This window comes from Chenopodium quinoa, unplaced genomic scaffold (genome assembly GCF_001683475.1).
Source record: "Chenopodium quinoa cultivar QQ74 unplaced genomic scaffold, ASM168347v1, whole genome shotgun sequence".
NCBI classification, from domain to species: Eukaryota; Viridiplantae; Streptophyta; class Magnoliopsida; order Caryophyllales; family Amaranthaceae; genus Chenopodium; species Chenopodium quinoa.
This window is the reverse complement of record NW_018742733.1, coordinates 4,454,880-4,595,103: the sequence shown is the minus strand read 5'-3', so window position 1 is coordinate 4,595,103 and position 140,224 is coordinate 4,454,880. Positions and strand designations below refer to the sequence as shown.

Here is a 140,224-nt window from a genome sequence, read left to right as displayed (position 1 = left end):
CGGCGACTGGGGAGATTGAATGTCAGCGTTGTTCACCTGGTGAGTCAAAGCTCTAAGGTGGCGCTTGTGCTCCCTCCGAGAGTATATTCCTCCCGAGATAACATTGATCGGAGGGAATTTCCCCTCCGGCTTTTTACTGTTTTTCCGGGGGAAGTCGAGGTCCTGCCGAGGGTCCTTTGCTGACCTCTCGGATTCTTTTTTCTCGCGGTGATCCGCGATGTATTTTTTCAAGTATCCCTTCCGGACCATGTCCTCTATCTTGTCCTTCAGTTGGATACACTCCTCAGTGTTGTGGCCCGAAGACTCGTGGAACTCACACCACTGATTTTTATTTTTTCGCTGATACCACTCTGGGAGTGGTCTCGGCTTTCGGTAACTCTGCTCCTCCTTCGTCACACTGTAAATTTTGGCGCGTGGAAGAGAGAGCGGAGTGTAGGACTCGTATCTGCCTGTGTATGAGGCAAATCTTTCCTTCTTTGGGTCGTTGGCCAAAGATTGCTCCGGGGCCTTTGACTTTCCCTTTGCCTTATGGCCTTGGCCTTCAGACAAGGGTATTTGCCTCTGTTTCCCTCCCCCGGATTGAGGTTGGGTTTTCGCTTTGTTCCATTCTTCGGCTCGGATGAACTTATCCGAAGCATTAAGAGCTTCCTCCAAGGTCTGCGGGGTATGCATGACCATGAAGTCTAGGAACTTTCCTGGCTGAAGGCCATTCTGCATTGCGAAAACGGCTAGCCCCTGGTCCAGCTGGGAGACGCTTGATGACTCGTTACTGAAACGGGTCAGGTAGTCTCGGAGGCTTTCGGTTTCCCCCTGTTGCAGACTCATGAGCTCTGCGGTAGTCTTCTCTCGGCGGTTTGCCGTGGAAAACTTGCTCCTGAACTTGGAGGACAGATCATCCCACCCTGTTACGGAGCCTTGCCTTACTCCCTTGGAGATCCACGCTTGCGCGACCCCCTTGAGAGTGGTTGGGAAATATTTGCACCAAGTCGCCTCGGATCTGGGGCAAAGATGCATATGAGTCTCATACGAGGCCACGTGATCCTTCGGATCCGTGGTCCCGTCATATGTGATGTGCGACGGTATTTTAACCGTGGGTACGCGCTCTTCCAGTATCCATTGCTCGAATGGTGAACTAGCGGGTAGCATAACGGCCTTGCCCTTGTTCCTGGCCGAAGGGACCGCGCTCCGCCCTCTTAGAGAGGTAGGAGTGGTTTTCGTCCCTGGCTGGGAAGTCTGGGCCTCGGCTGCAGGGAACGAGAGGCGACTGCGCACGCTCGGTTCCTTGCCGCCGAGTCGGTCAAGGACGCTTCTGCGAACAGTCTCAGGTTCTCGGTGAGTAGATTCTGGCCGAGAAGCTGAGCTGCTGCTCTTATGCGCTTCTGGTCTTGAGGATGAGGATCCTTTTAAAAATTGAGGGTTCTTTTTCCTCTGTTTTTCATTTTTCCAAGAATCCTCCTCCCACTCTTCCAATTCCCGGAAGGAAGGAAGCTTCCCACCATCATGGTCTAACTTCCTCCGCTGATGCCGGGTATGCGGAGGAGTTCGATCACGAGGTGGTGGCATATTTTGTGCCCTCATCGCCTCCATGAGTACTGCCAGCGCTCTTGCCACCTCTTCCGAGCTGGGCCCCGTCAAAGGGGTCCTCGGCCGAGTGTGGGAATGAGGGCGCGCAGCCGATGGTTGGCTTTGGGACACTGAATATGTCCTATGATCGGACTCACCCCTGCTAGACCGAGAGTGGCCCGGCCTATAATGAGAGTCATGAGTTACGGGAGATAGGGAATCCTCCTTGTATGATCCTCCCCCGAGCCGGTACCCTTGGGAGAGTTCCGGTCCAGCGAGGGCGATGGTGTAGGGGTTTTAGGCTTTTCGCCCGCTCCTTGACGGAGGCTTTTGCTCTTGCGGTTCTTAGCCATTGCTGCTAAGATAATTGCAAGATGATCTTGGTTAGGAATTTGGCTTAAAGATTTTTGAAAGTCTTCCCCACAGACGGCGCCAAATTGTTTCGGGTGAAAACAATGGGACCTTGCCGAAGGTCCGCTGAAATGGAGAAGGCTGGATTCGGTCCAAGTTATGTTGGGCCCAAGGTTTCCTGCACAGTAAACACACGTAAACTAGCCTCGGGGGTGTTGCCGAGGAAGGCCCCTCCGATGCTAAAGTCAGTACAATGTGTAAGAAGTGGACACTATGCAAGAGAGTTTGTTGCTTGAGGCTTTTATGGAATATATCAGAATATATGAATGAACATATGAATCTATCAATGAATCCGAATCTGAATGAATCCCCTTCTTGAATGTATCAATATGATGGCTTTTATACCTCATTATACATGGAGAGGTTGGGCCTTAGCCCAATTGGCTTGCTTTGTGGGCTGACCTTTGACTTTAGCACAATTGGAGAGTTGAACCTTGACCTTGGGCTTTTAATTGGATCATTTAGTGCTTAGGCCCAATTGGACTAAATTGGACCCAAACAGATTCAATCATCAAATAAGGATAAAAAAAATTGCATATTTTTAAAAGTTTAAAATATTTATAGTGATAAAATGCAAAGTTCCTATTAAAAGTTTAAAACCCATGATCCATGACCCACCACAGTTAATAATGGGTTATCCGTCTAATAAATAAATGGGCTGAGTCTTAATACGATCATCCAATTATAGGGCAGGACAACCGGGTTTAGAGTAAAACCTGTTTTTAAAAGTTTTATCACACTTTCATTTCTCCAAAACTATTTTCACAAACCAAAACTTGTATAATTTGTTTGTAAATTTTTTTGGTTTTTTTTTTTAAAATTTTTTAAAACAACTAAAATTACATTAATTAAACTGAGTTCACAACAAACAAAAGGAAAGTATGGTAACATAAGTCAATTACAAGTTTATCATTGGTTAAATGTAGTTAGGATGAGTTTTCCTAAAAAAAATGTGGTTAGGATTACTCTTTTGTCGTGGTTGTTATGGCAAATTGTGTCATGTGAACTATGAAATTGTATATGTAGTGTTACCTTTGCAGTTTTGCTAACGATCACCTACATTTATTATGAATGCAGTTGCTGACTAGACAGTTTAGAATTGTATGAGTTGGTTAGTGATCACATGATATAATTAGGGGTGACCAAAAATTCAGGGTACCCTGACTTGGACTGAAACTTGTTCGGAGCAGGTTCCGGTTCCGGGTAATGCAACAGGTTCCAATTCCGTGTAATTAAATTTTGGACCCGGAACCTGTAGGGTATCATATTTGTACAGTTTTCCTGTAGCGTACACAAAACCGAAACCTATCATTTAAGCCCAAATATATAGCTCTATATCAAATTAAAGCTAGCACTAGTTTGTAACTTTGTACTACTCTCTTCGTGTTTCTTTTTTGGTAAAAAGATACATTAAAATATTATATATCTCTCCTCTTATGGTCCCCATCCAAATTCACTATTACTCCGTACTTTTTTATTATATCTTTCCTCTCACATTCATTACTTTTTAATAAATTATTAACCTCACTATCTTTCTTTTACAATTTTTTAATACTCCAACTACCCCACTTACCTCTTAATTTATTTAAATCAATTAAATTGCCTAAAATTATGTGTCGGTCAAACTGTAACACTTAAAAAAAAACACGGAGGGTGTACATATATCTCCTGTATGCCTGTTGATGGCGACGGCAACATGATCTAGCTCATTCCTCACTGCCGGCCACAAGAACTTACAAGAATAGCAACATACCATAGCTTTGCTCATGTCAACTCATTAACAATTGTAACGGCATTTGATACCTACCCACATTTAAGGGTTGGAATTCAGGAATTATTGCAACAATATACAAAGCAAAGCATCAAAACCTATAAAGTGGGAACATGGTTTCCCAAAAGTAATTTCTTGAAAAACAAGCTCAGAATATCTAAACATGATAACAACAACATAACGGCCCTTTTTTGTCAAACTCCCAGATCAGTCACACCTCATCTGGGCCCCCTCTAAACAAATTACTCGGATGTTCTATTATAATTGACATAGTTTAATCGGATACAAGAAAAACAAACACGATTTAACCTTTTGCATTACACTACTCAGAAAAAACTAGAGGTGTTAGTTCGAAAGTCCAGACCAAGTGCAGGAAGGTCGAGTCTAATTTTTAAACTTGAGGCATGCTAAATTATTGAGTTCAAGTGAGTCGAAATCTATATTAAATATTTTTCGAGTTGGTTTCATATTGGATCAGGTTTTGACACCTTTACAACAACAACAACAACAACAACAACAACAAAAAAAAACTTTAGTCAGAAACCATACAGGGTAAAGTAACTTATTACTACAATCATCTGTACAAAAAAATTGGAGAAATTTCATGAACCTCTAAATAAAATGGCATCTGATGAAAACTTGAAAGATCTGCAATGGGTACTGCAAGTGTTGGAATCAGAAAACTGCATAAATCTGCAGAAAGTTTCCTTCTTTCTTTCTCATCAAATTTCAGGCTGTCAACAAGAAACAGAATCCTGCATCAACATAAACCTGTCAAAGGAAAACAATGCTCTATTTTCATTCCTCCTTACACAGCTCTCAACAATGATGAAAAACAGCGCGACGTCAGGCTTAAGAAACTTGGAGTTCCATAGAGTAGTATGGGAAGTTGAGTATCTTCGGAGCCTCAAATCATTGCTTGAAAACAACCCGGCAGTTAAGCAAATCATGTTTCGAAGAAATGACTTCAGTTCAGACTGCTTGAAGGAATTGTCAGAGATTCTGAAGGCTGCTGATAATCTGAAGGAAATTGTGTTCTGTGAATCCTGCATTGGAGTCAGAGGTGCTGGGATGATAGCTGATGCTTTGAAGGCGAATGACTGCGTAGAAGAGCTGCAAATTTGGGAAGATTCAATTGGGTTAAGAGGGGCAGAAGAGCTGTCAAAGATGGTTGAAGTTAATACATCTCTGAAGCTACTGACAGTATTCGATTCAAGCTCGTTTATAGCAACACCGATAATTTCAGCAGTTTTAGCTAGGAATAGAGACATGGAAGTTCACATTTGGAGCGCGGAAAAGAGAGAAAGATGCACAAAAGTGGTGGAGTTTGTGCCAGAAAGTAGCACACTCAGAATATACAGGCTTGACATATCAGGAAGTTGCAGGGTTGTCTGTGCTCTCGGTATGAATACAATAGTTAAGGTTCTTGATATGACAGGAGTTAGACTGAAGTCGAAATGGGCGAGGGAGTTCAGATGGGTGTTGGAGCAGAATAGAACTCTGAAAGAAGTGAAATTGTCAAAATGTTGTTTAAAAGATAAAGGGGTTGTTTATGTATCAGCAGGACTATTTAAGAACAGAAACTTGGAGACTTTGCATTTAGATGGGAATTGTTTTAGTGGGGTAGGAGTAGAGCATTTGCTTTGCCCGTTGAGCAGATTTTCTGCCCTGCAATGCCAAGCAAACACGACACTGAAATCGCTTACATTTGGAGGGGAAAGAATGAGAGTAGGGAGGGCAGGCTTGGAAGCGATCCTGCAGATGATCACGAGCAATCAGAGCCTGAGTAGGCTCGGCATAGTTGATGATCAGGGGCTGAGACCTGGTGACATTGTCAGAATTTTTCAGACTTTGGAAAAAAATGCGTCGTTGAAGTATCTGTCATTGAAGGGTTGCAGGGGAGTTAAGGGAGAGTCTGTTTTACAGGCGATTGTGGGGACTTTACAGGTGAATCCTTGGATTGAAGAGATTGATCTTGAGGATACGCCGTTGCATAAGGCAGGAATGGCTGAAGGGATATATCAGAAACTGGGTCAGAATGCAAAGTCTGAACCTGATATGGATTTTTTTAAGGATATGCCGATGATTACACCCAAGAGCTGTCGAGTTTTCGTCTGTGGGCAGGAATATGCAGGTAACCTCCTGAACTAAGTTTATCTTTACTCTTATTTTATTCTGCCATAATTCTTGTCTGCGCTATACATATGAAACAAGAGCAATTTGTTATCTGCACAAATTGATTAATTATATATGACAGTCATGAATATAAAATTATAGTCCATTAAATTGCAAGTTACTAGCACAAAACAATCATAAATTACAGGTCCTTATTTCAGAAGACCATAATAAGATGTTATCAAATTATTTTCGAGGGCTTAATTCTTACCTGGTAATTTTAATATTATAAGAAGTTTTCTGATGTATAAATTGAGGGATAGTCTTGTGAATACCAACCATATGTTGAGCTAATTGCATTCAGTAATGCAGGTAAAAGTTCACTATGCAATTCAATATCCTACAATTTTTCATCAACCAAGCTACCTTATGTAAACCAAGTCCGAACTTTGGTGAACCCGGTTGAACAAGCAATCAAATCAGAGGGGATAAAAATCAGTAGTTTCAAAGATGAAGACACAAAGATAACCATATGGAATCTGGCTGGTCAGCAAGAACTGTGTTCTCTGCATGACCTTATGTTCCCAGGGCATGGGAGTGCATCATTTTTCTTAGTTTTGTTGAGTATGTTCAGAAAACCGAGTAACAAAGAGATGAAAGACCCGGCTGAAATTGAAGAAGACTTGCAGTACTGGCTCAGATTCATCGTCTCTAACTCAAGTAGAGCAGTCCAACAATGCATGCTTCCGAATGTGACCATAGTTTTAACACACTTTGACAAAGTCATTCAGCCCTCTCAGAATTTTCAGGCTATTGTGAACCTAATCCAAGGAATGAGAGACAAATTCAACGGTTTTCTTGAGTTTTATCCAACTGTTTTTACGGTTGATGCAAGATCATCAACATCTGTAAGTAAACTTGCTCAACATTTAAAGAACACGAGCAAGATGATCCTACAAAGGGTTCCTCGAGTTTATGAGCTGTGCAATGACTTAGCAGAGATACTGTTGGACTGGAGGAAAGAACATGACAACAAACCTGCTATGAGCTGGAAAGAATTCTGTGAGCTTTGTCAGGTCAAGGTTCCACCTTTGAGGGTTCGGTCTAGGTTTGAGAACAAAGAGAAGACTGATATGAGAAGGCGGGCAGTTGCTAGTTGTCTTCATCAGATAGGAGAGGTTATCTACTTTGATGATCCTGGTTTACTTATCCTGGATTGTGAATGGTTTTGCCAAGAAGTGTTGGGAAAATTAGTCCGATTAAGAACAGCTCGAAAGCAAGGATCAATCAGGAATGGTTTCATAAGCAGGAAAGACTTGGAAAAAATTCTGAAAGGAAGTTTTCAGAGTCAGCTTCTAGGGATGAGTTCTAAGGTTTTCGAGAATTTGGAGGCCACTGACCTTGTTAAGCTGATGCTAAAGTTAGAACTATGTTTTGAACAAGACCTAAACGATCCAAACTCAGCCATATTTGTCCCTTCATTTCTTGAAGAGGGGAGGCAAAAACAACAAAAGTGGCAGCTCAGTTCATCTGATTGTGTGTATGCAGGACGGCATCTTGAGTGTGATGATTCAAGCTGCACTTTTTTGACTCCTGGCTTCTTTCCTCAACTACAGGCAAGATTCATCTTCTTGTTTTACGCTCTACTATCCTACTTTTAAAGTTTTAATCCGAAAATAATTTACAGAATTAAAGGCTTGACATGATTATGCAAAAATACCCCTCATAATAGTTGTGCTATAATGCTATATCTGCACTTCACATTCTTATCACTTAATGGCATGTTAAAGACCAATCATAATTCATTGCGATTTTAGGAAATGTGCCAATTATTCTCCTGACTCCAATATAGTATACATAACTACATATCCGGATGGAGTATAAGAAAGCAAACAGATAAACAAATGAAATCTAGATTTAGTCCCTCAGGTCCCAAAACACAGCCTTTATTCAGGATTTCATTATACAAGTGTCAGACTGTCAGCTATTATAAAATATGTCTAGAGTACTCTTCATTTTCTCAAAACATGCTTAGTAAGGTAAATATATCAATCCATACACGGTTCCAATATTCCAAAACGTTATGTATTGTGAGTGTATCAAATTAAGAACCAAAGAAACCAATAATGTAGTGATTTTTGCCAGTAGATCAAAGACAGTATATCATCTAAAACTAGGGTCATCTTCACTGAATCAATAATGTCAATAAAAATATTGCGAATTTGAGCAGAGTGACAAATGAGAGTACCTTGTTTATGTGTGTTATTTGCAATGCAGGTGAATCTCCACAATAAATTCATGGAACTGAAAGATCAGCATGGAGCGACTTACAGCATGGAAAACTCTCTCATTTCAATAAACATCAATGGAATTGACGTCAGAGTGGAGCTTGGTGGACATTTGTGCCATTATATCGATATCTTGGCTTGCTCTACCAAGAATCTAACAGAAACACTCCGACTTATCCATCATCTCATAATTCCTGCAATTCATGGCCTCTGCCAAGGAGTTGTATTGATTGAAAACATCATTAGACCTGAATGTGTGAGAAGTTTGATTCCTCCTAGATACAGAAAGACTCAGTTAATTGCACTACACAAACTGAAAGAAGCTCTACTAACTGTTTCAGCAGATGGAATGTATGATTACCAGCATACATGGAGTGCAGTATCTGATGCAGGAAAGCCCGTCATAAGAGCAGGCTTTGATTTTGCAAGGGACCTCTTGTCAGACGATGACTTTAGAGAGGTACTTCATAGAAGATATCATGATCTTTACAACCTAGCAAATGAACTTGATGTCCCTCCAGATGACGACCCTGATAGTGTAGCAGTCGTGACTTCAGAAAGTGTTGATCCATCATTCAGTGGGATAGCTAAGGGAGTAGAGCAAGTTTTACAGAGGCTGAAGATCATCGAACAGGAGATCAGAGATCTAAGGCAAGAGATACAAGGGCTGAGATACTACGAGCACAGGCTTTTGCTTGAACTACACCGCAAAGTTGATCATTTAGTCAACTACAATGCACACATTGAAGAAAGGAAAGTGCCAAACATGTTCTTCTTTGTGAGAACAGAAAATTATTCCAGGAAACTTGTGACCACAATCATTTCAGGAATGACAGCAATGAGACTCCACATGTTGTGCGAGTTTAGGAGGGAGATGCATGTGGTAGAAGATCAAATGGGCTGTGAAGTTATGCAGATTGATAATGTCGCAGTCAAATGCTTGGCACCCTACATGACAAAGTTCATGACACTATTAACATTTGCCTTGAAGATAGGTACACATTTGGCTACAGGAATGGGATCTATGATACCTAATTTAGGCAAAGAAGCTGCCCACCTGCTCGATTCTTCTCTTCTGACTGGAGCAGCCGGGGCAGCAGGTGCAGCAGCTATCGGAGCAATGGCAGTGGGGAACAGTAGGACAAGAGACAGATCACGAAATATTCAGCAGGATCAAAGAGCAGCACAGCAGTGGGTTCTTGATTTCCTGAGGGACCGAGGCTGCTCAGCTGGAAGAGATATCGCAGAGAAGTTTGGACTGTGGAGAGTGAAGTATAGAGATACAGGACAAGTTGCATGGATTTGTAGGAGGCACATGAGTTTAAGGGCCAATGAAATAGTTGAAGTACCCCTTTAAAGTTACTACTATGATACAATATTGATACTGAAGAATCTTCCTTATCTTTTGATGACATATAATCTTTTCTTTTTCTTGTAGAAGCCATCAATATTCATAAACTGTATAATCCCTTCTGATATGAGTGCTTTCTGATGTTCATTATTGATGTATGATGGAATACGTCACTGAGACTTAATATACAAACGTCACTGAGACTTGATAAGAGAAGACTAAGTACAGGAAAGAAGCAATTAGTCATAATTAAAAAGTTGACAGTAATTCAGGGCAGAGGTAGCTTGTACCATACAGGTTCAAAGGTGAACCAGCAGGGTTACTGATAATGACCCAAATCTCTATTTAAAGAAAAAATCATAAAGTTGATTCAAATTATATTACAATGAATCCATTTCATTTGACCTGCAACGCAATAAGACTGTTAGTATTCATCTGATACTATTGAAATGGATATCAGACAGTGTTCTCTCTTCATAAATCCATGACCAAAGTCGTCGCCCCATGAATCGTACAGTTGGCAGTCTTGACACCAATCACACCATCATGGGACAGGAAGCTAACATCTAATCAACTAGGACTAATCCCAAGTTTGATCCTATTGTTCATAAATTCTGTATTAATTCAGCAAAATTAACAGTTGGTAGTTGCTATCAAGCTCTATTGTGGTTCAATCTGAACAGAATTCCATTGCCTAAACAAGTATCCTAGTATAGTAACTTTTCAAACAGAATTTCACCAACCAAATTTGATGGAGCCCCCATCTAATCAAATGACCATTTCAAAGTCACATATTTCCTCTATACCACCACTACAATATAATTTGTCACTTCAATAACAATGCAAATTACTGGCAACTTTATAATACTAGTACTAATCAATCAAAGGTGAAGCTACACTTTGGGAACGAATCAATTGACCCACTTGGCCTACCCAATTAAATTGATTTTTGAAAGAAAAAGTTACAGAGTACAAAGTATTTGACTTGTAGAATTTGAGTATACCATGATTTAATGCCTCTTTAAGAGACTTCTAACTCTATCACACGCTAAATAATTAATTCTGTTTTTAAAGAAAGATATACAAGAATATATCACTCCGCCCCTACGTTTGATCCTTTTCAATCTTGAGGTTACATAACATCCCAATAGTCTAATACCCTCCTTGCGATTAGGGAACTATGCAAAACACCGCCTATTAATCCAAAAAAGAAAGGAAAAAAACTAACACAGAACTAAAAATCCACTCTCAAAGACAAGTGTATCAGCCCTCGAAACTATGAATAGTGTATCTTTCAAAGATTTCCCAAGGAAACGCCCCTATCGGGCAGGCGGTCCCGAAAAAAGAGATAAGTTAAATCCTTTCTATAATGCCTAGGTAACAAAGAGGATAAGTAGTCCCTCACCCTTGAGCCCTGTGACTATCCTAAGGGAAATGCATAATCATTATAGTAGCAACTTTACCCCATTATACAATACAATAGTCTCTTTATTAATCAGTCCAATATGTAAGGCTGCTTTAAAGCTGCTGCTGTGATCATCAAAGCACAGATAAAAGTGGAAATAAGGGCCAATCTTGTATATAAGTGGAGTGAACTTTTTGGGGGAAAAAAGCACAAATTACATCTTCCTGTTTCTCTCAATTACTGTCTTTCTTTTCCTTTTCTTTAGGCTCCATTATTATGAATCTAGGCATCTAGCCTAAAGAACTTGAACAATTATATGATACAATCAAAAATAATGTTCATAAATCATAATGAATCTTTTATATACTTTCTTGGACCACCTTACATGTATTTTGAGGGTTCATTAGCATACATAATAGCATACACGAGCTTATATATGCTTTTATTGGATACCATAATTACTGGAAAATCTCAAACTGGAAATCAAAAGAAAGAAAGAAAGCAAGAGCACTAAGGTAATAAAGAACAGGATATTAAGTCGAGACTTTGGAACACCGTATCACCGTACTTCAAAACTAATCATGTTCGGAAATTTCTTTTTGTTTGTTTTTTCACTCATTACCATGTAATTGAGTTTGTAGCTAATGTTGCTCAAACTCACGAGTCATGTCGTCCATGAGTACTAATCATAGTATCAAACTCGGCAAGTTTATGATGATTTTCTTTACTGGGTCCAAGATGATGTATTGGGAGTTCCTAGTCATTCATGTTTGACACAATTCCTTGAGGTGGAAAGGCGGTCCATGATTTCATGTAACACAAGGTAGGAGCATAGAGGAATGCATTACCACAAGTAGTAAACAGGAATGAGATATTTAAACAGAACAAACTTGTTCATTTATCATGAAAGGAAATTTAACAGAACAAAGTTTGCATCTAGTACAACATTGCTCGATATCTCCGATCATCATCTAAGACATTCTTAACATACAAAGGTAAAACACTAAAAGCACAAATTACATCACAACATACATTAGTAATCACTAAATATTGGATTTTGATTCTAAAATCTAAAAAGTCACCTGTTTTAGCTTCCACCTGTGACCATAAAAAGCTTAGAAAAAAGCCCTACTCCCATAGAAGACCCGTGATCCAGCACTCTTCGGGGTTTCCAACTTCTGATCTGAGCTAGAATCCCCTGATTTGGTTGGTTCAGGCTCAGCCAGATCCATTGGAAGCTTCATTTTGGCCAAGGACTCAGTAAACTGCTGCATGCTCTTCATGTACATATTCACAAATTCCTGTTGCACCATCTTCTCTTCTGGCTCGACATTCACAGTAACCAGTGGGGTTACAGTTGTATCTTTTGATGGTTTACAAACATCGGCAGAACTGCTCTCACCATGTCCCTCAGCATTCTTGTTGTCTTTTGATGGGGAAACATGCTCTTGGCTTGGAGACTTTGAAGTGACAGGAGCCTCAGAAGATTGAGAGCTTGTAGGGAGACAAACAGACGGGGAACCATTGGTTGAAACACTGCTAGGAGGGGAATCAGCATTAAGATTCGGCTTAGAGTCCTCACTATTGGCCGAGAAGCTCTCCACGATACGAACACCAAGCTCGTGACTCTCATTGTCTGAAGAAACCAAACTCTCAGTAGTTTGAGACTCCAAGCTCATCCCAAAGTACTCAGATACCATCATATGATTTTCATTGACAATGTTTGGGTCAGGGAACTCAAACTTGTCAAACTCGCTGGGAACAGACTTGACAGTTTCTGAATCCTGCACTGCATTTTCAGCATCCATGGGTAGTTTAGGGATTTCTATGACTTCAGGGGAAGCTCCAGAATACGAGAGAGACAATTGAACAAACCCGGATGGAGAATGGAAGAGATCAGTTGAGGAGAGAGTGAATTCTTTCTCTAAATTCCCATTCTTGACCAGGATTTCTGACAGTGGCACAAGAGTAAACCCGAGAAGCTGGTCTTCAAGGTAATTTCTGACACGGCTAAGCATCCAAATTTCACATTTTAAGGAGGCCTCTACCGTCCTAACATTCAGCTGGAGGCTTTGATTAAAGACCGGATTCCTTCCACCGCCGTTGATGGTTTGTGTGGATACAGTGGTTTCAGGATCACTGGTCAGGCAAAGCTTAGCATAAACATCTTGCTTGTGGTATATACAAATGTTCTGAATGTCCCTTGCCTGATGTACGTACACATCAAGACTACCAATGTAGTCTTCTGGATTATGAACATTCCCATTCACCTCGTTCTTGTCAGTTCCGTTAGCTATGTGAGTGAAAGAGCCACGGGATAAGACTTCTGATCGCTGCTTCTCTGGCTCAGCACCACTAACAGTCAGATTCTTAAAAGGTGAAACAACAGACTGTGGGGAGTCCATTATGCAACACAAGAACTACAAACCTGAAATATCATAAGAATACAAATTATGAAGCAATTTTGACAAAGGCTATAAAAGAGAGCGACACACTAGTTTATATCAATGAAGATAGTCATGATTTAACCATAACAAAGTCCAACAAAACACATTATTCACATTACAGCAAAATTAGCAAGTTTTTTTATATTATAAATCAAGATCAAAGAAGCTTAATAAAACAATTATAAAGCCTAATCATTCGCGTAGGTAATACACTCTTTAATCCACCAAATATGAAGGAGATGAATGCTATCAAAGCCCCAAGTACAAATTTTAGCAGCAAACACAATTACACAAATCCCAGAACAAAAGGAAACAAGATACAGTGAACATTGCATCTTCAAAACCCCAGGATCCACATGCTGCAATTAATAAACACAAATGAAGAAAAAAACCCAGAAGCAATATTCCACTGATCTCAAAGAAGATACATTTAAATAAAATTAATTAAAATAAAAAATCTAACTTTTCACAAATTTAGAAAGAAGTGTATGAGGTATTCTTGTGCACATGCTCACCAAACCCAGATTCCAAAAACTCCATTATTATTATTGTACTATAAAATTCCTTACTAAATTTCTTCAAATCAACCAATATTAATGCACCACAAAACCTAAAATTAGCTGATTAAAGCGAATTTTTCAACAAAGAATCAAATATGCATACACCCAATTGTACATGCATTCAAATACAGTAAACCCTAAACAGAAATTCCATCAAAGAAACCCAAAATTTAGATAAACATAAACCCAAAACCCTAGAATTTTTAAAAAGAGGAAACTTACCTCAATAAGTTAAGCTCCAAATTACACCAGGTAGAATAAGTGAAATCCCAATTTTGAGCTTATAAAAGAGTATAATAAAATATAATCAATCAAACATAACACAAAACCCCACAAAATTAACAGATACCAAGAAAAAGAGGCATAACAAACCCCACATAATCAGAAGCACTAGCACCACAATCGAAGTAAATTGAAACAGTCATACAAAAAAAATGATTAAAAAAAACCCAGAAAAAACCCAGATCAAAAAACTGCAAATTTAACCTTCATCTATTCAAATGAAAGCAATAAATGCAAGAAAAAAGCATTCAGATAAGAACCCAGAAAAAAGACCTGATTTTGAGGATAATTTCTTTACTTTTTAGGCCTAAAAATTGGAATTTGAGAACAAAAGTCTTTATTTGGAGGCAAGCACTTAGCTCAAGAGATTAAATTTCAAAGAGGTTGTCGATTGCCCAATTCTCCTAATCGAGAAATTATTACCCAAAAAACAAAAAAAAAGGGGAATTTTGAGTAAAAATTAAAGCTTGAAATTTGTGCAATAAAAAAAAGGAAGAAGAAAGATAGAGAAGAGTGGAGAAAAAGGGTAAGAATGAAATCTCTGTACTGAAAAAATGCAGAGAGTGGTTATTGTTTTTCTGTGAGAGTCAGGGTATTTTTGGACGTTTGTTTGGAATTTCTATGTATATTTGTACTAGAGTTGTTGTTGGTGTATCAACAATTTTCAACATTTCCTTTTTATTCTTTGTCAAAAAGGTCCAACCTTTACTTTTCAAAGTATTGAATAAAAATCAATTGCATATAAATTTTGCATTATGCTTTTGGGTTTTGGCTAATTTTGGAACTTTAATTGACATTTCACTTGATTACTTGATTTTTTGTTTAGTTTGGGACCTACTCGATCAGCCAATCTTGAAGGTGTAATTCAAAATTTGTGAGTTAGATACTCGGTTAATTTATGGTTTTCTATCTATTAGCGTGGCGATTGATGATTCACATCTTGAATGTGTGTACAGAGAAAGATCCTCTCAAACTTCCTTATTTTTCTAATTAAATGATGTCTAGTTTGAGATTCATGTATATTATTAGTGTTGTTAGATTAATTTTCTTGTTTAAGTATGAATTTTTATTTCTATCAAAATAACTTTTTACGACAATTTGTGAAACATTTTTTTCCTCATTCAATATAGCAACCTAATATTCATAATTTTGATAATACATCACCTAGAGTTAATAGAGGTCATGTACACAAGATCAGGCCCAAATTATTGATATTTGTTATATATGCTTATTAAAGGATTTAATTCTAAATTCCAATCCATCTCTAATTCTCTATATATAGAGAGAGAAATTTAGGTGAAAATAAATCAATCCTAATACAACTATTAAAAAAATGACTACTACCTTTTTGATAATTTTGATATTAGAAATTATTGATGCTAAAAATAAAATGCTCACACGATTGATTCATGGACCGCCATATTAACATCTTCAATCAAAAAAGTAGAAATATAAAGTATAAACTTCTAAGCTACATGTGTAAGGTAACAAAACATTATGGATAGTTTACTCCTTAGAAATACAAATTGTTAAAATTTCCAATCAATTATCAAAGAGAATTGAATAAATGATCCTTTCTTCTATCAATTTTTATTTTTTTTATTTTTTGTTTAAATTTTTTAAAGGAAATACACACATGTAAATGTCTATTGTTAGGTCAATATTCTTTCAAGACTAAAATTTACGTTGTTTAATAAATGTGTTGATTTAAAGTAGCCAAATTCTACATTAACCTTGCTAATTCTACTAGCTATATATGTTGTATTAATAAATGTACAAGTATTCAGCATTGTTGGTACCTTAATTAGGTAAAGCTTTGACACCATTCTCACAAGTTTTGCAAGCGGTTGAACACTTATGAGAAACATTTGACTAGAAGAGTTCAAACTTCAAAGTACAAGTGTTGAGGGTGTTATGTCATCTTCAATCCACACCATATATGGATAAAAACTATAATTTCACTTCTCAATTTAGTTGCACACCACTATCCTCTAAGAAAACTATACTTGCTCCATTATTTATTTATTAATAATACCATATAAATATTGGTTTGACATTTGTCAACACCTATCTTTAACCAAACTATATTAACTATGTGTACAAATTTTGATATTATAAAAATACGATTCAATATATTTAACATGATTAGATTTTTCTTACGTATACATAATGAAAAATTAAATACCGAATAATAATGCCATAAAAAAAAGGTACAACTAATAAAACGAAGAAAGTAGTACGTACTTGCTCAATTTCTGAAAGTTTAACTCGTTTTACATGTATACTCTTAAAAGAATTTTTTTTTTATCATAAATTGCTTCAGCTATGTATAATTAAATATTAAAATAAAATGTAAAATATTTGAAAATTTATAACTTTATCAAGATTCCACTCGTTAAATTGTTAAATGTTTTGTTTATAAATATGACATAGGGTCAAAGTTATATTATTATGACTAAATGAGCGCACGCGTAAGTGGGGCTTGTTCATATTTTACTGAACTGATTGGAGATGAACTGAACTTAATATAGCTAAATGAATATTTTATAAGAATAGGAAATTAGAAGCTGAAGTGAACTAAACTAAACTGATTAGACCTGAATTGAACTAACTGAATTGATTGAAGTTGAATTGAACTAAACTGAAGCTGAAGCTGAAGTGAACAAGCCCCGGGTCAAACTTTTAAGAATTATAAAAGGGGTACTAAAAACCTGAGGCAGTATACGTACTAGTATAGCTTATGTCAAAGTCACTAGTAGAATAGAAATAATAGAAGATTGCTAATGCTAGGATAAGATTTATTTTCCCCTTAATTATTGAAAAGAATCCGGATTATAAAATAAAGAAATCGACATTATTGTTAGGGAAGAAGACAGTAATGATAATGTAAATGAGAAAAGGGGGAATAAATAAATAAGGATGAAGTAAGAAAATGTAAATTAGGAATAATTCTATAATATAAGTGTACGGTTTAGAAATAGAGGGTCCAAATTTTGGACTTAAATGGGACAACGGTGAACCGACCCACGAGGTGGCCATGGTTCAATATTGTTAGCCAATGAGGTTCATTTTTAGTGCTTTTTGTAGTTGTAGGCCATACACCAAAGCCTTTGGGCTTGGGACCCACCTTTGCCAACCGCCAACCAAAGGTGTGGTGACTTGTGAGTGTGTGACTACTTCTATTTCAATTAGGGTGTTATAAACAATTTGGATTAAATTTGGATAATTAAAAAGATTTTGAGGTGGTATTTAGTCCACTTTATATTTGCTTATCTGAACTGATCTGTTCTGATCTAATTTGGTGTGATCTGGTCTGATCAGATCTAATCTAAATGTCATATTTGACCAAACTTTGACCTTAAAAATACGATAATATACACGGAAGAAAATATCAAGCGGGGTCTTATTAGATTCGTAATAATGTGTATTTTATTAATATGTGATTTTCAGAATTTTTTCATTAAAAAATTAAAGATATTAAGCGATAAAAAGCTGCACATAAAACGATGTCTGATTTGAACTTATTTTTTTCTTATCTGAACTTACTTTTATGAATTGAAATAAATAAAAATAGGGTGAACTAAACAAGGCCTAAATATTGAAAAGGGAATAGAAAGGAAACAAATAAAAGGTTCTAGTTCTTTTCATTCAATCATACTTGTAGATGATATCTCAGCTTAGTTTTATGCTCTAGTTTTAGTAGTGTGAATCCATTTACTTAATTTCAGTTCAGTTCAGCTCCAATCAGTTCAGTTCAGTTCAACTCCAATCAGTTCAGTTCAACTCCTAATTTCCCTATATCATAAAATATTTATTTCATTTCAGCTCAGTTCAATTCAGCTCCAATCAGTTCAGTTCAATTCAGCTCCAATCAGTTTAGTTCAGTTCAGCTCAGCTCATTTCAGTAAATGTGACACAAGCCCTTAGTAGTGTGAATCCATATGATTTTTCTTTAGTTTGTTACATTTTTGCACAATTTCTAAGGTGAACTAAACAAGGCCTAAATATTGAAAACGAAATAGAAAGGAAACAAGTAAAAGGGTTCTATCTTTTCATTCAATCATACTTGTAGATGATATCTTACTTTTGTGCTCTAGATTTAGTAGTGTGAATCCATTATATTTTTCTTTAGTTTGTTACATTTTCTAATACTTGTATCTGAGTTTTCATTCTTCATAAGTTTAGAAATGTTGATGTTGATCCTTTTCAATAACTCCCTTTCTTTTGTAATAATAGTATCAACTGGTTGTTGGTGCAATAGTGATTGAGGCTGCACTTGATAAAAAAAACCATGGGCATGGGTAAGATCTCCCACAACAACAATGGGAAGGGACTGAAATCGAACCACCCAAAATTGAGCCTCGAATCCCGATTAGCCCAAATGGTGAACGGGAAAGCTAGAACACCAAAAAAAAATCCTCAATACCTACCCAAACGAAATTAAAAAAAAAAAAAAAAAAATTGTGGATGAAAGGAGTATTAATTACAATATATATCACATTTCAATATTTTCCTAACCCATTTGTTGAAATTATATATTCCATTCAAGGCTGGGTTTGCTACTTGTGACCTATCCCTCAAGGTTTACCATCCAAATGATAATTTTATGTGTGAACTCTTAACAATAATTTTAAGAGCAAAGTCAAAGTCTTAGCTCATGCTCATATATCATAAACTTTCTCTCTAAATTATTACCTTATGCATTTTATAATAAAACATTCTAAATCTAAATTAAAAAATCTAAATAAGAATTCTAATGTGTAATCTAACAAATAACTTTGGTTACTTGCTCCTGCAATAGTTGACTTATGTGATCACACATAAGGCAATAATGCATAATGACTCACTTGACTTTTGTTGACCAACTAGTAAATATTACACGGGCTATGATGTAAAACGATTAACTTTTTTCCTAAGAATAAGACTAACTTTATCTATTTACATTTGGCTATTAAAAGTTGGTAAAAAAAAATGTTATACAATTAACCTTTTTACCTGTTTAACTCTATTTTAAAGTCATTTATCAAACACACATATATATAATCACCGTGTTAATCACAAAAAATCATCTGATGATAAAAAAACAAAGATGCGCAAAATCAATTGTCAAACAAAGGTGCCTCACCTTGTTCGGTCACATCCCAAAAATTAAAAATTAACCAATAATTGATCTTAATTAATCTCCATGATTATAGCTTTCGAGTGGCTTGATTAGAGTAAGGGCTATAAATGGTCACTATTATAGTATTATTGATTGTAACATAACTAAAGTCGCAATAACAATTAAGAAATGCAACTTGTAGAAGAGTAGTAGCACAAAAACATAAATAATAAAACTAAAAAGGTCCAAAATCATCTAGAAAATTAATGAGTATCACTTTAAAATAAACAATGTAATTAATAAAATTCTTGGTACTTCGTATCAAAGTAACAGCGAATGTCTGCCAAAAAGTCACTTGCTTGGCTATGGGCTTACGTAGGTGTAGAAGTTTCACTTCATTATGTTAGTGGAGTAGATGAAGGGCACACATTTATAATCTTCCCTTCTATGATTACATACTTTATCCGTTTTATTTTAATCGACACATTTTGAATTTGAACACTATTCACATAAGTTACTTTGATTTTTCCTATTTGTGTTTCAAATTTTAAAAAACCTTATTTACGGGATATTGTTAGAAAATAATTTTACGTTACTTATATTAGTGCGGGGTAACAATATTCGACAATTATAATTTTTATTAAGAAAAGCTTTATTTGATTCATTAACTTATGTATTTGTTAAATTCAGACTTTGTTTAATTCAATATATTATTATTTGTTAAATACAATTTTATTTCTTTCGTAATGTCACATGATATTCTATTAATAAATTAATTTTATTATTTATTTTAAAGGAAGAAATTTGTATGTGCTACAATTTTTATTTGGAAAATTTGTCAAAAATAACACCACCTTTCACCGGTCTTCCAAGAATAGAACGACCTTTAGATTATCCAAAATAAAACGACCTTTGATACACATCTGCCAAAAATGAAACGCAACCTGTTGGTAACCTGTTAAAAAGGTTACTATGACACGTGTCACAATGTCATTAGTCAAATTTTTAATTTTTTTTTTAAAAAAACCTTAAAATAAAAAAAAGTCTTAAAAAAAAAAAAAAAAAAACTGAAATTAAAAAAAAACCCCTCCTTCCCTGGCAGCCAACCCCACCGCTAGGCCTCCTTGTAACCACCGGCGACTAGAGCCCCAACTCCGGCGTCGGCGGCACCCCTCCTAACCTAGACCCCGACCACCAGCTCCAACCACTGAACCACCTTCCTCCCGCCCTAAAACCCTCCTCATTCATCTCAAAAATAATCCTCCTCCCTCCCCTCGAAAACGTTCCTCTCCCCACCGACCGGCGCCAAACCACCTCCACTTTGCCGGCGAACCAATTTCGCCCTTCAAGACGACCGTCTCCACCCCTTCCCCCCTCAAATCACCACCCGAAACATTAAATTCCAAATTCTTGTGGTGGTTTTTGGATGGCTCAGGAAGAGGGGAAAGGGCCGAAAATGGGTCGGTAAAGGGGAGGGGGTGCTGGAAATGGGGTCGGGAAGTGGAGGGGCCGAAGAAAGGGTGGTTTTAAGTGGATGGTCTTGGTGGGGGTGGTGGATGCCGGTGAAAGGGGGTGGGCAGAGGGCTGGGAAGGGGTTTTTTTTTTTTTTTTTTAAGTTTTTTTAAAATCAAAAATAAAAATAAATAAATTGACCAATCAAATTAGAACACGTGTCCCAAGGTTACCTATAAAACAAGTTACCGGTTTTTTGTTTCATTTTTGGCAAATGCACGTAAAAGGTGGTGTTATTCTGGAATAATCAAAATGTGGTGCTATTATAGGAAGACCGCCCAAAGGTGGTGTTATTTTTGACAAATTTTCCTTTTTATTTTTATTTTATTTTATTTTATTTTTTTTTGAAATTTTGCTATAAAATCATCCAATTGGCACATTGCTATCGTTTCAACACATTTACATGTTACCCTTTTTTAATCATTTACTTCGTGAAATAGAGTGGAAAGTGGGTAAGGGAGTGATCGATGAACTTCTTTTTGTTTCCTTGAATGGAATGCAATATGAGAAATGGGAAAAAATCATGAAAAAAGCCAAGTGATGTGGAGGGGGAAGGTGGGTAGAGAGGGGTGAGGAATTTTTTCCACACCTGTGGGAATGCTCTAATTGGCAATTGCATAAATCAAGATACAAGAGGGTTATATACATTTTATGGGGCATTTACTGATTGATTGAACTGAGCTGAACTGAACTGTACTTATTGGAGCTGAGTTGAGTTGAACTGAATTGAATATTTTATGAGTAATTAAGAACTGAACTGAACTTCTTAGAGCTAAATTGAATTGAACTGAAAATAACTTGAAGAAAACAGGCCCTTAGAGTGCATTCTTTTCACCTTTAGCGTATTAGATTTGATTAGACTTGATTTCGTTATGTATTAGCACTAGATTAAACCTAATCCATCCTGATTATGAAACTTTAAATTTTTTTAAGGTGAAAAAAAATTGCATCCATAGTGGAGTTACTTAAACCTAATCAATCCTGATTATGAGACTTCAATTTTTTTAAGGTAAAGTTATGTTGGATAATAGTTTTTTGCTGTTGATAGTGTTTCACAAAAGCTAACATAATTAGGTTTTTATAGCTGTGTTTTTTAAAAGCTACTAAATTACTTTTGAGTAAATTTATTATGATATTAACCTTTAAGTATTCCCAAAAAAAAAACCTTGTGCCAAATAACCTTTTTTTTTTTTTTACATTTTTTTTTATTTTTTTTGGACAGGAAGCAAAAGCTTTATTTAGTTAGGAAATACTTGAAATGTCAAGAGCTACAAGATCGAGGACACCTGTAGGAGCCTCCTCCAGCCACTTTGACAGTTAACTCTAATATTGATGGGCATGTTCCCAGTTATTAAAATCCCCCTCTAATTTCATCTTATCATTCGAAACATTATATAAGCTTGTCATCATTGTTATTAAAATCCCGATTTAAATCTTAGAATCTTACGATTTTACGATTCATGTATATCATACGATTCTATTCGATTTTACATATTTTTCTGAACTAGCGAAATCCTTACAAGTAAAAAACATTTTTATATAGGTTTTTATAAATATATATTGTCAAGTATTGATTGTTTAATGGTTAAATAACTATTAATTAATTCATAATTAGGTTTCAAACTCATAATTTCATACCTTTAATTAAATTTATATTTTACGTCTTGATATCTTACGATTCTATGATTTGATTTTACTATTCGATTCTAATAGCCCCTTCCGATTCAAAGTAGAATCCCGATTTTTAATAGATAAATCGTACCGATCACATGATTACCACAATTTTAAACCCAAAGTTATGAGTCCTATACTCCCATGACTCATCTCCAAAAAAAAAAAAAAAAAAAAAAAAAGGCATTTGAGTAGAATTCACCAAAAAAAAAAATCAAAAATTTAAACCCTAACTTTCTAACGGATCCAAACCCACAGAAAAATCAAAAACTCATTTGTCAACGGTCATATTTCTTCCCATTTCACAAAACAAACGCTCTCTTTCTCTCTCCTACTACTTCTTCTTCTTCAAAATTCAAACTCAGAAATTCAAAAAAACTCCTCTTCCCTCTTTCTCTCTCTAACTCTGTTTCTCTCTCTAACACGATACTCTTTCTACTCTCTAATTCTCTAACTTCAATCGACAAATTGGGCAAAAATGTCGATGATTTCAGTAAGAAATCTGCTAAACAAATCTCTTTCTTCTTCAAAACGCCAATCAAACTTAAAGAAATCACCATTATCAACTTCGAAATCACATACTTTTGCTGACGAAAATGCAGCTCCAATTGATCCCAATATTCAATCAATTGAACCCCAATTTCCCCTTTTATCAAACCCTAAAAAATCACCCTCTAAGCTCTCGATTTCTCACTCCAAAGTTCTTGAATCTTCTAGATCAGACCCTATTGCAGAACATTCTACTTCCACTGATCACTCAGTTAAGGTAATTTAATCCCAACATTTTTATTTTTGTTTGTAATCTCACTAATTAATTTTTTTTCCTGATTTTTGAAATTTTGAAAATTGTATAATTTTTGTTATTGTATGTTTTTTTGAAGGTGGTGGTGAGAATTAGACCCAAGACTGTTAATGAAAAATTGGGCGATCCGACGATTAGGAAGATTTCTGAGGACTCAGTATCGATTGGTGACCGGGAATTCAATTTTAATTCGGTTCTTGACTCGAATACTAAGCAGGTTAGATCAATGGGGGGTCTTCCTCTTTAGTTGATATAATGTATCTAGTTTTATGTTGTATAATTGGGTAATTTTTGATTTGTTATAATTAGAAAGTTTGCTACATTTTGCACATTTTATGAATTTTGTTAGATATTATAGCTAGTGTTCTATTGGTATTGTAAAGTAAGATTTAGTATTGCATTGAAATGATTGACATGTAATGTTGTATTGAAATCATAGAATAATCGTAGTTTTTGATCCAAAGAAATCAAGTAATAAAACAAAGTAATAGGATGTATCTAGTATTATATTGTGGAAACTTTATATTGTTAGTCTTATAGCTACAATTTTTGCTACATTTTGCACATTTTTAAAATTTTGCCAATATAGTAAATAGTGCTGTATTGGTATTGTGAAGTGACATAAAAATATATAATGTTGCATTAGTATAAGGTGTAGTAGAATGATCGTAGTTTTCGATCAAGGAACTTTAGTTTTAGAAGAGATTAATATTGGGAATTTGGATTGGAAAATGCCAAGTGAAAATGTTTAATCCCTTGATTATTAGTTTTATTGTGTTTGAACTTACAAAGATGTTTTTGAGTTGGTTGGTGTAATATTTAATATTGGATCAATACGATTTTTTTTCTTAATTTTTTTAAACAATGGATCAATATGATTAATTTTAAGTGACACTTGCTGTTGAATTGATATCTAAGAATGATCATTGTTTTAGATCCAAAGAAATCAAGTACTTGAACTGATTATTGTTAGAAATTTTTGATTGGAAATTGCAAAGTTAAAATGTTTAATGCCTTGGTTTTAAAATTCCATTTTGTTTGATTTTGTGCTCCAGGAAGATGTTTTCGAGTTAGTTGGTGTACCTCTGGTCAAGGATGCATTGGCAGGTTACAATGCTTCAATATTATCTTATGGACAGGTATTACAAAAGAAATCCCCTAGTCATTTTATCTGTGTGACTCTATATTCAGGGTAATTAATGTAGCTTAATCGTGTTATAGACTGGGAGTGGTAAAACCTACACAATGTGGGGGCCGCCAAGCGCCATGGTCGAGGGACAGTCTCCTAGTACTCAGCAAGGAATTGTTCCGCGTATCTTCAAGAAGTTGTTCATTGATATTGAGAGAGTATGTTGACTCTACTGCCATCTAGTTGATAAATTTCAGAAGTATATGTTATGCATATGTTAGAAATTGAGTTATTCAATGCTTTGTGTATAGGAAAAGGTGAATTCTGAAGATAAACAGATAAATTACCAGTGTCGTTGCTCATTTCTTGAGGTAATTTTATTGACCTAATAATCTTGGATGATACCATAACCAGTATAGTTGTTGCTTTATCATGTGAATCAAGGTGTTTGACTAGATAAAATTGGTTGTAACAGATATACAATGGACAAATTGGGGATTTACTTGATCCCACACAGAGAAATTTGAAGGTGCTTGATCTTTGCCTTGGAATTGCTTTTATAAGCTCGTTTGTTGTCATTGCATAATGTTATGTATGATTAACATTTCATAACTTTTCAGTTAAAGGATGATGCCAAAAATGGGTTTTATATAGAGAATTTGACTGAGGAGTATGTAACAAGCTATGATGATGTTACTCAAATTTTAATCAAGGTATTCATTAGATATTGCTTTGTTCTCCATATTGTAATGAGTCTAATGACCATAACATAAATCATGTACTAGTTTACTGTGCCAGTTTTCTCATGCCGAGTTTTATGGTGCAGGGACTTTCTAGTCGAAAAGTTGGCGCCACAAGTGTAAATTCTAAGAGTTCTCGATCTCATATTGTATTCACATGCGTGATTGAATCCTGGTGTAAGGTATCCTTCTATCAGCTCCTGAAAAAAAATGATTTAGTTCTAGTTGATATGATCATGCATCATTGCAATTGCTTTTTCTTAAGTAGGTCCTTGACTATCAGTTTGTGGAACAGGAAACACCATCAAGTAACATTAGCATTTCAAAAACTAGTCGAATCAGCCTCGTTGATCTTGCTGGAATGGGAAGAGATAAACAAGCTGATGCTGGAAGAGAGTTTGAAAGGGAAAGAAAAGAACTGAACAGTTCATTGTCTCACCTTGGGTAAGATATCATGAAGTTCTCAGAGTCATGGCTTTTATTTGTGCTTTCAGATTATAGTTGTTGAATAATACAAAGTAATAATAATGCAACTTGGGTACCTAAGGCAGACATGGGTATGTATCTTCAGGTGTCAGTAGTACTTAAGGTGAAATGTCGAGTCCAAGTAGTATAGAATATGAATAAACCGCGATACTTCAATGAGATATAAAGGACAACTAGCTTTTTTATTTGAGGTTGCTTTCTTGTCTATCTACAACGATCCCTTATAGAAAATTATCTAATTGTTGCAGGCACTTGGTGAATATCTTAGCAGCAGGAACTCAACCTGATGATCTTATGTACAGAGATTCCTGTTTAACACATTTACTGCAGCAATCACTTGGTGGCAATTCCAAACTCTCTGTCATCTGTACCATATCTCCTGATATAAAGTATTCTTCTTCATCTTACCTAATAGTTTATGTTTTCAAACTAGGAACATCTATTTACAGGCATGTATTACCATTAATACATGTAGAGTAACCCTTAAGAATCATGGGAATGGGACTCTGATAGTCTTCTTGGTATTTGAATGCAGAAATTATGTTGAGACACTTAGCACACTCAGGTTTGGACAACGAGTAAAATCCATTCAAAACAAGCCAGTTGTTAATGAGATTACAGAAGAAGATATGGATGATCTAACAGATCAAATCCGTCAACTTAAGGTGTATATTTTTTTACCTTTGATTATTTCATTCTAGTACACTTTGATTAGAAAACAGTAAATCTTTATGATCAGTCATGTTTATAAAAAAACTGTGTATTTACTTTTCAGGAAGAACTTATTAAAGCAAAACTAAATGTTCGCCCAGCTAGCTCTGAGAATGGACAATTAGCAGGGAAAAGTGTGCGTGAAAGCATGAATCAATTAAGAATTAGCCTAAACCGCTCCCTGGTGTTGCCTGCAATAGATAATGAGATTGAAGAACATGTCAACGCTGACGAAACTGATGTTAGAGATTTGTGTAAACATTTTGACCACTTGAACAGATCCTGTGAAGAGATATCAAAAGACATGTCTTGTGACAGTGATACCATGAGTTTTTCGTCTGTGCGAGGAAGTTGTGATAGCTATTTCACCAGTGAGCATGAAATCAACTGTTTACATGAATCAGTAGAAGTCAGTTCTGATCAGGCATTGCAGTGTAGTGATCATGCTTCTAGAAGTAGTATGTCTATCAGCTCATCTCGACATTCTGCAGCTTTTGAAGAGCCAGCATTATCCGAGTCACCCAAAATTAAAAATACTACAAGAAAAAGCATGGTAAGTTCACCAAGTCTTTTGGCTGAGCAGAACATTGTTAATGAGAGTGCCGAGTTCTGTGAAGCTGTGCCGGGGAAGTCAGTTAGGCAAAGTGAGCCAATGCTGAGATCCTCTTTAAGGTCAAGCAAGATGTTTTCAGGATCTACTGAATCTTTGGCTGCTAGCTTAAGAAGAGGCTTGGAAGTCATTGATTCTCATCAGCAGCATAATTTGTCAAAGTCTTCGGTTGCTTTCTCCTTCGAGCACTTGATGTTAAAACCTTCTCCAGCAGTTGACAAGGCCTATGCTTCTGTTCAAACATTATCAGATGTTAGGCCATCAGTTGATGGATCACCTTCTTCCTTTATATGTATACCTTGCCGTCAGAAAGGGCAGAGCGTCTCAAATGAAGTTGAGGATAGTTTGAAGACATGGATAACTGCAAACAAAGAGGTAGGAGTAAATCTTAAGGCCTCAATGGACTGCACCAAAATGATCATATTCATTGTTTCTTATACGCTTTCTTTGACCTCTCAGGAAAAGGATGCAGATACTGCTGCACAGGCCATTAATTCGCAGAAGGATCTTGAAAAAGTTTGCAGTGAACTAGCTACTAAAATTGAGGAGCTCAACCATCTGGTAATTTTTTTTTCTTGTATAATCCTCTGAAAGATAACTTTTCTATAAAAGCTTCTGCCTAACTAATATTTTGAACCGTGTGTGCAGGTGGAGCAGTTGAAACAAGAAAAAGAGAATAATAATGCTGTACAAAATAATCAAGAAATTGAAGACAAGGTCAGTAGCTTCCCAGTGAGTTGAAAATTTTCCCTGCCATTGTATAAGAGGCCTGTAGTATTACCTATGCTGCTGCTTTTTTTTCCTGTTTCTGAAGTGTTTTTATTTAATAAATTTTTGAAGAGCTGCAATGACGGTGAGACTGAAGATCAAGAACCTGAGATCATAAAAGAGGCATGTGCAATTGAGGACAAGTGCGAAATAGCTAATGGTTCTTTTGATATGAGAGAAAGGGAAGAGCTTCTCATGGAAATTCAGCTTCTGAAGAGCAAGTTACAGGCCTATACTACTGATGCAGCTCCAAACAAGTCCATTGACAAGCTAAGATCATCTCTGCTATCACGTTCCATGAATTTACGGAAAAGCATGAGCACCACCCAATTCAACAATGCTGAAGAGTTGGAAAAGGAGAGAGAGAGATGGACTGAGATGGAGAGTGAGTGGATTAACTTGACCGAAGAACTTAGAATTGACATTGAAGCCCATCGTCATCATGCTGAGAAGGTAGAGATGGACTTGCAACAACAGAAAAAGTATGCAGAGGAGTTAGATGATGCCCTTCACAGGTCAGTGCTTGGCCATGCAAGATTTGTGGAACACTATGTTGACCTTCAGGAGAAGTATGACCATTTATCAGAAAGTCACAGAAGGATAATGGAAACTGTAACTGATGTCAAGAAAGCTGCTGCAAAGGCAGGAGCCAAAGGCACTGGTGCTCGTTATGTCAAGGCTTTTGCAGCTGAGCTTTCAACAATGAGGGCTGAGGAGAAGAGAGAGCGAGAACGATTGAGAAGGGAGAATAAGGGCCTTAGATTACAGCTCAGAGAAACTGCTGAGGCAGTTCAAACTGCTGGTGAACTTCTAGTCAGACTTAGAGAAGCTGAGGAAGCTGCTTCACTTGCTGAGGTAAATTTTCTGATCACAACAGTTCACGTAATTGGATATGAGTTAGTTTTGCAAGATCGATTTAAATACATTGTAATGATTTTTGCTTACATACTTTTGAATTTCCGTATCCTTTGCAGTCCAACCTTACTGATCTTCAACAAGAGAATGACAAGTTGAGGAAGCAATTGGAAAAACAGAAGAACAAACACAAGATGGAAATGGTAACAATGAAACAGTACATGGCTGAAAGTAAGTTGCCGGAGTCTGCATTAAGGCCTGTACATTACGACGAGCCGCTTCCCACCAGCACTTTCACAGGCCAGGATGATGATGATGCTTGGAAAGCAGAATTTGGAGCCATATATCAAGATCATCGTTACTAAAATCTGGAGATAATATAAATAAAGTCTGTGCATTTGGGTTTAGTAGTGGCTAGCCTTTGACCCTACTTGGGTCATGGTGATATTATGGGTGTGTACAAACCGTGTTAATCTCCATTGTTATACTTTGGATCACTATTTGTTGTCAAATTGCTAAGAACCAAGGATCAAAACGTTGTCATTCTTTAATTTAATTAAATATTTTTTATTCTCTCAATCCATAGATAGTTGTCTTCATTGTCTTGATGCGCATTGTTGTTATCATTGTTGCAACAATAGCCCAATTGATGATATCACAAGACTCAAATCACCAAATTACTCATTTTTCGAATAAAACTGGAGTCGAATCGATCTAAATTAAATTTAGTTTACGAAATTTATATGAGCACACTTTACAAGGGTATTCATTTAAAAGCATAAGAAATTGAGAACTAGCAATTTCTATACTGTGTACAAGACATGAGAATAGTTATGGTGATTAAGATAAGAATAATACAGATCGAGTAACTCTCTTAATCTTTAAAAATTATAAAAATGTATCTCTACTAATGTTGCTCATAATTCATTAAATGAATAACTACGCCATACCATTCCTTATACCTTATCGATCACATCTCCCATAGTCCTGAATTAAAAACTCATACGTGAGATCAAATTCCGTCAAAATCAACCATCATTTGTAAGTTGTAAGCTTGTAACTTCTAACAATTTTTACATCAAAAGGGCAAAAACACACACAAAAGATGAAGAGTAATATGTAAAACGACATCGTTTTATAGGCTTATGCGATTAGAACAAAAAAATCAAAATTAAACCTAAAAGTTTTAATTTTCTTTACAGATATTCTGAGTAGATAGGTAGAAAAAGTAGAGAGAGAAAAAAAAACTGAAAAAAGAGGAGAGAGAAAATACGGCGATGGCGGAAGAAGCTCCAAATAATACTGACTTTGACAACACCGATTCTGAGTTTGACAACGATGAAAACCCTAACCCTAATTCTTCTCCTAATAATGCTTTATCTATCAATGGTATTCCTTCTTCTCCATTGATTTGCCTCGTCAAGTTCGCCGGTGATGCTGCTGGTGGTGCTGGAATGGGCGCTGTTTTTGGATATGGTAATCTTTCTCTCTCTTCTTATTTTGTTGATTTTTTTTAATTTCAAGAAATTGTGACTAATTTTGAAGTATTATCAAGTAAATTTAGCTTTTTATGTGGAATTAAGAATGTTTCTCGTGAAATTGTGAATGGATATTTGTAATTGGATTTGATTTTTACTCTTTTTGATGAATTTTTTGTTTGTAATTGCGAATATTGCTTGGAGATTGCAGAGAATTTTTGTTATTTAGCTTTAGATAATGATGGAATAAATCAAATTGGGCTCATTGTAACCTATAAATTGAAGAATATAAAGAAAATAGACCTTTTTGGGATTGAGAACGAAATTTTGAACTTTCTTAGAGATTTTGAAATTACTTATTGTGATTGAAACAATAAATTGATGTTATTGTGGTTGCTGCTGAGGAAATTGGAGTTAATTTTGTGGTGTTATTAAGTATTACTCCCTTTGACTCTGAAAGTTTTTTCTAACAGTAATTGTCTCACGATAAAAGTTGAAATGACTATTTGAAGAGGTCAGGAGGGAGTAATTATATACTCTATGTATGTTATAGAATTGTCAATGGTTTGTTGTTCGAGAAGTTCTCCAAAGGCTGGTTTTTTTTTTGGTTATTATGACTGTAGTTTTGACCTTATTTGAATCGTCAAAAGCTCTGAGAGTTGTCCAGTAATGCTAATATTTTTTGGACTTTTTCTTAGACGTGCAGTGATAGCATTATAGTAATTAGGTATGTATAAAATAGAGGGGAACCATTCTTTGACAGCATTTGAAATAAGGGATATTGTAGGATTAGCCGAGATTAAAAAAAATAAGCTTGGTTTTGTTCATGATTGAATCTAAAGGTGGCTATATTTTGGCTGTTATAAGTGCTTGGCAGGGGTATTATTCTAATGATATATCCTTAGGATACACACATACAAGTTATAGGTATTGTGGGCCTTTCTAATGGACCAGAAGTTCATAGAGTTAATGTTTACCCATGACCTTTCTTGATATGGTGAAAATTGCAAACTTTGAATAAGCAGCATCTTCTTTTTTGAGAGGTGGAGGATGTGGTGAGAGACTGCTGCAAAGACTGACACAATGGGGAAGTTCTCTTTTTTGCCTTAGTAATGAGTGTAAATAGGTACTAGGAAGCAGGAATGTCACATATGTGCTATTCTAGAATGTATTGGTGATCAAGTATAACTTGGCAATATAAGATGCAAGAATAGGAGCGGAGAGTCAGAGACTGCTTGTATACACAAAATAGATTTCACTTTTGGCTCAGATTGTCTCTTCATTTTATTTCGCTGCCTCTCACTCTCTAAATTTAGAGCAGTGGCTGTTTAATGTTGATAGTATGGAGACTAAAGCTGCTAAAAAGGAAGCTAGAAATTGGGAGGCTGAATTTCGTATCTTACTCCTCCTCTAGATCACTTTGATTATACTTCTCAATATTTACGTTACCTTGAAAATTAGTCATTTCAGAAAAGAATTTGACAGCCTGTGGAAGGCCATAGTTATTATTTGGAGCTGAACTATGTCCCCTGAATAATTGTGCATGACACAAGTTACTAGGTTTAGAGATGATAAAGTACTCAAATGTGGTAACTCCATACCATTTAGTGGTTGAAGAACCAGGGATGTAGTGTGGTCTTTTCTATAGTTTTCTCTTAAAGGTTGATGTGATCATTATTATGGAGATGTGAGATTCTGTGGGTGGAATTAGAGATTTTGCAGGACATAACTCTTATCACATTTAGACTTTTAGAGGGTGTTAAATTTTCATGGATCAGATTGAAAATAGTGTCAGGCTTAGAATGCTTTTTCAAAGAACCTTATTGTCTTTTGGGAGATTAAGCACTTGAATATAATTTCCTTTTGCTTAACTATTGAAAAATGGAGATTTCCTTTTGCTGAACTATTGAAAAATGGAGATTTCCTTTTGCTGAACTATTGAAAAATGGAGATTTCCTTTTGCTGAACTATTGAAAAATGGAGATTTCCTTTTGCCGAACTATTGAAAAATGGAGATTTCCTTTTGCTGAACTATTGAAAAATGGAGTCTCTCTCTCTCTCTCTCTGCTCATGTGGATTGTGGATTTGTAGGTATCCTTATGCACCCAACTCGTACTGGATAGACTCTCTCTCTCACTCTGCACATGTGGGTTGTAGATTTGTAGGTATCCTTATGCACCCAACTCCTACTGGATAGATTTTGAATTGTAATGGATTTTTTTATAATGATGTTTTAGCAATTAGATCTAACTGTGCCTTTTCTGCCTAGGGAGACTGCTATGTTCTTCCTCTTGTTAGAAACCATCTATCTTGATAGTATTTTATGAAGTGTACTTTCTTTTGCGTCTTTTCTCCATATATATTATTGTGTGGTCTTTTAGGATGATCTTTGTTCAATGTGAAAGTGGTTGCTACTGGTGTTTATTACAGGTGTTGGATTGTTCAAGAAGCAAGGCTTTAAGGGCTCTTTCGCAAATGCAGCTTCTAATGCCAAGGTCTGACTTTATTCCTGACATTGATTATTGATGCTCTGGTGCCTTCCTGTCCCAGATTTTTGTGTGTTCCATTGTTGTGCTCCTCTTTCTTTGAAAAAATAATTGTATCTTTTCCAATACTTTATATTCTAATACACACCTTTAAAATAATCCATTTTTTAATGCTCCTTAGTATTTTTGAAAAATGAACTAGGACCCTTTTTTTGGAACAGAGGGAGTAATACTTGTGAATTCATCCTTTTTCCGTACTTTTTAATACTTAAGAATTATTTTATAATGTCCTTATTGAGCTATTTGCCCCATATATTCTTTTCAAAAGACATTTGCAGTACTCTCTGGGATTCATAGTTTGGTGGTATGCATGTTAAGGAGGCTAAGAAAGAAGGATGATGGTACGGCATCTTGAATATTGTTATTCCTGATATTACCTGTGTTGTAGTAATGTTCCTAACATATTGATTTGTTTGCCTCTGTTTTAAAAGTCATTAATGCCGGAGTGGCTGGCTGCTGCACTGGTCTTGCTCTAACTTATCCAGGTTCGTAGTATGAATTACCCCTTGTTTTGAATGTGGAGTGATTTTGTATGCTTGTATTATAAGTGATTGTGTTTGGTTGGGTGTATATCCTGTGCTTCCAGATGAGTTGTCTGTTAATAGATTGCTCCATTAATGTACTAGTTGCTCTATGGAGGCTAGGTAGTTTTATACTTTCTTTTTTTTTGTTTTCTTCCGGCAGATGTTCTCTACTATCTCATGTTCAGTTATAAGGTATCATGATGTTTGTTAGCCACTAAGCCTGATATCTTTTATCACTTTCCTTTGTTAGATTGCCATATAAATGCTACTGTGTTTGTTAACAATATACATGCTGTCTTCCGCTTATTTGATTTAGATAGTCATAGAATATTGTGGTGCCTAAATTATAGCATATCTCATCATGTTTACCTATAGGACAAATGGTATAGTAAATGAATCATGTTCCTGAAAGGGGCATTATGTTTGATATGGTTTATCTGAATCATACTTCATTCCTCAATTAAGTTTGTTTTACTTTTTTGTTGAAGGTTTAAGGAGAGTAGAGAGGATAAAGTGGGTGGGGGTTAAGCCTAGCTCGAGAGGAAAATTAGCAAGGAAAAGCTTACTAATTCTAAAACAAATGTTCATCTGTTGGACTGAATACTGATGTAGCGGCTCATAACTAGGATAAAGATCTGTGTGCAATATACTGCTTCGAATTAGACTTACAATCATTGATTTATTTCAATTTTGTATTCTGTGTGTCAGGCGCTCCTGGAGCTCTCTTGCAGAGCTGCGTTTATTTTGGTGGATTTGCCTTCGCCATGGAATTCTTAAACAAAAAGCAATCAGCTATGGCACAACCCTACAAATCCCAAGAAAACTATAGTTGCCCGACTGCAGTTCCTCCTTTGGCGTTTCCCCTGTCTGATGAACTAAAGGGTCCATTCTTGTCCTTCTGTCAATCACTCAGAAAATCAAAGAATCGCAACCACCCTTTTGCAGCATAATCGTCCGGAGATGCTTATGTTGCCTACGTCTTCCCTATGCTATTACAAAGCTCTTCTATATATGTATATTAGGATCATGTTTCGCAACCTCTTTTTCTTACCCATCGCTTTAGATGTAGTTAGCTTATTTCTTTACTCTTTTTGGCCCATGAGTTGCTTAGGGATTTCATTGTTTTTGTTACGAAGGATGTTAGCTAATCATTTTAATGAAGTTGCAAATGAGGAATGATTTTGTTTTGAGCTCAGATTAAGATCCTACCAATTTTTTAGTATTATCATCTATAACAAATTGATCTTGGTTATCTTTATGATCAATTAAGCATACAATTGCGATTTAAATTGGAATTAAATTGGTTTCTCAAAACAAAAAAAAAAATATATATATATTTTCCTATGATGATTGGGAGTTTGTGACCTTGAATTATTACTCCGTACTCTCAATTTCTTGTATGGAGTACTCCGTATATTATAAGCGCGTGTAGTAATGGTAATTCTCCATATTTTTTTGTGGGTGATAAGTTTCATAGAAAAAGAAAGGCAGGAATAAAATTTAAGAAAGATTGCACTTGTGAAAATGTTTTGAGGATGTATTTAATCAATAATTAAGGCTTTGTTATTTACACTTAAAAATCATAAAAAGTTAAGAAATCATCAAAATATAAACACTAATAACACTGATTTACGCGTGTTTTGGTCATGAATTCCTAATTTATACAATTTCCAAGAGTATATTTAATGCTTATATATAGCCCTGATTTACGCGTGTTTTGGTCATGAATTCCTAATTTATACAATTTCCAAGAGTATATTTAATGCTTATATATAGCCCTTAAAGCTACATATAACATTACCCTTTAGTTATAAGTAACTTTCAGTTTTTTAAAGACATGAAAAACCGTTTAATTCTACCTTCAACTCATCAGCTTTCTAAAGGTTTTTCATTGACTCGTTCTCTACTAATAATGCTTGAATAATGGGTCATGCCTAAATTTATTTTAAGAACTTTCTCCTCTTTCTCTTTAGTAAACAATTTACTCCCTTCGTTACATATTACTCGCAACAAAGGAATAATTTATGTTTCACAAATAATACCCCTTTGTTGCGAGTAATATGTAACGGAGGAAGTACCTATTATACTATTATGAATTTGTTTTTTTTTTTTATTTTATAAAAAAACAAGATATAGAGATAATTGCTATAATGATAGAAAACAATCTCTATAACTTAATGGTTTATCATAATACTGTCTATATGGATTATTTTTGATAAAAATTTCAGTTTGTTTAATTGTGAACGATCTTTTAAGGATAATGTTCATATATTAAAAAAGAGAAGATTAAAATTCAATTTGTTTCTATATCTTCATTTGTATATAGCTAATCCTATATATGAAACTACCCCTCCCTATTTTATTCAAAAAATAAAAGCTAATCCTATATTTAATTATCTGTTGCAATTTGCAATTAAAATATCCAAATGAACCCTTTCAAAAAAAAATATTTACTAATAAATAAAAAAAATCCAATTAAAAAAAAAAATTAAAAAAAAAAAATTTGAAAAAAACACGGAGGAATTACTTGAAGTAAACGTATTAGATTGGCGGCATAAACTTCCCATAAATGAATATGTATATAACAAGTAAATTATGGGCAAAATAAATAATCAATCTCCTAAAAAAAAATCATAATTTTCTCTCATCAAATTCTATTTTATTTTAAACTAAAAGTTGTTAAGAAAAAACTAATCGAATTCTCCTACATAACAGCATAATTTGGATCCCTTTTTCATATTCTAAGAACCCTAATCTCTCAAGTTTTTTTCATCCCACAAAATTTTTCATTGCTCCCCCTCTCTAAATTTTTTTTTTTTTTCGAAAAACATTTGTGTAAGACCGTCTTATAATTGGTTGTCGAAGGCCAAAGGCCGAGAACGGTGTTGGGTTGATCACAGATTTGGTTCGTTTAAATCGTATTCGTATTGAAGATCATGGCGCCAACATTATTGTATGATCCAAGCTTAAACAATGTGTTTTATCATGATCAATGCAATCAATGTTTTCCTTTGTAACAAGTTTTTCTACGTGTGTCGTTTCGAGGATTCGATCTATTTTAACGGAGTGAACGTTCGTTAGTCATGTTTCGGATCATGGAGGAGGAAGGAGATTTGGATTTCTCGCAGTTACAGTATGTTAAAAAACTGGCTCAAGGTGCAGAAAGCAGTATATATTACGGTATATACCGCGACAGAGACGTGGCTGTTAAGGTATTCAAGGAGATCGATGATGAACGAGAAGATCGTGAGTTACACGCAGATCGATTGAGGAAACAGTTTGATCAGGAGAGGAAGATACTGTTACGGCTTCGACACCCGAATGTGGTGGAAATTGTTGCAGCCTGCAGGCAGACATCAGTTTACTGTATTTTGACAGAGTTTATGTCAGAGGGTTCTCTGAGGGCGTACTTGAACAGGTTCGAAAGGAGTAAAATTATGCTTCCTTTCGAGAAAGTTGTTGTGATTGCGTTAGAGATTGCTAGAGGGATGGAGTATGTGCACTCTCAAGGGATTATACATCGCGATATAAAGCCTGAGAACATCCTGATTGATCAGGGTTTTCGTCTGAAGATTGCAGATCTTGGTGTTTCCTGTGAGGCAAAAGGGTGTGATTACAAAGATGTAGGGACTTTTCGATGGATGGCACCGGAGATGATCACACGAAAAAAGTACTGCAGGAAGGTTGATGTGTATAGTTTCGGGTTGTTGTTGAATGAGATGGTTTCAGGGAGTACTCCTTTTGGTAATTTGAGTCCGGTTCAAGTTGCTTATGGCGTTGCTAACAAGAACTTGAGGCCTGAGATTTCTAAGGACTGTCCTGAGTTTATGAGGCTGCTGATCGAACGGTGTTGGAGCAAGAATCCTAAGAAGAGGCCTGAGTTTTCGGAGATTGTGAATGTTTTGGAGAAGTTTGAAGGATTTCAGGATGATAATGAAGGGAATGCGAAGATGTTGCAGCAATGTGTAAAACAGAATCATCACAAGAAGGGGTTGTTCCACTTGATTCGAAAGCTTTGTATATTTCCATGACTTGGGGAAATTGGTTTTTGTTTTCCTTGAGTGTGATTCAATTGATTAGGTGTTTTGTTAGATTCTCTTAACTTGTTAGTTTTTCTTGATTAGAAACTCAAAAAGTTGTAAATACAATCATCTCTTTAAGTTTTTCTATAAAGATTTTGGAATATTTTGATTCAAAGATGTATTGAATGAAGACCCCAATTAGTTTAATTTGTTCTTGATCTTGGTGTGGAATTGCTAGTTGCTTTGCTTGTAATGATTTAGAGTTTAGATCCCTGAAAGTTTTTCAAGAAAAATCGACAAAAAGGGAGTCACACCGTCACTAAAATTTAAGGTTGCGCAACATGACATGAACAAGATTAAATTCTTCCTGTTTTGGGTAAACATCACAAAATTTAAGCCAAATGCTACAAATTTATTTTGATCAAATAATCTTCAACAAGTTACATGTCTAAAGGAACTATTGTTTCGTGTTCTTTAACTCTTCATTGATGAGAGGAAGACTGTAGAATCTTGCTAAATAGGTTAGAGCTTCTTCATTGTTACTACACACTTTCCAAAGTGATTCAACCTCTCCCTTTGCGAGATTTCCCCAGTGTTCACAGTCATTGAAGAAATCCAGGAGCTTAGAATAGTATGAATCATAATTCATGAGTAGGAATGGAACTGGAAGTTGAGATCCTATTCGCTGCAGCTGAATAAGCGCTAGGATCTCAAACATCTCATCAAGAGTTCCAATCCCACCAGGAAGAGCAATTACAGCTGTTCGGTCTTGGGGACTATTTCTTACTGCAGCATCCACAAAACCATGTTTCCTAGCTGAGAAAAACCTATACATATAATAAGATGGATGAGTGAGTGAGATTACCTTAAAGGCGTTAGTAAAAAAGATCACCTATGTTCCTCTGGATGTAAGTCCACATATATATGGGTTTTGATTTAAATATCCATACTGAAATGCAATTTAAATAAATAAATGCAGTTTTGATATGAAAACCATGATTATTGGCTATTACTCAAAAGAAGGAAAAGGAAAGGGAAGGGGAAATAAAATTAAGCTATGACTCGGTATGAAGAAACAATAAGTCAACAAGTGAAGGGTAGTACGAAAAGTTTTGAAGTTTGCAATGCTAAGGAATTGAAAAAAACTTTTGAGTCACCATAGAGGCAGGAGAAGAGGAAGGGCAAAACAAACTATGGGGGTACCTGCAAGTAAGATATGTATCAGCAGGAAGGTAAGGATGAGAGCCTGTTGAAGACCATTGACCAGCTTCTTTCTCGATTTTAAATCCACCAACAGGCTTCCCAGCTTGCAGCGCACCTTCAATAGCTGCATCCATTAGTCCTGGACCAGCTCCTGTCCATGTAGTGCAATTCAATAGATTTGCAATCTGCAGGAGAAAAATGGTGAAGATGTATAAGAATTCTTAATTCTCTCTTTCATCAGGAAAAAAAAAAAAAAAAAAAAAAAAAAACACTGATACAAGATGTACTACAGCATGTGTGTAATCAGATTTTGAGCATAATGTGCACAATATCAGAAAAATGAATGACTTGGTTAAGAAGAGTAAAAGATAAAATGTGGGAGTAACTCGCCTCTCTACTAAGCTCAAGTGATTGGCTATAATGTGGATGATTTGCTCCTGGTCTTGCAGAGCCAATATAGATAACTCCCCTCCCTAGCCTGTGAATTAGTTCGTAACACTGTATAATCTCCTTTTTGACCTTCACAACAAAAAAATTAAACATTGTATCAGTGAGCATAAACTGATGCTAGATGATTGTGATGCAGCAAGTCTCAGAGCAAGCAAACTGTCACAAATTTAAGTAGTTCTCTGTGATTTAAATGAACACATTAACAATGTCAACATTCAGGTGCCCTTTCCTCCAACAAGTCCCTTCCCACTATCTTGTAGTGTCTTTTGGAGTCTTGCATGTGTGTACTTGACACCACAAAGTCATTGCTACAAAAACCAACTGGACAGTAATGATATAGTATAGGACCTCAGGGAAAAGCGAAAAGAAACTAAAGCAATTTTTGAGAAAAGGGGGGGGGGTTAGGGAAAAGGCCCATGAGTCCACGACTCTTTTTGCAGAGATGAGGGAAGGGAGATTATGAGGTATGACAGAGCAGAAAAAGTATTGTGAGAAGTTGGTTTATGAAAAAAAAATCAGCATGTCAGCTACTTCTGTGTCAGGTGGTGCTGTTTGTTAGCTTGGAAGGTAAGTGGAAGAATAAGAGATGTAACCTTAAAAACTAGGAGCTTTTAGCAAAAATCAGACTAATTGTTCTTACTTCTCAATGCAGGTATGGAATTTATGTTGATTAGAGATCAATTTTAAAGTAGCCTAATTTTTACTCCACTTTAGAGCTAAACTTCTCCAAGAGTATATGAATGAGGAGACAATAGATATAGTCTTTAGAGCAACCAGCCTAATTTCCTGTTGTTGCATACAAGAAACAAGTTATATTATGTATACAGCAGCAGTAGCTAGAAGAATGTTTCTATCTGTAACAAAATTTTCCACACTTGCAGGTGAATCATTGATTAAGAGTGCTTAATACGTCATTCCAAAAATGGAATCTCCATGTTCTCAAGTTTCAACTATCTAAGTACCAAGCTCTGTCTCTGATATTCTTAAGGGCTCATATTTAACTTAAACAGCTCTGAGAATCATATAATCTTTTTAAGAAAAACATCCCAAGTTATATTATGCTGTTCCAAGACTCAAGGTTTTTAATACATTCTACCTATCTAGTTTGCTAATTTGGGTTAAAGATAGTTCTCTTTTTAATGCTGAAAAGAGATGCACTCATGATATCCGTGTCTAATATGGATTATCAGCTACGTAAGACAACCCTTCTAAAGATTCAATTATAGCAAAAACTAGAGCTGATTATTTGCTTGGTTAGCTATCCTATCCTGTGCTCCAAACCTGAAGATTAATTGAAGGAAAGTGGATAAAATGAAGCCTTCATAAACTAGACATCATAGCCTAAACATAAAGGCATGCAGCAAATGTTGGATAAGGAGTTTCACATTTCCATGGGAATACAGAATCACCCTTGTTTACCGACTCATGCTAGCGCAACCAGTTGAATCTCCAGTTAATGATGTTGAGCAGTTGAGCTAGATTATGCTTCTATTTCTCAGCTTCTCAATTCTATTTGAATTGAGTTTCCGGGAAAAGATATAAAGGTATGCAATGTGATTTCTCTAACCAAGAAGAAAGTACACTTATGGTCTATGTTAAGCAGTCCTTAAGGTGCTACTACTCAACTTCTCAATGCTATATTTCCAAAGCGAGTTTCCGAGAAAAAGTATAGAGGTATGCAATGTAATTTCTCAAACCAAGAAGCAAGTGCACTGTGGTGTAGTTAACTCAAAGTCTCAAACTCAGTTTGCAATGTTGGACTTGATCAAATCTAAATCTAATTCTATAACTACGAAGCGAATTCGGAAATGGAAAGGAGACTATCCCCATTGCAAAGAAAGAAGCACTCATGAAACACAATATTCCATGTCATATGTAGATTTTCAGCTACATAAAACACAATACTTCCTAAGAAGGAAGCCATGATGGGGCTTATACATAAATTTTAATGAGTTTATAATCCTGTAAGTGATTGAATGATTGATTGCAGGTAATTTACAAATGTACTAACTATCTTAATCATAATTTTGGCTCTAATTAACAAAAATTAGAAAATTTTCTGATTGAAGCTCAGCAGGAACGAAGTAAACCTGATTTTCTGAAATCCAGATGATTCAATACAGATTCATACTCAAATTTAGACTCATAAATCAATTGAACTAAGAAATTAACAACATCAATCAAACCCATCAGTTATACTGAAGCAACATATCCAGCAAAACTTTCAATTTTCCAAAATTTACCCAATTAAAAAGATTAAATCCATATAATTAAGAATAAATCAAACCAATTGAGCTAAATTAAGTGAAATTTGGGCATCCCAATACCTCATTTGCGCTTGTTCTCTCTTCAAAATCAACCAATTCACTTCTTTTGCAGCAGCTGGGAATCCCAACTCCAATCTTCTGAAACTTCCTTGATCTTCTTGCTGAATTGAAATTAATTAAAAGGGTTTCTCTACTTTGTTTCAAAGATTGCGACTTTGGAATAAACTTGTCAGAATTTTGAGCAATTGAAACATGGGAACCCCATGAACTGATCATATTAACATGTCCCATTTTTTCAACTAGATTCGACACGGCACAACACATACGACACGCCACTCCGGCACTGCAAGGCGGGAAGGGACACTCACAAAACTAGCCGTTAAAGGTGGCTTTCTATTGAATTTCCTTCTATTGTTTCTTGTCCAGCCCCACCTGACTTTAACAGTCCAACCCCTTATTTCAAGCACTTCAATTATATAATCAAAGCATATTATAAAAATATTCTCTTCATAAAATTAAGTCAAAGAGACCTGTTGTTTTAAACAGATCGTTTGGTAAAAATGAGTCTTGTTTTAGTATTTCATCTTGTTCCTTAACAATATTCATGAAGCAAGAATCGTGTAGTTCAAATTAAGTTCAAAATTGTTTCTTGCCACTACTCTAAGTGTTCAAGTTTCATCCGTGCCATCGACGTGCCCTCCGTTCAAGTTTCAGCTGTACACCGGTTCAAAATCGGACCGGACCTGGACCGGACCTGTTGGGACCGAGACCGAAACCTGAATATCTATTTTTTGAGGACCGTGTGTAGGGTTAGAAATGATACTGATTCTTGTTTTGAAAAAAAAGCTTTTTATTTATTTATTTATTCATAAAAACACCATTTGACCGGGTTTCAGGTTCGGACCTGAAAACCACGGTTTTAGACCTGATCGGAATCCTTAAATTTCAAGGACCGGGACCGGACCTGAATCTACATTTCCGGGTCAGGTCCGGGGAACAGGTCCGGTTCCGATCAGTTTTCAGGTCTAGTCTTGTTAATGTACACCCCTAGACGTGTGCATTTAGTGTAAAAGGACGAGTTTTGGACGAGAAGAAAACTAGTATACTTGAAATGTGTATTTGATATAAGGATTTCTTGTGTTAATCTCCCCAAATAGTAATAATAATTAGGAAATTTTCACATTTGCTACCACCTAAAACACCTCGCTTCAGATTTGCTACCTATTTAATTTTTTTTTTTACTTTGCTACCACCTAAATCAGATTTTGTTAAAAATCACTACCACTTAACGGAATCCGTTAGGATTTCCGTTAAGTTTATTAAAAAAAAAATTAAAAAAAAAATAAAAAAACCAGCAACCCCGCCTAACCCCTCCCCTAATCTGCCACCCTCTCCCTCCCCTAATCTGCCACCCTCCTGACAGGGTAAAGTCGTATCCCCTAATTAAAAATAATTACCTAAATCACTAACTAAGGTAGATAGGGAAGTAGGGTCGATCTCCACAGGGAAACTAGTCTTTTTACTCCTAATTTATTATTATAATCTAAACTATTCAAGTAACCAATATTTATAGTTGAATAAGAAGCTAAACTAAAGAGAGTAGGAAAAGGGAGAAAATGATATATAAAAGGATCTAGGGCATAGGTTCACCAATAAACAATACTCCGGGGTAAAATAGGGTAATCAATCATTAACATTGCATAAATAACATGATTAACAGGCTCTCGCAATTTATTAATCAACATAGATCTAACAGGCTCTCGCAATTTACTAGATCTAAGTTCTCATTGAAAATAGTCTTTAATATCAAATTAACATCTGCTCGATTCATCAATTTAATATTGCTACACTTTTACAAGCCGCAATTGTAAAACATTAAAACAATCCAATAAGAAATTAGCTTGCAATACCAATAATCAATAGTAGTCAATCATCAATGCATCAATTAATCAGATTGTAAAGGGCTCTCGCTACTTATTACAATCACAACATTAATCTATCGGTATTAAACCTCATCTCACGAATCTCGACTAAACCATTTATAAATTAATCTGCCTATTGAAACTAGACCTAAACATTAATTCTCATCTCTCGAATCTTGAATCAATATTGTCAAACTCATGCATAAAAGATAGGCCTAATCTAGTCACAGAGCATTAAATCAATCAATAGGAAATTAATCTAACATTGATAATTAACAACAATAAATTACCCCTTCATATTATTTATGGATCCCCATAAAAAAGTAATACTAAGAGTTTAACTAAAAGGAGAGAGAAAAGTTAGAAAGAGAAAAATAAAAAAAAACTAACTTAAAAACTAAAATTAAGACTAAGACTAAAAACTAAGAAAACTCCTAAATAAAAGCTAGCCAAAAACCTACGTAACTCCCTCCTTTTATAAAGAAAGGAAAAGCAATTTGATTCCCAATCAACTACTACTATTACACCGACATCATCAGCAAACAAAACCCAAACTTAGCAAGCCCAAATAAAAATAGCCCACAAGCATGCTCCTCTCCTTTAACCGTGAAAGATGGATATTATCAATGGGCCCAAAGCTGTAGCAAACCGACTTGAGCAAGAAAACCGCAACACACTCGCCCGATCGGTCATTGGGCCGCCCGATCGGGCCCGCCATTTTATGTCCAGCAGACCTGATGTGATATTATATGGGCTTATTCCTTGGACCTTCTTGTTTACTCTTGGACCTTTATTGTTTGTCATGTGTTTTGTGGCTTCATTACTTGGTCCGTAATAGTAGCTTATAATTGGACTTCTTTACTAATTGAGCCCTTAATCACCGAATTAAATTCCTTTAACTCGATCTTGGGCTTTAAATATACGGTCATAAAATACGCTCCGTCTCTAATATTTTTGCAGTGGCTTAAATAAGCTCGGGAATTATCATAAATCTGTAAATTCCTACAAAATAATACCAACTCTACAAAAACACTAGAAAACGTATATTAGTAATAAAAATAGCTCCGTAGAGCTCAAATAAGCACAAATATGACCATGGGATCGGGAATAAAAATATATATAAAATAGACTTATCACCTCCCCCTCCCCTCTTCCGGCGGCCGGCGCCTAAAGATTCGGCCGGCGCCGGTACCTCACCCCCCTCCCTTTTCCCCACCCAAAATTGCAAAGCCGACACCCCCAAACCCAGACCACCACCGCCACCTAACCCCCAAAACCCATACCAACACCACCGTAACCCCCTTTCCCCTTCCCTCCACCGGAAATCGGCCCCCCTCCCCTGATTCCCCAACCGAAATCGACCCCCCTCCCCTTCCCCTACCCTTTTCGGCCATCCCTAACCCAAAACCACCACCCCAAAACAACCACAACCGAAACCCTAAAATTCGTTTAGGGTGGTTTTGGGGTTGTGGTTTAGGGTTAGGGACGGCCGAAAAGGGTAGGGGAAGGGGAGGGGGTCGATTTCGGTGGGGAAATCAGGGGAGGAGGGCCGATTTCCGGTGGAGGGAAGGGGAAAGGGGGTGGTTTTCGTTCGAGGTGGGGGTCGGAGCTCAAGAACGGGGAAAGGGAAAGGGGGATTGGATGCGCATAGGGTGGGGGAAAGGGAGGGGGTGGGTTTGCGCAGCGGCGCCGGCAGGGGGAGGGGGGAGGTGAGGGGTGGCAGTGAGGAGGAGGGGTGGCTGCAAGGTGGTTGGAGGGGTGGCTAAACGATGGAGTGGGCCCACTAACGGAAATAGTAACAAAATAAGGCATGTGGTAGTGATTTTTAACAAACTCTGTTTTAGGTGATAGTAAAATAAAAAAAAAAAAATTAACAAGTAGCAAATGTGAAGCGTGGTGTTTTTAGTGGTAGCAAATGTGAAAATTTCCTAATAATTATATAGTAAAAGAAAAGATGATGTCATAAGTGAATCTGAAAGTTCAAGTTAGTGAAATGATTGTGATGGTGTCATATGTCTAATCTAAAGTCTACTTATGCTATGCTATAGCCTATAGGTATTGGTTTTGGGGTAAATGTAATGATGCATGTAGGTAGGTGGCAAGCTCGAAGAAAAAGCTAGCTTTGTTTGTTAGTATATACATATATATGTCGTGAGTTTATGCAAGAAGAATAAAGAGAGAGATACTAGCGGAAGAAGTAGAGCAGCAAGCATCTCAAAGAGTAGGAGATATAAAGCTATAGTAGTGAGGGAGGAAGTGACCCAGAGGCAAACACAATATTAGTATGAGAGGTATTTTAGGATCAGTATAACTACCAATGTTAAAGGTATTTAGTGTATATTATCCTAATATTTATTTAATCTAATATTAATTGTAGTTGTGGTTTGTTTAACTGAAGAATATTGTGGAGAAATTGGCTTAACCTTTGCATGATAATAATCACATATATATACACAATACAATAAGAAAACTAACTTGCTTAAAACTCCTAACAAGATAAACTTAACATAAATACAATATTAACAAATATAACCAAACCGACTCTATTACTCCCCCTCAAGTTGCAGCATGCAAATCGCGAATGCCCAACTTGCATAACAAAAAACCAAATTGCTGACGTCCAAGAGACTTGGTGAGAATATCTTCCAACCAACATATGAGGTAGTAATATTACCGTTTAACAATTCATCACGAACAAAATGACAATCTACCTCAATATGCTTCGTACGCTCATGGAACACTGGATTTTTAGCTGTATGCAAGACCGACTGACTATCACAAAACAACTACATAGACTTTAAATGATTGACACCAAGAACAAACAACAACTGCTTCAACCTTCAACTCACGCGTAGTGAAAGCCATAGATAGTTATTCAGCTTCTGCCGAGGATGTGTATACGGTAGGCTGTTTCTTAGTCTTCCAAGAAACAGGGGAATGACCTAGGAACACAAAATAACCTGTCAAGGAACGCCGATTCAACGGACATGCCGCCCAATCATTGTCACAAAACACCGTCAAGCGTAAATCCTTCATAGGTCGCAACAAAATACCTTGTCCCGGACTATCCTTAAGGTAACGCAAGAGAAAACTGTGAAAAACTCAAAAATTGTGCCAAAACATGCACTAAATAACTCAACTCTGGTCGAGTAATTGACAAATATACCAATCGTCCAACCAAACGACGATACTGTTGCGATTGAGCGAACGACTCACCAGAAGCACGTGCAAGACGATGATTCTGCTCCATTGGAGTGTTGATGGGTTTACAACCCAACATTCCTGCCTCGGTTTTATTTTCCTATAGATTTTCCCAATAATCAAATTATGAAACGACCCAACATTCCTGCCTCGGTTTTATTTTCCTACAGATTTTCCCAATAATCAAATTATGAAACGACCCAACATTCCTGCCTCGGTTTTATTTTCCTATAGATTTTCCCAATAATCAAATTATGAAACACACTATAATCAAATCGATAATCTTAAACCCATTTGTGTTTAGGGCCGAGCAAAACTACCCGAAAAACCGAAAATCCGAAAAACCGATCTGTAACTATTCCGAAAATTAGGGTACCCGATCCGATAGCCATAAGATAACGGTTCAGGTACCCGTTCCGATAATTTATTATCGGGTATGGGTATCATTTTAAAATTAACGGTTACCTGATCCGATCCGATAAGCATTTTTTTTGCTTTTTTTCCCTACTAAAATCTATTAATATAAATCTAAACTTTTACTTTACTTCATAATCACTTTATAATATCAATGATTAGTAATATTATTAATAATTTGGTCAAGATCATATGGTATTGTTGTTAATTAGTTGTAAATTATAGGAAAAATACACTTTAATAATCCCAACTATGGGCGATTTACCTACAATAATCCCAATTATCGTTTATCCTACAATAATCCCAACTATTAGGTGAGTTTTCCTCCAGCAGTCCCAAACCGGTCAACTTAAGTCAATAACCTGTTATTGTAGGTTGTTTGACACGTGTCAGCGTGTGAGTGGTTCCAAAATAAAAAATTAAAAAAAAAACAAAAAAAAACCAAAAAAGAAATTCTTGCAGCCACCATGCCAGCCATAACCACCACCTCCACCTCCTGCCACAACCTCAAAACACCACCTTCACCAGCCACCCAAGTCGAAAACGACTCCCACGACCAGCCGCACCCCCGAAACCGGCCAAAACACATAACCCTTGCCCGAGAAACCACCAGAAGCCCCAAATCGCACCAAAATAACTGACATAAATGCTTGTAAAAGCCCCCCAAATTCGTCTGAAATCGAAGAAGGTGGTGTTTGGGGCTTGAGGCAAGAGGTGGAGGTGGCGTTTGGGGTGGACAAGGTGGCTATTAAGGTCAATTTTGGAGGCGAAGGATAGCGCAGTGGTTTTGATTAGAGGAGGTGGATTTGGTTGCGACTGTCGATCTGGGTTTGCGCGGCTGTAGTTTCGGCAAGCTGGTGCCGATCTGGCAGCGAGTAGGTGGTGAGAAGGGGTCGTGGTTGCGTAGGCGTTGCTGGCCGTGGGGGAGGATCGGAGTAGTTGGCGTCGCTAGCCATGCGGGAGGAGCAATTGGGGTTGGGGTGGATCGTGGTTGGTGCTGTTGGGGATTAGGAGGGCCCGCCAGCTGTTTTCCGGTGGTCTGCGGGTTCGCCGACCATTTTCCGGTGGTCTGGAGGTTTGGCTAAGAGTTGGTGGCGGTTTCCGGGGGGCTAGGGGTGGCTGGGATGGTTTTTTTTTTTTCCTTTTTTTTATTTTTATTTTTATTGTAATATTAGGCCACTCATGTACTGACATGTGTCATTTAAGAAACAAAAAAAAAAAAAATTACCCTTTCAGCAGGTAACCAGTTATTGAGACTGCTGGAGGAAAACTCACCTAATAGTTGGGATTATTGTAGAATAAACGATAGTGGGATTATTGTAGGTAAATCGCCCATAGTTGGGATTATTAAACTGTATTTTTCCTAAATTATATCATAATAACTACATAATTAAGTTTAATTATCATTATTGGATATCTTATTGGGTACCCGATAACCGATCCGAAATTCCGGATACCCGAACTTATCGGTTCCGGTTATGGGTATCACTTTTAGTGGTTTTGGTTATCGGATACCCGAACCGTTAGTACTAACGGTACGAGTACCTGTCCCATGCTCACCCCTAATTGTGTTCTTATAAACTAAAAATAAAAAATAAAAAAAATCTTAAACCCATTTAAACCTCAAAATTTTCAAAACCCAAAATTTTGGTAAGGAATTCGGGTCAAATTATTTCTTCACAGATCATTTACAAAGCCCATTAAATACATTGAAACTAAAAAAAAAGCCCAAATAAAGCCCATTTGACGAAATAATTAGGGTTTATCTCACTCCATTTCTTCTTCTTCATCACCTCACTGCCTCCCTTAGTCCCTTCCCTCATATTCATACTCGAACCTCTCAGAAACCCTAGTCTCTAGTTCCTCCAATTCTGCAAAAATGGGTATTTTCACTCTCCTCCATTTTCAACCTGTTCAATTCATCAGATCTTTATTTGTTTTACTTCAAGCTAATCTTCAATGGCGTCGCATTCTGAATTCCTGAATGTCTTTTTGCTGTTGTTTTTTCTGATTTTAGGGTTTGATTTCTGAATGTGTTGTTGATTTTACTAATTTTAGGGATTGATTTTGTTTATCAGGTATTTCTCGTGATTCCATGCACAAGAGGCGTGCCACTGGTGGCAAGAAGAAGGCCTGGAGGAAGAAGCGAAAGTAATTTCTCCTCTTTTTTATATAATTTTTGTTTTTCGATCTTTAGGTTTTTATTTGAGGATTTGATTTGCATTTTGATTATGTTTGTATAATTTTTGATGTCAGATTTATGTGATGAAATGATATTATATGATTAAAAATTTCATTCTTTTAGTTGATTTTTGTACATAAGAGCATGTTAATTTGTGTTATTTCATGATTTATAATAATGTTTGAGCATGATCAATTGTTTGATTTTAATTTCATAAATTTTGTTGTGCTTATGAGACGGTCCTGTGCTGATAAGCAACTACATCTGCACGCAACATATTCCATAAGCTACATTAATGTGCTATTGTCATCAATTTTAAGTTTTCCTTGCATTTTTGGGGAAATATTGATGCTTTGGCATACATATTGTTCATCGTTCTCTCACCGTGAGTCGTTTTACCATTGATTTTAGTAATTGTGTGTGCTCTTTAGTTATGTATTTTGAAAAATTAGTGATTCGTTTGTGCTTATTAGACGGTCCTGTGCTGGTTAGTAACTCCACCGGCACGCAACATATCTGTAAGCTACATCACTGTGCTATTGTTATCTTTTTTATGTTCTCCTTATATATTGAGGAAATCAAGTGATACTTTGGCATACATATGTTTCTCTTTGCGTACCATAAAGTTACCCTAGCATTCAAATTAAACTTTACATTGGTTATTTTTTTTATGTCAATGTTTCACTAGAATATTTAGATACTGCCTCATCTTTCGGCTATAAGGCGTGAGATCTTCTGATCGATTTCTTGTATGCTTTGTTCTGGAGGCACATAAAAACTCCCAAGATTATGAGAGTTTTATTGTCCAAATTTGAACTATTTTCTTCAATTTGGATCCTCTCTAATTGGTACATTTTCAAGAACCACCTTTAAAAAAGTTGTTTTTTTATTTAAAAACTAAAATTAAATTTGTAAAATTTGGTGCAATAATGGATTGGTCCTGTCCTGTCCCTGTTCTTACATGAGTTACTTTATCTACTTGAATGATACACGTTTCTTATTACTTTGCATTATTATTTATGTTCATTTTCCCGTGGATCATAGTGCTGGGCTAGCTGATTCATTACATGCATATATCTATCTACCTTTGCCTCTTTGACTCTACCCTTGTCTGCATAAAGTCTACACCTTAATCAGTGCTCTCCTGTTGCATCCCTTGTGTGCTTTGTACCGATGATTAATTTGCTATTTTGATGATATAAAGGTACGAGCTTGGGAGACAGCCAGCTAATACCAAGCTTTCTAGCAACAAGACAGTTAGGAGGGTTAGGGTTCGTGGTGGTAATGTCAAGTGGCGTGCATTGAGGTTGGATACTGGTAACTTTTCATGGGGTAGTGAAGCTGTGACTCGCAAGACTCGTCTTCTGGATGTCGTTTACAATGCATCCAACAATGAGTTGGTTAGGACCCAGACTTTGGTCAAGAGTGCCATTGTCCAGGTTGATGCTGCACCTTTTAAGCAGTGGTATCTCCAGCATTACGGAGTTGAGATTGGACGCAAGAAGAAGAATGTTGCTGCAAAGAAAGAAAGCGAGGTATTTGCTTCCTCTTCCTTTTAACCCTTGTCATCATGGTTTACCTTGATTGATGTTAGCCTATGTATGCTATTCCTTCATTGCACATTACGGTTTTCTTGTTAATTAGCCTATGTCTGATTAAACAATGTATAGATCTCATGTGGCAGAGTTGACCAAATATGGGTTTTAGGGTGTAATTATGGTTTTGAGTTGTGGATTGATTAATTTCTTGGTTAAGAGCATGAGTTTATACTTAGTTTTTGAAAAGTTTTGTTAAAAGCGAAATTGGATAAGTTCCAAGAGTAGACGCGTATGTCATTATTATCTTGGTTGTACTAGGTTTCTGATGTATGTTTTGTATTCTATTTGATAGGAGGCTGAGACCACCGAAGAAGCCAAAAAGAGTAACCATGTTGCGAGGAAGCTGGAAAAGCGTCAGCAGACCCGCACTTTGGACTCTCACATTGAAGAACAATTCGGCGGTGGTCGTTTGTTGGCCTGCATTTCTTCCCGTCCTGGTCAATGTGGCCGTGCTGATGGGTAAGTGATTTCTCTTTTGTGAAAATGGACTTCCTTATACCATTAAAACTAAGACCTACTATTTGCTAAATCATAGCTTAATTACATCTTTAAATCATCATTTGGATAAAGTTGCTTTTCCTTTTACTCTAGAAGTCTAGAACAGCATAAAATACTTAATCAAGTAGTTTAGATGTTTTGGCCTAAATTCTGTTTGGCTTGCGTTTCATTAAAGAAGCTTTAAATTGGTCTGTTTCAGATATATACTTGAGGGCAAAGAACTGGAATTCTACATGAAGAAAATCCAGAAGAAGAAGGGCAAATCTGCTGCTTAATTTTTTGCTGTAGAATCATAGTCAGATATGTTATATCTTTTTTTGGTTGATGGTAGTTGTGTTGAGTTCAACTCTGTTAATTCGTCCAAAACTTTTTGTAATGTGTAGTGTGCTGATTTTATATTTATGTTACCTCTAGTTAAACTTTGGCTTCCATTTTCATTCCTAAGCTCGAGCAAGTATAACAGGGTATACACGAATTACTTTATCAGTATGATTTATTTGTGGATCTTCCAATTAAGAAAGATTGTACGAACAAGAAAAATGTTGCATCTTGAACACACTTTAGCCTATGTTTTATTGAACACCCAACTCCAGCGTCTATACACACTTAACTCTAAGGCGTGTTAGTTGCAGGTTAAATCAAGTCACAGTATGATAGATGGAGGTGAAATTGTTCACTTCAGTACTTCACAACCTTTAGGATAGTTTGGTTAACTATTTTTTCATTCCCTTTTGGTACTTTGTGTTAAGGTCAAGACTATCATTTTTCTCTCTACCAGTAGAACGTGAATTTGGTGAAAGTTCAGTCTTTGATTGGGAGTTGGGATGTGTGAATGTTTCAAATGACTCAAATCCAACCCTAATTTTTCAATCTTTAGGAGTTGCTAGTTTGTATTCGATTCAAAAATTTAAAAATTTAATTTAGAAAAATAGTCTCAATGCATTTTTTTTTTAACCACAACGGATTAATTTATAGTTGTCCATGGATTCCATGAGCCTTTTTCAAAAAATACTCCATACAAAAAGTAACCTTTACAAGCTTGAATATTAGGAGTAACTCATAAGCCTTACTTACATTACCATCTTAAGAGTTTTTAAAAACCTAAAATATAAAACTAGCACATTCAATCCGGAAATTTAATTTTGATAAGATTGGACTTTTGAGTAACTTTAACCCCTATACATTCCATGTCCTACAACCCTTCAGGATTACCACACCCACTGCTAAAGAGTAAAGACCACCTAAATATCTACTACGGAGTACCTCCGTTTAGTATTTATTTATTTATTTATTTTTTTGAAAGAAGTCCTGATTAAAGGACACTAAATTTCATTAATATAAGCCTTACGACATCTACAATTGACAATGAATGATAATGAAAACGAATTTAATAAAATCAAACAAGGGGAAGGGCTAAGAATCCAAATACATAAATATAACAATTCGGCATATTCTCGATTCGTTGTCTCATACAACTTTTTGAGTGGATCCGTCGCCGCTTCACAATTTTGTGAGAAAGTAAATTTTTGTGCTGATTCCGTAACCCGAATCCGAGCCATAATCAATGGTAGCCCCGTACATCCGGAGACCAAATTAAGCGCAAATAAAACCTTGTCTTTCGAAGGAGTCCGAAAAACCTTGTCTTTCGAAGGAGATCGAAAAAACCTTGTCTTTCGAAGGAGATAAACCCTTTCTTTCGAGGGAGACATTATTGTAACCTAAACAAAAAGCTTAAAAGAAAAATAAAGATTGGGGCTTTCCACCGGTGAAATCCGATGGAAGCCCCTTTAAAATTGACAATGGAGACTAGATTTAGGAGAGAGAAGAGAGAAAAGGAGGCTAGGTTTTTTTTTTTTTTTTTTTTTTTTTTTTTTTTTTTTTGTTATGCAACGACGCACCTCCGTTTAGTATTAGTTGCAACTTGAAGGGAATTTTTTTGTGAAATATAAAATATTCTAAAGTTACAAATACGAGTAATACTTAACGGAGGGCCTTAAATCGGACGTGTATAAAAGAAAATTCAATATCAGCCCAAAATTGCACAATTAAACAACCAAAATCCTCATGTTACATATTAACACATGTTTTTATATAGTAAAATCAATTGATAAATAAATAAGTTATATGACATCTACCAATGAAATATAATTATTAACACATTTTTTTAAAGGATAATTTTGATGAATAATGCTATGTGCCTAACTGCCTATGTACAACCACAGCATACAAAGTAAGCTACTACTCCGTTCCACCATGAGTATTAGGTGCAGTTTTCAGCAGTTGAGCTAACTCAAATGCTACCTCCTGCATAGACGGGCGGTTTGCACTCTTTGCAGGCCGCACACCAAGGCATTTGCTAGTATATTGAGCCACCTTGAAAGCTACCTCGAGTGTACATTGACCCTTCAAACACGGGTCAATAACTTTCTCGAGTTCTGCCTTGTTGGAGACTGAGAGCCGCTCTATCCAGTCCTCCCTATTTGCATCTTTAGCATGATGAACGCCTATTAGCATCATATACAATATCACTCCAAAACTATACACAATGCTATGGTTCGTCCTATGACCTGCTGCAGTTTTACAAACACACAAATAACATAAGATTATAAAAGTACAGGGAAATATGAAATGAACAAGGTTAGCAAAGACCGTGATTTAGACATGAAAAAAGACTACTTACTATTTAAGAAATCTGGAGAAAAATACTCTGAACCTTTAAAAATAAAATGTTTTTTCGAGTTTTCTTCCCTTGAAAATTTTGGTAAGCCAAAAACCGATATCTTTGCATTATAATCCTGAACGATCCACAAGGAGAAAAACATAAGAGTTATGTATGACACTATGACATTATTGACATATTTATATCATAGATTTTGCTTTTTGCATACATTTTATACTTTGTATCATATTGGTCTTCATAAACTACAATACAGAAAGCAAATTGTTATATGATCATACTTCATATTTATTTTGTACCTGATCAAGAAGTATTCTTGAGGGCCTAAAGTAGTCGTACACCCACGGTATGTCAGAACAACTACTATCCAAAAACGCTAGGCCTTGAGCTACACCCAAAGCAATGTTCATCCGCTGATCCCAGCTAAGTGTATTGCCTGCAGAGGAAAATTCGTTTAGATAGACGACATTGATCAAAATGCCTAATAAAAAGTAACGGAGGGAGTAACATAAATTGATGTACAACTTTACTAATAAGTAAAGTAATACTTTATACATTTTAACTGCTTACCATTTAACAAATGGTTATTTAAGCTTCCTTTGGGCATATATTCAGACACTAAGAAAAATTGTTCCTTTGTCCAGCAATGTCCTGATCCTAATAAGCGAATCAAGTTCGGGTGAGACAATCTTCCCAAGAAGTTCAGCTCATCCTACAATTTTTAGAAGTTGATAAATAAATCAGTTAGAAAGATTGAACCTAATGCATTCTAATTCATCCAAAATGCAATGTTAGTTATTACCTGCCATCTTATATGTTGACTACTCTCTACACTACAATAATATGCCTTGACTACCACAGGGATTTTGGAAGTGGAAAAAGATGATGGAGTAAGAACCGCCTCGTTCATAAAACCCTTGAACACTGAAACATCAGTGAGGGACCTCGTCGGGCTGAAGTTCTTGGTTGCCTTTTTCAACTCCTTGTAATCGAAATTCCTCAAGCTACTGCTGGAACATCCTACTTCATGGTCTGGTGCTTTCTGTTCCAATTCTTTTTTCTTAGAAACATTACGCAAGCACGAGAACATTATGATGGGTAAGTGAATGGGAATGAGGAGTTGTTAGAGCAAAGTGGGTAATATGGAGAACAGCAGTGATGTATTACAAGTTATATAGAGGTAGTCTCATTTACTAACAGAAGATTACAGCAAAAGAATGTACAGAATTATGCAGAATTTCTGACATTAAATGAACACGCTTTACTCTGATTTACCTTGCATTCTGCAGTCAATTACAGACTATGAATCTGTACAAGAAAACATCAAATGTCAGTCAACTGAGTTTCCATATATGTTGGCAAAGAAATTCTTTCAGGCTATTTTAGGAAAGTAGAATTAGACATCAACCATAAAGTCATAAGGTGGATTCCTATCAAGGAAAATTCCACCCTATGAACAACGCTTATATAAAGATTGGCTGAATTTTTTTTTTTTTTTTTCTGATCGAGTACATTAAGTTCAGGAGTAAACAACAGAAAGACTTCAACGTCTTGCTTATTTTGGCTGATTCTACATCTCCTTTGTATCTTCTAATAATCTACGCGTAATTATTTGTTTTGATCCACCAATGCTCTATTTTGTAGACACACACATTTTCAAAGTCATATTCAAACACTTTTCTTCAATTTTACTTAAAAAGCTAAAACATAATTAAAAATTCCACTGAAACATGTCATGCACTTTTCTTCAAACACTTTGTCATGCAAAGATTGAGAAACATATAGAGACAACATAAATCACTTTCTAGTTTCTACATACTCAAGATCAGGGATTAAAATAAAAAATACCGTGTTGTGGAGATCTGAGTCTTCTGGTCTCAAGTTCTCAACTTTCCTAAGTCAAAAATTGATAACCTTGGAGTGTAATTTGGGTCTTGATCAAGGAGTAAGAACTCATCAAAGTTTCGTCTGAACTTCCAAAGTAAATAAAAAAAAAGAAGAGCCTTGAGCTGCTCCCAAACCTTCGCATCAGCGTTTCCAACTAAGTCCATCTCCAGAGGAATACCCTGAACACACCAAGGGAGCATTGATCAAAAGTTTATGTGCATGAATTATGATAGTGTAACAAACTGACAATTTAATCAGCTGGTTAATTAAAATGATTACTTTTGAACAGATGATTATTCAGGCTTCCTTTGATTCTTTACCATATATAAAGTTTCTCACCCGTCCAGCATATCCTAAGTAGCCAACCAGGATAGGGTGTGACAATCTTGATTGCCACAAGGTTCGAATCAGACAAGGACAAAAGACAAAGATGATACACTCTCTTTTGTAAACCCCCTTGAACACCCTTGTAAAGAAGCCACTTAGAAATGTAGTAGTTTAAAACCCATACTGAAAAATCGTCAAGCCACCCTCATATCCGGCTTTTTCTTCAACTTCTTTGGATTCACAAGGACATCACAAAATGAAAACATGGCGAGAAGTTCTGAAAAACAGTGGGAAAACAGAGAGAGAATGAACTCTACATCATATCCTGAAAGAATGGATGTGGGAGAAAGTCGGAGAGAATGTCTGTGCAGATCAATCACTGAAAACCTGAATAATGTTTTAATCAATGAAAAGCACAGATAACCTGAGTAAATCAGTGATTTTCTACTTTCATTCGTCAAAACAACATCCAAAAACATCTATAAAAATGCCAATGTGATTGTCTGTGAGTGGATTTGAAAGTTTAATCAGTGAGGTTTTGTATCATACCTACAGACTTCAGCACCTATATTTTGGCCGAATTTGTGCACAGAAGATGCTACTTTTTTTATGATCACTAACTTGTTAGGGAATATCCAAATGTTATAATGTACACTCCAAAATTAATTACAATTCTAATGTGAGTGGACTAGAGAACTAAAATTCATACGAAATATTTATCATTCCTCTGATACCTTTTGTATTTGAAATTATGCATAACACATTCATCTGTATTTGTTAGCAGATGGATGCCAGATGCAGTGTCGCTTAGGGTGCTGAGGGGGACGGAAGCTGAAAGAGATGCTCCATAAACTAACACATAATTGAAAATGTATTTTGATAATATGTTGCTCATTCATCAATCTTTATCAGAGTAAAAAAAAATACATTAAATAAGTCTTCCAAGTATCAAACATATCTGACAGTACTAAGTAAGCAATCTAGCATAAAAACAGGCGATGCCTCATTAACAGCTCTGCCCTGGCATAGTTCTTGAGAGAGTCATAATGTCAAGAAGTCTGATATACTTTTCTTATAACCACGACTGTTTCTTATTATTAAGCAGAAATGATTCAAGAGGCATTAGAGTATGCAAGATTCAAATAATATAAACGATTGTATTCCCACTTCTTAAACTAATATACAGGAAAGAAAAACAAGGGCACTACCCAATGCTTTCTTCTTCATTTCCTCTTCCATTACATAGCCCTCTATTTCTTCTAATATAACAAGAAAGAAACAAAGCTGAACCAGTGTGTAAAGTAATGGCTTTTTCAACAATCTTAAAGCTTCTATGAAGATAAAAACTGGACCTTCACGACTTTATGTGCCCATTCTGTCAACTGCATTAAGTAAGCACTTAAACCCCTTAAGAGCATAAGATATTACTGATCCTAACCTCTTGGCTGGACCCAAAGACCAATGCCATTTAGATATTCCTCAAGCTTAAAAAATGTAGGAAATTTTTTGGCAGATAATGTACACACTTCAGCAGAGAGTAATCTTTCATTGTTGATGCATTTCCTTTTAGTAATGAGCCCTTTTGAATCATCTGTGAGCCACATATCTTGTGAGATCAACCCAAAAGAGCAGAAACTTTGCTTGTGCAGCTCATTGCAGAAAACTCAATTCCAACAAGGTAACAACCATTTAGTTCAGCACACCAATTTGAGAAGGCAAGTTACATGTTTTCATAACAGCATCACTAATCTCCCCACTTCTCCCGTCCCTACCACAATCATAGCACCAAAACAACACTGCAAACCATGTCACTAGTGAGAACCCTACAACATCCATGACACCACTTTTCATCCATCGGTGAACATAAAAGTATGTAAATCTGAAAGCTTAGTGATTAACATATTGTATTCGAATGCAACTTCCACTCAAAAGTCAATCAAAGATTACAAGGCAAAAAATTGATTTTTGATTCTTGCATCAAAAGAAAAGCTACCATTCATCAACATAATCATCATGTTTATATAGGAAAAAACAGAGCTAGAAAATCAAGCAAAAGGCATTCTGCCTCATTTTTTCTTCTCACCAAAGCCATGCTTCTTCCTAAGATGCTCCCTAACAAAATCGCTTCGAGCTTTCGTACGAGCTTGTTGTGGAGCAACATTCTTGTAGGAATAATGTATACCAACAACAAATAAAGAAATACCACCAAGAAAACATCCCATCGTCACTGCCAGCTTTCCAGGCGTCGAAGGATAACACATCACCATCTCTACTCCTTTTTTAGTTCATTCACCCCCAAATTTATTGCAGCAACTAACAATAGAAAAGAAAAAAGAGATAATTTTCATTCTTTACAGCCAACAATTAGAAATCTATGAATTTAGCCAATTAAATATAGAGGTATTGTGCTGTTGTGCATAATGTTAGAGAATGAACTATCTTTTCAAATTACAACCAACAATAATCATATTATTCAGCAAAATGAAGCAATAATTTTGATGAAAATGTGATTCTACATTTTTTCAATTTGGGTATCTCAGAAAAATATCATTGAAAACTCAAATGGGTACATAAATCAAATTACTATGTTTCATTTTGTCATTTTATCAAACAGGTGGTATGCAATACCCATGAAGTCGAGATTTTTACAGCAAAGCTAAAAACTTTATACACCAAAATGTCGATAAACACAAAATTACAACTTGAAAAGTTATAGTTCCACAATTTAGTGATGTAAATGAGCAAGAAATTGAATTAATTTTGAATAATTTGAGTTGGGGATAAAGAAACTACCTGTAAAACTCCGTGAATTGATCTTGGTAGATTGAATGAGAAGGCAGGGGAAGCTTCAGTAAAATTGAAAATTGAAAGTTTGAAGTGATTGCTAATTAATTCAGAAGAAAATTTAGGTTACAAATCCAAAAGATGATCAAATTTGATTTGCTAATTAATTAGAAAGAGTATCTCAACAATATAGTCAATTTACACCAATATTTTAATTTGATTTGTAGAAAGATTTTGTAGATTAATCTTTTTTAATCGCAATAAATTAAACCATTCTAAGGGCATGTTTGAATATTTTATAAGAGAAGGAAATTAGGAGCCGAGCTGAACTGAATTGAATTTCAACGTAAGAGAACAAACCCTAAATTGACACATCTATTCAAATATTTGACTTTTTTTTTGACATTTAATTTTAGATACTGTACCATAAACATTTGTTATTGAGTTCTCTTACCAACGACTTTGGTTACACGTACATATTTAACCTTACTTAACTTTAGGTCAAATAATAGACACGCTTATCCATATCAAATAAAATAGTCAAAAAAATGAAATCAATCTCATAGTAAAGATGTTTTATTTACAAATCCGCCTCGATGAAAAAATAGCTTACAGAATATACAAGTTAAATATCAATTTGAAGGCAACAACTTCCTTTAACCTAAGCACCTAGTAACAAAATTCCGAATTTTCTTCAACTTAAGCCTGTCATCGAATCTCTCTTGGTGTCAATTCCGCTATCTCCTTAACCACTTGAGCTTTGTCGGCCTCAAATTGTTGATCCTCTGTTAACAATGCAATGAGCAATTTCAAAGTTCAAGTTGAAAACGATATATGAACTGCTTAAATGTGTAACAAAGATTACCTTTATCCAATTTAAAGTTACTAAATAATCGAAGAAGCTTGCTTCTATTAGCAATCAATATGGTTGTGATATCAGGCGGCTTGTTCTTGTTCGCTGCAAATAACTGTCATATATAATAAATTAACATCTAATTTTTTTTGCTAATTGTAATAACTAAGGGCAGTACAATCCTCAATTACGCCTTACATTCTTAAGCGTAATATAACTTAAATAAATAATATATTTCCATATACCTTAAAGATATGAAATGCTTCCACTTGTATGGGCTTGCTTGATTCCTATACAAAAACAATATATTACTCGGTTAATAACTAATTTTATTTTTTGAATCACGATATTAATCATGAAAAAAATAGTTAATTCTATGAAAATGAAATTACATACCCTGAGAAGATTCATAAGAATCATCAAATTTTCTTTTGAGCTCACATATCGCACCATTATAGAAGAATTTGAACGATCAAGCAATATATCTCCCAAAAGCTAGAGGTTTTATACAAAATACAAAGTTATATAGGTATATGGGTATATAGGTATATATTATCACTGCTAAATTAACATAATGATTTACCTTAACAGATTGACGCCTTGTAATATAGATTGGGGATTGCAGCAACTTATTGTTGAATTCTCTGAAAAACTATATCACGGATGAAATTTAATACATGTTATTATCCGTTCACTTAAATGTATGTTGTTATATAAGTGCAACTTACCCAATCATAGTTATTTGACAAAAATTCTGAGACCGTGGCTTTGTGTCTTGTTAATAGCTCCTACAAATACCACAAGGCATACAGCTTGTAAGATAGGAGCAATTTCATATCGATCATCTAACATGCTAAACGTTCAGGCATTCTTGTAGTTCATAAAATTTTATAACGCTGGTATACTAAAGATTTAATAGTAAGCTAATACGGAGTAATAAGCAGACAGAACAAGATATAAAACCTTGAAAGTTGCAGCTGCGTCTGATGAAATATCAAAATCTGGAAGTTGTATGTAATCAAAAAACTTGCACAAGTGCGATTCAAGCACATATCTATGAGCATATGAAATAATAACATTATTTTTGTTTTTTATCAGGAAAACGTAGAATAAGAACTATATAACATGATATTTGATCACTTACTTGGCAATGCTTTGATGGCGAATACATTCCCTCAACATATTACCATAATGCAAAGCTAGTAAATGGTCTTCATACCTTGTGATAGAATTCAACACATAAGCAATTCATCAACTCTTGAGCATATTAAGGAAAAATTAGGATAAAATCGTTGTTTTACGTACCCTGATACCAATACATCAATAAGATCAATGTTGGCTTCCAAGTAATCACACGCAATTAGACGTGAATGAACCTGCTGTCTTTGCAGATTTGCTACTACTTGAGTAGAATCTTTACGGGCCTAAGAGAGATCATCTTTTTTTAATAATAAGCAACATCAGGAAAACAGGATTTTGGCCAAAATTAACAATTTCAAGTTCAAAATTCATATAGGAAAACCATTCAGTCAGTAATTATTATTTCATAGCTCACCTCCAAGTCAAGTTTCCGAAGACAAAATATAAGTAGACGAAGGGTATCTTCTCTGAAGAATTCTTGTGTTACTTGTGCACAAGATTCTGGGACGGGTTCAGCTTCACTCGTGCCATAAAGGATGGATTTAACATCCGCAATGAGTTCACCTAGTTCTTCCTTCTGAAGACGAAATCAGATCACAATTCAGTCTTATTCAAGCACATTTCTAGAAAGAGTATTAATCAAAATTATCAATTTCCTACACTTTTATAATAATGTACTTCATGTTCTTTATCTATTCGTCATACATCCACACCGAGTTCACCTAATTCGACGAAACCAATCATGATTCAATTTTATTCATATATTAAAGCACATAATCTGTTCTGAAAGAAGTAAGTTACATCATCAGTTTCCTGCACTTTTCTTTTTTAGTTCCATTTAACTCGACGAAACCAATCAACAAAGCACATAAATCAATCAGTTCCGGAAAGAGTATATAAGTTAAATCATCAGTTTCCTACACTTTTATAAAAATGTACTTTCTGTTCTTTATCTATTCATCATACATCAGCAATGAGTTCACTGAACTCCACGAATTCAATCATAATTCGACGAAATCAATCATCACAGCACATAAATCAGTTCTGGAAAGAGTATATATAAGCTAAATCATCAGTTTCCTACACTTTTATAAAAATGTACTTTCTGTTCTTCTTTATCTATTCATCATAGATCAGCAATGAGTTCACTGAACTCGATGAATTCAATCATAATCCGACGAAATCAATCATAATAGCACATAAATCAGTTTCGGAAAGAATATATATATAAGTTAAATCATCAATTTCCTGCACTTTAATAATAATGTACTTTATGTTCTTTATCTATTCATCATACAAATAATATTTGTTAAATTCCAAACAGAGTAAAAACCCACAACAGAATCCAAAATTGATCAAAATTAAAATTTCACTCCCTTAATTCTGTTTCTCATATTTTTGAGATTAAAAACCACACAAAACCAAATAGAATTTCTCACATTATACAAAATTAATAATAGAGAATCATAAAAATCAAACCTTTTCTAATCATTATTCATCAAGATCACATTTTTTTTTCCCATATTTGTCATAACATTAAAAACCCCACTATCAAATTGATGTTCCAAACACAACAAAAATCAAACCCCATAAAATAAGCTAAAAAATTAAATTAAAATTAAAAAACAAACCCAATTAGGTGCTTGATCAACATTGGTATTATCATTGATAAGAATCAATAATTCTCGAGCACGGCGAACTATATCAACCGGGGTTCGATTCTTCTTCTTGGACTTCGACTTGAGTTTGTTCTTCAATTTCATAAGATTTTTCAACTTCTTCCAAAAATTAACCATTGTAACTCTATTCAAAAAACTAAAAAAACAAACTTTTTTTTTTGGTTCAAAAAAAAAATTTAAAGAATAAGGAATAAAACCCAAATTTTGCGTAAATTCATACACAAAAAAAAAAGTGATAAATTGATGGGTATGTATAATTTACAGGTAAAAATTAGGTAGTATTAGAAGAAGAAGAAATATAGTGTTTGCTATAATGACATTTTTTATGATTAACCTAAGAATTTTGATATGGGTATTTCTGTTTTTTTTTTTTTTTTCGATTTTTGATGATGATGATTTTTTATTTGTTTTCTGTTATTGGGTGTAGATTTTTGAGGGGAGAAAGAAAGGGCAAAAGACAATTATCATGTGATTTTGGAATTTTGATTTAATCAAGATAATATGAAGCAAGAAAATAAAGAATAAATTTTGAAATAAAAAATTGTATGCAATGTTTGATTGAGTGGATGGTGATGACCGAATCAGATTTTATAATTTGACTACGTAGGTAGAATCATGTCATAAGATAAAGTTTATTAATTTTGGCAAAAGTGTTTAGGTTTTTAATTTGTTAATCCGTAAGCGGTTGAGCATAGGTCAAATTTAATAAGGGTAACAAGAAGCGTTAATATAAACGTTTTAAGGGTGTATTTTGTTTACATAAAGAAAGATAAGTTTTAGATTTTTTTACAAAAATAAGTGTTAGATTAATCAAATCTAATTCGAGTTTATTTTGTCCAATCAATTTAAACATATGGTAAAATTCAAAGCTATTTTAACACAAAATTCATGTCTTGATAGACAACTCCATTAATTGCAAACTAATTTAAAATCTAACTAGAGTGATATCACGTACAAGTATATAGTTATATATATACTCTCCTTCGACAAAAGTAAACCACGGAAGAACCAATAAGTCATCTAATTCTTAAGAAATATATTTTGATAAAATCTACTGTTGAGATTCTTCATATGAGCAAACAACTACTTTAAAATTCTAATGGTGCTAATTAATAAAAAAGTTGGCATTAGAGCAGACAAATGTCATGTGTTTGGAAGTTGGAAATTTTAATTTGAAACAGTATTACAAATTGTTATTTTTATAAAATGGGTATGTTGGGTGAACAATGACATAAAGGACTTTATCAATGAAAAAGACCGGAGCTTTCTTTTTATTATAGCCCATAAATCTCATTAAAGTACCATGACTTTGCCATTATACTCTTTTTATATAAAAATAAAAAAAAAAAAAAAAATCTTAATTAAATCAAAATTCGTTTTTCCTAACAACACCAAGTCAAGTTTTTTTTTTTAAAAAAAAAAATACCGAGTCATATTTTTTTTTTTTTTATTTGAAAAAAAAAGTTGCTAACAAGAATAAACAATATTTTTAAAAATTTAAATTATACAGTAATAATTACGAGGATCTAGGAGTGGAGGGATGGTTAGTCACTTAGTCCCTCCATCTCTTGAGGGGTTTGATCCTTCATTCCCCCCCCCCCTCATGAAACGTCTCTACTAATAATAAAATAGTGCTACGGATGTACTATAAATTAGCCACTAAAATTTCTGGGTGACATGACTAAAGTGTTTTTTTAGTTCCTTAATAGGTCCTATCAAACCAAAACATATCATGTGTTAACTCGATTTAAGAGAGTTCTAATCTAGTTTCTCCCGGACTCCCGGTAGAGATTGATCCCACAACAATTTTTTATTTTTTTTAATTTTATTTTATGAAAGATCTCAATTATTCCACGATCTCAAAGTTGTGAGATACAATATTAACCACTAGATCAATTTCTACTTGGTGATTAAATCCTCTAAGCTAGTTAGGAAATTGTAGAAGTTAATAAATGACAATTGTATTTGACAATCTTATAGCTAAGACCAAAAATAATTGTTACATACTCCCTCCATCACTTAAAACTAAAGTATCTTAAACTCGATTAAGAGTCACTTTTGCGTTCTTGATTTTGGAAATCTTGCATATCTAAACAACTAACCACTTCTCCAAAACTCATAAAGTACATCAACCTATATCTAGTACGGAGTAGATAAGATGGTCCAACAAATAAATTTGCTGTGTTTCGTATATCATATCGGGTTAATAATCTTAATATAGGCTAGTTGCTGTTAGGTAAGAAACTTGGAACAATTACAAAACTAATGGCAACAAAACTTTGCTTCTATAGTCCAAGAATATCATGTGAGACTCAGTTTTCCAGTAACATCACCCCTACATACATCTTTAGACTGTTTCCGGGTACACCTATAGCAAGGTATTCCGTTCATCTTAATTCACAAAAATCAGAAAACGTGAAGTTCTACTTTCCACAAAATGAAACCATCAACACCCCTAATAAGGAATTGAAAAAAAAAAAAAAAAAGCCTACATTTGACAAATAATTACTCCCAAATCAAAGGTAAAGAAGTTTCTGATTCTTAAAAAAGAACAGTAATTTCATCAAGAAAACTGATAAGCAACAAACTGTTGGTACTTTACATGCTGTCAATAGACATTCAGATCTATTTCCACTAATATGCTTCAGTCCAAAATCAAGCCTACTCTATGCCCTACCAAGAAAAAAGGAAAGAAAAAAAATTTATGAAATCAATTCAGTAATCAGATATAGATATGTAACAACCCCACTGAGATTTCATTTTCATCTTCTTAAAATGAAACTACTCCTCCTGAAGCCCACCTTATCTATATTTGGATGGAGCAGCTTGCAGAATAATATACCTGTGAGAAAAATCATCACCTCACAGAGTGTTTTGGTGTGGCCACCATCGGACGAATTCGCTCCAAACTTCTTCACAAGTTAAAATTAACCAGGAAGACTCTAAAATGCAGGATAGTGTCTTGCATCGTAGGTCGCTGTATTCACTGTCTGCCACACACTGCAACTTTAGAACCCATGTAAAAAGGACTTCAAATGTGCTTTTCACATTGCTAAAGATATTCGCTGTACGGTCTAAATTCGACAGGTTATATAAGGTACAAGACATGAGAATACATATGTTCCCCGTTCAAAAGTTCATATCATGCTCGGCCTCTTGTTATTCCTAGCATCTTAGAGATTAATGCAAGCAGAAGAAAACTTCCCAGTAACAAAAGTCAAGTATCAAAGACAAGGAGAAATCACTGAGAGACAAACCTCGAGGTAATTGACATCCATTCAAGTGGATCATCCACCATAATGATATTAATTATAACTGTACATAGACTACCTTAAATTTATATACAAATGTTAGGGACAAAGTATACAAAGGCCTACCTGCAACCAGAGGCGAAATTGGTAATATGAATGGAGTACAAACTGGTCAAATTATGTTACTCCTAAAGTCCTAAACTACCTTGCATTGAACTGCCTGAGGAAGAACACAGAAAAACAACTCAATCCGTTAAAAATATTTAAGAAGCCGCATCCTTGACTCATCAGCCACCATGACCAAAATTCTTCAAACCTGAATATATTCCTTTAATATTCATCCTAACACCTAGAAATAGCATACAGAAATTCACACCTAAGGCCTTAAAGGAAACTCTATATCCAACTTGGCTGACCATTCATATTTTCTTAGCTATGCAGAAAAGAATTGTGATACCAATATACAGAGCTTCAGCAACCAATGCTTTTCATGATTTTTTTAAGCTCTCTAACAACTTCAGCTGGATTAGCAGAAGATCCAGAGAGATTAATGGCATGGTAATCCAAACCTTTCCACTGAGAGATCAATTGGAAATGGGGGCGCCGAAACTGGCTGCTAATAATTTCAAGAATTACAGTGTCTGGTAATGCTGATACTACATGAGTTAGACCCGCCCCATGAGCTCCAATAATCACAGAAGCATCCTCGATAGCTCGGATTTGCTCTCTCATAGACATGTGAGCAAACAACCCATTTATGAGGTTTACATTACATCGAGAATAATTAGAAGCCCATGCTTTCAATGAATCAAATACTTCTTGTTCATTGCTCAGCCTGGATTCAACTTTACCACCATGACGTGGATGTGCCAAATAATCTTCACGTCGAACGAAAAGTACATTATGTTCTGAGGATGACTTTGGTCTTTTGGGGATTTCCACAGGAAAATCAAAAGCTGCCTTTATCATCTCCCCAAATTCTGATAGTCGTGCAGTTTTGCGATTATCAGGGTGTGCCCACAGGGATTTTGCAGAAGCCCCACGGCAATCAATATGCTAACTCAGACCCTTAAACCAGGCTGTTTCGTACCCCAAAGGTACAAAAACAGCATGACGAAAGCACACAGGACCAGTAAAGTTTTTAGCAAATCTAATACTTGAGAAAAGTGCTTCCCATGTTTCTTCCAATTGTGTCTGGAAAAAAAAAATTAATTGATGCATTAAATCAAAGTAGGTTAGCTTTGAGATGTCAAGATTCATATGGAAGCAATGTAGAAACAATTCCTCAACTAGAAGACAAATGCAGACAAGAGAACTTATGTCTCAAGGATTTTTTTCCCAGTCAAGGGATAACAAATCCCAATCAAGACTATGATGAATGATATGGGTTTTCCAATTTTGAAACAAGTACTTACCATTAAATTTACAGGCCTAACAAATCCAGCTCAAGAAATGCTAGTAGGGAGGATCATCATGTAATCTAATATAATTCTGTTAGTAGTATCTTTGAGGAGGAAGATGGATGATTAGTAGAGGTGAATGTGACTCAGAAAGTGCCATAAATAAGGAGAGTAGGCAAAGAGAAAGGCATCCAAAATATTGAAGAGTCACATTAGCTTTGTTTAGCTCTTGGAACTGTTGGGAGTGAATCAGGCCAATGGAGAGCTTGATTACTATCCTTTATTTTCTGTAATTCAATTATTCCCGATCAAAGTCTCTTTTTTCTTCTTTTTATTACTACTACATTTATGTAAAATTCAAAACATGTTCCTGGGTTGGTCTATCAAGAAGCTATTATAGTAAAGACAGTGTGGGACATGGCACACAACTCCAGCATATGACCATGCACATGTATTCTCAGCACATGACTGTGAGTCATGGCACACAATCGCGTGCTGCTGTGCCGCAAGATTTTCTATGTTCGATGTTTAGCTTAGTTGGAAATTATTTATTCTAGGTTGTTTAGGATTTATGTATGCATTATTTCCTCATAATTTTGAAACTGTTTGATGAAGATAAATATTAGTTTAAGAAATTCCTAATGCTTGTTGTATTCGAGATCTAGACTAGGATGAGTCTAGAATATATCCTATTTGGAGTAGGAACAGAATCTATACTCTTGACAGAGTGGGCATGGGTCATTATTCGAAAGTAATCCTGAGTCTAAATATCAAGTGAGAGATAACAAGCATTCTTTGATATCTGAGTTGAGAAAGGGATTTTACAATACAATATACAGAAATTGTGCGGGCTGAGTGCTCAATGATAAGAGTGATAACCATTGGTTGATAAGAGATATTTGGTGATTTCTTCCACTACTGATTAGTGAAGGGTGATCTCCACTTACATTGAGTTAGCCCATATTCTGACACTTGATTTGTCTCATGATTTGTCTCGTCGCTTATTCTAAAAAGTATATCTTACATTGATTATGACTTGTGAATCATGACCAAGAACATAAGAAAAAAAACATGTCTCATTATTCTTAGCCAATGCTCTTAAAGATACCAGCTTTCCTTTCAAGCTTTCTCTAATGACAGGTGCAGTGACAGGGAAAGAACAAGAACTTAGTTTCTATATCCATATACCTACAGAGCATGCCAAGAAATAATGATACAGGTGGGAAAATGGAGAGTAATAAGACTCGCTTACCTTGCTATGACCATCAACAAAAACCACATGCGGCCGTGTTGGCAATCCAGTTAATCTAGAGCTAACGTATGCACTATACCAATCAGTATATGTGTGAAAAACATTAGCATACTCAAACCGCGTCAGCAATAGTGTTGGCTCCTCAATCCACTGCAAGCACAAGATATTGTGTCACATAATCAAAGGGTAAGGAAAGCTGAAAACCAAGCTACAATAAATAAAGTAGGAAGAGTTTTAGATCACAGTTTGAACATTGAAGTGATTAGTTTCACAGCACTCAACTAAAAAATAGAATTCATCACGTCCCTTCAGACAACATCCCTTTTTTACACTAAAATGTGGCCTATACCAGCCCCTTCCCATGTCCCTCCCATTTCGCCAAGATTGCAATTTTATATATAAAAGAGAGGTCAATAGAAAGGGCCATAATTTAAAAGTTCTACATATGAATAAGAGGGTGAATCAACAATTTATAATTGTCCTTGTATATAATTTAGCTTTCAGACAGACACTTACTTACAAGTAAACAAATAAAGCATAACTGTGAGGAAAAGGTTTTTCTTTCACAAAAGGAAAATAGATTTAGGATGTATTCCCATTCCTCAATCGTCCAAAAGTTTCATTCTTACTTGGTAATAGATAAAATAAAGTCAGAAAGATCATAAAGAGCTCATCAACCACAGTGGATCTTTATGTCTCCCTCTCTTTCATTCTTTCACTTAGTCCCTATAAGGCTTCTCTTCCCCGCCCCCAAAGTAGCACTTCTCAGTAAGTAATTCTTTAGAATACACACATATAATCACTGGTTGAGTTCCCTTTAAAACTATCTACTTTGTATTAAAGATAATCTGAGAAACCAAAGTTCACATTAATGAGACATCAGCGCTTCATTTACAGAATAACCATACCACCTTAATTCCAAATCAATTTGCAAAACCTAGTAATCAGGGCACAAACTCCTAAGATAATCGGACATTCCAACTCATACACATGTCTGCGTGTAAGGCTCCATTCTCTACACCTTATTTTCTTCGTTTCAAGAAAAAATTAAGTCTATGGCTGGGCTACCATGATCAATTCAAAACTATGTAGGACAGTTAGGATTTATTCACCCCCACCTTTTTTTCAATAATTTCAAGCAAAATCAAGCCTATGGCTAAAAGGGCTATCATGATCAATTCAAAACTAAGCTCGAATAAGTGCCAATAAGCTCAGATAAGCGAAATTCAAGTGAAAAGACACTCTAAATTGGAAACTTTTCCATGGATTTGATATAAATCGAATTGTAAACCCGTTTGGAACATCGACAATCCGACAAGGTACTCACGAGCATAACTTCAATTCAAACTCAAACTACATTACATTAGTGTTGAACATGTAAACATAATTTCATTCAATATCAACTAATATTGATCTAATCAACCATAACTATAGAATATTGAATTCTACAACATCAATATCACATCAACAACAACAATAATATAAATCAAACTAGCTAATTATATAATATATCTCTAAAAATAGAACAAAAAAAAAGTATAGTATATTTAGAAACCCTAACCTTAGAACACTGAAAATCATCTTCATCTTCAACCAACTCCATAGTCTGAAACAATTCTCTCATAGTATGCTTCATAATCTCACCTTCATCAACAAAATCATCAAGAAACTTCTTCGAAACCGCCTTACCCCGTTTCTTCCCTTTCCCAACACCGTTTCGCCGCAATCGAAACGCGCCATCTTCAAACACAGGAAGCTCCTCTTCATCCGACCTACCAATCACCTCCTCAATCACTTCCCCACCAACCGACATCCGGATCTTACCCGGATCCATCCTAACCCGCCCACCTTCACAAACGGAGCTCCGAAGAGTCCCGCTTAAATGGCACCGAAACCAAGACGAATTCGACGACCCAATTCGAGGAAGAACAGTAAAAGTCCTCGAAAACCCATTCCCAAAATACCCTTCACAGGAGGAGAGAGAAGAAGAAGGAGGGGACCAGGGGAGGTAAGAGGGGAGAATTGGCCAGGGTTTAGCGACGGGTGAGGAGAGAGAAAGTAGTGGGGGTTGGTCGGAGAGAGTGAGACGAAGATGGCGGGAGTTGTAATGGTGGAAGGAGAGAGAAGGAGGGTAGTGATGGAAGTAGTAAGAGAAGAAGATGAAGTTGAAGAAGAAGAGAAGGAGGATAGTAATGGAGGTTTTCTTGGTGAGGAGTTTGCGAGTGAAGTAGTTGTGGGGTGAGTGGGGTTTTGGAGAACCCGCCATTGAAGGGGAGGAGAGAGAAAGTGGTGAAAGAGAAGATGAGGAGAATTGTGGGGAGTTGAAGATGAGGAGAATTGTGTTCATTATATCAATTCAATCAATCAGAATAGGCCCATGGTAAACATTTGGCCAATTTTTATTTGCGAGCAAAAATAAGTCATAATATTCCATAATTGAAGGCTAATATCCACGCTTTTTGAGAAATTTTAGAGGTTTCGGGGCCCGGTGTCGAAAAATCTTGAAATTCGATGGAATACATCTCGGAGTCATATAATGCAGTTTGAAACCATATATGATCATTATATGTTGTCATAAATATTCGTCGTATGCTTGAATTAATGAAATCCATGCAAGTTGTAAACCGGTAAATTGGTCGTTTAAAGGCAAATTGGATGTTTCCACCAACCAAATTGGACTCCCGGAGGATATTAGGGACCATTGTAAACATTTTGGCATTTTTTTATTTCCGGGGGAAAAAAGCTCAAAAAAATTCCAAAATATAAGACTAATATTCACGTTTTTAAGGAATTTTTTAGGTTTCGAGGCCGGTGTCGAAAAGTCTTGAAATTCAAGAGGATACATCTCGGGGTCATATAATGCGTTTGGAACCATATATGATAATTATTTAATTTTTTGTCATAAATGTTCGTGGTAGGCTTGAGTTAATGAAATCGGTGCAAGTTGTAAAACGGTAAATTGGTCGTTTAAAGGCAAATTGGATGGTTCCACCCACCCAATGGGACTCCTGGACGGTATTAGGGATCATGGGAAACAATTCTGCAATTTTTATTTTCGGGCGAAAAAAATCAAAATTTTCAAAATTGAAGGCTAATATCCATGCTTTTTGAGAAATTTTGGAGGATTCGGGGCCCGGTGTCGAAAAGTCTAGAAATTCTAGGGGATACATCTCGGGGTCATGTAATGTCGTTTGGAACCATTTATGATCATTATATGTTTTCATAAAGGTTCGTAGTATGCTTGAGTTATTGAAATCCGTGCAAGTTGTAAATCGGTAAATTGGCCGTTTAAAGGAAAATTAGATGGTTCCACCAACCCAATTGGACTCCCGGAAGGTATTAGACACCATGGTAAAAATTCAGCAAATTTTATTTTTGGGCGAAAAAAGTCAAAAAAAAATTCCAAAATTTAAGATTATATATTTATATCCACGTTTTTTGAGAAATTTTGGAGGTTTCAGGGCTCGGTGTCGAAAAGTCTTGAAATTTTAAAGGATACATAATGGGATCATATAATGTCGTTTGGAACATATATGATCATTATTTGTTGTCAAAAATGTTCGTGGTAGGCTTGAGTTAATGAAATCAGTGCAAGTTGTAAACCGGTAAATTGGTCGTTTAAATACAAATTGAATAGTTCCACGCACCCAATGGGACTCCAAAACAGTATTAGGGATCATGGTAAACATTTCGGCAATTTTATTTCAGGACGAAAAAAAGTCAAAATTTTCAAAATTGAAGGCTAATATCCATGATTTTTGAGAAATTTTGGAGGATTCGGGACCCGGTGTCGAAAAGTCTTGAAATTCTAGGGGATACATCTTGGGGTCATATAATGCCGTTTGAAACCATATATGATAATTATTTGTTGTCATAAATGTTCTTGGTAGGCTTTAGTTAATGAAGTCGGTGCAAGTTGTAAACCGGTAAATTGGTTTTTAAAGGCAAATTAGATGGTTCCACCCACCCAATGGGACTCCTGGACGGTATTAGGGTTCATGGGAAACATTTCAGCAATTTTTATTTTCAGGCGAAAAAAAAAGTCAAAAAATTCCAAAATTGAAGGCTAATATCCACGCTTTTTGAGAAATTTTGGAGGATTTGGGGCCTGGTGTCGAAAAGTCTAGAAATTCTAGGGGATACATCTCGGGGTCATGTAATGCCGTTTGGAACCATTTATGATCATTATATGTTTTCATAAATGTTCGTAGTATGCTTGAGTTATTGAAATCCGTGCAAGTTGTAAACCGGTAATTTGGCCGTTTAAAGGAAAATTGGATGGTTCCACCAACCCAATTGGACTCCCGGAAGGTATTAGGGACAATGGTAAACATTTCAGCAAATTTTATTTTTGGGCAAAAAAAGTCAAAAAAAATCCAAAATTTAAGACTAATATCCGCGCTTTTTGAGAAATTTTGGAGGTTTCGGGGCCTGGTGTCGAAAAGTCTTGAAATTTTAAAGGATACATAATAGGATCATATAATGTCGTTTGGAACATATATGATCATTATTTGTTGTCAAAAATGTTCGTGGTAGGCTTGAATTAATGAAATCAGTGCAAGTTGTAAACCGATAAATTGGTCGTTTAAATAAAAATTGAATAGTTCCACTCACCCAATGGGACTCCAGAACGGTATTAGGGATCATGGTAAACATTTCGGCAATTTTATTTCAGGACGAAAAAATGTCAAAATTTTCAAAATTGAAGGCTAATATCCATGATTTTTGAGAAATTTTGGAGGATTCGGGACCCGGTGTCGAAAAGTCTTGAAATTCTAGGGGATACTACTCGGGTCATATAATGCCGTTTGAAACCATATATGATAATTATATGTTGACAATGTTGTCATAAATGTTCTTGGTAGGCTTGAGTTAATGAAACCGGTGCAAGTTGTAAACCGGTAAATTGGTCGTTTAAAGGCAAATTGGATGGTTCCACCCACCCAATGGGACTCCTGGACGGTATTAGGGATCATGGGAAATATTTCAGTAATTTTTATTTTCGGGCGAAAAAAAAGTCAAAAAATTCCAAAATTTAAGGCTAATATCCACGCTTTTTTGAGAAATTTTGGAGGTTTCGGGGCACGATGTCGAAAAGTCTTGAAATTTTTTAAAGGATACATAATGGGATCATATAATGTCGTTTGGAACATATATGATCATTATTTGTTGTCAAAAATGTTCGTGGTAGGCTTGAATTAATGAAATCGGTGCAAGTTGTAAACCGGTAAATTGGTCGTTTAAATACTAATTGCATAGTTCCACCCACCTAATGGGACACTAGAACGGTATAAGGGATCATGGTAAACATTTCGTTTCAAAAAGAAAAAAAGTCAAAAATTTCAAAATTGAAGGCTAATATCCATGATTTTTGAGAAATTTTGGAGGATTCGGGACCCGGTGTCGAAAAGTCTTGAAATTCTTGCGGATACTTCTCGGGGTCATATAATGCCATTTGAAACCATATATGATAATTATTTTTTGTCATAAATGTTCGTGGTAGGCTTGAGTTAATGAAATCGGTGCAAGTTATAAACCGGTAAATTGGTCGTTTAAAGGCAAATTGGATGGTTCCACCCACCAAATGGGACTCCTGGACGGTATTAGGGATCATGGGAAACAATACGGCAATATTTATTTTCCGGCGAAAAAAAAAGTCAAAATTTCAAATTTGAAGGCTAATATCCACGCTTTTTGAGAAATTTTGGAGGATTCGGGCCCGGTGTCGAAAAGTCTAGAAATTCTAATGAAATTGAAGAAGGGTGAGGGAGATGAATTATTCTGATTGAGATGAATGGTGAGGCAGATGAATGATTTTGATGAAGATGAATGATTTTTGGTGAAAATGATTACAATAATCATATTCATTAGGTAAAGAGTTAAATCAACTTAGTAATTTAATTAGATATCTAAGTTGTTTAAGTAAGGGTAATATGGTCATTTAATTGGCAAAAAGTTACTAAAAGTGGAAAGAAAAAAAATGTTGCACATAATAAATAGCAACCGATAATGACAAATGTTGCAAATAACTGTTAACGGAGGTAATATATATATTTAGATAAAATTCCTAATATCAAAATATAATATTTTATATTTAATTAATTAAACTGAAAAATCTCATTCGTCAATTTTGCTTATGTGCCATTTAAATTATTTAATTCTAAAAGAAATTAATAATCTCGTATTTAATTGACTACCACTAAAATTTATTATCCTATGTGGTGGGCTGAAAAAATTAAATCCTACGTGGCTCTTTATAAATTCGGGAAAAAACTTCTCTTTATATTTATATATATTTTCAATTTTAATCCCCCAACCTGCCCCCCTCCCTTTTTATAAGAATAGAAGAATAACTCTATATTTTATCTCATTCCTTTTACATGGGATAGAACAATTCCCATTAGACAAACAAGAGATGGTAAGATACAAGGGATTATTAATCTTATTTCACCATTTATCCCTTCAAACAAACATCTTGTATTTGTTTTTTTTATTTAATCTTTTTAACAAAGGGAATTATGGTAGTTGGTATCAGAGCCAGCATGACATAAAGGTCACGGGTTCGAATCTTATCCGCCCCTCCTTCAAAATGGAATTAATTCGCACCGGGTTTGAGAAGGTCTACGCTGCATCCACATTTCAAGCCCAAAGGGCCTTCCATGTGAGAGGGAGCGATAGAGTCTAAAACATATTCTCGGGGTTCAACCATCAGATTAAGCTTAGTTGGGTTGAACACTTTGATTTCGATTTATTCATTTTAATAATTAAATCGATCTTATTTAGATATGTAGAGTAAATTTTATCAAGTTAAATATTTAAATTCATAAAATCTTCTTTTATAAAAACATGTATGTCCTTTGTTGTTTTTTTATACATGAGTTGTAACACACCTTCTTAGCATGTTAATTGAGGAAATAATTAGAAAAGCTAAATGGACGGATAAAACTATAAACCTTAAGTTATATCAACTTAACACTTACTCCATATAATACTATACTTGTCGTATTCATATCCTAACCACCCAGAACTGATCCCTAAATCCGGATTAGCCCAAAGGGTGAACCGGGTAGAACATCAAAAAAAAAATATATAATACTATACTTGTCGTATTCATATCCTAGTTATTGATTTAACATATCATGTACTCGTCTTATGTTTATACGCATTTAATTAAATAAAAAAATATGATATTAATTTTTTATTTGGAAAAAATAAGTTTAGGATATGTGGATTCTTATAGGCCAAATGACCATAATAATGATTACATCTAAACAATTTGTGGATATAATTATTGATTTTGATGGGCATGGGATGTGGGATGGTTTATGGGCAATTGGAGAACTTATGGGCTTGATAATTTATTATGTACTATACATAAATATGATTTGTTTGATGGTATATGTTTTTATAAACTACTCCCTCCGTTTCTTTTTAGTTGACACGTTTCTTTAGTCACGTTTGCCAATGCACAAACTAAATCATTAATATCTTTAAGAACCGATAAGCAAAAATTATAAAAAGTTGATTTATGAAAATATACATTGTGAAGAATCTAACAAGATCCCACTTACTATATTTATCCTTACATATAAATCACAAACCATGGTTAAAGAGAGGTGTGTGAATAGTGCTAAAGTCAAAATGTGTCAACTAATAAAAAACGGAGGTAAGTATGTTTTTATAAACTATACTTAGCACTTTATTTCAATTTTTTTGATGAATTGAAACTTTATGTGTGGACCATTTGTCCATTTTGATTATTGCTAAGTTGTTGAGGTATTCTTAAGATGCCAATAAAAAAAACTTGAAAAGTATTGAGCTCCTGTATAATTTAATTTGACTAATAAATATGTATTAATTTTTCTGAAACTAATAATTTTGTTGACCTTTTCATGAGATAAAATTGTGTTAAACTTTAGGTTTCTACTCCATAAATTTGTAAAATGTTGTTAGGTATACTCCATTATTATGCAAAAATTAATAGAGTGAAATAAAGACAATAGCCTACTAAAGGAGAAATTTTACATAGTTCCACTTGTAATGCTTTCTTATTTTATTATTGGCAGCCAATTTTGGTGAAAAAATTACAAAGGTTTAAGGGAAATACATTAAATTACATAGTAGAAACAACATTACACAATTATAATAACAAGCTATTTAAATAAACACTAATATGTTTCAATGTAATAAAGACTATAAAGAATTCAAATAATACTCTTCACTACTCGTAATCGATGTCTACTTATAAGAGAAAAAGAGTTAGAGAGTGTAATGATATCTCTAACTAAATCTTTCATTTTCGATCTAATTTATGTGTCAAATGAAATGGTTTGCTACCATAAAAAAGAAGAAAGTGAATCTTAATGCCGTATCTTTTTACTTTTCTCATTTTCCTTTTAGGGGTATGTGACTCGATTTTCTTACCCTATATTCTTTTAAAAAAAGTTTTTTTCGGTAACTTTCATGTTTATCCGTTGATTTTTTTTTTTTTTTTTGTCATAACTCCCGTATACATTGAGACGAGGTAAGTAAATAGGGATATATAGCAAGTGGGATCATAAATTTTTTCAGTCAATCATTGCTTCAGACTTCCAAAACTTCACTCTCTCAAATCCATTAACACAATTATCAAAATCTTCAAGAGTTTGATCAATCTCTTCTTGTGTGTTCATGACAAAAGGCCCCAATTGGACCAATGGTTCACCCAATGGCTCACCACCCACTAAAATAAACCTAAGAGGTTTATTGGACTTGTTCCAAGCAACTAGCCCATCACCAGGCCCGAGAAGAAGAAGATGGTGGGCCGTTACAGGTGAAGATCTTGAGTTTCCAAAAATGCCCTCACCTTCTAAGACATAAACAAATGCATTCCATGATTTTGGAATTGGTTGTTGAAGATTTGCTCCTTGCTTTAAAGTAAAATCTAAGTATAAAGTTGGTGTTCTTGTATAAACAGGTGACTTTTTTCCAAGGGCTTCCCCTGCTATTACTCGAACTTTGACCCCATTTTTCTCGGCTTCTACTACATCCTTACTTTGTATTTCTTGATATTTTGGCTCAACTCTAAACAAAATTTTAAAAGTACAAATTGTTAATAACTAAATTAAAAATTATCTAAATAATCTAGAAATTAGTTTTATCGACATCATAGTGGTAATTAATTACGAACCTAATATAAATATAATAATTAAAATAAAGTTTATTACATTTTATGTTTGGAAGATAGGTTGATCCAAAGTTGCAAACCCTTTTGAACACCTTGTGCTGCGGGCATTTCCGAGTGTACTATCCCTCTTCCAGCAGTCATCCATTGCAAGTCACCGGCATTTATAGTTCCTTTATGTCCAGCAAAATCTTCGTGTGTAATAGCTCCCTATAAACACATACAACAAATTCATACAAACGATAAGAAAAGAGAAACATTAACCGGCATGTGGTTAAGCAAGACTAATTGTCACAAGTTAAAGATTGAGTGCAAAGAAAGGTAGGTGTCCACTTATACCGGTTAGTGTTAAAATTAACTCCATCAAAATTGTAAGTGGTCAAACTCTTTTCTGGTGTTAACTTAATTAAGTCAATCAATTGGACATTATTAATCGTTTTCTAAAGTCGGCTTGATCACCACTAACTTATGTGACATTATTATTGTATATATATTTTATTCACATGAAATGATTAATTTTGTGTACATACTAGTGAATATCTAAATGGTATGGAATTCAAATTCACACTTTTTTTTTTGAGTTGAAGCATGGACCATGATAGCACTAGGCAATAATGTTGGTGCACAATGTGCATATCATATTAGCTCCCAAATTTAAAGCATATGATAGCATGTTTTCTCAACAACAACAGCAAAATCTAGCTGTATCCAAATTAAATTAATATATCCTCAAATTCTTACAATATAGTGGTTGAAACAACTTCGTATATTCGAAAGATCTTTGTATCTCAAATGAGGACACGTAATATTTTTCAATTGAAAAGAAACCCAAGAAAGTGCAGTCTTTGGTCTTATTCTAATGATAGTATTAGTCACTTATGATGGTTTCATGTGAAGCAACATAGTATGAAAACATGTTTTTCAAGCACTAATGACATATATGTACATTAGCACCAATCAACTCGCGGTTTCTTAACATATTCCTAATCTGTTAAGAATACTGATTGAACCTATGTTATGTTTTTATTCATTTTACACTAACACAACTTTTACCTATGAGTCTGTACTGTACATACTCATTTGTTGCACATCTCATATTTCATATACAAACTTATATAATATCGTTCTCATCCCAATATAAATGTGTTATATATCGATGCATTAGCTAATCTAAATAGACCTTATATATAGTTTACTTCTTAAAACATACCATTAACTTCCAAGTATTAAGCATGTCATCACATTAGCTATGCAATAGCAATATAAAAATGCAACAATAAGCAAACTTATAATCTGGTAGTTTTGTTGCTGGTCAAAATGCATTATCATTGCTTAAAATTCAAGTTGAAGTAATTAATTTAATATATAGTTTGTCACTAATCTTGTTTAAGATGGAACAATTCACATTAAGAAGAAAGAAGGAAATTTCACCTAACTTGAATATATACATACTACTTGCATAATGAAAAAAGATTAACTATAAAATTTACCTGTAGCATGTAAGTTACTGTCTCAAACCCTGTAATTAAAACAGAACATAGAATTTACTGTTAGCAATATTAATATTACATATAAATCTTATTCAATTTTTTTTTTATTAATATTTTGAAAAAATAATCTGAAAATTACTTATTTATTATGAAGCTGAATATTGAATGTTAGAGAACAAACCTCTGTGTGGATGATCAGGAAATCCAGCAGGAGCAGAAACTGCAGAAATAACAGTACAAATAATAACAAATGTCAGTAAAATACAATACATTACTATAAATTAAGCAAATTAATTAGAAACAAATAATTGCCCAAAAATTTAATAACCCACCTGAGAATTCATCCAAAACTATGAAAGGATCAAAATACTTGAGCTCATACCTGAAAATAAGAAAACATAACACCCATTGAGCCAAACAGTTGATCGAAATATATGTATCTTCAAATAAAGGCTAATGATGCAGACGGGTTTTATTGTATTTTTAGTAACCTTGGTCGAACATAACCCATTTGATCCTACACAAACCGTCTTTGAATCATGTCGAAAAATACTAATAAACAGAGGATAATATAAGCTTACCGGCCAATGCTTCTACGAACAACAGCCCCAACACCTTCACGTTGAGGCCTAGCTTGAAACCTCCTAACAATAGGACGTGGAACATCAATAACATTATCGGAGATCTCTGTATCAACCATCTTTTCCCGTAAAATATGAAAAGTGGACACTTTTTTTTATGGGATGAATCGAGGGAGTAAATTTTTTTTTTCCTTTCTTGAAATGTTATGTTTAAAATATCGTAAACTTAGAAAATGAAATAGAAACTAGAATTTGAATGCATGTATTTATACTAAGGGAAGTTCGTTAATCAGAATCAACAGTATAGTAGTTTATTTAATTAATTAATTAATTAATTTAGTCAATAGGAAGGAAACTTGGGAGTGGGTCCCATAAACTGGCCTACTAGAGAGCTTCCTTGCCTCCCTAGGTAATCTTGTATACTTTTGGATTACGTCAGCATAACGTATATGTGATGTTTATATAAACACGAGAATCATGAACAACTTTTTAAATTTTGTTTTTATATGTATATGTGACATTTTATGACTTGATACAATTCCTTATTCCTTGAAATAAATGTTGGGTTGTTTCATTTGGTTCACTTTGGCTTTCCTCTTTTGCACACAAGGGTATTAACTATGAATGTATGATTAAATTGGAAATAATTAGGTCATGTTCACTTCTAATAGGTTCGATAAGTTTTGTAAGTTTAAAGAAGATAGAATAAGTTTAGATAAGTTCATATTCCGCATAAAATAAGATAAAATCAAAAGTGCTGTAATACAGTCCTATACATTTATATACTTTTTCATTCCTTTACATAAATTTGATTTAGTAAAAGTATAAATTAAGTATTTCAGTTGCATGATTATTTTTCTTAACACAAAGGGCTTTTTCTTTTCAGCTTAATTTCAGTTCAGTTCAGTTTAGTTTAGTTTAGTTCAGTTCAATTCCTAATTTCCTTTTGTCATAAAATATTTATTTTGGTTCAGTTCAGTTCAGCTCCAATCAGTCCAGTTCACTTCAGCTCAGTTCATTAAATCAGAACAGACCCTAAAATAATCAAATTGCTTCAAAATTGTGTATATAAGAACAATGAATAAATTAAAGTTTTGAAAGCAAAAAGAAACTGAAAAAGTATTATTCTTTGATCATTTTATGTGATTTATGTGCCATGAAAATATAATTATGCAATTGAGTAGATTCGTTTTAAAGTATACCTTTTTTCTTTTTTTTTTCTTTTTTTACCGAATTTAAAAAATTCCTATTAAACTATCATCTTTATTTTGTATTTTTTTTACTAAAATATTATTAAAGATCATATATTAATAGTATATATAAGTTTTTTCATTAGCTAGCATGAAATTTCAAAGGATGAATTTACAAAAGAACGAAGAAGGTAATGAGCTCAGCATGACACCCTAATTTAAATTAATGGCTACATTTAGGAAGCTTGTTGATTTGTGAATCTTTATATAACTCCACAAACTTATATAGTTCCGCACCTATAATAAATTGGCGACATGACAACATTATTGGAGTTACAAAAAATATCCTAAATTTTGAATATGATTTTTATTTTATGGTAAGGCATTATTTGATAAGAACTATATGCATGAGTATAATTTATAATAAATACTTCTATGCTGATAACTTGAATGTAGGGTTGGTCCATGGAAATATTTTGATTGATGAGACCATGCATATGCCAGCATTTTAAGGGAAGGGAAACGAAAATAATCTAAGGTGGAAAAGGCACATACATGGCTTTAGAAAGATCCATAACTCCTAAATTGGTCCCACTAATAATGTGGATGATAAGGTAGTCATAGTCAAACATTCATGCCGGTGGAATTCCCCTCAATTCATTGCAAATGTATGTGTAATTTCCATATGATTTAATTTAATACTTATTCACTCTCATCTTTTTTACAATGAATTTTAAAATAGTTCAAAAATATAATTGGTCATTTATAAGGTGATCTAATTCTTGATTGTGTTTCGTCCCTTTAAAATGACTTTTTTTTTTCCCCTAAGTACTAGTATAATATAGAAATAAAATGTATATCTTGATTGTCCTTCCTTTGAAAAGGACTAAAGGACTTTTTTTTCCTAAGCACTTTGTAGAAAGCTTTCCTTCAAATTTATGCAAAGAAGCTAGGAATGAAGGATTGATGGCCTCTTCTCATTTATTGAACTGAATTGACTGAACTAAATATTTTATGAGAGAAGAAAATTAGGAACTAAACTGAACTGAAAATAAGCTAAAGAGAACAGGTCCTGAAGGGAATAAAGACTGGTCTCTTCAGCTTAATTTCTGTTTAGTTCAGCTCTAATCAGTTCAGTTCAGTTCCTAATTTCCTTCTCTAATAAAATATTCAGTTCAATTTGATCAGTTCAGTTCAGTAAATCACAACAAATCCTAATTGTGATTATACAAATGTTTGATAGAAAAAGATATAAAACATACCTCTTATGTTCTTTAGATATTACACCAATTGCATATCCAGAGGCATGGTGTAGCCAAGGCACCTTTTCTTTATTTTGATGAACAAAGGACGGTTATTGTTCATTTAATAATTTTCTTATTAATGATTTTATTTCATATTCTTGAATACGTGTTTATCAACAAGTTGTTTAATTGTTCCTTCAAAAAAAAAAAAAGTTGTTTAATTGTGCATCAGAATGACATTAACCAAGCATCATTCATTTTATAAGTGGTGTTTGATCAGTCTTAATTAGCTTCTCTACTTATCTCTTCCCCATTTCCTAATCAATTGCATGTGATTAGAAGAATTGTCTCACGTGAATCCAAAGAATAGTCGACTATTATGAAAGTTTAATTAATTGTAGATAACTCTTTCCTTAGCTAATTAATTAACAATATTTCTTTGACAACGTATTATTTTTTACTCACTTATTTCGATCTTTTCAAGTGGTATTAATGTCAAACTACAAGTTTGACAAAGTTAGTGTTATCATAATAGAATGAAGCAAGAAGAGAGATTATTAATTGAATGAATAAAGAAAATATTGACTGTCACACGATCTAAACTTGAAGAAGGTATATATATATATATATATATATATATATATATATATATATATATATATATATATATATATATATATATATATATATATATATATATATATATATATATATATATATATATATATATATATATATGGATGTTTCATGCACACTTGCGACTTATCCATATTTTTAAAATACACTTATATGATGAAATGCTTATGCATGTTATACTATTATAATATTTTTTTATTCACTCATTCAATGTATTATGAGATTATGACAGTTTTTTTGGATCATTGGATGGTAAAATGTTTTAATACCTACCATTTATATACTTAGAGACCGTTGACTTCAACTTAATTTCAGTTCAGTTCAGCTCCAATTAGTTTATTTCAGTTTACTTCATTTCTTGATTTCTTTCTCTCATAAAATATTCATTTCAGCTCTATCCACTTCAGTAAATGTGAACATGCCCTTAATTACTTAATTGCGCTTTTTTTTTCGACATGGTTGAAAAATAGTTCTTCCTCTGTCCCATAATACATGAGACGTTGAATTTTTTTTTTCACTATTAATGCATTAAGTTTGACCATAATTTTTTACTAAGGTAATAAAAATATATTTTTATCATAAAATATGTTGTTCTATAGGTTTCAATATATAAAGTTTCATGATATAATTTTAAAAATAATTCACTGATATTTAATTATATAAAAATATAGTTAAATTAATACATTGATATGTGTGCAATATTTGATTGTGTCATGTATTATGTTACAAATGGATTACCAAATTGTGTAACAAGCTAAAACAAATTACAATTTGTGCATGCAAACAAAGGTGATTCACGTATTGGTGATCTAAGCATGATGATTTTTTAGTCTTAATTTTATTTGAGTTTTTGTAAAATATAAATATCTATCCTTCTTTGTTGCCAACCTATGAAAATACGGTACATAATTATATGAATAATTTGATTACTTTGCTGATTTCAATGTAGACATACACTGATATAACTAAGATGGCGTAATATGTTAGTAGAGAAATATATATAGGACTATTCTATTACTATTTCAAAGATTCTTAGAGTAAAAATATGAAAATATAACAAGAAATGACTTTGATTCTCTCATATCATATTATCATTCAACGATTTTATATAAGTCGTTATATGCTTTAATCTAAACACTGTATGAAAACTATGGTCTATTTGTGTGCTTGTAATAGATTCCCTGCCTCATTAGGTTTTCTTACTCCCATTCACTCGTTTAAATTTTAAAGTTGATTGTCATAGGACAAGATTTAAAAAAAAAAAGTTGTATTGACAACAAGATTCGATTTCATATTTTAAGTGTCACATTTAAACTATTATGAAATGAATGTTGTATGAAAATTCTTAAATTTACAAAGAATCATGTATTAGAGTTAAGTACGTAATCAAGTATTTGAATCAAACTTAACCATAAGGACAAGATTCCATTAATAAATTATAGTGTACTTGTATTTACACTTAGTGGCTCATAATCATCCAATTGTATGTCAATTTGTAATAATCAAGTAAAATAATTGCAAGGTTATCTGATAAAATAGTGGATTTAATGGATAAAAACGGCAGCAACTAAAATGTCATGATACATTAATGATGTCATCTACACAAAAGCATGATACAAGTATAGAACGAAGCATAGCCGTTGGATGACATAATTATGATCCAAGCAATATGTGTTTGGTCTAAGTTAAGCTAATAATATAAGCTACTTAAGATTATTATATTCACTTAATTACTAGCTGGCTAAGAGTAACTGTCATGCAATAACATATTGACTGTTACAAATTCTAATTACTCATTAGAGTTCCATTATAAGAATAATAAATATTACAAATGAGACTCTAATAAAAGAAGGGAGGGAGTAATATATATAATGGCTCAATGAATTTAACAACGGAGGATATTAAAGCTTTGGCAAGATTTTAATACGAGTACATGCTTATATTATTCTGTTATTGTCATGTGAAAAGAGAAGAAAATAAATAGCGAGATGAGATATTATTATTGATTTAGAGTTAGTAACACTACTTAAGGAATAATTTAAGGTTAGTGTGATATGTAGCCCTAAAGACTATATATATAAGCATTAAATACATTCTTAAAAATTATACTACTTTCGGTCCAAATTACTCGTAACTTTGGGGTATTATTTGTGAGATATAAAATATTCCAAAGTTGCGAGAAATTTGGACCAGAAGTAGTATAAAATTAGGAATTCATGAGAAAAATATACGCAAATCAGTATAATCAGGACATGTTCTAATTGTTTGAATTGAACTAAGCTGAATTGAACTTATTGGAGCTGAACTGAATATTTTATGAGATAAAGAAATTAAGAACTGAACCGAACTTATTAGAGCTAAACTGAACTGAAAATAATCTGAAGAAAACAGGCCCAAGTGTATATTTTTATGATTTCTTAACTTTTTATGATTTTCAAGTGTAAATTTACACTTTGTTTGGATGAAAAGAAATTGAGGGAAAAGAAAGGAAGGGAATCGAAGGGGTAGATAATCTTTCATTTGGATGATAAATGAGAGAGGGAGAGAGTTGGAGGGGAGAGAAATGGAGAGATTAAATTGTAAGAAATTAACTTCTTCCCTCCCTTCCCTTCCCCCCCTTTCCCCTCCATCCCCTTCTTTTCCTTTTCAATCATCTATCCAAACACACAACACACTGTTGTTAATGCTTATATGTACCCTTAAGGGCTATGTATAACATTTTTCATAATTTAATACAAGATGAGATATTAACATTGATTTCGAGTTAGTAACACTACTTTAGGGGAGCTTAACCGAAGATAAGATGAAGCAAATATAACTATATTATTGTTCCCAAATATAAGAAAAGTGTTTTCTACAAGGACTCATCTTCCTCTACATGAACAACAAATTGGTTTTGCTTCTCTAATTTCGATAAAACCTTCATAACTGGTAACACTCCTTCAAACATGGGTGCAGTTCCAGTCATTCTTACGCAATGCTCGTGGCAAATGCGCATATACATTACAATATGCCATACTGTTACACACACACACACACTGGTATTGCATTTGAAAATGGTGCTTATTGAGGCTACACATAAATTTGTAAAAACCATCTAATGATGGCTAAATCTAATTCAGAACGGTACACCATGTTCAGAGGTTGGAAAAAGGAGGTCTTTGTCCTGAACACAGGAACCTTATACGATTTCCAGGGTACCTCGGGCAAGCAATATCCTCAAGTACAATGTGTTTTTACACAGCTAGTAACAGTATGAGGATAATTGCAATCTGTGACTACGAAATCTCATTATCTTAACGGACTTTCACACAAGTGATTGCAGCATGCAGGTACCCTATCACAGAAAAAAAAGAAAACAAGGAGAAACCGCATTAGTTTACAGAAATGCGTGTATGAGCTTGTAAAAGTATAATTACGAGCATACATCATACAAAAATAATCCTTAGTTCAAGAAGGCAAGTATTGTTCATAGGAAAATTGTCATGTCAAAGTTCCCATTTCTAAGACTTTTAACTCGGACAGTAATTGAATCACACATAACAAACAAGCAGCAAGTGATAGAGTGAAATGAAATTAGCTTCAAAATCAAAGAAAATAGTCTCTAGAGTATAGACCCACTACGATAGAGTATGAAATTAGCAAGTGATAGGTCTCCTACCAACCCTAAACTGTAAACTGATAATCTCGAGTGCTCTATTTATCACCATCAATACACACAACCCAAAGCTTCTCAAGAAATTTTGCAAAAGGTAACAAGGAGCTTAGATTTACACTAAACTATTCTCATTTTATGCTTTATTTTTATGCCAACTTGGATCAAGACAATTGCTTCAGTTCCAGCAATCAATTGTGTCATCAGTTGAGAACCCCTCATTTCAAGATGAGAAAAGAGAGTTTTTCAATTTTCAAATTGGTACAAGACCACAATCTTGACATATAACTGCGACTTCATAAAAGCATATTGTGTTTTTAAGCGTGTCCCTAATTACTTTCATCACAGGAGTTAAAACTTAAATTATAAGTCTAGTGTGAGTTTTTGTAACACTGGAACACAAAAATCATCCAAATTATGCATCTCATATTATGTTTCTCAGGCTCTTCAATTTGAAGTATGTGTCAGATCTTCGCCATCTGAATGGCCATGGACACTTTACACTTCTATGCTCTTTCAGGACCAAAACATAATAGGTGAGTCTGAGATCAGTACCAGAGTCTGAGTAGAAGAATTATACAGGACCCCTATCAACCCAAAACTGTAAAAAGAATTTAGTCATTTGCCTCTCAACCAGTGTATCAGCAACATGAATTAGGAGCTATGGTGATTGCAAATTTGCAACTACGGCACAAAAGGTATGGCCAATTGACCATATTGGTATATAAGTTCACACCCTTGTGACAGATTGGTATATAAGTTATTGCCGGCGACATATTGGGATAAAAGTTAATATGTGGCGACATATTGGTATATAAGTTAATAAATAACTTGTTTTAAACTACTTTTGCAATCTTACTTATTATCATATTATACTTATTCAACACCAAATAATAATTTTTTCCTCTTCCCTCCCACCTAAGATTACCAATAATTTTTTTCTTTTCCTTTTTTTTTTGATACAAAAAAAAACATAAAAAAAATTATCAATAATTATTTCTTCTTTATTATCAGTAATTTATTTATGAATAGTTACATCATCTTAAATTTAATTACACCATTGAATAAGCATTAGTAAAAAGAATTAAATATAATACAATAAATTTGATAAATCAATCAAGTGATAAAACCCCAAAGAACTAAATAATAAAAACCCCAAACAACTAAAAAGATAAATTAAAATCTCAATATTATTTATTTAATTTAAAAACCAATTACTTAGGCCCTGTTTGATTCACCTTAATTTTGCTGAAAAATTATTTTTACTGAACTGAACTTATTTTTACTGAACTGAACTTAATTTTACTGAACGTAAATTATTTTTACTGAACTGAAATTATTTTTACCGATTTTCTATTATAATTCTTCTTTAATAAAACTGAATTTTACTGAACTGAACCTGAAATTAATTTTACTGAATTGAACTTATTTTTACTTAATATTATTTTTTTAAGGTGAATCAAACAGGGCCTTAGTAGATCCTAACTTTCATTATTAATTCGTTTGCTTAATTATACCCACAACTTTCTAAATCAACAGTATAATAAGCCAAAAAAAAAAAAAAAAGACCAATGCCCTCAATAAATTCAAGCTTAGCTTTCCTATTCGTTTTCCCCTAGCTTCTTTTTACTATAGGCTTTTCATTTTTTATTTTTTTTTTGGATTTTTACTTCATAATCTTTTTAAATTAATACAAAAAGTAGAGAAAAGAAGAAAAAAATGTCAGATAAAAGTTATTAGCACTAAAAATAAGTGTGTGTATCGTAAGCATATCCTCCGACGAGAAAATAGGGGTAAATGTCGGCATTTCTTAACTTATATACCAATATGTCGCCACATGTTAACTTTTATACCAATGCAATAACTTTTATACTAATCTGTTACGAGGGTGTTAACTTTTATATCAATATGGTCAATTGGCCCAAAAAGTATGATCTAATTATCTAACTTATAAGAAACTCTAAACAACTAACAAGTAGCTACTGAACACTTAATAGATTGACAAACATGTCCATGAAATAAGCAAACGAAGCCCCAAAATAAATAGCATGGTAGTATAAGCACCCTAGCTTCTTGTGACAAGGACTATCAACAAAATGTCATTTATATTTGTATTAGATTCATATGTTGCAAATTGTTTGATTCAGTAAAAGATGAACTCCCAAGAATCTCAACATTTTTACATACAAGGTTATGAAGTAAAGAGGCAGATTACCTGATTACAGCGTTATTTGCATCTCATGTTATTAAGCTACAGTTCAAAAGGATTTCTCTCTTGCGTAGGCTGCTCCCATGCACGTAAAAGACCTGCTGCAAACCGAGTTTCAACCATAAAATGCCAGCCATCAACAGATACTATTAACCCAAGAAAACAACAAAAGAAGCCTAACAGGTGAAGCAGCAAGACACTCAGCTAATTCTAGAGCCTCTCAGAATAAGCTTTCCTGAGAATTGCTCCCCAAGCCATTTCTTTCTTTTTTTTTTTTTTTTTTTGGGGGGTGGGGGGTGGGGAATCATTTTGGGACTAATGCTGTCTTGTTGTTAAGGGGTAGGGGGGTGGAGGAGGGGAGGATAGGTATACTATGGGCACAGCCATACAGGATCACTAAGTGGTTACGAAAGAGTCATAAACTTTCTATCTTCAGAGTATGGGTTATTGAACAAGTGTATAAGAGTAAAAATGGTGTGCCTTCAAAATAGGTCAAGCAGCGATGATCAAAAAGTCAAAGCCAGACTCTAAAGTGCTAAGATTCCTAGCATCGAAGAACTAAAAATCCAAACCTAAAGGTAAGGGTCCCTGCAAATTCAAATTATTTGTCCAGGGAGCAGCTTGGGATTCAGATGGATTAAGCTAAATGCTTCTACATATAAGAAAACAATAATACCAGCAATTTAAATATCTGGCATACTTAGAGGAATTTCTCCCAAGGACATGTAGATTGGATCATCTTCAGTGAACATTGCCTGCAATAATCAACACCAAAATTATTAGCCAAAACTAATTATAGAAGAGGCCAGTCAAATAACTAAAGTGTACATTCTTAATACAGCAATTCAAAACACTCGGTATAGGGTAGCATATTTTCGGCTATATTATTATTTTACACATAAATATCACTAATTACCAAAGTTGATAAATAATGCTGGATAAATAAGCTATCAACCGAAGCACCAAGATAAAATAAAATTCTTTCCAAACCTTCATGGAATAGAAAGTGGTCAAATTATCTTAGCAACAGCCAGCCTGGGCAATTAGTCCTCAATACCCATTTTCACACACAAAGCCATCTAAAGGGAGATGGGAGAAAGACACCCCCAACACCAGCCTATTCAGAAGGGTTTAAATTGTTTGTATATCAACTTTATACATCTTCTTATACTGGTATATTGATAGTCACTAAACATGCATAAATACATTATTACATTCAAAGCAGGACGTCCCCAGTTTGCATCTCTTATTCTGTTTTGTTCCGCAAAGACCATCTAGTCCCCAACAAATCTAACACCCACATTAAAAAGGGACATCCCAATATAAAGGTAACAATTACGGAACAAAATAACATAATGAGATTAAACAATATTTTCAAAATTCAGGAGTTGTACCTCGCCATGATTAAGGCCCATGCCATTGTGCAAAGAATTCATCTCGGGCTGAACTGAAGAACAATTTGGGACATCATTACCAAGTAACTCTGATATCATGAACCCATACCCATCCTGACCATCAGGATTCTCAGTAGCATTCTGTGGATTTTGAAAGCCATCTATGCTTGTTATGCCAGCTTCAGTACTGCTCATTGATGAAAAATAAGCAAACATCTCATCAACACATATAATTCTATGGCTTCACATGCAACGGTGATGCAATATCAAATTAAAGGATACTAAAAATACACACATAATGCTTTTTAGCTGTGGGAAGAGAGGGGGGGGGGGGTTGAAAAAATCACAATGAAAAAAGAAAAGTGATAGGTGGAAGAAAGAAAAAGGCCATGGAAATAACATTACTTTTTCATGGATGTATTTGAGCTTTTGCATCCCTCCAAAGATGTACTTTCCAAATCAATTATTTCAATATCTTTTCTCACTGATCCAGATCCATTGAATTCATTAGTTAAACTGCAACTGTTCCTAATGGACAAATCGATATCAACAGGTAACTCTCGACTGGAACCTTGAATTGAGGGATACAACAAAGCAGGAACTTCATGGTTCTCATGCAAATCAGAGGCTTCCATAAGGTTGAGGTCGCAAATTTTAAATGAATTTGATAGCAGCTGCTTCTCTCCTTGATTTAAATCGGATTCTACACCCCCTTTCAGAGGCAATGAGACATTGGTAAAGCTCTCCTGACTGGCAGACACATTAAAAATGTTAATGGCCCTTTTTACTGGTGAAACAGAATTCTTGTCCCTCAGACCTGAGAGCTGCGAGTACTCATCACTTTGAGCAACAGAAAGCCATTGTTGCTTAGCTTTCTTTGCTCCCTCCATCATATGATCCATCTCCATGGGTCGTTTCTCACCTCTATCTTTAGCAATAGAACTGCACATCCCAAGTTCAGGTAATTCACTAGTTTTTTGTTCATAAGAAAATGTTTTATCAGTAAAAGGCAGAGATTCCACGAATTTTTGCTGATCAGCAGGGTATGTAGGGCTCATAGCTCCTGCATCACTGAAAGAGTGATCAGATACATCAAGAGACTTGGAACTAGGAATCTCTTCTGAACCATTCATGGTTTCATATTTTTGGCAGTCAAGAGAATCAGGTCCAGTCTCAGTGACATTGTTCTCCTTGCTGAATAGAAGTGGATCACTGTCTGGGTTGCTGCCCATCAAAGGAGAAGCACTGATCTTTTCTTCACCTTGCTGAATAACCATGTTGTCCACAACAGTATCTTTCTCGTCATAATTCTCAGTGCCAGGTTTAGTCTCCTCAAACACGTCGTTCACTGCATCAGAAGATTTCACTACCTCATTATCATCCTTGTTTTGGACCAAAGAATTCACCGTTGATTCTAAATCACCAAGAGAACATCCCTTTGCAATCTCATCCTCCAACTCACTTTGCCTATCATCTTTGGGAGCAGGCTCAACTGAATGAGAATTCTGAACGACATCCGTATCATTGGTAGTATCCTTGTGAAATGTATCATTATCAACTTCCATGGTCCTTGAAGGAACAGCTTCATCACTCAGCGATCCTTCCTTTTCATTCTCACGGCTCCAGTCAGAACTATAACTCCTAAAGGGTCCAAGTCTTCTCCTCTCCCTTGAGTTATTTCTTGACATGGTAAGATCCAAATCAGTCGAGGACCTTCTACTACTATCCCTATCTAACGAATTACGAAGATCCTGTAATTCCACTAAATTGTTTTTCAAACTGCCATTCTGACATTTTCCAGACACCACATTTGAGGACAACAATCCACGCGAAACCAAATAATCGACTGCTAATTTACCAGCCTCAATGAAAAGATCGCCTTTACGAGTTGGCTGTGGTGATGGATGGCGCGGAGATGGTTGAAATGATCTTGGCGCCCCACGCCCAAAACCACGGTTGAAGTTTCGTGGTTCTGAGTTGTAAAACCCTGATCCTGTCATATTAGACCTGCATCCATTCACACAAATTAACATACACTAAACCATATTACAAACTGCTCTGTCTCAAATTGGTAACACAAATTTTAACCCTTATAGAACCAGTTTTCCAATTCCTCTAAATCAAAGGTTGGCATACAACAATCAAACTTGTAATCACTACACTAAATACTGGCAAATCCGAAAACAATATTATGATCTGGGATACTTTGAAGGTTCAATATTACATCATCAACAACAATTAATTGACCTAATTTTGGAGAAGCAACATTAAATGGCAGATATCACACAAAAATCAGCAATATTGACCAAAATTAAAATTAGGGAATATCGAAAAAATGAAAGAAATGGAATAATCTGAAATACCCAGATTATAATTTGAATTTACGCATTAGTAATCACAAAAAATACAAAAATTAGCGTTAAAACAAAGTAAAATCAAGAATACCCACATCAAATTAGATGCAAACAATTTAAAAAAAATAAAAATTTACCTCATCTTTGATCTTATAAAATCAAGAAAGAAGCTTCAAACTTGAAATGTCTTCACAATACTATTAAATTCCCATTAAAATCAAATCATAGAAGAGAAAACCCAGCTAATTAAAGTGGAAAAATCAGCAGCTGGAGTAATAAAAAGGGATGAATTAAAATCAAATCATAAAAAAAAAAAAAAAAAAAAAAAGAAATAAAACTCCCACTGAAAAATATGCAGAATTCTGGAGGAGAGAGAAAGTGGGTAAAATAGGGTGAAGAAGAAGGATTGACTGATGTGAGAGGATTTTTTTTCTTAATTTTCTGAATTTATAATTTCCTTTAATGGGGATTTTTTATGGGTTTCGCATTAATATTTTGGGAGTTTTATTTTATTTTTTATTGATCGATGTACGAGTTTTAGGGTTCATCCAGTAGCTAAAACTTGTGAATTTTCGTCTTAAATTCATTTTTTCATTTACCCACGTGTTTTTCCCTTATCTTTTTTGAGATGGACAATACATTTGTAGGGCTGAATTGGAATTTTGTAGCATAAGACCATTGATATTTTTTTCCTTTTACAAAAATTGGATAAGAGGAAGCAAGTAATTATTCTATGTTTTTTTTAAAGCGTATCATTTTATAGATTGTAATATTTATGTGCGTTAATATTACTGTTATATTAATTGCTAAATTAGGTGGCAATTAAGTAATATTTTGCAACTTTTTAGAAAAAAAATTATGATATTTAGAATTTCAGATCTATTCGCATCAGATCGCAACAACAACCATCGCCCTAAGTCCATCACAACCACCACAACCTGTCTTATCGTCGATCAACCACATAGGCTTTTCCTGGATCTTCGTCTCATCTTTTTCCTGCCGCCTCTTTTTATTCATCCTTTCTCAATGGCAATGACCCAACGCTACTTCGCAACGGTAATAAAACGACCCCAGGTAGCAAAGAGTGTAAAATTAGGGCCTACTAAATTACTAATTCTTTAAGGAAACGGTCTTCTTCACAACGACATTTTATCACAATGATGGTGTTGCTCATGAGGAGGAAGGAGGAGAACAATTCAAACAGCCATAGCTGTGATGTATTGATGTGATAAGGAGAAAACTGAAGAAGATTCAAATTACTTATTTGTCCCTAATTTTATTGGCGAAATTACTACTATACCCCCTGATTTACATAATTAGTAAATCAGCCTGATTAACTTGTATTTTCTCCTTTATGCATGTGATTAAACATAGTCGATGTGAGATAGATAGTTAGATACGTATAGTCAAAGGCACATTGGTCATTTTTAAACAATTCTTTGTGGCCAATCTCAAAATACTTAACTATTTTTAAATGCTTTGATGAAAATTATGTGCCCAATTCATATTTGTAGGCTACTTGATCTTGTACAACTAGTCTCGACTTTATCAAGTTTGGGCTAACAATTCGGTGCAAAAAAAAAAAAAAAAAAAAAAATCTGGTGCATATTAACCCTAACCTTTATATCGTTTTGATCACGAGTATTCATGATCGGATGACCCATTGGGTACATAAATTAAGGACCTGTTCTCTTCACCTTAATTTCAGTTCAATTCAGGAGTTCAACTCCAATCATTTCAGTTTAGTTCCTATTTTTCTTCTCTCATAAACAATACATTTTAGCTCTATTCAACTTAGGGGTTGTTCACATTTACTGAACTGAACTGATTGAAGCTGAACTGAACTGAACTAAACTGAGCTGAAATGAATATTTTATGAGAGAGGGAAATTAGGAGTTGAATTGAACTGAACTGAACTAAAATTAAGTAAATGTGAACATACCTTTAGTTTAGTTTAGTTTAGTTCAGTTAAACTCCAATCAGTTAGGTTGAGCTTCAATTCAGAAATCAGAACGTGCCCTAAGCTGCAAAAGCTTACCAATTTTTTTGCAATCCGTCTTTTTCGTTGCAAAATATCATGTCATAGCTCAAGTTAAGGCTGTTAAACCCACCCAACTCGTTCTTCTTCGAGAGTTCGAGAGTTGCATAGGAAAAATTGCTGGCAAAAAAATGGGAAGAACAGTAGTGGCTTTGATCGTGAGTTTATGGGTGATCCCAATTTCAATTCTTGTTAATACAATTGTTCCTGATGCTTACATGGTAATTCAATCTTTCCCATTTTTCTAATTTTATATTTTTGCACGAAAATGATTTTTTTTTTCCTGCTGAAAATGATTTGGTATTGAATTTGACAGGACGAAATATTTCACATTCCACAAGCTCAACAATATTGTAAAGGCAATTTTAAGAGTTGGGATCCCATGATTACTACTCCTCCTGGCTTGTTTGTGAGCAATTTCCCTTAAAGTTTGTATTTTGTTTCTAAATATATGTATTTTATTTTGCGGATGTCAACTAGCTTATTTGGTTAAAGTCGTGGGGTATTATAATTGATATCCGGGACTTGGGATCGAATCTCACCATACCTCATTGTACTACCCAAATTGTAGCTATTTGGTTGATGGGTTTTTGAATTTTTCATCTTTATTGTTTCCTCTAATTTAAAAACCCTTTGAAAGTGTGATCTTGATGATGATTATCTGGTTGAATTTTTAGAGGCTTGAAAAAGAGTAAAAACTAGGTTAGCTGTTGAAGGTGTATATTGATTTACCAAGCTATTGCTGTACTTTTGAAATGGTACAAAATGAAGGCATTATTGTGTGTGAAAATTTAAATGGTGAATTAAGGAAGAAGGGTAGATATCATCTATTGTGATAATTGATATTTATGGGGGAGTGATTGTCACAGTGAAGGGGATTTGTTGGGATTGCACCATTTCATGTCTAGTTGTTAATTCAAACAATTCAAATTCGGCCAAAAACTGTTAAAGGGTTTTGCTAATTCCTTAATTCTACTGATGTAGGAGAAGACTTACTCGATAGTTTTCCCCCTAGTATTCTAGTAGATGTATCGGTTTGTGCAATTAGCATTATTTGGTGCCTTTTTTTAGTGCTCCAGTAAGTAGGTTAGGATGGTTGGGGTGAGCGTTTCTTGGTGTTAGCCAGATTGAGATTTGGGCAAGCTTCTTTCAGAATGATTTTACTCAATCTACCCTTGAATGTTATGTCAATAATGTCATTTCCACCATGTTTGTAACTAATTCTAACTATGCTCTAGATTGTGCAACTTTTTCTTCAGTTGGATTAGTTATCTATAGTTCAAGTGTTAGTTAGAATGGAGTTGATTTGGTAATTCAAAACCTTTGCAGGTACTATCTTTCACTCGCCCATATTGCTTCTTTGTTTCCAGGCATGGTTTTGCTGCAACAAATCTCATCCTTTAAAGATCTATGTTCTGCTGCAATCCTTCGCTCCATCAATGGTGCATTAGCTGTTATATGCAGCATTCTATTATATGAGATCTTCACACAGTTAAGACCAGCACTTGACAGAAGAAAAGCAACAATTTACACTGCTGTTCTTTCATTATACCCTCTTCATTGGTTCTTCACTTATCTTTATTACACTGATGTGGCATAACTGATCTTTTTCCTTGCTATGTACCTGGCATCCCTGAAAAAGAATTATGCTTTGAGTGCCTTGGTAAGAACTAAGTCCAAATGTATATCATGATACTACTTTGTCTACTTCATCTGCATGAAAGCATACTAAGATATATTTAACTCTTTCATGAAGATGGGGGCATTGTCTGTATGCATTCGACAAACCAATATCATATGGATGCCTTTGGTCGCATGTGGTGGTATAATTGATATGCTGCTGGTCAACAGGCAAAATGTAGGTATTAAAAAATCTAATGTGTCTATTGGTGAAAAGGACCACATAAATCCTAAAGATGATTTTGCAGCAAAATCAGGATTAAGAAGGCGAAAGATGAAGGCTTTTGCACTTGATGTTCCCTGCTCTACTGTTATTGGCGCCGACAAAACTGCTCTTTCAGGTGACCTCCTTACCTTTATCAATCTCCAACTAATTGTCCATAATCTCTAGAGTCTAAGTGTAACTAGTTAAGGTCTGCAATTGAAACTGCAATTGCCACTGATCAGCCACTATTATGTATGTTGTATTATAGATGAGGTTGGGATTGACATAGATACTCGGTACAAAATGAAGGTTGGATGAGTTGCCAAATTGTTATGAAATGTGCTATTAATTGTTTCTTTCTTCTATCTTTTATTGCTATGTAATTATATTCCTTTTGTTTTCATTGCTTCATATTTATAATAAGGTCATGTAGCAACTAACTTTTATTTATGCTATTCATTCAAGTCCTCAGAATGGCTTTTCATATCTTTCAAAAGTAGCTACTGAGTAGTTTTTAAATTTTATGTCAATTTCCATCTCAATCTTACTTCCTTCCTCTTTATGGGTATTGTCAAAAGATTGCTCAGTGATAGTTAAAATTTCACTTTTCGATGATGTAACTAAATTGGATTGTGCTTCTAATCTGTGCCTACTGTACTTATGTTTGAGCAATTAGAATGTTTCCTGCCATAGCCAAGCCTTTCCCTTCTGTCGCTGTTGGTTTGAACGTAATTTAACCTTTTGATAGCTATCAGCTTGGCATAACCAATACTTATTTTCAAATAAATCCATGATCTATTAGGCAATATGGTGGAATATTATGGTTTATTAAGTAAAAATTAGAAAAGATCCCACATGCATTTGCGTACTTGAGTTCATGAATGGTTGATCAGTAGGCCTTTTCTCGTGTTTGCAAAGTGTTTGTATTGGTTTGTGTCATTGTGTGCTTTCCTTTTCTTACATTTTTTGGATTTTTTTTGGGGGCTAAAAGAATGCATTGTTCTTGTTTTGATTGGTATTTTAAGACAAGATATGCTTTATTTATAAGATTTAAGTGCTTCGTAATTGGTAACTTCTCTTGTGCTATTTTATTTGTAGGATTGTTTGATGAGTTCCAGTACATTATTGTACAAGCATGGCATTCAAAATGGGAGCTTGCGGTTTCTTTTAGCCCCTTTATTTTGGTGCTGGGAGCCTTTGTTGCTTTTGTTTATTGGAATGGAAGTGTTGTTCTCGGTACTATCATCTTGCCCTGCTGTGTCTTTGCCTTAACTTCTGTTTTCCTGTGGTGTTTGTGTGCTGCCTCCGTCTTTCCATTTTTCTGTTGTGTAAGCATTTTATTCTCCATCTTTATATGTTGCAGGTGCTAAAGAAGCTCATGCTGTATCCCCACATTTTGCTCAAATTATGTATTTTGCGATGGTTTCTGCATTGTTTAGTGCTCCATTCTACTTCACTTTGGGTCAGGCTACTGTTCTGCTGCAATTCATTTGGAAGACTAAGCCACTTAGTTTTGTCCTGGGTTTTGTGATCTTTGCTGCTGGTCTGTTTTCTGTGCATTATTTCAGGTAAGCAGAGAAGCCTATCTGTATATGATTAAGCTATGTTTTTTGGAAACTGATATATTTTGGTTGAATGCTGCAGTATAGCTCACCCCTATCTTCTAGCAGACAATCGACACTATCCATTTTATATCTGGCGAAGAGTCATCAATGCTCATCAGTTGATGAAATACTTTCTAGTCCCTTTTTATGTTTACTCATGGCTATCAATCTTGCACATATTAGGTCAGTGTTTTATCAACCTTTTACGGCTTGTATTCAGTACTTTGTACCTTTCACAGTTTCGCCTGTCTAAACATGTTTATCAGTGAAGTCGTAACAAATGGGCTTGACTTCCTAACAATCTGCTGAACCCCTCTTTACTTTTCTGTCAACAGGAAAGGCTAGGGGCAAAATCTGGTTGTTGGCTTATTTCTTGGCTTGTGCTGCAGTTCTTGTGCCTACTCCACTGGTTGAGTTTAGGTATTACACAATACCATTCTTTATTTTTATGCTTAATTGTAGGATTGATGAGATTAGTAAGTGGCTTATCATCGCGATTCTTTATGTAGTTGTTAACAGCTTCACCATGTACATGTTTTTGTTTCGTCCATTTGAGTGGAGCCATGAATCTGGTGTTCAGAGATTTATATGGTAGATTAGCAACATAGCTTAACACTTCTTTTCAGCAGATTTTAGAAGTAGTCTTGTATACCATGTGTTTGGGTCCAATTTAGTCAAAATTGGGCCTAAGCACTAAATGATCCAATTAAAAGCCCAAGGTCAAGGTTCAACTCTCCAATTGCTCAAAAGTCAAAGGTCAGCCCACAAAGTAAGCCAATTGGGCTAAAGCCCAACCTCTCCATGTATGATGAGGTATAAAAGCCATCATATTGACACATTCAGGGGGAGAGTCATATTCCAATTCGTATGCTCATTCTTGCATTCAGAAATATTCCACAAAAGCCTCAAGCTACAAACTCTCTTGCATAGTGTCTTCCTTTTACACATTATACTGACTTTAGCATCGGAGGGGCCTTCCTCGGAAACACCCCCGAGGCTAGTTTACGTGTGTTCACTGTGCAGGAAACCTTCGGCCCAACACAACTTGGATCGAATCCAGTCTTCTCCATTTCAACGGACCTTCGGCAAGGTCCCATTGTTTTCAACCGAAACAATTTGGCGCCGTCTGTGGGGAAGACTTTCAAAAATCTTTAAGCCAAATTCCTAACCAAGATCATCTTGCAATTATCTTAGCAGCCATGGCTAAGAACCGCAAGAGCAAAAGCCTCCGTCAAGGAGCGGGCGAAAAGCCTAAAACCCCTACACCATCGCCCTCGCCGGACCGGAACTCTCCCAAGGGTGCCGGCTCGGGGGGAGGATCACACAAGGAGGATTCCCTATCTCCTATAATGCATGACTCTCAATATAGGCCGGACCACTCTCGGTCTAGCAGGGGTCAGTCTGATCATAGGACATATTCAGTGTCCCAAAGCCAACCATCGGCTGCGCGGCCTCATTACCACACTCGGCCGGGGACCCCTTTGACGGGGCCCAGTTCGGAAGAGGTGGCAAGAGCGCTGGCAGTACTCATGGAGGCAATGAGGGCACAGAATATGCCACCGCCTCGTGATCGAACTCCTCCGCATACCCGGCATCAGCGGAGGAAGTTAGACCATGACGGTGGGAAGCTTCCTTCCTTCCGGGAACTGGAAGAGTGGGAGGAGGATTCTTGGAAAAATGAAAAACAGAGGAAAAAGAACTCTCAATTATTTAAAGGATCCTCATCCTCAAGACCAGCAGCGCATAAGAGCAGCAGCTCAGCTTCTCGGCCAGAATCTACTCGCCGGGAACCTGAGACTGCTCGCAGAAGCGTCCTTGACCGACTCGGCGGCCAGGAACCGAGCGTGCGTAGTCGCCTCTCGTTCCCTGTAGCCGAGGCCCAGACTTCCCAGCCAGGGACGAAAACCACTCCTACCTCTCTAAGAGGGCGGAGCGCGGTCCCTTCGGCCAGGAACAAGGGCAAGGCCATTATGCTACCCGCTAGTTCACCATTCGAGCAATGGATACTGGAAGAGCGCATACCCACGGTTAAAATACCGTCGCATATCACATATGACGGGACCACGGATCCGAAGGACCACGTGGCCTCGTATGAGACTCATATGCATCTTTGCCCCAGATCCGAGGCGACTTGGTGCAAATATTTCCCAACCACTCTCAAGGGGGTCGCGCAAGCGTGGATCTCCAAGGGAGTAAGGCAAGGCTCCATAACAGGTTGGGATGATCTGTCCTCCAAGTTCAGGAGCAAGTTTTCCACGGCAAACCGCCGAGAGAAGACTACCGCAGAGCTCATGAGTCTGCAACAGGGGGAAACCGAAAGCCTCCGAGACTACCTGACCCGTTTCAGTAACGAGTCATCAAGCGTCTCCCAGCTGGACCAGGGGCTAGCTGTTTTTTGCAATGCAGAATGGCCTTCAGCCAGGAAAATTCCTAGACTTCATGGTCATGCATACCCCGCAGACCTTGGAGGAAGCTCTTAGTGCTTCGGATAAGTTCATCCGAGCCGAAGAATGGCATAAAGCAAAAACCCAACCTCAATCCGGGGGAGGGAAACAGAGGCAAATACCCTTGTCTGAAGGCCAAGGCCATAAGGCAAAGGGAAAATCAAAGGTTCCGGAGCCATCTCCGGCCAACATCCTAAAGAAGGACAGGTTTGCCTCATACACAGGCAGATATGAGTCCTACACTCCGCTCTCTCTTCCACGCGCCAAAATTTACAGTGTGACGAAGGAGGAGCAGAGTTACCGAAAGCCGAGACCACTCCCAGAGTGGTATCAGCGAAAAAATAAAAATCAGTGGTGTGAGTTCCACGATTCTTCGGGCCACAACACTGAGGAGTGTATCCAGCTGAAGGACCAGATAGAAGACATGGTCCGGAAGGGATACTTGAAAAAATACATCGCGGATCACCGCGAGAAAAAAGAATCCGAAAGGTTAGCAAAGGACCCTCGGCAGGACCTTGATTTCCCTCGGAAAAACAGTAAAAAACCGGAGGGGAAATTCCCTCCGATCAATGTTATCTCGGGAGGAATATACTCTCGGAGGGAGCACAAGCGTCACCTTAGAGCTTTGACTCACCAGGTGAACAACGCTGACATTCAATCTCCCCAGTCGCCGGTGCCGAACATGACGTTCACAGCCGCCGACTGCCGGGGGATTACGTTTCCTCACGAGGATCCGTTGGTGATCATCGCCACGGTGGCCAACCACGACGTCAGTAAGGTCCTTGTTGACGGTGGCAGCGGAGCAAACATTCTGTTCCGAAAGGCCTACAACCAAATTAAGCTGAAGCCCAAGCACCTTACGCCGGTACCCTATCCGGTATCCGGGTTCAATGGGGCTTCAACTTATCCAGATGGGAAGGTGACACTTCCTGTCACCATCGGTTGCGATGAGGCAGCCCGGAACGTCATGATTGAGTTTTTGGTCATCGACGCTCCTTCAGTGTACAACGTGATTTTGGGGAGACCCATAATTCACGAGATCCAAGGGGTCGTCTCAACTTATCATCAGCTGATGATTTATGTCTCAGACGCCGGCTTCCCCGAAAGGATACAGGGCAACCAGAAGGACGCCCGAAGGTGCAACTACCTCAAGCCATCCAGTAGTCGCCCAGATAACGACAAGGATGAGGAGGAGAAAGAAAAAGAAAGAGAGCCAAGCACAAAAAAGCCGAAAGGCCTAAGTGCTTCGGCCCAAGGATCAGTGCCCAGAGAAAAAGGTCCCGAAAGGGAAAAGGTTGACTCTTCATCTGAGCCGAAAGACTCAGAGAGCCAGCCGAAGAACACAAAGACTGGGACACCTGCTGACATTGGCAGCAGACCAGATTCTGAAGAGTCCAGTCCATCGGCAATGGACATGGACCAACAGACTGAAACAGCAGAGTTGGCCGAAGGAGATGCTGAGAAATGTGTAACAATCGGGATGGACCTTGATCCTAACACCCGTTGTGAACTTATTCAGCTCCTGCGGGATAACAGAGATGTGTTTGCTTTCTCGGCAGCTGATATGCCCGGGATAAGTTCAGACCTCATCTCCCATAACCGAAGGGTCCATGCAAGGCCTCTCAAAATTGGGGATCTTGTCCTTCGGAATGCTGCTGCAGTTCAGAAAGGCCGAATCCATGGGAAGCTCTCAGCTACATGGGAGGGACCTTATGAAATTTATGATGAGCTTCAGCCAGGGACATACCGACTTCGGCAGTTGGATGGAACTGAGTTGAAGAATCACTGGAATGCTGATGTACTGAAAAAATACCATGTGTAAACCCTTCGGGGCAGAACAATCTTTGTAAGTACATTTTGAACTAATGACAGGCCTTGGAGCCGCCATTTATATAAAATTTACAACTTTTTATCCTTTCAAAATTTTCTTTGTTCTATCTACTCTTTGAGGGTTTTTTATTCAGCCTCGTCTGAAGCCTTCGCCTTCGGGTAACTGGGTTTCAGATTGCTGACAAAACCTGTCTTTTTAAAGAACACCGGTCTTTCAGCTGAAGTCAAACTTCAGTAAGACTTGTTCTCCAAAGACATGAGTCCATGGACAATTCTGGGATATTGCCTTAACTGAGCCTTGTATCCCAGAGAGCCATTATCCGAAACATTGCCTTAAGTTGGCCCTGTGTTTCGGGTATCCATTTTTCAAAGATAGACAGAAAATCAAGGATAACAGCAACAGTTGAAAATTTTTAAATCAGCCTCGTCTGAAACCTTCGCCTTCGGGTAACTGGGTTTCAGATGGCTTACAAAACTCAGTCTTTTTAAAGAACACTGGTCTTTCAGCTGAAGTCAAACTTCAGTAAGACTTGTTCTCCAAAGACATGAGTCCATGGACAATTCTGGGATATTGCCTTAACTGAGCCTTGTATCCCAGAGAGCCATTATCCGAAACATTGCCTTAAGTTGGCCCTGTGTTTCGGGTATCCATTTTTCAAAGATAGACAGAAAATCAAGGATAACAGCCTTTTTAAATCAGCCTCGTCTGAAACCTTCGCCTTCGGGTAACTGGGTTTCAGATGGCTTACAAAACTCAGTCTTTTTAAAGAACACTGGTCTTTCAGCTGAAATCAAACATCAGTAAGACCTGTTCTCCAAAGACATGAGTCCATGGACAATTCTGGGATATTGCCTTAACTGAGCCTTGTATCCCAGAGAGCCATTATCCGAAACATTGCCTTAAGTTGGCCCTGTGTTTCGGATATGCGTCTTCTTTAAGAACGCTGGTCTTTCAGCTGAAGTCAAATTTCAGTAAGACTTGTTCTAAAGAGGTTAGTCCCAGAAAGCTAATATCCCAAGCATTGCCTTCAGTTGGCCCTGTGTTTCGGATATCCAACTTTCAGACAGTCAATCTTCAGTAAGACTTGTATCCCAGAAGCATTGCCTTCAGTTGGCCCTGTGTTTCGGATATCCATTTTGAAGAAGTTCAGAAATTGCTTATTCAACTAAAGTCATACTTCAATTTCTGTGGGGGCAAGAAGCACGCAGTGCAGCTATGTTCGGCAGAGTTGAAGAAAAGAAACAGTAAAGCATTCAAAAATAAAGCAACTGAAGAAAAAAAATTGAGCTACAAGTTCAATAATTCAGTATCGGCAGCCGCCCACAAGCGGAAAATAACAGCTGCCGAAATACGTACATAAGCAAAAAAATAAAACTGCTGTACGACAAGGCAAGCTGAAGCAAAAAACAAGGCAAAAAACTCAGAAAGCGGCAAGTCTAAAGTTAAGCACATGATGAACCGCAAGATTCTGAAGACGACTGCCCGAGTTCCTATGCTTCAGCCGGGGGATCAGACTGATCAGCGTTGAGTCCCATGGTGGCCTCAGCCCCAGCAGCAGAAGAGGCGGGCTTTGCACTTTGCCGAGCCTCCCTTTCCCTCTGCTCAGCTTCCAACTCCAGTCTTTCAGCTTCCTCTTCGGCTTCCTCAGCCTTAAGAATTTCAGCTTCAGCTGGAGTTGCAAACTTCATGTGAGGGTCTTCGGGATTCTGGACCCACTCAGCACATTTAGACCAGTCCAGCTTCGGCTCAGCATGAAGGCAGACTCTTCGGCATACTCGGAATCCGTTTCTGAAACCCATCTCATATTCCTCTTGGGTATATACACGGACATTGAGTAAAGCCTCAGCATCAGCCAGCTTCTTCTGGGTCTCCTCCAAGTCTTCCTTGGATTTCTTCAGCTCATCAGCGACTTGGGAGGAGGAACCTCTCAGCTCATTCAGCTCTTGCTGAATTTGGAAAGCCTTTGTCTGGGCCTGGGCCACTTCAACTTTCTGGATCAGCAATTGATCCTCAGCCTTTTGGAATTTAGCTCTTTGAGCTTCAGCAGCAGCAGCAGCCTCTGAGAGTTGGACGTCTTTGGCCAGGAGCAATTCTTCAGCAGCCATTCGGCTGGCTTCAAGAGCCTCTAGACGCCGCTGCACTTCAGCTTGTGCAGCAGTTCCTTCTTGAATTCGGCTCTCAATAGCAGCCTTGAATTTGGAGACGTCCACTCCCATATGCTCCTGGAGGAATTTTTCCCCTTCCATCAGTGGGGGAAAAACCTCCATCTCCATAGCATCGCAGAAGGTTTTCAGAGCTTCGGCAGCTTTTTTACCGTACTCCTCAACCTCCTGCTGCTTCTCTTCAGCTGCTGCTTGCTTCAGCTTAGCAAGCTTAACTTCCTCTTCAGCCACCTTCCTTTCGTGCACAGCAGCGTCTACCCTATCTTGTAGGGTATCTATCAGCTCTACAGTGAGAGTCTGATTGTGCACGAACTGAAAACAGGAAGACAAAAAAAATATAAATAAAAAAAAAAAATATATATATATATATATATATATATATAAAGAGCTGAATTTCGGAGGAAATGAAGGAAAATTACCTGCATCATCAGCAGTTGGTTAGACCTGGCTGGGTCAGGAACTGATCTGCTGGATTCGCCCATCCCAGCAGTGGCCTTCAGCGACCAGATCCTTGCCCTGTCTACTTCGGACATGCCAGCAAAATTGCCGAAGTAGGCTGCAGCTCCTTCTCGGTTTTGACCCCATATGAGGTCCCAGATGTGATCTGGGATCGGAATTCGGGGGGCCGAAAAACCCATTTCTCCAGAATGCAGAGTCTGGAAAGAAGGGAAGGATGACGATGGAGCTTGATTAGCTTTGGTTGTCTCAGCATCATCCTTCTCAGAGGAGTCAATTACTATGACCTCCTCTTCTTCAGGGGTGAGGACGAAAGCCTCAACCTCTCTTGCGATGTCTGCCGTGAAGCCCTCAGCGCTGGACATAACGGCATCCTTATTTTCGTGCTCATCAGCACTCTTCTTCATTTCTTCTTGGACCCCTCCCTTAGGTTCGGGAGTTCTCTGATCCACCTCCATCTCAGGAGGTGGCGGAGGGGTCTTTTGAGGAGATTGGGGTGTTGGCTGGGGAACCCTCGGCGATCCATTGCCTTCCTCAGGTTCCCTTATTGCGACGCCGATGGTCATCGGCCTCTGCTGAAAGTCATGAGGGCCGATGATGGCCATCCTTCGGCGCCTTTTCAGAAGGGGCTGCTCGTCCATATCTGAGTCTGAAGACTCTTGTATTTGGTCTTCGGGACGAACAGGAGCTTTGCCTTCTCTGTGTCTGTTACTCTCTTCAGACTGTAACAGACAGGGGGGAAGAAGAATGTGAGTAAAAAAAAAAAAAAAAAAAAAAAAAAAAAAAAAAAAAAAAAAAAAAAAAAAAAAAAAGAAGAAAAGAAAAAAGTTGTCTGAAAGCTCACCGAGGTTTTCAGCAAAGCCTCGTCTTCTTCAGCTGCTCTAGCTGCAGCTTCGGCTTCAGCAGCTCTGGAGGACCCTTCTCCTCCTTCGCAAGCCTCAAGTACCCGTGCAACCTCTTCGGCTGTGCGGGCAGCTTCAGCTTCTTCGTTCAGCAGCTGAAACCAAGGGTCTCTCTTCTTCCACCAAGGCTTCTGCCTCTGATACAGAGCAACAGCCTCAATCTGGAAGTGGGAAGAATCCAGATGAACTTCCCTATGCCTCGGCTCAGTGATAGACGGGGCCCGTTCAGTTACAACTCGCTCTCGGTTAACACCAAGACGAGCGTAGTTAATACCAACGTTGGTCTCGTCCCGCTCTGAAAAAAGGAAAGGGAAAAAGTTTAGCTCAGATATGTCGGCACAGCATAAAAAAAGCAAAGCGAGAGAAGAAAAAGAGGTAGTTAAAAAGCCTCGGCCCCAGCCGAAGAAGCTTACCATCCTTAAACTTTCGGCTGAGGCCAACAGCTGCTAGCATGTTCTCTTGGAAAACGTAATGCGTATCGGGGAGCCAAGTCTCCGGGATATGCTGCATTCGACCACTTCCCCCCGGGTTCGGCAGCTTGCCGAAGATATGTTGCTGATCCAGGTTCGGATCCGCCCCGTTATCTGCGGGGGGACCTAGACTTCCCATTTCGGGATCAGGCTCAGCTAAGTACCGGGGAGCGCTGAAGACGCAAGGGTGGCCCGGATCTGTGGGTGCCCTAACCCAAATCCATTGACCTCTCCAGTCCTTGTCTGAAGAGTCATTTGGCCACATGGTCAAGTATTGGGGCCGGGACTCAATCCGATACCACCCAGAACCATGGCTTCCGTGCCCACTTTGAATATTTGGCACTAGCCGATGGAGCTTTCTGAAGCAGTGCAGGTTCGGCACGTACTTGAAGAACTTGCAGACCCATAAGTATGTCATCACCCTTCGGATGCTGGTGGGGGTTAGCTGACATAGGGAAATGTTGTAATGGATCAGCAAGTCTCGGACGAAAACGTCCAAAGGGAACCTCAGCCCATACTGAAGCTGTCTCGTGTACACCCCCACATACCCCGGGGGTGGACGATGGATTCTATCGGATGCTGAGGGCATTCGGCACCAATATCCATCAGCTTCAAAAATGCCGTAATGCAACTCAATTTGCTCGGCAAATCGATATTGATCGGCGTTCTCTACCCACCATGAGTAGGGGCGGTTCTTTATCATGGCCGAAACGACTTCGGCATTCTCCCACTCTGAAAACCCAGGGAGGATATCCCAAAGGACAGCGGGAACTTCATCATCCCGTCCAGAAGCGCTCGGCTCATCTGTTCTTTGAGGAGGAGCCGAGGAAAGGGGAGTCGCCCTAATCCCTTCAGCAGGGTCAGACTCCGGCCTTTGACCATTCCAGGTCCCAATCCTGTTCCTAGGATCGGGAATCGGCCTTGCTCTTCTTGGAGCACGGGCTCTACCTCTAACTCCTCTTGCCATGGATTATTTCGAAGAGAAAAGTCGAAAGAAAAGGGGAAGGAGTTCGAATTCGAAGAAAAAATAAACTGAAATCAAAGGAATTTACCTTAATCTGAAGCGAAAGTTGCCGATTTACGAGTTCGTAGTGGCAAGTCTCAGTTTCTAAGCTCAATGCTCGGGGAATTTGCGAAGTTTTGATGCGGGTTCTTGGTTTCTCTCTCGAAGAATTCTGGGTTTGTGTTGGTGAATAAGTGAGGAGAATGACGCGCCTCTGTTTACATCTCCAGGTACGGGATACGAAGAGTCTGTGCTTTAATTTCTCTTAAATACCCACTAAGTAGCCATTAAACACATGTCTTGTGATTAAACTGCCCATTATCCGTCCAACTTCCGCAAATCATTAACCGTTGTTATCTCATTAATTACGGTTTAAATTCAAATTTTTGGATCAATTAAATCATTTACCTCCCTCCTTTTCTGAATTAAATCAAACCCGACCCGTCATCCTTCCAAATCGGGTCTGGGGGGCAAGTTGTTTGGGTCCAATTTAGTCAAAATTGGGCCTAAGCACTAAATGATCCAATTAAAAGCCCAAGGTCAAGGTTCAACTCTCCAATTGCTCAAAAGTCAAAGGTCAGCCCACAAAGTAAGCCAATTGGGCTAAAGCCCAACCTCTCCATGTATGATGAGGTATAAAAGCCATCATATTGACACATTCAGGGGGAGAGTCATATTCCAATTCGTATGCTCATTCTTGCATTCAGAAATATTCCACAAAAGCCTCAAGCTACAAACTCTCTTGCATAGTGTCTTCCTTTTACACATTATACTGACTTTAGCATCGGAGGGGCCTTCCTCGGAAACACCCCCGAGGCTAGTTTACGTGTGTTCACTGTGCAGGAAACCTTCGGCCCAACACAACTTGGATCGAATCCAGTCTTCTCCATTTCAACGGACCTTCGGCAAGGTCCCATTGTTTTCAACCGAAACACCATGTTAATGAAAAGAGTGCATTTTTTGTTAAGCTGTAAAAATTTGTTGCCCAATTTGAGTCTCAAAAGTTACTTCCGAAACTAAGTTAATTATCATACCTTATTGTATTATGATGTAGCACCTAGATCACATCGATACATATAGTTCGTATAGTTTCATCACATAAAAAATTACGGAGTACATAAGATTACGAAAGATGCTAAGAAATGCAAGATGGTGGCTTTTGGAATCCAGAAGCGACGCCCTTGACATTGTAACATGATGAAATAGTTGGTCCTTTGTTACTTCCATACCTCAAATTTATATTCTCTATCTCAACTTCACATGGTCTATATTTACTGCATTGTAAATTTACTGCAACATAAGTTTGTGAAACTCCCATAATATTCACAAACTTCACATCGCTTATTTGAACATGAGAATCTCCCTTCAATAAAGAAAACACAAGTGAATTAGAATACATTCTTTCTTTTTTTTTTAATTTTTTTTTTTTTTGAGGAATTAGAATACATTCTACTAAATATTCCCATATCTAAATGAAATAGGCCTCTTATATAAGCATGTAACATATGAAAGTACATTTACTTAAAAAGATAAACTAAAATTATACTTCGCAATAACATTGTCTAACAAGGTTCGAAGGGAAGTAAATGTCCTAGAGGTATTCGTTTGATTTATATATTCATATTATGTGGAAGTCAATCAGCTTAGTTGGTTAAAGTTTTGAAAGTAGACATATAATAATCTCATTAGACATTACCTATTCTTTCGCCTGAAGAAATAAAGTAAGAACCCGTCTCAAATAATAGAGTCAGAACAATCCGATTAAAAATAAAGAGATGTGGAATTACCTTAGGACACTTATGTGATGGACAATAATTTTGATCAATAATGATGGGATTACTAGCATTGTTAACAAAAATACTCTCAAATGAAACTTGAGCAACTTTCCCAGCATTCTTAGTAGCCCATGTCTTAATCCTAACACCATTCATGGTATCAGTGAAGTTGCAATTTTTCACATTTATTCCCTTCACTGCAAGCTCATTGGGCCCGAAACCCATGCTCCCGATACTAATCCCGTGGCCCGGCCCGCATCGAGTACCTGTGATGTTAACATCTTCAGCTCCAGGAAGGAGTGAAATGCAATCATCTCCAGTAGAAATCTTTGAATCTGATACTTGGATTTGTCTTGAGAAGGCAATGTTGATTCCATCAGTGTTAGGGCTATTAGGTGGGGCTGAGACATGAATTTGGGTTATCGTAACATTTTTGCACCCGAATAGTTTGATGTGGCTACCTTTGCTATCGACGAAGTTCATATTGTTGATCCTTGAATTGTTGACGAAAGTTAACATCAATGACTGTAACACAACAATGAGACAGTCGATAATATGTTAGGTATAATATAAATTCTGTTGTTTTAATAAGTGTTACAGTTTAACTTCCGCGAATTCCTAAGTAATTTACCGTTGGAAGGTTGTTGATCGATGGGTTATCTTCCATTATCTTGAACCATGAATCTGAGCCTTGCCCATCAAAATGCCCACTACCAGTTATACCCAATTTATCTACATATCTAAATTCAACCCAATAGGTCAGCCCAATATTAACTTTATGGGCCTTCAAAAAGCCTGCATTGTGGAAATCTATTGGGCCCATGCATGGGCCTTGAAACAATAGATTTCTCAACAAGTATTTCCCACGTGGGATTTTAATTACCGCTTTGCCCTTCCATTTGCATGCTTCATTCCATGATCTCTCAAAGGCCTACAAGGTAAAATCAATTTCACTTTTAAGACATTTTCATCATCACTCAAATTATTGTGTAAAAAAAAAAAAAACTAAAAAAAAATTGTTTTAGCATCAAAAATACTAAATATAGATTCAAAATACATACTACGTAAATTTTTGCGATTATAAACCCATTTCTCATAAGATGTAGGGCTGTACACATTTTGGTCTGGACCGTAATCAAATCAGACCAAACCGTATTTTAGCAGTTTGGTTTGGTTTACGGTTTATAAAATTACGGTTTGGTCTCGATTTTTTTGTAAATATGGTTTATGGTTTGGTTTGGTTTTGCAAAAATTATAAACCAAACCAAACCGTAAACCAATAAACCGTATTTTAATATTTATATAATTTTTCAATAAACTTTTTTTATATTATATAAAAATATTAAAGAATAAATAAAAAACCATGAAAAATAGATAAAAACTATACTGTCAATACTCTATAATTAATGATTATAATGTAGTACTCATATGAATATCTTTTATTGTTATGTATTATTTTTATTATGTGTTAGCACTTGATATTTTTATTGTAACTTTGTAGTACAATTTAATCCGTTTGGGCTACTTATTTAAACATTATTATAAATTAGTGAAGTATTATTTGACAATTTTTGGAAAAAAAAATATCATCTCATCATAAACCGCAAACCAAACCGTATTATTACGGTTTGGTTTGGTTTGGTTTCAATACTAATATGGTTTGGTTTGGTTTGAAAAATTTACCAAACCGTATTTTGCGGTTTGATTTGGTTTGGACTCAAACCGCACCAAACCAAACCATGTTCACCCCTAATAAGATGTATGTTTGCAACTGTGAGTATAATTTTTGTATACCAAATACGTGCATATATATAGTCATGTGCGTGCAAAAGGGGGAGGTTAAAGAAATCTTAAAACATGAATTACGTACAAACATACTATTTAAAATTGCGAAAAATTATTTTTAAATCTCAATTTAAAGTAAAGACAATATTTATTTTAAATTATTTCAGTTTTTTATTTCTCAGAGTTAAGAGAATAACTAAAAACAAATTAAACTAAACGAGCACATGCAAGAGACCAATTAACGAGGATTAATATGATATAACAATCACAAATTAAGCCAATTATGTAGATGAAATTCAATCCTCACCTTGTATACTCATGATCATAACAACTAATTAACGAGGATTAATTTGATATAAGGACGGTAAGGTGATCGTTATTACCTGTGAATTATCATAATGGTCATCACCAAGAGCACCATAATCTTTAACGTTGAAGAATTTCACCCCCTTAATTGCTTGAGAGAAACTCAGCATTAGCAAAATCAGTAGCAAACTCAAATCATCTCTCTTTCTTATTGTCATTTTTGTCTTTTTTTCTTACACTGATATTTTCTTTCTAGGGCTTAAGTTTGTATGTATTGATCTGTTTCATCAACGATTAATAGCTTCTTCAAATTATATACATAATTATTTTTTATTTAATTAATTAATTTAATTTTTTATTTTTATGTGACAAGTGGTACACACAACATTAGGGTAAAAAAATGTGCTCGTATTTTGTACCTATTCTTTTATTATTAACTAACGTTTGACCTTTTTGCATGCGGGCGTGTAACCATACATGCATAAGAACAAACTGAAATAAATGGGAAATGAGCCTATCATAAAGAATTGGTTGCTCACTTTCAAAATAACAAAATATAAAAACTTATTTTCCCAAAGCTAAAAAAAAAAAAAAAAATCTCCAGTCAAAATTCTATAAAATTAATATTTTAAAATTGTACTTAATATATTAAAAACCGAATCTAACAAGTTCACATAGTATAGAAAAGTATTCTCATGACATTGAATGTCATACAACTAAGCAAGAAAGTATGTACGTACATACGAGTACTCCGTACAACATAAATATCAAACCTAAGATTATGTCTCATTAAAACATTACAAATCATGTCTAGGTACATGCAAATTAATTGCCCATAGGTTCAAAGTATGGTTTATCTCATTAATTAATTAGAAATGAATCTAATATAATTACTTTTTATTTTTATTGAAGATGAATACGAATTACTTTTATTTATTCATTTTATATTTTAGTAGCAACTAAAACAAAACAAAAGTAAATAGATTACACATTCAAAGTTTCAAACGCAAGGGTGGGGTCATACAACTTCTTTCTTATACTTCATACTTACCTCGGTTTTTTTAGTTGACACGTATTTCTTTTCATGAAGTTTTTTTTTTAATTGACACGTTTCTTTTTGGGGTAAGTATTTTACTTTACAGAAACGGAGAAGTATGAAGTAAAATATCAGTTGTATCTTTATGGGACCATAAATATATACCTTCATTCAATGAATTAAAACTTCATTTCATAGAAACCTACCTCATCCTACAATTACGGAAATTAAATAATTGAATATCCGTACATTACTAGGGCTCCTACCTCCAATACTATTTTGCTTTCTAATTAAATCTTCTCACTTAATTATCATTTTACATTATCATTCTATGATGACAAGCAAGATTTAGGAAATTGTACACCATAAGCCTTCCCAATAACATTAGAACAATTAGAAATGGTATTCTCTACATTGCTCTGAAACTTGATTTTAATGTCCCTTAACTCAATTTTATCGCATGGATTACTCCCACTGCATTGTAAATTCACTGCAACATTTGTTCTTGATGTTCCTTGGATGTTCTTGAACTTCACATCTCTTATTTGAACTCTTGAATCACCCTTTAAATCAAGCTTGAAAACGTTAGGGCATTAGCAAAGGAAAGAAAAGATTTATATGCATCGAAAAAGTTACTGGTGCGTGTATCTTATGCATTAGCCAGAGTTACAATAGTTACATGCATGTTTACAAGTAACACTTAAGGCTTGTTCTCTTCAACTTAATTTCAGTTTAACTCAGTGAATCAGAACAAGCCCTTATAGTTGTGAATTGAATTTTTAAAATATGATAATGTTACCTTAAAAATCTTGATACATACCTTTTCACAGTTTTTTTATGGACAATAATTCTGATCAAAGATGATAGGGTTATAAACATTCGTCATAAAAACATTCTCATATCGAACTTTCGTAACAAGGCCAGGATTATTAGTAGCCTTAGTCTTGATTCTTAAACCATTAGTAGTACCCAAAAGATGACAATTTTTCACGAATATTCGCTCAACACGTTCATCAGACGACCCTCCCATACTTCCGATACTTATTCCATGACCAGGACCACATTTAACCCCAGTAACAATTATGTTTTTCGAACCCCTAAGGATTGCAACACAATCATCTCCAGAAGCAATTGTGGAATCGGAAATTTTAATACCATTTGATTCACCAATCTTGATGCCATCAGTATTAGGGCTATCTTCTGGTGATGATACGGTTATTTGGTTTAGTTTAGTGTTGTTACATGCAAATAAGTTGAAATGGGTGCTTTGGCTGTTGATTAGCTTTATATTTTGCGCCTTTGAGTTTGTCACAAAGCTAAATCTCAGCAGCTGAAAACAACAATAAGATAAAAGTAATCAGAGGTAGTACTCAGTGGCGTCACCAGGATTTTCGAAGTGTGGGTTCGAAACTTCCGAAATTTGAAATCATAATTAACAAAGGAATAAAAATACAATAATTAAATATTCAGTACATAAATAAGTTCAAACTATGGATTACAAATAGATTACACATAGAAAAATGAAAAAAAAAAGACTATAGAAGCATTCTTCGAGTCTTCATACTTTGGAAGCGTTCCAATACATCATCATCACTAACTCTTGAAAATAAATCTCTTTCAAGAAAAGTGACTAAATTATCATTCAATAGTTGATCACCCATACTATTTCGCAACTTATTTTTTACGTATGTCATTGAGGAAAACACTCGTTCCACGCTTGCAGTTGCAACCAGAAGGATCAATGCTAGTCTTATAAGCAAGTAAACTAAGTTGTAAGTAGTATGCTTATTTGTTTCAACAACCTTTGCTACCTCACTATTATTTTCTGAAAACCATGTTAAGAGTGCAAGAAAATTACCCCTATTCCAAGATTCTTCACTTTCATTATGCCCACGACAAGCTAAACCTTGATTTAAAAGAAATCTAATACATTTCAATGAATAAGTCAAGCGAGATTTGTATTGTAGTTTAGCTTCCTTAGAATAAGTGCAAAGAGATTCAGCAACTGATGTCTTTGGGTTGATAAACATACTATATTTCTCAATAGCCTAATTATGGAAACTACCAATACCACCCACATGAACATCAAATCTACCAGTCTTATTCCATCCTCTAAATCCCCCTTTAATAAAGGAATCATTAACAGCCAAAGAATAATCAACTTTATCAGTGAACAAATAGCACACAAAACAAAAAGCCGCATCTTTCTCAACACTATATTCAAGCCACTCATATTTATCAAACCAAGTAACATTAAAACGGCGCATACCTCCAACTTTTCTTTGAGGAAAATTATGTGTGCGTGGATCACAATGTTTCTTTGTAATATAGCCTCTCCTTATGGCATCTCGATCATTAGGAGGATACTCCATAATTGGAATTCTTTTTCCAGGGTCATGTGGAAGAAGATCAACATCATAAATGCGAGTATCATCGGAGTCAACAGTAGTATTTGGAACACTTGGACCTGTGTTCTCAGGTGGTGGAATTGTTGCAGCAATAGGAACCTCATCATCATTAGGAGACACATGTTCTTCTATTGGAGGATCCCTTGAACTAGGTGAAGAACAAGTTGAAGACTTTTGTGACTTCCCGGCACGTTTCCAAAATGACTCTAAACTCATGGTATAATAGGTATATACTGCTAGTCTGCTACACACACATGATAAATGCAGAATGAAATCAATGAATGAATGATAAATCTAGAAAGCTAATTAAAACTATCGTAATTAAAGATTACAATCAATTACTCAATTAGTAAACGAAATCTAGACGGCAGAAAACGAAATAGCATATGAAATTATGAAAACTAGAAGGCAGAAAACGAAATACAGAAAATAGCATATGAAATTCAACAATGTAACAAAAAAAAATCCCCAAATTGAGAACTTGAGAAGTAAATTAGATAATTATAACCAAACTTCAGCAATTTACAAAAAATTGGCAATTCGTAATGTATATTAGCAATTTAGCATATGAATTTCAAGTATTCAATGATTTAGCAAAAAAAAATCCCCAAATTGAGAAGTAAATTACATTTGCAAAAAAAAAATCCCCAAATTCACTTACCTACATACACCGATACACGGCTGTGAGGCTGTCAGTGCTGTGACGGACGACGGTGGGTCTGCTGGCCTGTTGGGTGAGTGGCTGGTGCGCTGCCGCTGCCACCGTGTTCTGGCGTTCTGCTGACTGCTGCCGTGTTGCGCCGGGAAGAGAAGGAGGAAGAACGGGAAGAGAAGGACTGAAGGAGGAAGAACGGGAAGAGATTAAGAGAAGGAGGAAGAAGTTAGGGTTTTGCAATTTGGGGGAATGAGGAAGAGGAAAGCTGGAAACAGGGAAAGCTCAGGAAACAAAATTAAAAAAAAAAGTGTGAGTTATGGGTTTTGAACCCACAAACTCTTGTGTGATGGGAGGTAAAAATAACCACAAACTCATATAATACACAAATATTCTATTTAAACCTATTTTGATTTTTTTTTTTTTAAAAAAAAAGTTTTAAATTTTTTTCAAAAAATCAGTGGGTTCAATGAACCGACTTGAACCCACCCTAGCTCCGCCACTGGTAGTACTACACTACTACGTACTCCCTCCGTCCCTAAATTACATTCCTTTTTCTCTCTATTATGTGAGGAATAAATGCTTGAAAGAGGAATATAATTTAGGGACGGGGGGAGTATAAAATTTCAAACGTTGTGATTAAGTGTTTGTACTATAACTTACAGTTGGAAGGTACGGAGAGCCATGTTTTGGTGGGCCTACACCAATAAATGATCCTCCTCCACTTACTGCCAGCCCATTAACATATCGAAACTCGATCCAATAATCCCCACTAAGGCCCAATGGAGCCTTTAAAGTGCCTTTGTTTTGAAATTCTATTGGGCCATTACATGGGCCAGTCAATAATACTGAACCCACTAAGTATGTACCCGAAGATACAACCAATTTGGATCCATCTTTCCATTTGCATGCATCTTTCCATGCTTTCAAAAGTGCCTACAAAATTTTGAATTTATTAAAAGAGTTTATGAAATTGCACCTTACAAAATTCAACATTTTACCAACCCAAAGAAAAATAACATGATTTTTGGACATAGTGATAACATAATTTTACATTTTACATTTATTTTTCACAATGTCCAAAAACATAACCCTTTGTTAATCACAAGTTGAAATCTTGTAATTTTCACAATTATATTTTCTTTATATATGTACATCCTCCATCCCACTAGAATCGTCTCATTTGATCCAAAAAAGAGACATTCTAGTGAAATGTCTGGCCTCAACTAAAGCAATTTCAATAGGATAGAGCGTAAATTTATAAAGACTCGTTCAAAAGCCTAGAACATACTAAAAAAAAGCTCCTAAAAACATGCTTTAATTTTTCTTTTTCCTCATTTAGTAAATTAATGGTAAGTGGTGGCAAATTATGAATTAGATCATCAAATGAATTACCTTCCTGTTGTCTACTTCTCCACCTTTAACAGCACCATAATTATCCAAATTGAAGACCTTTGATTCACAATGCCCTTTGGTAATAAGACAAAAGATTAACAACACTAATAGAGTACATTTTGACATTCTCGATTTGATTTGCATCTCTATCAACCCGAGTGTATGTAAGAATTTGTAAAACTCACTCGAGAGAATGTAAGAATTTGTAAAACTCACTCGAGTGTATGTAAAAATTTGTAAGATGGACTTCGCATGTTATAACTGATTGATTTATATAAGAGGTGGTCACTTGAGATTACAAAAACGAAAAAGGTCAAGAAATCTTTACGATATTAAGGTAGATAAATGGTTTACTATATTAAGGTCAAAATCTTTTGAGTTTTTGGCTTAGTAAATTTCTTTTCCAAGAATATTTTTACCTTATAAAAATGATTGAGTGATAACCTAATGGCCTTATCCCTTATTATAGAAATTTCTTCACATATATGTATAATTACCATGTTTCTAACTAAAGTTTGAAGATATTGCTAAAATATTTACCCTTTTTATTATTTGTCATTTATCCTAGCAAATATTCTTTGTGATTTGCTAAGAATTACTTCCTCCATTGCTTAACAACTACTACGGCTGAGAGTGAGGGATATCTCAAGTGGTTAGAGCTCCCCCTCCGACTTCAGGTTATCCCAAAATCGATTCTCATGATCTCATCATTTGCCCTTGTGGCTCTCTAAACACCAAAAAAACAACTAGTATGACTAAATTTGACACATTAGTCAATGCATTATTTTGATTAATTAATATATACAAGTATATGAAAACTCGATATTTAGATACTAAATAGTTAAATGATTCTAACAAGATATCACATGATAATTCTTGTTTTGTATTTAATTAAGACACAATCATCTTATGACTAAATAAGTAAAAAAAAGTCAAAGTTTCAAATAAATTGTTCTATAAAAAGGGATAGGAGTATTAATTTTATTGGATTTTTTTAGGGTTAATAGTAAAATAGCTTACCACGGAGTAAATAAGTAGAAGAAAAAGTACGAGTAGTAAATACAAGCATCATATACTTCCTTTCTCGATCTAAAGTACAACTCCGTACGATATTGTTTGACTTTACCCTAAAAAAACATAGCTTATCATATTTTTAATGTCACCTCAAAAATCAAATCTTCCAAATAAGGAGTATATATATAGGCATATAGCTATATATGTGTGATATATATAATAAAATAGTGATATATATAATAAAATATAACATACTTAAAATAAATCTTCACTTTCTATGAGAACAAAAATGATGATTGATGGAGTAATAAATTAAAGCTTATAATTCCTTTCCTAACTATTAATTTTACGCTATGTATGGAATATTTTTTTTGGTGTTTAGAGAGCCGCTAGGGCGGAGGTGAGAATCGATCACATGATCTTTTGAAATCAAGAAGGAAACTCTAACCACTTAAGGTATTCCTCACTCTCAACTATGTATGGAATATTATTGGTATGCGTTTAGTTTTATAATATTGAAATTATATTATTGAATAGGATTATTATAAAAATCAATTATGATTTATGATTTTGTCCATTATAAGATTTTTAATTTTTTTTAAATGTAAGATGAATAGATTCATCGTCTCAACTCTCAAAAACTTGGACTATTTTTTATGGACCAACAAGTCGAATTTGATTAGGTCAAAAACCGTCATTGTTATTAATTGGATTATTAATAGTATTTTGCAGTCGATTTTCAAAATTAACTTGGTAGCTAAGGGCAACTCAAGTCTCTAATAGTGAGATACAAGAAGTTGTAAGCTACAATAATGTCAACTCTTAAAGTCAACACCTTAGCTTGTTAAAATTTTAAAACAGTCTTTCTTATGTAACTTGAAAGGAGACATGGGAAAAGATTAGCTTGATTATATTTGAAAACTAAAACAAAAAGATTACTCTGAGAAATTGTATATTGAGGAATTTACTCACAATTTCAATAAAAAAATGGGCTCGTAAAATCATAATACAAATGGTGTAGAATGCACAAAAAGTACATGTATGGGAGACTCCAAAACAATCAAGTATGTACGAAGAACTTCCTTCTAACAAAATCTATCAGAACAGAACAGCAGCTGCCGCGGTCAATGACAGCAGGGATAATAATGCAGAAACAGCAACTTTATGTTGGCTATTTTTTGTTGTTCCTGGTGCTGTTGTTGGTGCAGATGCGTCGCTTACTGGCACAACTGCAGGAAGAGGCGGCTGCTCCACATCTTCCTCGGTGAGGAGGGGTGTAGGAGGTGCTGCAGGACCCGGGCCAACTACTGCCAACAGACCACCAGGCTGAACTGGTGTCATGTAAGTCGGTAATTCTTTCATCTTCAGACACAGATTTCCTGCAGGAAACAGAGAAAACTGCATCAGTCCACTGTTACAACTTACTATAGCTAATCATGTATTTGTGTTTAGGATTGAGTACTTACTCTTGTATGAAGCAGCAGTTTTCGGGAAGTCTGTGATGACACCATCAACATTAGCTGCAGCGGCGAATGTATTTATCTGGACTATTGGATCAGAGAAGGCGTCGAAAGGTATGCTTGTAAATTCATTCATGAGAACCTGAACATAAACAGGAAGCTTAAGTGCCTGAAACCGTGGCACAACATCAGTCATATTTTCAAGGAACCCGTCTGCATTGAATGGAAGGATAGACTTCCTGTCAAGAACCACAGAATCAGCAAAGGTCTTGATCTCTGAAATAGTATCGTTGTCAGTCCCACTAATTATCTCGTCGACTTCATAGACAAGTTCATAATTACTCCCCTTTATTGCCTTAAGGACTGAACTGCTGGTGGACTGAATCATAACCTTTTTTGCTGTTGTACTGTTGTAACCAGCTTCGTCTAAGGCATCCAAAACTGTATCAATTATACTCATTCCCTGCTTCAATGCCAAGTATTGCGCATTCTGAACATTTACATCAGAGAAACAGAAAATCAGGATCCATTGAGGCTTTAGAAAAAAGTGAAAAGAAAGGTTCATCTGGACTAACAAGTAACAACAGCTATCGGCCTTTACTTACCTCTATCTTGATCAACACGCGAGAAAGTGATGAAGAATTTCTTGCTAGGTCCAAGAAGTCAGCCAAGGACATGATTTTTCCTGCATTCCTGTTTTTTGGGTTTCTGAGCAGAAGCGAGCCTGAGTATGGGCTTGTAATTGCCGCTGCAAGCAAGGATAAGTAAACGTATATGATGTCAATGAATACTATTATTACATAATTCTAGAAAGCATGCATTAAGCAGTTGACTTAAATGAAACAAATGTTAGACAATTTCACTTACGAGTTAAGCCTTGAATATCAGCCCAATCCAGACTGAATGTAAATAGTCCAGCAGCAGGCTGAATTTCCTTAACAGTTGACATAAGGTTCCTGAATTGTGTCGCGTCTGTGTTATTCATGAGATTGGCAGAGCTCAAACAGAAAGGTACACCATCCTTTGACATTTGAACTTGGCAATCAATCACTTCAGCGCCATCAGTAATAGCCTGTTTATATGCTAAGTCAGTACAGCCAGGGAAGTCTCCACTTGCTCCATTGTGAGATATAACCAAGGGCGCAGCTGAAATCCAACAGGTACAGACAGGATCACAGGAACAATATGTTAGAGATGTTTATGCAATACTTGATGACTTAAGACACGGAAATAAGAACTGAAATCCAATAAAAGAAAAGCAACAAACCTTGTGCTGATGCATTCTTGCCAAGGTGTGCAAAGCAATCTGCAAATTTTGATGCAAAATTAGCATACAGATAAAATTACAGAAAAAGTAGCAGGATTATAACATTGCTATTTATATCAGGAAAGAAACAAAGAGTATATCTCTCACCTATCGCTTCTGACGGGGTTATCGGGAAGTCAGACAGAACACCATCCACAGAGAAGTCCCCGTTGTCAATGAAGTTAAGATACTCATTTACTGGATTGTAGCTGTAGTTGTAGGCAATAGGTACATCATTTGCAAAATCCGCTGCAAAAACTTCAAGTCCAATTTTATGAGCATCATCCACCAGAGAAGTATGAGGCAGCAGATACGAGGATGCATCAAGAGGCCATATATAACTCTTCGGGACAAGGATTCCAGCAGCAAACGACTTAATCATAGTAAGATTTTTCAAGAGAGAATCATAAGTCTGGTTGGTTGAAGGTTCTGTTTCATCCTTTTCAAGAAAACGAAATATCAGTTTTGTTCTGGTCTGTCTATTTCCTGCTAATGGCCTTACAAGTCCTTGCAAAAAACCGGCATCAGGTGATGAGACGTGGGTGATGGTTATGTTCTGTGAAGCATTGATAATAAAGGTCCTCATGCTCAAGTTGTGCTGGCTATAGAATTCATTGTTCTGCATACAATCAAATTTACAATAATTAATCACCATTTAAAGATTTCGATACTAAATTTACATTACAATAAACAAGTCCTACCTGAACATTTAACCAGAAACCTGCAGGTTCATTCTGCATAAACACGTCCTCAACACTTTGAATTGTGGACATGCCATTAAAAGCAGGACTTCGACTATAAATCCCTTGAACCACTGCAAGACAACAGAATAGAATTCAGTACCAAACATCAAGATAAAGGAATACAAACACATAAACGACTTCATGAAATGCTTCGCGTACATATATAATCAGTATCATGTCTCAGTCTCACACAACAATGAAGGCATAATATAAATCATCAAGATTGACAAAAATAAGACAAAGAGGAAAAGTATTGCTACTAAGATTCATGATCAAGTTGCTCAGTTTACAACACATGTTAACTTAATTCTCTAAGAAAAACCTCTAGGAAAAATATCTTATATTCACACAGTTTTTCATACATGTTCATAAGCTATGTTACTCAGACTCGGCTACTAATGTCACATACAACTATAATGATCTACATACCTAATGAAAGTCATTCAAATATTATTAACTCAAAGTAAAGTGTCGAGTCTCAATAGTCCATCCTTGTGTCAAAATGAAAGTGTCGAGTATCCAACACAAGTACTTTCATGTAAAATCAAGAATGTCCATATATATATATATATATATATATATATATATATATATATATATATATATATATATATATATATATATATATATAGTTCAATCCAAACTTACATGGGATTGTTGAGAGGGTCTCAAAAGTAAAGTCGAGTGCAAAATACCCATCAGTTTTAACACCATTAACATCATAAGTATTGCTCCCATTATTTGGAAAAATGTCTGGAATGGCAGAGGAATTATCGAGTTTGATATCAGGGAAACAAATTCCAACTCCATCTTTTGATAATTGAACATCACACCATAACACCAAATCTGGCACACTAGTACCAATTGCAATTTGGTAGGCCATTGCACTAGAATCTGGAAACAACCCAGAAAATCCACCTCTTGCAACTACTAAAGGAGAAAATCCTGCAACAAAAAAAAAATATATATATATAAATTTTGTTTTTCATTTATATGTTTTAATTTGTTTAGTTCAAATAATTAAAATTATGGGTGTTAGATAATACTACAAAATTATACTACAAGAAACACGGGATTTACCAACTACGGTATAATTAGTCGTAATCTTAATGTTTAATTATGTATTCTAATGAATCTAATCTAAGACATGTAGTATAAGAAAATCAATCCGAGTTTAAGAAGAACAAGTTAGCAAATAAACTCAATGACTTGGTAGCATTTGAAAAGTTATGTATGTATTAGTGATTAATCTTCTTCTTTCTTTGGTTAAGTGTATAATGTTACTTAGACTCGAGTACTTGTATCATACCCAAGTGTCCTAGGTAAATTAGTAGAAAAAATAACGACTTTGGGTTGAACTAAAATGTTATAGTATCTCTATTCATACGAGAATATCATGAATCTAACACATGTACGATAAATAGTAAAGATAAAGAGTCCGACTAACATAGTCACGTATTATAAAACATAGGTATTGTATTGTTGTGTGGCATGAATACATGATCATATAGTATGACATGTTAGGTGCACATGGTATGTATCGTGTATGATTGTAAAATTGTAGTCCGTATTAGAGATTGAGAGTGGTTGGGGGTTTGACTTTTGGTCTTATTTGGAAGTTAATCTTAATTTTCTTGGACACTTTGCCTATTAATTTAATTAAGGCTCGTATAAAATGAAATTATTGACTTGGTAAATCTACCTTAATGTTGAAATTGACACATTTGAAATCTGCAAATACAGCTTGGAATTGATCCAGCTAACAGCTACTAATGACATGATTAATAGGACAAAAAAAATGATTATAAAATCAGCTAGAAAATTTATGATAGTTACATTTAATCCCTCCATCCTTTAAAGAGTGTCACCCACCATTTGATCAAGTTCTTTCTACCGTATCTAAACAACAAAATTGATACGACGATACAAAAGTAAGGAGAGGTCATACAAACTACGAAATATAAGAAATTGAGGATTTTTTTTACACGGTAAGATACAGGATGGGCCCCCGCCACCCTATCACGAACCCCCATCAGTTGGAGAAACCATCCCTCCATCTCATCCTCATTCCTCATTGGGAAATCATGATGTTAATGAAAAATTAGGTAATAATTATTCATAATTCAACTACCAAAGAATCTAACGTACTTTAAACCCAAATTTCTATCTCTCAATTAACCAAAAAACACCTCATAAAGTATATCAAAGAAAAGCTCCTATCTTTTTTAACATTGACAACGAAACTCCATGAATGAACATGATCAAACATTTAAAGTGAAAGAATTCCACCATTAAAGTTTCTTTTTTCATACATTCACAACTCTTTTTAATTTTAAAAAAAGGTCAACTTTAACCATTCTTCCCAACTTTTTACATGAAAAGCACACATTTTTTTTGGGTGATCAAAATAATGTAGCTCCATTCCTTTATTTGGTGGCTTCCAGAAGCTCCTACACCTTGACCAAACTAACTCTTTTTTTTTTTTAATTTAACCAAAATATTTACATAATTTATTTTTCCTTAATTATAATTCGCCGGGTTTAATGTTTAAGGGTGGCAATGCCATAACTCACTTAGTGACAACAACACTATCCGTGGTGGAACAAGTTTTTGTACACGAACATTTTAACCTTTGTGGAATAAGTTTATGTACACGAGCATTTTAACTTTGGTGGAACTTGATCGACCTCCAACTATATATCGACCTCCAAACTATAACATATAAAATCAAGATAGATAAAATGTAAGAAAAACCAAAGAAAGAGTACATACCATCAAGTGTCAACCATTTGGAGGTAGTTCCTTGGGCAGAAGCAAATGTAAATAACTGAATTAACAAAATTAAACCTCCTAAAACCCGAAAATTGTTCCTACAAAACATCTCTTTATTCTTTTTTTTTTTTTTTTTTTTTGATGAATTTTTTTCAGAGCTTAGAAGAGAGAACAAAGATTTTAAGAGAGAGAATAATGGTGTTAGAAGACTTTATATATGTTAATGAATTTTTAATAAAATACTATTACAACAAAAAAAACAACGTATAAAAAGTATAAATTACGTGTATATAAGTGGAAAACAAAAGGAATATATAATTAATTAAATGATGATGATGAAGTTGATGATGATATAATTGTGGGATAATATACTAGTACTAGTACATGTTTTTGAGCATAACGCGGAAGCACGTATATTAGTATGTTTGATTTATATCTATATTTTATAATATAACAAGTCAAAGACAATAAGCTTCATTATTTACGGCCGGCATTGACGGCTGCCAACTTGTATTAAGCCAACTGTTGAGCATTTTAGAGTATCTACACCACTCCATTTCTTTTGGCCATGTCTAAATGAGTCGTTTGAATCGAGTTTGGTTTGGGTGAAATCTTATATAAGGCGGTTTTTAGTTTGGTTTGGGTCATGTTCTTGCCTACACGACAAGTTTACTATACATGTTTTAACGAGTTGTTTGACTCGAGTTTGGTTTGGGTGAAATCTTATATGAGGCGGTTTTTAGATGGTTCAGGTCATATTCTTGCCTACACGACAAGTTTACTATACCTGTTTTAACAAGTTGTTTGAATCGAGTTTGGTTTGGGTGAAATCTTATATCATTGTGAAGATTAGCTGATTCTTTAGGGTACTCGCTAATTCTTCCAATCTCCCCCAACGCGATGTACCCCTTGTTGATATAGTGTGAGTATGACGAGTATTTTAGGAGATGGGAGGTTCTTTGGACCGGCGTGTTGATTAATATTTTCTAATTTACATAACGACGAAGAGATTAGTAGGATAGAGCATGCCTTTCGCTGGCTGATATGAAGTGTGATTAGTTTAATCAGGAATCAATTTGCCTGATACTCTGTTAATTGTATTGGTAATGATTGATTGATATGATAATGTTACGTATAATATGCTTTCAAGTCAGTGTTTAAACATAAAAACCAAAGAGCTATGATGTTTATTAATAAAGAGAATCATACTCAAAGAATAACTATGACTTTAATTATCTTACAACAATACAAGTAGGAAGATACAGGGAGTGAACAATCTGAGTATCTGAGACGATATGTACTTCATTTTGCAACTCCGCGATCAGGATAGAAATGATTAAGAATGGACATAAACCTATGACATAACCTAAACACTTCCGGATTTGGGGGAAGGGGAGAAAAGGGATAGAAAAAATACAAGCAAAATCACATAATTTAGCTAGAGGAAAAACTTGGATTATGATGATGAACAGAAGAGAGTATCTGCAGCACCAAACTCCATATTCAATCAAGTCAGTAGGAAGATGAAGAATTGCCTTTACGTAATCCTATCAAAACAGCAGAGCAGCAGCTACAATCATAGACAAGAAAGATAACAATGCTGAAGCTGAAATTTGATTCTGGCTGTTTCGCGATGTTTTGGGGGTTTCTGCTGTTGTTGGGGCAGAGGCATTTTTCTCCACAGGATCAGGGAGAGGCGACTCTGATACATCAGCAACACTGAGGAAAGGATAAGGAGCCTCAGCTGGGGGCATGAAAGATGGGACAATGAGCTGCATGAGTTGACCAGGCTGAACGGGGCTCATGTATGCTGGTGTGTTTTTCTCCTTCAGACACAGATTTTCTGCAAAGGGGGATAAAGAGACCTATATTATAACCTTACAGAGTAATGAAGTTGCTGAACTAAGCATGAAAATTTGATGTTATGTTATGACAAAAGACCCAATAGGCCAAAATATGGATCCTGCTGTTCTCAACGGAACTATAGTGAAAGAAGAAACTACTTTCTTATGACCCATGGAGAAAAGAACAGCTGGAGGTTAGTAGGAGAGCAAAGGCAGAAATAAAAAGAAAGTCTGAAGCCAAAGTTAAGCCTTACTCTTATAATCAGCCACAGTTTTTGGAAAGTCTGTAATGACGCCGTCAACTCTACCTTCCATGACATAAGAATTGATCTCGACAATTGGGTCAGAGAAGAAATCGTATGCTTGGCTGACAAATTCATTTCTGAAAGTATGAACATACACGGGAAGCTTAACTGACTGCAACTGTTGCACAACATTGGTCCCAGCTGTGAGAAATCCCCCATTTGTTGGAAAGATGGACTGCTTATTGACAACTACAGAATCAGCGAATGTCTTGATAGAGGCTATGGTATCCTTCGGAGCTCCACTAATAGACTCATCGACTTCGTAGACAAGTTCATATTTCTTCCCCTTCATTGCCTTGAGGACAGAGCTGTTGGTGGATTGAATCATAACTTTTTTGGCAGTTGGGCCATTGTACCCACCTTTCTCCAAGGCATTTGATACTGCATCAGTTATACTGTAGCCCTCATTCAGTGCAAGGTAATTTGCATTCTAAATTAGCATCAAGAAAAGACAGGATCAGACCTTATTGAAATCATAATTCCAGTTTTGTATATAAGAGCCCAAAAAAAAAAAAAAAAAAAAAACTTCGCATGTGCTATGCCCAAACTTTGTCCTAAAGCCATTGTTAGTTTTAAGTTGGCCAAAAGGTATAACGATTCCAAACACAGTAATGAAATGTTTAAACTACCATACTAACCTACCACAAACTTTTAAAAAAATCGGGTGTACAATAATTATTGTACATCCATTTTAAATCTCTCTTAAAATGATCAAAAGTTACCCCTAAAATGAATAAAAGTTACCCTAATATGTATAAAAATAACCCAATACAAATAAAAATAATCTACGTTTTATTGGTAAAGAATCACATTTTAAATGACTAAAATTCAATTATTAGTGATTGAAAGTAATTTTATCACCCTTATAAAACTTTTCTTGTTCGATTTATAAAAAAAATCATATTATGTTCAAAGTTACCCAAAAAAAGGCAAAAAGTTACCCTAAATTGGCTTAAAGTTACCCCTATACTGGTCGATGTACACTAATATTAGTGTAAACCGGATGTATACAAAAGTTTTTGCTAACCTACAATATTTTACAATTCGCCTAAACCTATGCTTCCACCAAGTAAACTACAACGCCAAAGATTACTTTGAAAACTCATGTGCATCTTATCTAATAAACCAAAGTAAATGCTGAACTTTTTTTATTTTTATTTTATTTTTTTCTGTGACAGACGAAGTAATATATAAGGTTTTTTACAGATGCTCTAGCGCATTAAGTAGATCCCTATGCTCAGATCTGTACTCAAGAAACATCCATTTGGCCTCTAAGAATCAGTCACACCACTGACACTCTGCAGTCTGCACTTTCCCTTTAAACATATTGCTAGTGCTGCATCTACATTTGCTATTATTGCATGCATCAGTGGTTAAACTACTTCCAATGGAAGCCTTGAAGCATGCTATGCATGCCATACTGCTAGTTATCATACTCAGAAAGATGTCAAATTGAAAAAACAGGAACTTTGCAGGAGGTAAATTAGAAGTGAAAAGATAGCCACATATGCATTATGAATAAAAATAAATACAATGCAGGCCTTATAATACACTCACTCACGGACTCACCTCTATTCTGATCAACACACCATGAAGTGATGTTGCGTTTTTGGCAATATTCAAGAAGTCAGCCAAGGATATAATTTTCCCAACACTTTTGCTTTTAGGATTTCTGTACAGGAAATATTCGGTGTACGGGTTCGATATCACAGCTGCAAGCAAGAAAAAGAATGAGCAAAATGTCAATGCTCTCCAATAATGTCAAAATACAAGCAGATAAAGAGTGAGGGGAAACAAAGGGCATCTGGCAAGCATTCAGATCACAGGAAAGACTAACAGTCAAAGCTCACCAAAGAAGCATCTAGCAGAACAAATATTGAGGTTATGGTGTGAAAATCAAATTGGAAATGTTTCACTTTATTTAATTCTTTGTATTTAGCATATAATAAAAGGTACTAAACATCTATAACCTATCTTAAAGAAGTATGAATCTAATTGTATCAATGTTCCTAACAGTATAATTAAAAGGTTATAATGGGTGATTGGAAAATCAATCATAAGTCGCAGAATGAGTAAAAAAACACATTCCAAAACAGCAAGTTCAAAGTCAGTACAGATTATTTTTAATTCCATGATTCAGATTCTTAATCAAATCATTAAATAACCACAACCATTTCAAAAGGACCAACACAACCAGTAAAAATCAATCAAATAGTGAAATTGTAGAAACAGTGATCACTAGAGGGAAAAAAAAGGGGGGGGGGGTGCGCTTTGAACAATTTAGTAAATATTTATATTAGAATATAGATAGGTACATTAAGTCAACGTCATAGTGCCAACTCAAAAAGGTTTTATGTATGTACAACTTTGTCACAGGAAAGTACCATACTCCTAAATATCTTAGAGAAACATCCCATTCCAACACCAGAACTATGTAAGTCCTACCTCCTGTAAACAATACTATAAATTTCAATTCTGATAAATTGAGCCATTAGAGTAAGGTACAAAACCTGAGGTCAAGTAATATAAGGTTGAAAGAACAAGTTTGAAAACGAAACCCTAACTATCAAACTACACTTTGAGCTAGGCCTAGAATATCAGCCCATGGCAAAGTATAATATAAGGTCACTATTGAATGTTGCATATTCGAATTCCAGTGAAATTTAGACACTAATTTTCAACGATACATATCAAAGAAGGATAAACAACCAAATGGTTGAAAACCAAGGGTGAAGTCCTAAGTTATAAATCCCATGATTCCCAATTAAAAGAGCTGCAAGTCAGGCCTTCATTTGTCCAGTTTGACTTAATATCGACTGAGGAACGAAAATTTATAATTAAAAATTCTCATGAACTTTTAGACCCCAGTTTTAAGGGTCAGGAATGATATCAGAGGTAGATAAATGAAACAATTGATCAAAAATAAGACAACCACAATTTCAATACCACTTACGAGTCAAGCCTTGAATATCAGCCCACTTTAGACTGAATGAATATATTCCAGGAGCTGACCCAATATCTTTAATTGTAGCTATTTCACTCCTGAATTGTGTTTGACCGACCAATGTGCTATTCATAAGATTGATAGTGCTCGAACAAAACGGTATCCCGTCTTTTGACATTTGTACATTGCAATCAATCACATCTGCGCCATCTTTAATAGCTTGTTCATATGCTACATCAGTACAATCAGGGAAGTCTCCACTTGCCCCATGGTGTGATATAACCAAGGGCTTGGCTGGAAGAAAACAAGACAAGAATAGGAATATGTTAGCAATGTCAATGTTTCGATAATTAATGTTAGCTTAGAACACTAAAAAAAAAAAAAGTAGAGGCCCAAAAAAAGGAGCTACAAACCTTGAGCTGGTGCATTTTTGCCTAGATGAGCAAAACACTCTGCAAGAAGTTGACACAAGGTTAGCATTTAAGGAATACATAATTATCAGGCCCAAATACCCACATATGAGCCCTAGTTTTTTGGCATACAAGCACAAAGAAGTACACCTACTACTACTATGCCCATTTAACGGACAGCTGGAGTGAAGAAGTGTTCCAAATTCACAATAACATTCAAAATAATTAGAATTTTCTCAGGTAATGTAAAAAACAAACCATCACACATCTGTCTGCAAAGAAGCACAAAGTCGGCTGCTAGAGAAACATAATAACTAAATAGGCTACTGGACAAGTAAAAACTTGGTATATGACATAAGGATCCTTTATTCCAAGGGAAATAAAGGTGAAAGACACAACAAGGCCTTAAGCAATTATACTACAGGAGAATTAAGGTGGATTGCATACAGCAGCACAAGATGTGATGCTTCATCAATCTTTTATGTGAAAAAAAACCCTTGTCATGTAAGGAAATAAAGGGAATGCAGTGGATGCCACATCAAGTATCCATTATCAACAAAAAATGAATATATAAATAATAAAACAGACAGGCTATGACATCTTCACAAAAGCCAGCTTAATTAAGAGAAAAAAAAATGTATAGCAAGCCTTCATCACAACCTAACATCATCATATTACACAATTTTCCTCAATTTTTTAAAAATATGTTTATGATTTATTTAGGGAAATATTACTATGATATTTTTTTTAATTGTAAAAAATTTTTAGAACAATTATGGTATAATTAGGTAAGTTATTACAAACGGGAGAGAAAATATAGCTAACCTCTAGCTTCTGATGGCGTTATTGGAAAATCGGACAGCAGACCATCCACAGAGAAGTCCCCATTATCAATGTAAGAGAGATACTCATTAACTGGGTTGTAACTGTAGTTGTAGGCAAAAGTGGCATCATTAGCAAAATCTGATGCAAAAACTTCAAGCCCGTTTTTATGAGCATCTGCCACCAGAGAAGTATGAGGTTGTAAATATGAAGTTGGGTCAACAGGCCATATGTAAGACTTTGGGACAAGGATTCCGGCAGCAAATTTCTTAATCACGGAGAGATTTTTCAAAAGGGAACCATAAGTCTGATTGGTTGAAGGTTCTGTTGCACCCTTGTCAAGAAATTGAAAAATCAATTTTGTTTTGGTTGCTGCAAAAGGCCTTGCAAGTCCTTGCAAAAATTTAACCTCGGAAGATGAGATATGACTCATTATCACTCTCTTGGAAGCGCTAATGACAAAGCTCCTCATGCTCAGTTTGTGCTGGCTATAGAAAGCATCATTCTGCAGAAAGAAATCAACATAATAATTTACAGTTCAAAGTTAATGCACGTCAAACAACAAATACATGAGAACATTAATGCCAACATCTAAAATGCAATAAGTCACGAACAGTATCTTCATGGAAAAGGCACTGTACCTGAATATTTAACCAGAAACCTGCAGGTTTGTTTTGCATAAACACATCCTCTACAGTCTGAATTCGGAACAAACTCCCATCAAAATCAGGGCTTCGGCTATAAATTCCTTGAGTCACTGCATCATATCATAAGAGAAATCAGTACCAAACATCTAGTGTAAAGAAATGGAATGAATTATGCCAGAAAGGCTCCACAGAGATATTTTCAGTTTCCCATATCTCATGCATGAATGGAGATGGGGGATCAACTTCTGCACAGTTTCCCCATCCTTTAAGCAAAGAAAAATAGCATTTCACGCATCAGGATTAAAAATGGAACATATAAGATTAGAAAAAATTACTAAAAAGCTTTATGGCCTAGGGTCCAGCATAGGAGATATCACTGCTAATCCCATCCATAAAAGCTCAGTTCCTTCACCCTAGGGGGAATCAGTGAATCACACATACATGCTGAAAAATTAATCAACATCCGCCTGAAAACAATAGACCACATTTGACTTTCTTGACCAAAATCTACTAACTTTGACTGTATATTTTAGTAAAGTACGCATTAAGCTAACAAATACAAAATTAAATAAGATAAACAGTAAAAATTAGTTCATCTTTGCCATTTGAAAGTCAATTTGTATTGCACTATTAGCATATTCCAGGCAGTATTTTGCAGGTATAGGTACTTGTAAATGAATATAATCATATTGTTTTGCATAGACATACATATAGAAACTGATGATTAAAATGGCAAGGTTTGACAACATTAAATGTGGCTTTTTTATATAGTAATATCTCCATGCTCCATAATAAAGCAAGCACTGGGCACTGCAACTTACAGCAATGGTGTCTCATGAAAAATGGGCATGATAAACAAATTTCAGACAACATGAACACTAGAAGAGTAGAGTAAGGAGCTCATAAGAAGCTGATTTTGAGAGCTTACAAGTGACTTGTGATAGTTCCTTGAGAGTAAAATCAACGGGGAAATACCCTTTTTTACGATCACCATTAAGATTATATGTACTCTCTCTCTTTGGATACACGAAATTAACAGAAGAGGAATTATCCAGCATGATATCTCGGAAGCATATCCCAGCACCATCCTTTGTTAACTGGACATCACACCATAAGACCAAATCGGGCACACTAGTCATCATTGCCAAATTGTAGGCATAAGCACTAGCTGGAGGGAACAACCCTGAGAATCCATTACGTGCTATGACCAGCGGTGGTGACCCTGAAAAATATTTTCTTCCCCATTAGATAAGAATGTATCATAAGTGAATTAAAATCGAATTGGTGGCACATTATATTTCTGTTAACTTACAATTATGATTTATGAGTGAATAAATTTTACTTTTCAAACAAAGAGCTTATATACTTATGCTAGCTTCAGATTAAGAATGACAGTAAATCAACAAATAAGACACTACAGTATCCATAGGCTATGTTGCTCCAACTATCACTTCACCTCAAGTACTCATATCAGGTACTCGAAACATGGACACGCGTCAGTGTATGACACATAAAACACTTCATTTTGTACCAAATCATGCAAATATTTTGGCCATGTTTGGTAAATGGCTTTTTGGTGGCTTTTTGGTTAGCTTTTGGATTTTGGCTTTTTTATGAGGTCAAACAGCCAAAAAATGTGTTTGGTAATTGGCTTTTTAGCTAGTGAAAAAGCTGGCTTTTAAGCCAAAATGAAAAAGCTGCTTTCAGTAGCTTTTTTGTTGGCTTTTGGCTTGTTGGCCCACAAATTATCTAATAAACAGCCAACTACCAACAATTAATTTACCAAACACTTTTATAAACAGCCAGCTTTAACCGCCAATTTCAAAAGTCATTATAAACAGCCAAACATACCAGCTGGTCAAACAAGCCAAGTGAACCAGCCAACCGCCAACAGCCACTTGCCAAACAAGGCCTTTATGACAAGGCCATGTCTAACACTTGGGACATGTACTCGTATCCAACTCTCCTTGCTGTGTTTGAGTAAAACAATCCACAGGAAGAGTAATATGATTTTTTCAATGCTAATTTCATAGCAATCCTTAATAATTACATTTTGCCAATTTTAGCAGGATCTAGATTCCAGCTTTCCAATACCAGGTATTATAGGCAATTCTAGCATCAATAACACCAACATTAAAATCCCAACAAATTACATTAATCTCAAATCTAGTACTCTAACAGCGTCATCTCCAAGGACTCCAACCTATTGAAACTAATTCATAAAAAAAACTCCATCAATAAATTTACCAGAAAATGAAGTAAAATTAGTTCTTACTTACTTACCCTTCAGATCTCAAACACTTCAGTAAACAAATCACAAAACAAACACAATATTAGCTCAAAAAAACTCCAAATTAACCCAGAAATTGAAACTCCATAACTCAACAATCACCAAAAATAAATGCAACCCAGTTCACAAAATCAAATTTTTAACAAAACCCACATCCCAAAATCATGCAAAAATTTCATTAAACTGTAAAAATCAACAAAAAATGCTGGAAAAAGAGAACAGAGATTAAAAAAAAAAAAAAAACAGTACCATCAAGAGTAAGCCAATTGCTTTGAGATTTCTGGGCAGAAGAAAACACAGTAAGCTGAAGAAGTAGAAAAGCTACTGCAATAACAACAGTACTAAGATTGAAACCACCCATTGCCGGAAAATATTTTCCGGCGAGATATTCTAAAGCCGGCGGTGGAGATTTTGGGAGTAAATTGAAGTGGGTAATAGCAGATTTTGTCGGATTTTAAGTGAGGTGACAAATTTCCAGCTCTGAAGAGAAGAGAGAAAGTTGAAAAAAAAAAAAAAAAACGGGAACTTTACAGGTTTGTGGGGTTTTTAGTGGATTTGAAGTGTATTTATTTTACGTGTTGAATCATAAATATAGAAATTACTACACTAATAAAGATGAAATTAGATTTGGGTTGATATTTAAAATAAAAATTAGAAATTTCAGAAAATGATTGAAGTCAGGTTGTCCATGAAAGATGTGATAGGCGGCTTCAATTGCTGAGCCACTTGATTAGGAGCTAATATAAGGAGCTTAGGGTATGTCAAATTTAGGCAAAATTGGCCGCAACACCTTGAACTATGGCTTAGGTGCACTGAGCACTCTAAACTGTGCGTAGTAGCCAAAACACCACCAACTATAGTGTTAGGTGCGACGCGTGCCTCAAATGAAAATTTTCGGCCACTTATTTCATCGGACGAGGTGAATCCATGCGTGCTAAGTGGATGGAAAACTACATCACTGTTCTAGAGAGTGAAGATTCACCTCGTCTCGGTGAAATAAGTTGCCGGAAATTTTCATTTATGACACGTGTTGCACCTAACACCATAGTTGGTGGTGTTTTGGCTACTACGCAAATTTCAGGGTGCTCAGTTCACCTTAGCCACACTTCATGATGTTGCGGCCAATTTTGCCTCAAATTTATTGAACTTAACTGAATTGAACAGATTGGATCTGAACTGAACTGAGTTGAAATGAATATTTTATGAGAGAAGAAAATTAGAAGTTGAACTGAACTGAAATTAAGCTAAAGTGAAAAGGTCCTTAGGTATACACTCGTGAGTATTATGAGCTAATATAACGAGCTTAGATATACACATGAGTATGATGTGCATGAATATGAATTATTTGATGTTTTAGCAAACTTTACTTACTAAAGGTATGTTCTAATAAACTGTATTCAGCTGAACTAAATATTTTATAAGAGCACTCACATTAGTGAGCAAAATTTTTTTTGTTCATTCTCTCTCTAGCCACTTTCTCTCTCTTCCCAACCAATTTGCTCATGAGCATTTTTGGTGAGGAAATATTATCCCACTAGTGATAAAAAAATAATTGAATTGCTCATGAGCATATTTTAGTTTGCTCATTGATGCAGTAACATTTCATTTCTACCATTTTTGCTCATCAATTTTGGATGAATGGTGGGGCCCACGAGATTACTATTCATCATGAAATTTGCTCATCCTATGAGCAAATTCTGAAATAATGCTCATGAGCATTTTTCATTTTCCTCATTGATGTAGTACCATTTCTACCAAATTTGCTCACCATTTTTGCTTATGAGCAAAAAAATGCTCACTGATGTGAGTGCTCTAATAGAAGGAAATTAGGAGCTGAACTGAAACTGAGCTGAGTTGAGCTGAACTGAACTGAAAATAAACGTATGAGAACAAACCCTAACTTTTTAAAAAAAATTAAAAAAAAAATTATGAGTTTTCTATGACTAGTACTAAATTCTTTTGCTTCATACAAGTAGGACTATAGGAGTCTGTGATACATTAATGTTGCTCCGTAATTGATTAAAGGGGTTGTTTGGCAATCAACAGTTAGCTGGTTTGATTGGCTTGTTTGACGGTTTCACCAACTAAAAGTATTAGTTGTGTGGATTGAGTTTTTAATTTAGTTGTTTGAATCAACCATTTACAAAATTGTTTGGCAAAATTAGTTGTGGCTATTTGTTGCTTATTAGTGAAAAAGTGCGTCAACAAGCTAATTGAAAAAAGTTAACACTATTGACTTCTAGCTTTTGGCTGAAAAGCTAGCTTTAAAGCCAGAAAAAAAAAAATCAACAACTAAACATATCTTTTGGCTATTAGACCAAACTAAAAAACTATTTGCCAAACACCCCCAAAATCTTGTATTGGTGCATGTGAGAAAGGGATTAGTACGTAAGATTTATATACAAGAAATACAAATCAATTACAAGGTTGATTGTTGCCTAGAATCATGGGTGATCTTTGACCCATCCAATTTATTAACGGTTTTATATAAGTGAAAATTATGTAAATATAATGCACCGTTATATATATTTTAAGTATATAGCTAGTTGAATAATATCTTTTTCAAGGTATACACTCATCAATTGAATTGAGTATGTAATGTGTAACAATTGAAAGGCTAGTTCCCTAATTAAGAATCTGGTTAGATTGAATCCTATCAAATCTTATACAAAGTATAATTAAATTGAAGTAGGCTATCAATTTGTTAAAATGAATAAGAACAAACTTCATTCGACTTCAAACTATAATAAGAATAATAGCTTCAATAATAGCTTCTAGCTATATATCTTGATTCTTGATTAGCTCACTATCACTATCAAATTACACCAAGAGACGTAGAAGTACCTAGCTAAGGGACATAACACACAACAACAACGACTTAGGGCGTCAACCCATCTATTACATACAATATATATGTTGTCAATTTTCATGTTTTGAATGAATACAAAGTATAAATTATTCTTTCTACAAGTTGATTAGGATATATATGGACCATGCATAGATGCTAAATATATACTTGTGATAAGTTTTTATAGAATTATTTTTTTCCCCTTATTCAAAAATGCTTATAAATTTAGATAATTTCATATACTAGTAAAATATTATTTATGAAACTTATAAGTTTATGTATGAACGAATAAGCTAGGGTATACGATTTCAATTAACAACGAACTAGCTAGATAAGTGAAAAAACATATTAAATACAAAGTTAAGGTGCGTCCAACTCACACTTATTATTGTATTTACTTACTAAACTTAATCAAAACTTATGTTGATGATGATGGTGTAAATTTATCAAACCTAATCAAAACTTATGTTAATGGTTTAGACTTAGGTAACTCTTATCACTGTATCAGAACTTATTAGCTATAAAACATGTTTTCAAAACTTATCTTATCTAAATCATCGCTTTCTTCTTTCACAAATAAACTTCATTCAACTTCAAATTGTATGGAATAATAGTCATCCAAGAGACCAAGACTCCAAGTTTCTAGCTATAATGTTGATTAGTTCGCTATCACTATCAATATCATACCAAGAGATATAGGCCTACCAAACTAAGAAACATAACACATAAAAACAAAGAATTTAGGCATCATCTATCCTGTATAAATACTTTTCAATATAATTTTCATGTTTTGAATATAAATACTATTCTTTCTACAAGTTGTTGATTATGAATTTATGATATGGATCGATGTTATAAAAAATCCAAGTACATGTGAGATGAGCATGCAAATACGGAGAATTACACCCAATTATGCCGCATTGGAGCGCACATGAGTAAATGACAAGCATCCATCATGAGTTCATGACCGTTACCCGACCCATAGCCCATAGGTTAAAATTATGTGACCATTTATTTACATAATTACTTTTTTTTTTTAAATATAAATTATTACTTTCTTTGAAAATCACTATCTTGCTATTCAAATGCTATGTTTTAAGGAAAAAAAAAAAAAAAAACGTTTATATTCTTTTTATAACTGTCTATTAGTACAGTCAAGATTAGTACTACGAAGTAGTATACATGTACATTACAATTTTCGATCGATTATTTACCATATTGTATCTTGTATGTTATTTCAGACCTGATTCGATCGAACGATGTTTTTATTACTTCTACATAATCGCATTTCTCTTATGCCCTTCAAATGCTCCATTATAATTTAAGCTTTGATTTTCTTAATTTGTGAGGGTAGGAGTAATGCATTTAATTAGTATTTAGCTAATGTTAGAATGTCCCGTCAATCATGCAACCTAAAACGTAAAATAAACAATAAGAAAATGAAGAAACAAATCTTAGGAAAACAAATTATAAATAAACGATGAACATGATCTAGTAAATCATCATCATTAGGACCACATACGTTGTCGTATGCATAATGCATGAAGAAATAAATAGAAACAGAATTGTATATTTAAGCTCTATTTAAACAATTGGGAATTGCATTGTTTCATTCAACCTACTTTTTATTTTCTATTAATATATAATTTTCACCGTAATTATCACGATGCTAATAGGATGCCGTGCATGCTTTCTTGCACATACATATATAGAAATTTCTTTACTTCACAATCTCCTAAATTACCACCCTTACCATTAAAAAAATAAAATAAAAAAAAATAAAAATAAAAAATAAAAAAACTACTTTGTATTCCATTCTCCATTTAATGTCTAATTAATTGATGGATCTTACAAAAATACTACCTCCGTTACAGGTTATATACAACAATTTAACATAAAGCAGAGAGGGGAAATGTCTAATCGCTGCACATAACATATAACGGAGGTAGTAACAAAATTACACATGAGGGTAAGAACTAAGAAAGTAAACAAACGTTTTATAGACAGTAATTATTCATGAACTATTCATATATAAGAACAATCTCCTACTTTTTTTATAAGTTAGGATTAGGATAGGAAAATATTGCAAAACATAGAAAGTTGGCTAAGCTGAAGCCATTTTTAGAGCCGGCTACTAAAGGAAGCCAACTACGAGTAGATAATATGAACTGACCAAAATAAATACGTACTGTAATATTATTACCACATTTTTTAAAATTACAGTAAAATTATTAAATTATTAAATTATCCATTTAATTTGCCACGTGTAATATTTTCCATTAGGTTTCTCAGATAACATAAGCAAACGCGCAGAATGTGGGACCAATACCAGCTAAAAGTTCTTCAAGACAGTTGGGATTTGCGACTGTCTTTTTGTAGTGCACACCGTATATTTATTAAACAGTGAAATTAAACCCCTTTTTTATTTTTATTTTTTAAATCATGACTTTTTAAAATTATGATTATAAAAAGATTGAATCATATTAGAGGTTTAGGCAACGTAAAATAATTTTCCAAAAAAAAAAAAAAGGCAACGTAAAATAAAGCCAATACTTTTCTTTCAAAAATAAAATAAAGCCAATACTTGCTTTCAAAAAATAAATAAATAAAGCCAATACTTCTAGTTTAATGGGTCATGGACTCAAGGTACAATATTGGGCTTCTTCTAATTTAGGTGGATAGTACTCCTTGTGCCAAAGGGGGTGGTGATCTGGGCCCTAGGGGATGTGTATTGAAGTAAAATATATTACTCCCTTCGTCTCTAAAAGAATGATCTATTTAGTCTAATTTTAGTCCCAAAAAAATGATATATTTACATTAAAACACCCACTAATTTGCAACAATATTTGCGCAAAATTAGATTCTCCATATAAAAATTTGATTTTTCATGTAATTTTATTACTTTCTCTCTCTATTTTTTTTACAAACCCATGTAAATTTATATTTTCAATATACTTTTACTTTTTTTTATTTAACTTTCTTAATACCCACGTAATCAACTCAAATGGGTCATTCTTTCGGGGACGGAGGGAGTAGATTTTTTTTACTTGTATTTTATTTATTTATTTTCTTTATTTATTTATAACAAGCTTGATAAAATTGATAGGGTACTCACCTTGTGTTTGGACTTGGAAGGTCGTAAGTTCGATTCCCACAATCCCACAATCCCACCTTAATTTGTGTATGTAACTTTTCAAATCACAATGAACATCTTTACCTCAATTTAGTAGCTAGGAAGCTTTGTTGCCCACTTATGAACCTTAAAGTGAAATGGTCTAATATAGGAATAGGATAGATATATTTGACTCATTTTGGACTGATATGGTGTGTTCTGTGTAATAATAATAATAAATGTTATAGCTCCAAACTAATCTACCTTTTCCGCATCAAGTTACACTCGAAAAAATACGTCAATACTAAGGATTCTAAAGATTTAACTATAATATATTAGTTTACAAATATAATTTCATGTCCCAAGCATATTAATATTGTAATATAAAAAATAAAAACTAAAAAATAAAAATAAAAAAATTGACAATGGATATCCTTTAACCTACCATACATTTCTCAAAGTATCCTACACAATGGAAAAGATTGCCCTAAAAAGATATTACTATTCATGGAATGATGTCCAGCCTTTAATTTTCTATTTTTATTCGGTGCATTTACATTCATATTTCATAGCCCATCTATTGCCAATCCAATTTAATATGTGTTTCTCACTAATTTTATATTGGTCTTGTATGGACCCGGTCTACAATAAGACCCAAAATTTGACACTTTCAAATAATATAATTACATTCTGGATGATATTATCACTTTTTTAGATGATATAATTATCTTTTTGTGAGTCATTTTTTGATCTCATATTAAACCATTTAATGAGATTATATAATTATCTTTAGGATGATAAAATTTAAAAATCATCTTTTGAATGATGTAATTTACTATTTGATACTTTTATTCACTTTTTGAGTGATACATTTACATAATAGTTTCAAGATGACATAATCACTTTTGTAATAATATAATCACATTTCGTATGATATAATCACATTCGTATGGTACACTAGAAGGTTAGGTCTACAATAAGTTATTGTAGACCGGGTCTATTCTAGTCTTACTCATCAATCAATAATTGATTTGCTTTCTTATTTTAACTTCAATTAGTATACTTATGGCCTTATGGGTCATTATGCACCTCTTTAAAATTGTGTTATTGCCTTGTTGGTCTTTCATAAGCTTATCATAAATTTATTGTACAGAGTATTATCAATAGATTTTATTTATTATTATTATTTTCGACTAAGATCATTATAAATTTATAAGTATTCCAAACAAAAATGATCAATATAATCCAGAACTATTTCTTACATTTATATCTTACATTTCGTCCAAAAAATAAATAAAAAAAGAAAAGAAAAGAAAAATGGGCAATGAGCATCTCCAATGATTCAATTATAAGGACTTGCTTGCAATTTAAATAAAGTTCCTAGCTACATGCTTATCATTGGAGAACAAAATACTACGTATTGAGCAACATGCAAGCAACTGTAGCCATGTAGTTCTTTCGGGTAATTTAAACCTCATATAACATTACTCAATTATATATAGATTT

General features: G+C 35.3%; 16 protein-coding genes, 1 long non-coding RNA gene and 2 pseudogenes across 24 annotated transcripts; 6 read left to right on the top strand and 13 right to left on the bottom strand.

Annotated features, from left to right (window-relative positions):
* The first annotated feature begins 4,060 nt into the window (after window positions 1-4,060).
* On the top strand, window positions 4,061-9,644 carry LOC110723975 (protein TORNADO 1). The gene is made up of 3 exons (XM_021903393.1): window positions 4,061-5,879; window positions 6,233-7,476; window positions 8,138-9,644. Exons 1-3 carry the CDS (start codon window positions 4,367-4,369, stop codon window positions 9,503-9,505), a joined length of 4,125 nt encoding a protein of 1,374 aa, XP_021759085.1. The 5' UTR covers window positions 4,061-4,366; the 3' UTR covers window positions 9,506-9,644.
* Window positions 9,645-11,771: 2,127 nt separating this feature from the next.
* Window positions 11,772-14,848, bottom strand: LOC110723973. 3 transcript variants are annotated; one of them, XM_021903390.1, is made up of 2 exons: window positions 14,467-14,848; window positions 11,772-13,332 (listed from the first exon to the last, which is right to left on the bottom strand). In XM_021903390.1, the coding sequence occupies exon 2, from the start codon at window positions 13,307-13,309 to the stop codon at window positions 12,020-12,022; it is 1,290 nt and encodes a 429-aa protein (XP_021759082.1). In that variant the 5' UTR covers window positions 13,310-13,332; window positions 14,467-14,848; the 3' UTR covers window positions 11,772-12,019. The 3 variants fall into 3 exon arrangements, with proteins under 3 accessions (XP_021759082.1, XP_021759083.1, XP_021759084.1); XM_021903391.1 differs by having other exon boundaries at window positions 14,492-14,848; XM_021903392.1 differs by lacking the exon at window positions 14,467-14,848 and adding an exon at window positions 14,134-14,456.
* A 7,872-nt stretch (window positions 14,849-22,720) lies between these two features.
* On the top strand, window positions 22,721-29,163 carry LOC110723972 (kinesin-like protein KIN-12F). Of its 2 annotated transcripts, none has more exons than XM_021903389.1 (16): window positions 22,721-23,243; window positions 23,359-23,496; window positions 24,335-24,418; window positions 24,501-24,626; window positions 24,720-24,779; window positions 24,884-24,937; window positions 25,029-25,121; window positions 25,235-25,330; window positions 25,444-25,592; window positions 25,883-26,023; window positions 26,170-26,299; window positions 26,410-27,330; window positions 27,415-27,516; window positions 27,604-27,672; window positions 27,796-28,578; window positions 28,698-29,163. In XM_021903389.1, exons 1-16 carry the CDS (start codon window positions 22,956-22,958, stop codon window positions 28,941-28,943), a joined length of 3,480 nt encoding a protein of 1,159 aa, XP_021759081.1. In that variant the 5' UTR covers window positions 22,721-22,955; the 3' UTR covers window positions 28,944-29,163. The 2 variants fall into 2 exon arrangements, with proteins under 2 accessions (XP_021759081.1, XP_021759080.1); XM_021903388.1 differs by having other exon boundaries at window positions 27,604-27,687.
* A 611-nt stretch (window positions 29,164-29,774) lies between these two features.
* Window positions 29,775-34,321, top strand: LOC110723971 (mitochondrial import inner membrane translocase subunit TIM22-3-like). Its single transcript, XM_021903387.1, has 5 exons — window positions 29,775-30,054; window positions 32,487-32,551; window positions 32,871-32,943; window positions 33,034-33,087; window positions 33,835-34,321. The coding sequence occupies exons 1-5, from the start codon at window positions 29,856-29,858 to the stop codon at window positions 34,074-34,076; spliced, it is 633 nt and encodes a 210-aa protein (XP_021759079.1). The 5' UTR covers window positions 29,775-29,855; the 3' UTR covers window positions 34,077-34,321.
* An 877-nt stretch (window positions 34,322-35,198) lies between these two features.
* LOC110723970 (serine/threonine-protein kinase HT1-like) lies at window positions 35,199-37,349 on the top strand. The gene has a single exon (XM_021903386.1). The coding sequence runs from the start codon at window positions 36,210-36,212 to the stop codon at window positions 37,155-37,157; it is 948 nt and encodes a 315-aa protein (XP_021759078.1). The 5' UTR covers window positions 35,199-36,209; the 3' UTR covers window positions 37,158-37,349.
* Window positions 37,350-37,493: 144 nt separating this feature from the next.
* LOC110723609 lies at window positions 37,494-41,579 on the bottom strand. Its single transcript, XM_021902955.1, has 4 exons — window positions 41,129-41,579; window positions 38,742-38,870; window positions 38,352-38,536; window positions 37,494-37,975 (listed from the first exon to the last, which is right to left on the bottom strand). Exons 1-4 carry the CDS (start codon window positions 41,390-41,392, stop codon window positions 37,606-37,608), a joined length of 948 nt encoding a protein of 315 aa, XP_021758647.1. The 5' UTR covers window positions 41,393-41,579; the 3' UTR covers window positions 37,494-37,605.
* A 6,761-nt stretch (window positions 41,580-48,340) lies between these two features.
* On the top strand, window positions 48,341-51,369 carry LOC110723969 (40S ribosomal protein S8-like). The gene is made up of 5 exons (XM_021903385.1): window positions 48,341-48,488; window positions 48,684-48,756; window positions 49,992-50,322; window positions 50,678-50,844; window positions 51,083-51,369. Exons 1-5 carry the CDS (start codon window positions 48,485-48,487, stop codon window positions 51,156-51,158), a joined length of 651 nt encoding a protein of 216 aa, XP_021759077.1. The 5' UTR covers window positions 48,341-48,484; the 3' UTR covers window positions 51,159-51,369.
* Window positions 51,370-53,121: 1,752 nt separating this feature from the next.
* Window positions 53,122-54,650, bottom strand: LOC110723673 (probable serine/threonine-protein kinase PIX13). The gene is made up of 5 exons (XM_021903015.1): window positions 54,363-54,650; window positions 54,131-54,272; window positions 53,860-53,996; window positions 53,564-53,678; window positions 53,122-53,453 (listed from the first exon to the last, which is right to left on the bottom strand). Exons 1-5 carry the CDS (start codon window positions 54,648-54,650, stop codon window positions 53,122-53,124), a joined length of 1,014 nt encoding a protein of 337 aa, XP_021758707.1.
* A 2,261-nt stretch (window positions 54,651-56,911) lies between these two features.
* Window positions 56,912-58,803, bottom strand: LOC110723968. Its single transcript, XR_002511797.1, has 2 exons — window positions 58,568-58,803; window positions 56,912-58,087 (listed from the first exon to the last, which is right to left on the bottom strand). It is a non-coding gene; the product is annotated as an uncharacterized LOC110723968 (long non-coding RNA).
* A 287-nt stretch (window positions 58,804-59,090) lies between these two features.
* On the bottom strand, window positions 59,091-63,082 carry LOC110723967 (putative MO25-like protein At5g47540). Its single transcript, XM_021903383.1, has 11 exons — window positions 62,183-63,082; window positions 60,967-61,128; window positions 60,717-60,835; window positions 60,556-60,630; window positions 60,375-60,465; window positions 60,140-60,199; window positions 59,995-60,063; window positions 59,808-59,906; window positions 59,657-59,701; window positions 59,424-59,526; window positions 59,091-59,343 (listed from the first exon to the last, which is right to left on the bottom strand). The coding sequence occupies exons 1-11, from the start codon at window positions 62,345-62,347 to the stop codon at window positions 59,267-59,269; spliced, it is 1,065 nt and encodes a 354-aa protein (XP_021759075.1). The 5' UTR covers window positions 62,348-63,082; the 3' UTR covers window positions 59,091-59,266.
* A 1,554-nt stretch (window positions 63,083-64,636) lies between these two features.
* On the bottom strand, window positions 64,637-70,537 carry LOC110723966 (annotated as a pseudogene).
* A 5,818-nt stretch (window positions 70,538-76,355) lies between these two features.
* On the bottom strand, window positions 76,356-79,625 carry LOC110723964 (pirin-like protein). Its single transcript, XM_021903382.1, has 6 exons — window positions 79,368-79,625; window positions 79,119-79,168; window positions 78,968-79,006; window positions 78,787-78,815; window positions 77,340-77,506; window positions 76,356-77,196 (listed from the first exon to the last, which is right to left on the bottom strand). The coding sequence occupies exons 1-6, from the start codon at window positions 79,484-79,486 to the stop codon at window positions 76,701-76,703; spliced, it is 900 nt and encodes a 299-aa protein (XP_021759074.1). The 5' UTR covers window positions 79,487-79,625; the 3' UTR covers window positions 76,356-76,700.
* A 5,611-nt stretch (window positions 79,626-85,236) lies between these two features.
* On the bottom strand, window positions 85,237-92,738 carry LOC110723963 (uncharacterized protein At4g26450-like). 4 transcript variants are annotated; one of them, XR_002511796.1, is made up of 6 exons: window positions 92,187-92,738; window positions 90,101-91,702; window positions 89,696-89,882; window positions 88,978-89,056; window positions 88,308-88,402; window positions 85,237-85,774 (listed from the first exon to the last, which is right to left on the bottom strand). XR_002511796.1 is itself a non-coding variant. In XM_021903380.1 (6 exons), exons 1-5 carry the CDS (start codon window positions 92,189-92,191, stop codon window positions 88,344-88,346), a joined length of 1,905 nt encoding a protein of 634 aa, XP_021759072.1. In that variant the 5' UTR covers window positions 92,192-92,738; the 3' UTR covers window positions 85,237-85,774; window positions 88,308-88,343. The 4 variants fall into 4 exon arrangements, 3 of the variants coding, with proteins under 3 accessions (XP_021759072.1, XP_021759071.1, XP_021759073.1); XM_021903380.1 differs by having other exon boundaries at window positions 88,308-88,399; window positions 89,002-89,056; XM_021903379.1 differs by having other exon boundaries at window positions 89,002-89,056; window positions 92,187-92,737.
* Window positions 92,739-94,115: 1,377 nt separating this feature from the next.
* Window positions 94,116-98,314, top strand: LOC110723962 (annotated as a pseudogene).
* A 9,416-nt stretch (window positions 98,315-107,730) lies between these two features.
* Window positions 107,731-109,743, bottom strand: LOC110723672 (polygalacturonase-like). The gene is made up of 3 exons (XM_021903014.1): window positions 109,226-109,743; window positions 108,536-109,176; window positions 107,731-108,312 (listed from the first exon to the last, which is right to left on the bottom strand). Exons 1-3 carry the CDS (start codon window positions 109,440-109,442, stop codon window positions 107,980-107,982), a joined length of 1,191 nt encoding a protein of 396 aa, XP_021758706.1. The 5' UTR covers window positions 109,443-109,743; the 3' UTR covers window positions 107,731-107,979.
* Window positions 109,744-113,157: 3,414 nt separating this feature from the next.
* Window positions 113,158-115,457, bottom strand: LOC110723961. Of its 2 annotated transcripts, none has more exons than XM_021903377.1 (2): window positions 114,816-115,457; window positions 113,158-114,398 (listed from the first exon to the last, which is right to left on the bottom strand). In XM_021903377.1, exon 2 carries the CDS (start codon window positions 114,368-114,370, stop codon window positions 113,795-113,797), a length of 576 nt encoding a protein of 191 aa, XP_021759069.1. In that variant the 5' UTR covers window positions 114,371-114,398; window positions 114,816-115,457; the 3' UTR covers window positions 113,158-113,794. The 2 variants fall into 2 exon arrangements, with proteins under 2 accessions (XP_021759069.1, XP_021759070.1); XM_021903378.1 differs by having other exon boundaries at window positions 113,158-114,395.
* LOC110723671 (exopolygalacturonase-like) lies at window positions 115,446-116,327 on the bottom strand. Its single transcript, XM_021903013.1, has 2 exons — window positions 116,202-116,327; window positions 115,446-115,742 (listed from the first exon to the last, which is right to left on the bottom strand). Exons 1-2 carry the CDS (start codon window positions 116,325-116,327, stop codon window positions 115,446-115,448), a joined length of 423 nt encoding a protein of 140 aa, XP_021758705.1.
* A 1,781-nt stretch (window positions 116,328-118,108) lies between these two features.
* On the bottom strand, window positions 118,109-123,785 carry LOC110723960 (glycerophosphodiester phosphodiesterase GDPDL3-like). The gene is made up of 9 exons (XM_021903376.1): window positions 123,497-123,785; window positions 121,373-121,669; window positions 120,683-120,795; window positions 120,090-120,600; window positions 119,943-119,981; window positions 119,543-119,821; window positions 119,281-119,423; window positions 118,682-119,165; window positions 118,109-118,594 (listed from the first exon to the last, which is right to left on the bottom strand). The coding sequence occupies exons 1-9, from the start codon at window positions 123,603-123,605 to the stop codon at window positions 118,314-118,316; spliced, it is 2,256 nt and encodes a 751-aa protein (XP_021759068.1). The 5' UTR covers window positions 123,606-123,785; the 3' UTR covers window positions 118,109-118,313.
* Window positions 123,786-124,660: 875 nt separating this feature from the next.
* LOC110723959 (glycerophosphodiester phosphodiesterase GDPDL3-like) lies at window positions 124,661-133,422 on the bottom strand. The gene is made up of 9 exons (XM_021903374.1): window positions 133,008-133,422; window positions 131,397-131,690; window positions 130,463-130,578; window positions 129,825-130,326; window positions 129,003-129,041; window positions 128,599-128,883; window positions 127,215-127,357; window positions 125,595-126,075; window positions 124,661-125,339 (listed from the first exon to the last, which is right to left on the bottom strand). Exons 1-9 carry the CDS (start codon window positions 133,117-133,119, stop codon window positions 125,047-125,049), a joined length of 2,265 nt encoding a protein of 754 aa, XP_021759066.1. The 5' UTR covers window positions 133,120-133,422; the 3' UTR covers window positions 124,661-125,046.
* Between the last annotated feature and the right edge of the window lie 6,802 nt (window positions 133,423-140,224).

What these genes read in the sequence shown, in the direction of transcription:
- LOC110723961 (XM_021903377.1), bottom strand. Translation starts at nt 114,370, where the DNA reads ATGAGTTTAGAGTCATTTTGGAAACGTGCCGGGAAGTCACAAAAGTCT.
- LOC110723970 (XM_021903386.1), top strand. Translation starts at nt 36,210, where the DNA reads ATGTTTCGGATCATGGAGGAGGAAGGAGATTTGGATTTCTCGCAGTTA.
- LOC110723973 (XM_021903390.1), bottom strand. Translation starts at nt 13,309, where the DNA reads ATGGACTCCCCACAGTCTGTTGTTTCACCTTTTAAGAATCTGACTGTT.
- LOC110723967 (XM_021903383.1), bottom strand. Translation starts at nt 62,347, where the DNA reads ATGGTTAATTTTTGGAAGAAGTTGAAAAATCTTATGAAATTGAAGAAC. An exon ending in CGCCATCAAAGCATTGCCAA is followed by an intron (nt 60,466 to 60,555) that starts GTAAGTGATCAA and finishes ATATGCTCATAG; the next exon opens with ATATGTGCTTGAATCGCACT. An exon ending in TGTCAAATAACTATGATTGG is followed by an intron (nt 60,064 to 60,139) that starts GTAAGTTGCACT and finishes TCCGTGATATAG; the next exon opens with TTTTTCAGAGAATTCAACAA.
- LOC110723975 (XM_021903393.1), top strand. Translation starts at nt 4,367, where the DNA reads ATGGCATCTGATGAAAACTTGAAAGATCTGCAATGGGTACTGCAAGTG. An exon ending in CTGTGGGCAGGAATATGCAG is followed by an intron (nt 5,880 to 6,232) that starts GTAACCTCCTGA and finishes TCAGTAATGCAG; the next exon opens with GTAAAAGTTCACTATGCAAT. An exon ending in GCTTCTTTCCTCAACTACAG is followed by an intron (nt 7,477 to 8,137) that starts GCAAGATTCATC and finishes TTTGCAATGCAG; the next exon opens with GTGAATCTCCACAATAAATT.
- LOC110723959 (XM_021903374.1), bottom strand. Translation starts at nt 133,119, where the DNA reads ATGGGTGGTTTCAATCTTAGTACTGTTGTTATTGCAGTAGCTTTTCTA. An exon ending in GGAACTATCACAAGTCACTT is followed by an intron (nt 130,579 to 131,396) that starts GTAAGCTCTCAA and finishes GATATGATGCAG; the next exon opens with TGACTCAAGGAATTTATAGC. An exon ending in TGATATTCAAGGCTTGACTC is followed by an intron (nt 127,358 to 128,598) that starts GTAAGTGGTATT and finishes TCTTGCTTGCAG; the next exon opens with CTGTGATATCGAACCCGTAC.
- LOC110723672 (XM_021903014.1), bottom strand. Translation starts at nt 109,442, where the DNA reads ATGGGCCCAATAGATTTCCACAATGCAGGCTTTTTGAAGGCCCATAAA. An exon ending in TTACTTAGGAATTCGCGGAA is followed by an intron (nt 109,177 to 109,225) that starts GTTAAACTGTAA and finishes ATTATACCTAAC; the next exon opens with ATATTATCGACTGTCTCATT. An exon ending in CAGGCGAAAGAATAGGTAAT is followed by an intron (nt 108,313 to 108,535) that starts GTCTAATGAGAT and finishes TATTTCATTTAG; the next exon opens with ATATGGGAATATTTAGTAGA.
- LOC110723963 (XM_021903379.1), bottom strand. An exon ending in TCAAATACATCCATGAAAAA is followed by an intron (nt 89,883 to 90,100) that starts GTAATGTTATTT and finishes ATCAATGAGCAG; the next exon opens with TACTGAAGCTGGCATAACAA. An exon ending in CTTGGGAGAAATTCCTCTAA is followed by an intron (nt 88,403 to 89,001) that starts GTATGCCAGATA and finishes CTCGGTTTGCAG; the next exon opens with CAGGTCTTTTACGTGCATGG.
- LOC110723964 (XM_021903382.1), bottom strand. Translation starts at nt 79,486, where the DNA reads ATGGTTGATACAGAGATCTCCGATAATGTTATTGATGTTCCACGTCCT. An exon ending in AGTTTTGGATGAATTCTCAG is followed by an intron (nt 79,007 to 79,118) that starts GTGGGTTATTAA and finishes TTATTTCTGCAG; the next exon opens with TTTCTGCTCCTGCTGGATTT. An exon ending in TCCTGATCATCCACACAGAG is followed by an intron (nt 78,816 to 78,967) that starts GTTTGTTCTCTA and finishes TTTTAATTACAG; the next exon opens with GGTTTGAGACAGTAACTTAC.
- LOC110723972 (XM_021903388.1), top strand. Translation starts at nt 22,956, where the DNA reads ATGTCGATGATTTCAGTAAGAAATCTGCTAAACAAATCTCTTTCTTCT. An exon ending in GGATAACTGCAAACAAAGAG is followed by an intron (nt 27,331 to 27,414) that starts GTAGGAGTAAAT and finishes TTGACCTCTCAG; the next exon opens with GAAAAGGATGCAGATACTGC. An exon ending in ACAAGGTCAGTAGCTTCCCA is followed by an intron (nt 27,688 to 27,795) that starts GTGAGTTGAAAA and finishes AAATTTTTGAAG; the next exon opens with AGCTGCAATGACGGTGAGAC.
- LOC110723609 (XM_021902955.1), bottom strand. Translation starts at nt 41,392, where the DNA reads ATGTGTTGTGCCGTGTCGAATCTAGTTGAAAAAATGGGACATGTTAAT. An exon ending in AGAGAACAAGCGCAAATGAG is followed by an intron (nt 38,871 to 41,128) that starts GTATTGGGATGC and finishes TTTGTTGTGAAG; the next exon opens with GTCAAAAAGGAGATTATACA. An exon ending in GATACATATCTTACTTGCAG is followed by an intron (nt 37,976 to 38,351) that starts GTACCCCCATAG and finishes TTATATGTATAG; the next exon opens with GTTTTTCTCAGCTAGGAAAC.
- LOC110723971 (XM_021903387.1), top strand. Translation starts at nt 29,856, where the DNA reads ATGGCGGAAGAAGCTCCAAATAATACTGACTTTGACAACACCGATTCT. An exon ending in ATGCAGCTTCTAATGCCAAG is followed by an intron (nt 32,552 to 32,870) that starts GTCTGACTTTAT and finishes TCTTTTCAAAAG; the next exon opens with ACATTTGCAGTACTCTCTGG. An exon ending in GCTAAGAAAGAAGGATGATG is followed by an intron (nt 32,944 to 33,033) that starts GTACGGCATCTT and finishes CTGTTTTAAAAG; the next exon opens with TCATTAATGCCGGAGTGGCT.
- LOC110723960 (XM_021903376.1), bottom strand. Translation starts at nt 123,605, where the DNA reads ATGTTTTGTAGGAACAATTTTCGGGTTTTAGGAGGTTTAATTTTGTTA. An exon ending in GACCCTCTCAACAATCCCAT is followed by an intron (nt 120,796 to 121,372) that starts GTAAGTTTGGAT and finishes GTTGTCTTGCAG; the next exon opens with TGGTTCAAGGGATTTATAGT. An exon ending in AACCCCGTCAGAAGCGATAG is followed by an intron (nt 119,982 to 120,089) that starts GTGAGAGATATA and finishes CAAAATTTGCAG; the next exon opens with ATTGCTTTGCACACCTTGGC.
- LOC110723969 (XM_021903385.1), top strand. An exon ending in CTGCAAAGAAAGAAAGCGAG is followed by an intron (nt 50,323 to 50,677) that starts GTATTTGCTTCC and finishes TCTATTTGATAG; the next exon opens with GAGGCTGAGACCACCGAAGA. An exon ending in CAATGTGGCCGTGCTGATGG is followed by an intron (nt 50,845 to 51,082) that starts GTAAGTGATTTC and finishes GGTCTGTTTCAG; the next exon opens with ATATATACTTGAGGGCAAAG.
- LOC110723671 (XM_021903013.1), bottom strand. Translation starts at nt 116,327, where the DNA reads ATGTCAAAATGTACTCTATTAGTGTTGTTAATCTTTTGTCTTATTACC. An exon ending in GAGAAGTAGACAACAGGAAG is followed by an intron (nt 115,743 to 116,201) that starts GTAATTCATTTG and finishes AAAATTTTGTAG; the next exon opens with GCACTTTTGAAAGCATGGAA.
- LOC110723673 (XM_021903015.1), bottom strand. Translation starts at nt 54,650, where the DNA reads ATGTTCTCGTGCTTGCGTAATGTTTCTAAGAAAAAAGAATTGGAACAG. An exon ending in CAAGAATACTTCTTGATCAG is followed by an intron (nt 53,679 to 53,859) that starts GTACAAAATAAA and finishes TGGATCGTTCAG; the next exon opens with GATTATAATGCAAAGATATC. An exon ending in TTCTCCAGATTTCTTAAATA is followed by an intron (nt 53,454 to 53,563) that starts GTAAGTAGTCTT and finishes GTAAAACTGCAG; the next exon opens with CAGGTCATAGGACGAACCAT.